The sequence below is a fragment of the Lissotriton helveticus genome, chromosome 3_1, assembly GCF_964261635.1.
Source record: "Lissotriton helveticus chromosome 3_1, aLisHel1.1, whole genome shotgun sequence".
Classification (NCBI taxonomy): domain Eukaryota; kingdom Metazoa; phylum Chordata; class Amphibia; order Caudata; family Salamandridae; genus Lissotriton; species Lissotriton helveticus.
Genome location: NC_136061.1, coordinates 846,637,718 through 846,781,896, shown reverse-complemented (window position 1 = coordinate 846,781,896; position 144,179 = coordinate 846,637,718). Strand labels below are relative to the sequence as shown.

Here is a 144,179-nt window from a genome sequence, read left to right as displayed (position 1 = left end):
AGGAGTCGAAAGCTCTGTTAGCGGACATTTGGCTTCCCATATTGTCAAAAGAGGACTGTGATTTACTTGATAGTTAGCTTACAAACGACGAACTCGCACGTGCCATCAGGGACCTACAATCCGGGAGGCGATGGGCCCCAATGGCCTCGCAATAGAACTGTATACATTAAAAGCCAATAAAATTGCCCCCACCTTAGAGCTATGTATGAGGAAAGCCGAGAGATCAGCCGACTCCCCCAGGATCTGCGTATTGCCACAGTGGTGGTCATTCACAAGGATGGTAAACCTAGAAACCAATGCTCCTCCAACGGACCTATTTCATTATTAAATGCTGAGGCGAAGATATTAGCCAAGCTGTTGACGACTCGCCTGATTGGAGTAGTCTCTATCCTGGTCTATCTGGACCAGTCAGGCTTCATGCCTGGGAGAAATACCTCCCTGAATCTCCGACGGCTCCACGGAGTACATGGGAGAGTGCACACATTAAGGGAGGACGTGGTGGTGCTGTCCTTGGACGCTACCATGGCCTTCGACACAATCGAATGGCCTTATCTCTTCGTGGTGCCGGAGAAGTTAGGGTTTGGTCAGGGGTTTATAGGATGGGTGAGACTCAGAGCCACAATCACAGGTGGTAGTGAACAATAAAACGTCTGGGCTCTTTACCCTCGGGAGGGGTTGCCCCCCGTGCCTGTTACTTTTTGCCTTGGTGCTGGAGCCCCTTGCGAGCTGGATCAGTAGGGACTAAGGTTGTGAGGGGTTTGAAGTGGTCGGAGGATTGGGAAGATCACAACTCACTATATGCCGATGATATCCTATTGTACCTAGCGTCACCAAGGGCCTCAATTAACAGAGTCCTCGATATATTCGCCACCTTCAGCAGGTACTCTGGATATGCTATTAACTGGTCCAAATCATGGTTTCACATGCTCAGAGGACAATTTCTGGTACTGCCCAGGGGGTGCAGAGTGACAGAGGCAGTGGATGGTTTCTAATACTTAGGCATCTACATCACCAGAGACCCTAAACTATTCTATGATCATAACTTCCAGCCTCCACTGCGGAGACTTTGAAGCAATGTGGAGCACTGGAAGACTCTCCCAGTTGTGTGCACAGCCTCGACTGCTGCACATCCTCCCGGTCAAACTGAAAGACAGGACCTATGGAAAAGGGCCGCCTTCGTTTTCCGCGAAATGCGGGAGCATTGGAGGGCCGGAGCTCCCGGACTACAATACCCAGACACCTGTGCGGGAGAAGAGGAACGCGCACAGGCAGTGACTCGTCATTGAGCTTCCGGCCGGCTACGCAAGCCGAAGCCGAACGAGGGAAGCTCGCAGATTATTCCGGCATTGCTGCGAGACGCTGACAGACGGGTTTTCGGGCTACTACCATTCCCGGTGGGGTAAGGGTGTCGGTGACACCACCAAGAGTCAATCTTCCGTGATACTGTAATTGCGCTAGCGATTGCTAGCTTGTCCTGGGTGTCGGTGACACCGCCAAGAGTCAATCTCCTGTGATACTTTAATAGCGATAACAAGTGTTAGCATTTACTGAATTTTGCTTGGGTGTAAAAGAATCCTTATTTTACATCATCTCGAGACATTTGGAGTTCAAAAAATTTTCAGGGTCTAAACATTTCCTGGATAACCTGGGACTTTTCTACTGGTATTGTTGCCAGGTGGTATATTCTTTTTCTCTACTACGTGGTACAGCACTTGGGCTGGTTGGGGGGTGGTACCACGAGTCAAATTGGTTAAAGGCTGTTTATTTGTACCGGCAAAGATGTTTCATGTGAAATAAGAGCGTGTGTGTGTTGTGCTTACCTTCTAACAGGGGACGTAGAGAGGTGGCTGTCTCTAAGCATATCCTTCCTCCCTTGTGAGGCCCGCATCCATACACAGACTGGTGGGTACTGTATGTAGTTGTACCCGTTACCTAGGTGCATTGGTTATGTTTCCCGGGTGCACTGTTTATGTTTCCTTGTTCCTTTATATTCCACTGCTTTGCCTGCAGCCACATGTGTCTGCCATAGAACTAAACCAATACAGGGTAGCCAAGAGAAGGTCTTGATGACATGCCAAATCGTCCTTCTTCTTATAGTTACCAGAACTGAGTTATTTTTCTTTACAGGTAGACTTATGGTGGCAAAACATAATCGCTTTAAATTGACCATTGAAGCCGGTAGCCCAGTGTGTCTAAATAACCTTTTTTTATTCACAGGTCTCCCTCCCCGCTGTTCCCATCCTTTCCTTCCCCCGATTGACCCCCTTAATCTTCCATACCATCACGGCAATTCGGAATTGAGGTTGTCAATAGGTGGACCCCATTGAGCAACGAGCCGATCCTGAGGGGCCTCCGAGGGACCACGACAGAATAATCTGCCTAATCTATAATATATCTCTCCTGGTTGGTTCGTTGTTGCTATGGCCACCCTCGAAGATGTGCCAGCTACATTAGTGACGCTTCAACAAGAAATTACCGATTCTAGAACAGAAATAGCTGCCTCTAGGGCAGAGACAGCAGCATTGCAGGATACTGTTAATAGGATGCAGAGAAACCCATTTGACGCACAGTCAGGGCGAGGTGTTGGGGGGAGTCTTTCTCAGTTTAGTTCACCCTCAGTTCCGACACCATTTTCAGTCGAGATGCCGATTCTGTTCCCTTAGCAGACCCGGAGCGATTTTATGGCGAGGCATCCAAAGTCCAGGTCTTTATAACACAGGTGTTACTGCATATTACATGCAAACCAAAGGCCTTTCCCACTAATCAGGCTAGAGTAGCTTTCCTGATCTCCTATTTAACAGGAGATGCTGCTCAGTGGGCTGTACCCCATGTACGCCGTGACGACCCGCTTCTCTATGATTGGGACGAATCTGGAGGGAGTTCGAACTTGTGTTCGATCGTCGAGCTGCCTCCTTTTCGGCAGACAGAGAACTATTAGAACTCAAGCAGGGTAATAAGGATTTGGTGGTGTATATTAACACCTTCCAACGGCTAGTGGCAGAAACACAGTGGCCAGAAGAGAAACGGTCCGCACTGTTTTATCAAGGGCTAAAGGAAGAATTGAAGGATGTGTTAGCCCAAATTGACCCAAAGCCCTCTACTTGTATAGAACTAATCAACCATGTGCTGCGATTTGATTATCGTATGGGCGAACGTAGAGGGGACCGGAAGAGAGTAGAGTGTCAGCCTAAGCGTTTTGATAAAAGCAGGAGTACAGGGGGGGGCTCGTTGCCTCCTGTTGAACCCATGGACAAAGGTACAGTACGAGCTCCACTGACGCAAGCTGAGAGAGAAACAAGAAGAAAGACAGGCCTCTGATTGTACTGCGGAAAAAAGGGGCATTTCATGAAGGATTGCCTGGCCAAACCTAGATCGAGCATAGGGGTCAAAAGACTATCAACTATCAACCCTGAAAGCCCGTCGGAAAACTAATAGACTCAAGTTACTCAGAAGGGAAGTCCTTGGGTGGTATAAACCTCCCTTCCACAAGTAATGACTCTGAGTTTTCTTTCCAACACTTCTTTCTGCCCATTCAACTAAAGACACACAAAGGATGGCAGAGTATTGAAGCCATGATAGATTCTGGAGCTACAGGGATGTTTATGGACTTGGGTACAGCTAGGAATCTATGCCTTGGGTTAATAACTAAAGATAGCCCAGAAGAGGTTCTGGTAGTTGATGGGAAGAAACTAAGTAGAGGTCCTATCATGTTCCATACAGACAACTTAAAAGTAGGCTGTGGGGGAGGGCAAGTTGAATGGTTGAGTTTCAATGTCATCCAGGGGCCCCAAATGGGATAATCCTGGGGCTTCCCTGGTTGAAAATGCACAGCCCTTTCATTAATTGAAGAGAGAAAAGAGTGGAGTTCAGTAGCTCATGGTGTAAGGACCATTGCTTTAATGAGCACCCAGATTCCTTGCTTAAGGTACCCATGTCTCATACTGTAGCAACGGCAGCAGAAACAGATGTCCAGCTTCCTTTATGGTATCAGGAATACCAGAATGTGATTTGTGAGAAATCAGCTGATACCTTGCCCCCTCATAGGCATTATGACTGCCAGATAGATTTAATGCCGGGAGCGGTGATTCCTTGTAGGAGGCTATATGCATTAACAGAAGCAGAAAATACCCATTTACAGGAATACCTTGATAAATACCTGGAAAACGGCTTTATTTGCCCCTCAAGGTCTCCAGCGGCCTCTCCACTATTTTTTATTCCGAAGGCTAATGGAGATAAAAGAGCATGTATAGACTTTAGGGCGTTGAATTCTCATAACGATAAAAAATAGGTATCCTCTACCCTTGATCCAGGTTCTTTTAGAACATGTCAAATCTGCCACCATTTACACACGTCTAGACCTAAAAGGAGCGTACCATTTGGTGCGAGTATGAGAGGGAGACGAGTGGAAGGCGGCTTTCCGCACCAGGTACAAGCTATACGAGTACACGGTAATGCCCTTCGGCCTGTGCAACGCCCCATCGGCATTTCAATACTTTGTTAACAAGGTGCTGCGGGAGTTTTTGGATAGGTTCGTGGTGGCATATATCGATGACATTTTGATATACTCTTCCTCGAATGAGGAGCATCGTTCTCATGTGAGTCAAGTGTTTGATGCGTGAGACAAAACAGACTACATTGCAAACTCAGCAAATGTGAGTTCCGTGTGCACGAGGTAGATTTTCTAGGGATTATGTTGACACCCACCGGTCAAGTAATGTCCGAGCAAAAGATCCTAGCTGTGAAAGAATGGCCGCAACCTACCAACGTTAGAGACATCCAATGTTTCCTTGGGTTTGCAAATTTTTATCGCAGGTTTATCAACCATTTCTCGAATGTGGTGGCTCCCATAACTAAACTGTTGCGAAAGAATGAACCTTTCTGTTGGACCAAGGAAGCAGAAAAGTCCTTTCAGTGCTTAAAGACTGCTTTTGTTTCAGCACCCATTTTGGCTCACCCTGACCCTAACAAAGCCTACATTGTAGAGGCGGACGCCTCCGATGTAGCAATCGGAGTCATAAAATTGGTAAGACATGCAACCACCGGCCAACTTCATCCTTTAGCCTATATGTCGCGAAAACTGAATCAAGCAGAAATACGTTACACCGTGGCTGAGTAGGACCTACTGGCCATAAAAGAAGCCTTTAGTGATTGGTGGCATCTGCTGTTAGGAGCCAAACACGTGGTAACGGTATACACAAACCACCGCAACCTGCAGTTTATGTGGTCCATAAGAATGTTGTCCCCTAGACAGTTACGCTGGATGATTTTTTCTCAGAATTCCATTATCTCGTTACCTACAGACCCGGGGCAGAAAACAAAAAGGCGGATGCCTTATCCCGACAAGAAACACCTTCTGAGAATCTAATTGAACAACAACATTCCATATTGGACCCCACCAAGGTTATAGGAGCACTCCAAGCTGACACATTCCTTCAGAAAGTAACCCAAGGGGTAAAAAACAGATACTGGAGAAACTGGTTAAAAAGTCACCCACAGTGGAGGCTGATCGACGGTCTTCCGATGAAGGGTAAACAACTGTTGATACCCAATCAAGCCTTACGAAAGGGTCACCACACCCACAGCGCAGAGCATTATGGAATTCATAAAACCCTCGACAGGATATATCGCCAGTTCTGGTGGCCTACGGTAGTAGAAGACAACACAGACATGATACAACATTGCGAAATATGTGTAACAGCCAAAACAGAGCATGGAAACCCCCAAGGACTGTTACAACCCCTTCCCATACCATTGATACACTGGGAAACCATTTCTATTGACTTTGTAGTGGGTTTACCAAAGGATCAGAGATGTACCGCCATTATTGTGATTGTGGACAGTCTCACAAAAATGGGCCACTTTATCGCCTGCGCTAAAGAACCCACATCAGGACAAGTGGCGAAACTCCTCATGTTACACGGGGTTAGATTACACAGTCTTCCAGCCAATATCGTTTCTGACAGGGGCCCCCAGTTCACTGCTAGATTTTGGAAGGCTTGGTGTAATGCCTTACACATAAAAACCTCCAAATCCACCAGTTTCTACCCTCAGTCAGATGGACAGACTGAGAGGCTGAACCAGACCCTTAAGCAATACCTAAGGTGTTACGTAGAAAAGAATTCCTATGCTTGGGTAGACTTGTTATGTCTGGCAGAGGTGGCTTACAACAGCGCTAAGCATCAACCAACTCGGTTCACACCATATTACAGCAACTACGGATTCCATCCTCGTTTCATATCTTTGATCCACCCTGCGGTCGCAAAAGAAGTACCCGAGGTACAAGCCCGTACTAAGCATATCCAGCAGACACTAATAGCCACCCGTAGGAATCTAGAGAAAGCCAAAGGAACCTACAAAACCATGGCTGATAAACAACGCAGACCTAACCCCATGTACAAAGTGGGAGATGCAGTATGGTTATCAACCAAGAACATTCGGTTCGGTAAATATAGCGCTTTTAACCCCAAATTCATAAGTCTTTACAAGATACAAAGGGTGATCTCACCATTGGCCATGATGTTAAAGCTTCCAAAAACGCTGAAAATACATCCTGTTTTTCACGTGTCCCTATTGAAAGCCTCCTACACCCCGTCAAGAAGAGACCATCTCCCATCTGGATTAACAATGAACCGGAGTATGAAGTAAGAGCAATCTTGGATTCCAAGATGAGGGATCCAAGTTATGGTATCTGGTATCATGGAAAGGGTACGGGCCAGAGGAAAACTCATGGGAACCTGCGGCAGGGATGAATGGCCCTAGGTGTATTAAAACATTTCATACTCGATACCCCAGCAAACCTGGTTCGTGTCAGCGGCCTTAGGGAGGGGGATGTGCTGTTGCGTGCACAGCCTCGCCCGCTGCACGTCTTCCAGGTCTAACTGAAAGACGGGACCTATGGAAAAGGGCCGCCGTCATTTTCCGTGGAAAGCGGGAGCATTGGAGGGCCGGAGCTCCCGGACTACAATACCCAGACACCTGTGCGGAAGAAGAGGAACGTGCACAGGAAGTGACGCATCACTGAGCTTCCGGCCGGCTATGTAAGCTGAAGTCGAACGAAGGAAGCTCGCAGATTATTCCAGCATTGCTGCGAGAAGCTGACAGACGGATTTTGGGGCTACTACCATTCCCGGTGGGGTAAGGGTGTCGGTGACACCGCCAAGAGTCAATCTTCCGTGATACTGTAATTGCACTAGCGATTGCTAGCTTGTCCTGGGTGTCGGTGACACCGCCAAGAGTCAATCTCCTGTGATACTTTGATTGCGCTAACAAGTGTTATTATTTACTGAATTTTGCTTGGGTGTAAAAGAATCCTTATTTTACACCATCTCGAGACATTTGGAGTTCAAAACATTTTCAGGGTCTAAACATTTCCTGGATAACCCGGGACATTTCTACTGGTATTGTTGCCAGGTGGTATATTCTTTTTCTCTACTGCATGGTACAGCACTTGGGCTGGTTGCGGTGGGTACCACAAGTCAAATTGGTTAAAGGCTGTTTATTTGTACCAGCAAAGATGTTTCATGTGAAATAAGAGCGTGTGTGTGTTGTGCTTACCTTCTAATAGGGGACGTAGAGAGGTAACTGACTCTAAGCATATCCTTCCTCTCTTGTGAGGCCCACATCCATACACAGACTGGTGGGTAATGTATGTAGTTGTACCGGTTACCTAGGTGCATTGGTTATGTTTCCCGGGTGCACTGTTTATGTTTCCTTGTTCCTTTACATTCCACTGCTCTGCCTGCAACCACATGTGTCTGCCATAGGACTAAACCAATACAGGGTAGCCAAGAGAAGGTCTCGATGACTGCCAAATCGTCCTTCTTCTTATAGTTACCAGAACTGAGTTATTTTTTTTCTTTACAGGTAGACTTATGGTGGCAAAACAATATCGTTTTAAATTGACCATTGAAGCCGGTAGCGCAGTGTGTCTAAATAACCTTTTTTTATTCACAGGTCTCCCTCCCCGCTGTTCGCATCCTTTCCTTCCCCCGATTGACCCCCTTAATCTTCTGTGCCAACACGGCAATTCGGAATCGAGGTTGTCAATAGGTGGACCCCATTGAGCAACGAGCCGATCCTGAGAGGCCACCGAGGGACCACGACACTCCCGCTGTCCCTAACGGGTAGGGCGGCACTTTTTAAAATGATGTCCCTGCCCCGCTTTCTGTATGTTCTGCATAACTCGCCAAATCCAATCCCTGCAACCTATTTTACAGCAATAGAGAGTGAGCAGAGAGCCCTCCTCTGGGTGGGGGGAGCGCCTCGAATAGCATTTGCTGGTGCGAGGGTGGTACGATGGGGGAATTGGACTCCCAGATACTAAAAGATATTACTGGGCAGTGCAATTAGCAGCTATTAATCAAGGCATATGCCGGCCACATAATGACCCAGGATACGAAATGGATAGATGGCTCCTACCTGGGGGATCCTATGTTAGGGCTCTATATGCCAAACCGACACGAAGGCAACTGATGGGGCCGACATCGCACTCTGTCCGAATTTGGCATACAACTCATAAAAGTCTGGTCTGGGACAAGAAAATCACACAATCTGGGACTCATACTTGTTGGGGACCCTTCAGAACACCAAGGGCTTTGATAGATGGGATCTAATTGGACTCTCGAAGGTGGGTGACTTTTGGAGAGAGGGAAAAGTGATAGAATGCTCAGTACTGTAGCAAGAGTATGACCTGGCGGACTCAGAAATTTTCAGATACTGCCAAGCCTGGCTTGCCCTGAACTCGTGCCTCCCAAAGGGGGAGGCACTGCCTGAGGAAACGCCTCTAGAGGTCAGACTCCTTGATGGTTATATGCCTACCATGTCCATATCCCTCACCTACTGAAAGATAATCAATCATGCACCCGATCCTCTTGTACAGCTTCGAGTGAAATGGATAGACGACCTGGTGGAACTAAACGATGAAGACAGGATGGAGGCGCTCGCCTCTCCCAGGGAGGTCGCAATCTCAACACGGCTTCAACTAGTACAACTGAAAATTCTGCACAGAACATATTATTCGAGAACGGCCTTGGCCCGGATGGGCTATGGGGACCATTCAAGTTGTAAAAGAAACTGTGAGGAGGAGGGCACTTTTATGCATATATTGTGGGAATGCAGCAACATCCGTAAGTACTGGACGGGTGTGCTTCAGTGTATGGGGAAGTGCTGGTTCAAGATCTAAACCCGGAGGCTAAACGGTGTTTGCTTAATATGTGGGGGCCGACTGACTTGAGTGGCAAGGAGAAGGTATGGGCTACCCTGGGACATATGATAGCCAAGCATAACATCACTAGAATGTGGGGGCGAAGGAGACCCCTGGTCTAAAATCATAGAAAATAGAAACAAGACATGGATTGGTGTATGTATAGAGAAAAAACTGTGTATGTTTCCAGAGGATGTCTGAAAAAATGGCCTCAAATATGGTCTAAATGGAATGAATATCGTGGAACATTTGTACGCCCCCCCTTCTCCCTACCCTTTCCCTCCATGATGAACCTATGCCAGATGATCACTGCGAAAACTAAATGTATATAAATGTAATCGATACTTGTGCCATCCAAAATGTGTTTGTGATAATACTGCAGGACTCAATACCGGCTGATACTGTAACTATATTTTACTTACTGTCTTCAATAAAAAGATATATCAAAATTAAAAAAAGCCTGCTGTAGTGAAAAAATTTAGCAAAAACAAATGATTTCTGTATTTAATGCATGCATGTTTTCATTTTGTACGCATATATATGTGAAAAGGAATGTAATGGGCAATGAGTCAGTGTACTTTTGAGATGTAAAATAGTCCCTCACGCATTCCATACAGGCACTCCTGGTGAAGTAGAATGATATTCCAAACAGCCAATAGCATGAGATGATAGATAAATAATACTAGGCCCACTACTCTATGCATATTTTAAAGAATTGGTAACAATAGGCCTGCTGACAGCTGAAATGTCATGCAAGACATAAAAACTGTGCAGCATCCACAAAATGTAGGCAGTAAGAGACAATAGCACCAATAAACTCTCACTCCACACTACAACTCCACCTAGAACCTATGATTCAACTACACTAGGCCAACCTGTCAGAGGAAAGCCACCAGAAAAAATACAAAGGAAAAGCCATCAAGGGGTCTTTCTCCCGTATCATGAATTTCAAACCCTACTTCAGAAGCCAGCCAGTGTCCCTGTCTTCAAAAATGCTTGAAACAGGTATCTTTAAGGAGGCCTTTTTCATTGGCATCAATTCAATAATATAGCTGGGGTAGAGGAAGTGACGTGACACATCCTTTGATTCCCAATAGCAGGAGGGTTGTCCCATTTTCCCCAAACTTAAATCTGAAATAGCCTCCTAGTTGATGACGAGGGAATATGGGAAGCGCCTGGAGTGGAATGTTCTAATCCCCAACTTCCTGATTTCTGAGACCAGTGGTCACCGGGAAAGTACTAGGGCTACCAAAGGAGAAGTTTCGGGTATTATAACAACTCCTACCCTGGCAACCCCTAATTGACTTTCTTATTACTTTCCCACTTAGCTGTCCGTAGTGGGGTAATTCCCTGGACACCAATCCCTCTGAAGCTCTTCCTGTCTGAACTGGATGAGGACTGTGATACACATTATCAAAATGGGGGACACTTACCTGTGACCTCCCTGGAAGAGGCAAGCCTCTCACTGTGACAGCTAGCTCCACTGCATTGAGGCTGCAGCCTCATATGATGTGGTCAACCAATACACAAACGATTATAAACAGCAAGCTGCAAGGGTGTGGAGGAGATCAGCACTAAACGCTCATTCACTAGCCACCTTACGGAGTTACTTGATACAATCTCAGAAGTTTTTTTTCTGGCCCTGATATTTTTTGCTGAAAATTTGTAATGAATTATTCAAGCTTTGGTTAGTTTAACATTATGTTTGAGTAACTGGGAACACAACCATTTCTACCAATGAGAGCTCAAGTCCCCAGTAGAGATTATCAGATTCAGGGTATCAATTTTGTATGGATAAGCGCCTCCAAGAAAAAAAAAATATTTGTTTTGAACTTAGAGCTCAAACTGTGCTGTATCCAAACCCATTGGGAGATAGGTACAAGGAAGTGGCTCAGCGCGGCGTTAGCCTCCTTGGATTACGTCGCACTTCTGAAACGCATGGCTGCACAATGTTTACAAGAATGTGTTGCAGCCTTACGTTTCCCCCTGCGATGGTGCTATGTTAAGCAACTTAGCGCCAACGCAGGTACGCAAGGGTGACTCCGTGCAGGGGAGGATTTTTTATGTGTTGGAAGGTGTCCCTTCCTGCACGTAAACAATTCTAAAATGCCATTCTGTTACTTTCATGTGTGATGCTGCTTCATGCAGCACACATGAAAGTGACAAAATTGCATTTTCTTAAAAGGTTTGTTTATGTACAGGAAACAACACTAGGTATTTTTGGCGCAGCCTCCTATGTACGCCACCCTTGTACATAGGGGGCAGCGTCAAAATGAGTGGGTGTTGCGGTGGAACTCCCACCGCAACACCCACTGCCCACCCCTTTCACGCTAACCATAGCGTGAAAGGGGGCCTTATGTACAAGGCAGCGTTAAGCCACGTTAAGTGGCTTAACGCTGCACTATACATAAGGCGCAGCCCCTATCGCCACCACAAAATCGGTAAAAGTGAAATTGTGGTGGTGATAGCGGCTTGTAAATATGCCCCATTATGTTATTGGCCTTGCAGCGACGGAGGATGGCATTTATTGCTGACTGATATCAATTTGATCTTTACAAAATTATTTCTGGACTTTCAGTCTGTGGGTCATGTGCATACTGGGTGGATATACTGTGTATTAGACCTCTATAGAGTGACGTTTGGATATACTGTGCATTAACACACCTCTACAGAGTGACTTTTGGATATACTGTGCATTAACACACCTCTACAGAGTGATTCTTGGATGAACTGCGTAATAGCACATCTCTACAGACTGATTTTTAGATATCCTGTGTATTAGCACACCTCTACAGAGTGATACTTGGATATACGGTATATGAGCACACCTCTACAGAGTGACTCTTGGACATACTGTGTATTATTACCACACCTCTACAGAGTGATTCTTGGATATACTGTGCATTATTACCACACCTCTACAGAGTGATTCTTAGATATACTGTGTATTAGCACACCTCTACAGAGTGATTCTTGGATATACTGTGTATTAGCACACCTCTATAGAGTGATTCTTGGATATACTGAATAATAGCACACCACTACAGACTGCTTTTTGGATATCCTGTGTATTAGCACACCTCTACAGAGTGATTAATGGAAATACTGTGTATTAGCACACCTCGATTCTTGGATATACTGAGTATTATCACCACACCTCTACAGATTGATTCTTGGATATACTGCGCAATAGCATACCCCCACAGAGTGATTTTTGGATATCGTGTGTATTAGCACACCTTTACAGAGTGATTCTTGGATATCCTGTGTATTAGCACACCTCTACAGAGTGACTGTTGGACATACTGTATAATAGCACACCTCTACAGAGCGATTCTTGGATATCCTGTTTACTAGCACACCTCTACAGAGTGACTCTTGGACATACTGTATATTAGCACACCTCTACAGAGCGATTCTTGGATATGCTGTGTATTATTAGCACACCTCGATTTTGGAAAAGGTGATGGACAGAGTTTCTGAATGATGCAGAATACTCTTACCAAGTCAATAGATCATGGTTTTAATCCATCACTGTTTTTTTAGCTCACTGCACCATCCCAGCTCAGAACCTGGCTATATGCAAATTAGTCTGTTCCTGTCCCAGTGCATGATGGGAACAGGGCAAACCAAACTACCAAGCCAATTCTTATACTGGGAAGGAAACACGCTTCCGGGGACCGGTTTCTGGCATCACAGCCTTCTTCGGCCCGGCTTGCTTGAATCCTGATGGTGCAATGAGCAAGGGACTCACGTCTGAGTATACCCTCCCACACATAGGGGTCGATTAGGATCGCGGACGGACTTGAGTCCGTCCGCAACCCCTGAGGAGGAGGGAACGTCCGCATGGGCTGCGGCGTTCCCTCCGATCAAATTAGGATGTGACCGCCAGGGTGGCGGTCACATCCTCTATCTCTAACATTGCGGCGGGTGCAGCTTCAAGCTGCACCCGCCGCAATGTAAAAAATCCATGCACAGCATTTGCGTGCACAAAGCGGCAGGCACCGCGCGGTGCCTGCTGCATTGTGCACGCAAATGCAGGGGGGTACCATAGGTACCCCCCATGTGCACCCCCCACCCCACCTTCACCCAGGGGGCCCGCAACGGGCCCCCGAAGTGAAGGTCCGTATGCTTTTCCACGGCGGTAAAGCCGCCGCGGAAAAGCATATATTTTCAGACATCCTAATATGCCTGGCGGTGTCTGATAGACACCACCAGACATGTTAGTGCTTTTCCGCCGCGGTCGCCTTCCGACCGCGGCGGAAAAGCGGCGGACAGATTATCAGACCCACCAGCCATCCTAATTTGGCGGTGGGTCTTTGGAGTCTCCGCCGCGGTTTTTCCGCATCCTCCAGGCCGGCGGACACTTCCGCCGGCCCGGAGGATGCGGAAAAACCGCCATCCTAATCGGCCCCATAGTGTGGATAAAATCGATTTTGGAAAAGGTGATGGACAGAGTTTCTGAATGATGCAGAATACTCTTACCAAGTCAATAGATCATGGTTTTAATCCATCACTGTTTTTTTAGCTCACTGCACCATCCCAGCTCAGAACCTGGCTATATGCAAATTAGTCTGTTCCTGTCCCAGTGCATGATGGGAACAGGGCAAACCAAACTACCAAGCCAATTATTATACTGGGAAGGAAACAAGCTTCCGGGGACCGGTTTCTGGCATCACAGCCTTCTTCGGCCCGGCTTGCTTGAATCCTGATGGTGCAATGAGCAAGGGACTCACGTCTGAGTATACCCTCCCACACATAGTGTGGATAAAATCGATTTTGGAAAAGGTGATGGACAGAGTTTCTGAATGATGCAGAATACTCTTACCAAGTCAATAGATCATGGTTTTAATCCATCACTGTTTTTTTAGCTCACTGCACCATCCCAGCTCAGAACCTGGCTATATGCAAATTAGTCTGTTCCTGTCCCAGTGCATGATGGGAACAGGGCAAACCAAACTACCAAGCCAATTCTTATACTGGGAAGGAAACAAGCTTCCGGGGACCGGTTTCTGGCATCACAGCCTTCTTCGGCCCGGCTTGCTTGAATCCTGATGGTGCAATGAGCAAGGGACTCACGTCTGAGTATACCCTCCCACACATAGTGTGGATAAAATCGATTTTGGAAAAGGTGATGGACAGAGTTTCTGAATGATGCAGAATACTCTTACCAAGTCAATAGATCATGGTTTTAATCCATCACTGTTTTTTTAGCTCACTGCACCATCCCAGCTCAGAACCTGGCTATATGCAAATTAGTCTGTTCCTGTCCCAGTGCATGATGGGAACAGGGCAAACCAAACTACCAAGCCAATTCTTATACTGGGAAGGAAACAAGCTTCCGGGGACCGGTTTCTGGCATCACAGCCTTCTTCGGCCCGGCTTGCTTGAATCCTGATGGTGCAATGAGCAAGGGACTCACGTCTGAGTATACCCTCCCACACATAGTGTGGATAAAATCGATTTTGGAAAAGGTGATGGACAGAGTTTCTGAATGATGCAGAATACTCTTACCAAGTCAATAGATCATGGTTTTAATCCATCACTGTTTTTTTAGCTCACTGCACCATCCCAGCTCAGAACCTGGCTATATGCAAATTAGTCTGTTCCTGTCCCAGTGCATGATGGGAACAGGGAAAACCAAACTACCAAGCCAATTCTTATACTGGGAAGGAAACAAGCTTCCGGGGACCGGTTTCTGGCATCACAGCCTTCTTCGGCCCGGCTTGCTTGAATCCTGATGGTGCAATGAGCAAGGGACTCACGTCTGAGTATACCCTCCCACACATAGTGTGGATAAAATCGATTTTGGAAAAGGTGATGGACAGAGTTTCTGAATGATGCAGAATACTCTTACCAAGTCAATAGATCATGGTTTTAATCCATCACTGTTTTTTTTAGCTCACTGCACCATCCCAGCTCAGAACCTGGCTATATGCAAATTAGTCTGTTCCTGTCCCAGTGCATGATGGGAACAGGGCAAACCAAACTACCAAGCCAATTCTTATACTGGGAAGGAAACAAGCTTCCGGGGACCGGTTTCTGGCATCACAGCCTTCTTCGGCCCGGCTTGCTTGAATCCTGATGGTGCAATGAGCAAGGGACTCACGTCTGAGTATACCCTCCCACACATAGTGTGGATAAAATCGATTTTGGAAAAGGTGATGGACAGAGTTTCTGAATGATGCAGAATACTCTTACCAAGTCAATAGATCATGGTTTTAATCCATCACTGTTTTTTTAGCTCACTGCACCATCCCAGCTCAGAACCTGGCTATATGCAAATTAGTCTGTTCCTGTCCCAGTGCATGATGGGAACAGGGCAAACCAAACTACCAAGCCAATTCTTATACTGGGAAGGAAACAAGCTTCCGGGGACCGGTTTCTGGCATCACAGCCTTCTTCGCCCGGCTTGCTTGAATCCTGATGGTGCAATGAGCAAGGGACTCACGTCTGAGTATACCCTCCCACACATAGTGTGGATAAAATCGATTTTGGAAAAGGTGATGGACAGAGTTTCTGAATGATGCAGAATACTCTTACCAAGTCAATAGATCATGGTTTTAATCCATCACTGTTTTTTTAGCTCACTGCACCATCCCAGCTCAGAACCTGGCTATATGCAAATTAGTCTGTTCCTGTCCCAGTGCATGATGGGAACAGGGCAAACCAAACTACCAAGCCAATTCTTATACTGGGAAGGAAACAAGCTTCCGGGGACCGGTTTCTGGCATCACAGCCTTCTTCGGCCCGGCTTGCTTGAATCCTGATGGTGCAATGAGCAAGGGACTCACGTCTGAGTATACCCTCCCACACATAGTGTGGATAAAATCGATTTTGGAAAAGGTGATGGACAGAGTTTCTGAATGATGCAGAATACTCTTACCAAGTCAATAGATCATGGTTTTAATCCATCACTGTTTTTTTAGCTCACTGCACCATCCCAGCTCAGAACCTGGCTATATGCAAATTAGTCTGTTCCTGTCCCAGTGCATGATGGGAACAGGGCAAACCAAACTACCAAGCCAATTCTTATACTGGGAAGGAAACAAGCTTCCGGGGACCGGTTTCTGGCATCACAGCCTTCTTCGGCCCGGCTTGCTTGAATCCTGATGGTGCAATGAGCAAGGGACTCACGTCTGAGTATACCCTCCCACACATAGTGTGGATAAAATCGATTTTGGAAAAGGTGATGGACAGAGTTTCTGAATGATGCAGAATACTCTTACCAAGTCAATAGATCATGGTTTTAATCCATCACTGTTTTTTTAGCTCACTGCACCATCCCAGCTCAGTACCTGGCTATATGCAAATTAGTCTGTTCCTGTCCCAGTGCATGATGGGAACAGGGCAAACCAAACTACCAAGCCAATTCTTATACTGGGAAGGAAACAAGCTTCCGGGGACCGGTTTCTGGCATCACAGCCTTCTTCGGCCCGGCTTGCTTGAATCCTGATGGTGCAATGAGCAAGGGACTCACGTCTGAGTATACCCTCCCACACATAGTGTGGATAAAATCGATTTTGGAAAAGGTGATGGACAGAGTTTCTGAATGATGCAGAATACTCTTACCAAGTCAATAGATCATGGTTTTAATCCATCACTGCTTTTTTAGCTCACTGCACCATCCCAGCTCAGAACCTGGCTATATGCAAATTAGTCTGTTCCTGTCCCAGTGCATGATGGGAACAGGGCAAACCAAACTACCAAGCCAATTCTTATACTGGGAAGGAAACAAGCTTCCGGGGACCGGTTTCTGGCATCACAGCCTTCTTCGGCCCGGCTTGCTTGAATCCTGATGGTGCAATGAGCAAGGGACTCACGTCTGAGTATACCCTCCCACACATAGTGTGGATAAAATCGATTTTGGAAAAGGTGATGGACAGAGTTTCTGAATGATGCAGAATACTCTTACCAAGTCAATAGATCATGGTTTTAATCCATCACTGTTTTTTTAGCTCACTGCACCATCCCAGCTCAGAACCTGGCTATATGCAAATTAGTCTGTTCCTGTCCCAGTGCATGATGGGAACAGGGCAAACCAAACTACCAAGCCAATTCTTATACTGGGAAGGAAACAAGCTTCCGGGGACCGGTTTCTGGCATCACAGCCTTCTTCGGCCCGGCTTGCTTGAATCCTGATAGTGCAATGAGCAAGGGACTCACGTCTGAGTATACCCTCCCACACATAGTGTGGATAAAATCGATTTTGGAAAAGGTGATGGACAGAGTTTCTGAATGATGCAGAATACTCTTACCAAGTCAATAGATCATGGTTTTAATCCATCACTGTTTTTTTAGCTCACTGCACCATCCCAGCTCAGAACCTGGCTATATGCAAATTAGTCTGTTCCTGTCCCAGTGCATGATGGGAACAGGGCAAACCAAACTACCAAGCCAATTCTTATACTGGGAAGGAAACAAGCTTCCGGGGACCGGTTTCTGGCATCACAGCCTTCTTCGGCCCGGCTTGCTTGAATCCTGATGGTGCAATGAGCAAGGGACTCACGTCTGAGTATACCCTCCCACACATAGTGTGGATAAAATCGATTTTGGAAAAGGTGATGGACAGAGTTTCTGAATGATGCAGAATACTCTTACCAAGTCAATAGATCATGGTTTTAATCCATCACTGTTTTTTTAGCTCACTGCACCATCCCAGCTCAGAACCTGGCTATATGCAAATTAGTCTGTTCCTGTCCCAGTGCATGATGGGAACAGGGCAAACCAAACTACCAAGCCAATTCTTATACTGGGAAGGAAACAAGCTTCCGGGGACCGGTTTCTGGCATCACAGCCTTCTTCGGCCCGGCTTGCTTGAATCCTGATGGTGCAATGAGCAAGGGACTCACGTCTGAGTATACCCTCCCACACATAGTGTGGATAAAATCGATTTTGGAAAAGGTGATGGACAGAGTTTCTGAATGATGTAGAATACTCTTACCAAGTCAATAGATCATGGTTTTAATCCATCACTGTTTTTTTAGCTCACTGCACCATCCCAGCTCAGAACCTGGCTATATGCAAATTAGTCTGTTCCTGTCCCAGTGCATGATGGGAACAGGGCAAACCAAACTACCAAGCCAATTCTTATACTGGGAAGGAAACAAGCTTCCGGGGACCGGTTTCTGGCATCACAGCCTTCTTCGGCCCGGCTTGCTTGAATCCTGATGGTGCAATGAGCAAGGGACTCACGTCTGAGTATACCCTCCCACACATAGTGTGGATAAAATCGATTTTGGAAAAGGTGATGGACAGAGTTTCTGAATGATGTAGAATACTCTTACCAAGTCAATAGATCATGGTTTTAATCCATCACTGTTTTTTTAGCTCACTGCACCATCCCAGCTCAGAACCTGGCTATATGCAAATTAGTCTGTTCCTGTCCCAGTGCATGATGGGAACAGGGCAAACCAAACTACCAAGCCAATTCTTATACTGGGAAGGAAACAAGCTTCCGGGGACCGGTTTCTGGCATCACAGCCTTCTTCGGCCCGGCTTGCTTGAATCCTGATGGTGCAATGAGAAAGGGACTCACTTCTGAGTATACCCTCCCACACATAGTGTGGATAAAATCGATTTTGGAAAAGGTGATGGACAGAGTTTCTGAATGATGCAGAATACTCTTACCAAGTCAATAGATCATGGTTTTAATCCATCACTGTTTTTTTAGCTCACTGCACCATCCCAGCTCAGAACCTGGCTATATGCAAATTAGTCTGTTCCTGTCCCAGTGCATGATGGGAACAGGGCAAACCAAACTACCAAGCCAATTCTTATACTGGGAAGGAAACAAGCTTCCGGGGACCGGTTTCTGGCATCACAGCCTTCTTCGGCCCGGCTTGCTTGAATCCTGATGGTGCAATGAGCAAGGGACTCACGTCTGAGTATACCTGCTTGGTAGTTTGGTTTGCCCTGTTCCCATCATGCACTGGGACAGGAACAGACTAATTTGCATATAGCCAGGTTCTGAGCTGGGATGGTGCAGTGAGCTAAAAAACAGTGATGGATTAAAACCATGATCTATTGACTTGGTAAGAGTATTCTGCATCATTCAGAAACTCTGTCCATCACCTTTTCCAAAATCGATTTTATCCACACTAAGTGTGGGAGGGTATACTCAGACGTGAGTCCCTTGCTCATTGCACCATCAGGATTCAAGCAAGCCGGGCCGAAGAAGGCTGTGATGCCAGAAACCGGTCCCCGGAAGCTTGTTTCCTTCCCAGTATAAGAATTGGCTTGGTAGTTTGGTTTGCCCTGTTCCCATCATGCACTGGGACAGGAACAGACTAATTTGCATATAGCCAGGTTCTGAGCTGGGATGGTGCAGTGAGCTAAAAAACAGTGATGGATTAAAACCATGATCTATTGACTTGGTAAGAGTATTCTGCATCATTCAGAAACTCTGTCCATCACCTTTTCCAAAATCGATTTTATCCACACTAAGTGTGGGAGGGTATACTCAGACGTGAGTCCCTTGCTCATTGCACCATCAGGATTCAAGCAAGCCGGGCTGAAGAAGGCTGTGATGCCAGAAACCGGTCCCCGGAAGCTTGTTTCCTTCCCAGTATAAGAATTGGCTTGGTAGTTTGGTTTGCCCTGTTCCCATCATGCACTGGGACAGGAACAGACTAATTTGCATATAGCCAGGTTCTGAGCTGGGATGGTGCAGTGAGCTAAAAAACAGTGATGGATTAAAACCATGATCTATTGACTTGGTAAGAGTATTCTGCATCATTCAGAAACTCTGTCCATCACCTTTTCCAAAATCAATTTATTAGCACACCTCTGCAGAGTGGTTCTTGGATATACTGTGTATTAGCACACCTCTACAGAGCGACTTTTGGATATACTGTGCATTAACACACCTCTACAGAGTGATTCTTGGATGAACTGCGTAATAGCACATCTCAACAGACTGATTTTTAGATATCCTGTGTATTAGCACACCTCTACAGAGTGATACTTGGCTATACGGTATATGAGCACACCTCTACAGAGTGACTCTTGGACATACTGTGTATTATTACCACACCTCTACAGAGTGATTCTTGGATATACTGTGTATCATTACTACACCTTTACAGAGTGATTCTTAGATATACTGTGTATTAGCACACCTCTACAGAGTGATTATTGGATATACTGTGTATTAGCACACCTCTACAGGGTGACTCTTGGATATACTGCATAATAGCACACCTCTACACACTGCTTTTTGGATATCCTGTGTATTAGCACACCTCTACTGAGTGATTTTTGGAAATACTGTGTATTAGCACACCTCGATTCTTGGATATACTGAGTATTATTACCACACCTCTACAGGTTGATTCTTGGATATACTGCACAATAGCACACCTCCACAGAGTGATTTTTGGATATTGTGTGTATTAGCACACCTTTACAGAGTGATTCTTGGATATCCTGTGTACTTGCACATCTCCACAGAGTGATTTTTGGAAATACTGTGTATTAGCACACCTCGATTCTTGGATATACTGAGTATTATTACCACACCTCTACAGGTTGATTCTTGGATATACTGCACAATAGCACACCTCCACAGAGTGATTTTTTGATATTGTGTGTATTAGCACACCTTTACAGAGTGATTCTTGGATATCCTGTGTACTTGCACATCTCTACAGAGTGACTCTTGGACATACTGTACATTAGCACACCTCTACAGAGCGATTCTTGGATATACTGTGTATCAGAAAATGAAAAAAGGGACCCCCTGAAATTGGATGACGTTCCTAGGACAGGGCAACAATATTAAAAAAATTAATAATTCCTAGGCAACTAATGAACCCGCCAATTGGCAGGTCAAGCAACACAGTAGATAAAAATGATGAACAACAGTGTACTGAAACAGATGATAACCAATTGATTTAACATAGATATTAAATTTATTATAAAAAATTATACATAAAAGATAAATAAACATTACAATAAACAATCATAAAAATAATGATAATATGTGTCAAACAATGGAAAACATGAAACAATAAAGAAATCCAATACATGTATGATATTAAAATCCAATGTCAGAGACCAACATTATAACCACTGTGTTACATTATAGATCAATTTTTTTTAACTATTGCGTTGTAGCAATTTTACCATTGACATTGGATTTTAATATAATACATGTAATATCTATGTTAAATCAATTGGTTATCATCTGTTTCAGTACACTGTTGTTCATCATTTCTATCTATTGTGTTGCTTGACCTGCCAATTGGCAGGCTCATTAGTTGCCTAGGAATTGTTTATTTTTGAAATATACTGTGTATTAGCACACCTCTACAGAGTGATTCTTGGATATACTGTGTATTAGCACACCTCCACAGAGTGATTCTTGGATATGCTGTGTATTAGCACACCTCTACGGAGTCATTCTTGGATATACTGTAGTTAGAAATGGGGGTCCCTAGTTGGCAATGGTTTGCACCTTTGCCCAAATAGGGGCCCTTCCTTCTAGTCAGGATAAGGGGGATACACTCCTAAAATATCCCCTGCTCATCCCCTTGGTAGCTTGGCACGAGCAGTCAGGCCTATCTCAGAGGCAGTGTGTGAAGCATTTGCACATACCAACAGTAATACAGTGAAAACAATACAAAAGGACTCCACACCAGTTTTAGAAAAATAACCAATATTTATCTGTGCAAACAAGATCAAAACAATGACAAACCAACATACAGTAATCAAAAACAGGCACTTTGCACGTATGGCTTAAATATGCAGTTCCTTGAAGTCGGTAGCTCCCTCCAGTGCGACCGCTGTGCTGAAAACTACAGAATCCAACAGTTCCAGCCGAACACGTCGGTGCAGACCGACGTTAGTGTCAGCAGATTCGCAAACAGTACCTTTGGCTCAGGTCAACCGCGTCGGTGCGGGCCGGTTGTGGCAACGGTCGCGGTTGCAGTGTGAAGCATAGCGTTATGGTGTGCGGTGCCCTCAAGTCACAGTGCATGCAATGGTTCGGTGACAGTGGTCTAGCGGCATCGGTGAAACCAAGGCTGTGGTGCGGAGTGAGGCAGTGCTTGTGACGGTGCTGACAGGTCACAGTGCAAGTGATTGGGGCGGTTGATGAGAGCTGGCATCGGTCAGTCCAGACTGCGGTGTGGGACGGGGTGTTACGTCGTGTAACTTACAAGCGTTGCCCCCCAACCACGGCGTGGTCATGGGTGTCCCGGTCAGCGTGCATCAATGTCGTCGGTGAGACCAGGGTGGAGGAATGAAGTGAAGCGGTGCAGAGTGCAGTCCCACAGGTCGTGGTGCAAGCAGCAGCTCGGTGGCAGAGGCCATCATCGGTGAGACCAGGGTTGCGGTGCGAAGTGTGGTGGTCTCCTCTGGGGTGCCTTCAGGATACAGAGTCTGCAGCGGTGTCTGTGACAGTGTCGGCTGCTTTACCCCTCGGTGGCAACTGAAACCCACGCTTCCAGAGGCGGTACCCAGAGGTAAGTGAAGTCTTTGCTGTCCCTGGGACTTCGTGAACTGGAGGCAAGCTCTGTTTCAAGTCCTTGGAGATACTCAGCAATAAGTGAAGAAAGTTCAGTCTAGTCCTTTCACTGCTCAAGGCAGAAGCAACAACTGCAGGCCAACCCAACCCAACAAAGCAACAACACAGCAAAGGGGCAGTACTCCTCCTGGCAGTTCTTCTAGCTTCCTGGCAGGTTCCTTAGTTCCAGTGAGTTCTAAAGTTCTGGGGTCTAGACCCCAAATTTATACTGCATTTCTCTTTGTTCTCCTGGTCAGATAGTGTCTGTGATTAGTCCAAACCAGTTTGGTCCTCTCTGGCCCAGCTTCCCAGCAGGAGGTGGAGACAGCATTGTCCAAGATAGACCAGGCCCATTCAGGTGCAAGGAAATCTCCTCCCACTACTCTAAATGCAGCCCAGATCTGTTCAGCCCAGCCCTGGCTCATCCAGGAAAGGCAGGACACACCTTGAACCCCCCAGTGGCTGTCTGAAGAGAATGCACATCCCCAGCCCCTGTCATTCCAAAGCCAGCCAGTCAATCCAAAACCCAGGAGAGGCACGCAGGACGGCTAAGCAGGAAACGACCTGCTTTCTAAAAGTGGTATTTTCAAACACAGAACATAAAAATCATCTTTACTAAAAGATGCATTTCTACATCCTCAGTGCACGTATACTAAACTCCATTTTTCTATCTTGTCCCAATGGGAAGATGTACTTCTAAAATGTTACAGAGTATCTCCCATTCTATCCTATGGGACAGATAGCCTTTCAATAGTGAAACACGAAATACACTGTATTTCACTATCAGGACATGTCACACCCACCCTTACATGTCCTACCTTTCACATACACTGCACCCTGCCTACATGGGTACCTTGGGCCTACCTTAGGGGTGTCTTACATGCAAGAAAAGGGAAGGTTAGGACCTGGCAAGTGGGTGCACTTGCCAAGTCCACATGACAGTAAAAACTGCACGCAGACACTGAAGTGGCAGGTCTGAGAACCCTTTTGTGAGGCTGCTCGTGTGGGTGGCACCACCAGTGCTACAGGCCCACTAGCAGCATTTGAGTTACAGGCCATGGCACTCTCAGTGCACTTTACTAGGGACTTACCAGTAAATCAAATATGCCAATCATGGAAACCCCAATCCATAATATAATTTACTACAGGAGCACTTGCACTTTAACACTGAACAGCAGTGAGAAAGTACGCAGAGACACTAAACCAGCAAAAACAGAGTCAAAACATGGAGGTCAGAAAGCAAAAAGACAGGGTAAACACACCAAAAGATGCCAGGTCTAACAACTGTGCATTTGCACACCTCTACAGAGTGATTCTTGGTGGCTATATTGCGTATTACCACACCTTTATAGAGTGATTCTTGGATATATTGTGTATTATCACACCTCTACAGAGTGATTCTTGGATATAATACGTAATAGCACACCTCTACTAAGCGATTCTTGGATATACTGTGTATTACTATGCCTCTACAGAGTGAATTTTCTTTGGGGGCCCATTCACTCACTCACACCAAGCCACCCACAAGAACTCTCTCACACTCTTACACCAACTGACGTTCTTACACAAACTCACTCACACACTAACTTACACTAAGTCGCACAAATTCACTGACACTTTCACATCAACTCATACTCACTCTAATACTCTTAAACCAACTCACATCTGCTCAGTCACTACGCCACAACAAATTACTCTGTAAATCACTCAACACACTCACAATACCTTACACAAACTCACTCACATATTCACACCAATTTATACTCTCACAATCTTAGACCAACTCACGCAAACCTACACTGACATTCAACCACACTCCTACCTGCACTATTCACATTGCACTAAAACACTACTGGCAGAAATGAAATATACACATTTACTAAAATAATGTAACCTCTTACTCGCACAATCTCTCACACTAGCATATACTCACCTTCACATAAGCTCACAGGCGCACTTATAAGGCAGACATAAGACCAAACAGAAAAGCAACATGTGCACAAACACACTTATGCAGAGTAATGGGGTTTAGATCCCTGTGTGCAGCACCCACTGTAGCGTTGTCAGAGAGATGCTAGTGTTTCATGTCAGGTATGAGTAGCTCATCCAGTCCAGTTTTTAGACCTGGCGCTATTATAGACCTTTTGTTTAAAAAAAAAAATCTTTAAGAAATACACACTTACCTATGTAGGGAGTTTTAAAGTGACCCTCTTCATACATTGGTCTGTGTAGTGTTATCCACATTTTTCACTCACCTACCACAGCATACAGTATGGGGCAATGAGCCAGCCATTGTCAGTCATTGACTCCCTTTTGTGTGTTGTCACACACACATAGAAAATAGTTCCCTTCATTGCCAGGGATTTGTAAGCAATGTTTTCTTCAAAAACACACACACACTTTTAACTGTTTTATTTTTGATTTTGAAAGCCCACTCAGCTCCCTAGACACTGCTAATAGGCCCTGGCTGTTGCTTAAAGGTCAACACATCATGCATGGTTACTGCAAGCATTGTCTATCTTTGAGGGGGGGGCTTTACAAAGATGGCAACCTATGTGTACCATGCACCTATCTACACACACGTAGGCGCCCGTCCTTGAATGCTTTTTCCTTTTGTTTAACATTCATAGATGGTTGACCACATGTGTGCATGCTAGGACATGTGCACACGAGAGGCCATCTTTGAAAATTGTTTACCAAAGTAAAAAGCATTTAAAGATGTCTGCCCATGCTCCCCTATAGGCAGTAATCTTTCAATGGTTTTGGTAAAACTTTATAACAAAAAACTATTTCTAGATGATTGCCCATGCATGTGCACACGTGGGCAACTATCTTTAGTGATGTTTGTAAATACGTTTTACAAAGACCCTTTCCAAGGAAAACAAGCCTTGACAAAGCCAAAACGTCTGCAGTCAGTCCAGACATACTTGCTCGCCAATGCTTATTTTCTTTTCATGCTGGAAAATCAAAACTACAAATCCCATCAAGCAAGTTAAAAATAACAGGATAAGCCACTCCAATCTGGCAAGGGACAACTTGGAATCTTAGGAGCCCTTTTTAGGTCGAGCCAAAGGCATTGCTTTAGCAATGCTTGTTGGCAAGATATTATGTAGGGGCTCTCAAAACTGCACCCAAAGGCGGATTGCCTACAGTGCATGTGAGCTGGGCACGTGCACATAGCACACCATGCATCAGACTTCAAAGGAATGCGCTCCCCTGCCCCCCCTGCCACACAATGCCGAGAGCTTGTTTTCCTTCTGCTGCTAATTTACAGTACAAATGAAACTCCAAAATCGGCCCTTCTCTACTATGCTGTGCGTGTGTGGACAGATGGCGATATTAACTTTCCTGTCATTTTTGGTGACTCCAGATAGAGAGAACAGATAAGATTGTTTGCTTTTAGCGAGCCTACCTCACTGACCCTTAAAATGAGTGAAATTCTCACTTGCATCATTTCACCCTGTAGCTGTGTTTTCAGTGTACTACAAGATCCAAACCACAAAGCAAAATTATTTCCCAATACCCATGAATTAGTATAACGTCCTTTTACATTCGTGACCCGTACATGACAATATATGAATTACCGTGGAATTATTAATATTTCCTTGTATTGTAATTGCATGTATACAGCGTTACCACTTAGCTACATCTTTACTAAATCGTTTTCTATTTAACACTTGACAGTGTCCCTTCCGCTGCCACCCAGTAGTTAGTCATCACTATTTACACAAATAATTTACTCCATTCTATTTATTAAATATTTGTCTTCAGTGCAGGGGTTATCTTAACTTCGTGTCCCAAGGCACATATTTTGTTCACTAATCTTTTTCCAACCGTACGTTCTTTTTCGAATGCATGTTTTATGAATTTTCTTGTGCTCTGTAAATAGTAGTACATAAATGTATCTCTTTTATGTTTCACAATAAATTATAATTCCTTTGGTTCTTTGTGAAACTTGAGTGAGTGCAGGTAGGCCCTTTTCTTGGAAACAGCGCTACTGCTTGTTTTTTTAACCCACCACGTCCTTCTCCCTACTCTATTTTACTCAGCCCCCTGCTTCAGCCATGTTCTGCGACCTCACTCGTGTACCTGAAGGCACTGGAGTGATTTACATTAGCACCATGTACATTATACTGACACTTAGATACACTGCACACTCACACACTGCACACTCACACACTGCACACTCACACACTGCGCATTCACACACTGCGCGCTCACACACTGTGCCCTCACACTACTATAGGCCACACACACTGTACACTCACCCACTGCACACTCACACACTGCGCACTCACACTACTTTAGGCCACACACACTGCGCACTCACACACTGTGCCCTCACATTACTTTAGGCCACACACACTGCACACTCACACACTGCACACTCGCACTACTTTAGGCCAGACACACTGAGCCCACACACTACTTTAGGCCACACACACTGTGCCCTCATACTACTTTAGGCCACACACACACTGCACCCTCACACTACTTTAGGCCACACACACTGCACCCTCACACTACTTTAGGCCACACACACTGTGCCCTCACACACTGCGCCCACACACTCTGCACCCTCACACACTCTGCACCCTCACACACTCTGCACCCACTAACACTCTGCACCCTCACACACACTGCACCCTCACACACTCAGTGCCACATAATTATATGCTGCATAATTACCCTGCACTCAATGCAACATACACTCCAAACAATACCACTCAGTGCCACATAATTACATGCCACACAATTACACTCTACTGAATACAACATACACTCCACACAATACCACTCAGTGCCACATAATTATATGTTACATATTTACACTGCGCTCAACGCAACATACACTCCAAATACCACTCAGTGCCACATAATTACACACCACATAATTACACTCTACTGAATGCAACACACACTCCACACAATACAACTCAGTGCCACATAATTATATGCTACATAATCACAATGCAACCTACACTCCAAACAATACCACTCAGTGCCACATAATTACACGCCACACAATTACACTCTACTGAATACAACATACACTCCTCATAATACCACTCAGTGCCATATAATTAAATGCTACATAATTACACTGCGCTCAACGCAACATACGCTCCAAATACCACTCAGTGCCACATAATTACATGCCACATAATTGCACTGCACTCAATGCAACATACACTCCAAATACCACTCAGTACCACATAGTTACACGCCACATAATTACACTGCACTCAATGCAACATACACTCCAAATACCACTCAGTGCCACATAATTACACGCCACATTACACTGCACTCAACGCAACATACACTCCAAATCCCACTCAGTGCCACATAATTACACGCCACATAATTACACAGCTCTCAATGCAACATTCACTCCAAATACCACTCAGTGTCACATAGTTATATGCAACATAATTACACTGCACTCAATGCAACATGCACTCCAAATACCACTCAGTGCCACATAATTACACACCACATAATTACACTACTGAATGCAACACACACTCCACATAATACCACTCAGTGCCACATAATTATATGCTGCATAATTACACTGCACTCAATGCAACATACACTCCAAACAATACCACTCAGTGCCACATAATTACACGCCACACAATTACACTCTACTGAATACAACATACACTACACACAATACCAATCAGTGCCACATAATTATATGCTACATAATTACACTGCGCTCAACGCACATACACTCCAAATACCACTGAGTGCCACATAATTACATGCCACATAATTACACTGCACTCAATGCAACATACACTCCAAATACCACTCAGTGCCACATTACACGCCACATAATGACTCTGCACTCAATGTAACATACACTTCAAATACCACTCAGTGCCACATAATTACACAACACATAATTACACTGCACTTAATGCAACATACACTCCAAATACCACTCAGTGCCACAAAATTACACGCCACATAATTACACTGCACTCAATGTAACATACACTCCAAATATCATTCAGTGCCACATAATTACACGCCACATAATTACACTGCACTCAATGCAACATACACTCCAAATACCACTCAGTGCCACATTACACGCCACATAATGACTCTGCACTCAATGTAACATACACTTCAAATACCACTCAGTGCCACATAATTACACAACACATAATTACACTGCACTTAATGCAACATACACTCCAAATACCACTCAGTGCCACAAAATTACACGCCACATAATTACACTGCACTCAATGTAACATACACTCCAAATATCATTCAGTGCCACATAATTACACGCCACATAATTACACTGCACTCAATGCAACATACACTCCAAATACCACTCAGTGCCACATAATTATATGCTACATATTTACACTGCGCTCAGCGCAACATTTACTCCAAATACCACTCAGTGCCACATTACACGCCACATAATGACAATGCACTCAATGTAACATACACTCCAAATATTACTCAGTGCCACATAATTACCCGCCACATAATTACACTGCACTCAATGCAACATACACACCAAATACCACTCAGTGCCACATAATTACACACCACATAATTACACTGCACTCAATGCAACATACACTCCAAATACCACTCAGTGCCACATAATTATATGCTACATATTTACACTGCGTTCAGCACAACATACATTCCAAATACCATTCAGTGCCACATAATTACACGCCACATAATTACACTATCTATCTATCTATCGCCCTCACTCTATCTATCTATCTATCTATTGCCCTCACTCTATCTATCTATCACCCTCACTCTGTCTGTCTATCTATCTATCTATCTATCTATCTATCTATCTATCTATCTATCTATCTATCTATCTATCTATCTATCTATCTATCTATCTATCGCCCTCACTCTATCTATCTATCTCTCGCCCTCACTCTATCTATCTATCACCCTCACTCTATCTATCTATCGCCCCTCACTCTATCAATCTATTTATCGCCCTCAATCTATCTATCTATCTATCTATCTATCTATCTATCTATCTATCTATCTATCTATCTATCTATCTATCTATCTATCTATCTATCTATCTATCTATCTATCTATTTATCTATCTTTCTATCTATCTATCTATCTATCTATCTATCTATCTATCTATCTATCTATCTATCTATCTATCTATCGCCCTCACTCTATCTATCGCACTCACTCTATCTATAGCATCACCATAGCATCACTCAGCACCAACACAGCATCTCTCAGGGGCACCACAACATCACTATGCGCTACCACAGCATCACTGAACGCCACAGCATTACTCGTCGCCACCACAACATCACTCAGCGCCACAACAGCATCAATCTGTGCAACCGTTCAACAACAGCTGGTTCAAATATGTTCTCTCAATGTTTCAAGCTTTATTACAAATGTCACAAAAAGATGTTGATATTTCACTTCTGTTCTTGGATTTTCGTGACCATATAATATATACTGAACATAATCTTCACAAAAGTTATTTACTAGAGTTTAAGCTATTGTCATTATAAATTACAATAACTTTTATTTAAGTATTAATTATTAAAAAAAAAAAAAGCCATTTTTATTTGTAATATCAATACATCTAAGTCACGTAAATACAACACATATTGCATTACAAATGCTATAGGTGTCACATTTGCGAAAGTTATAACTACTGGCATTGCAAATGACAAAGCTATTAATTTTGCTATTTTCAAAACCAACACATAAATAAAAACTTTGTCATTTAAAATACCAATAGCTCAAACTTTCCTAATGCGAGACCTATTGCATTGCAAACGCTTGTTAGACATTCAGGTATGCACACCCACACAAAAGCTTGCGCATAAACCCAGACACTTTTACTCTCTTGCAAACCTCTTTGATTTAAACCTGATTGTCTTAAGACACTGACAAACATTTTTTAATTAAGGTAAAATGAGGACTGGTTCCTGCGGTTAGTCCTGAGACCTCTTTTTAGAAAGAGAATGAAAGGATGGCTTTGTCTTTGCTGAGCTGGACCCTTTCAGAGGCCCTTTGTTTGAGGCTTTGGGGACTTGCCATTTTCTTCATTGGTGGCAGGCGCTATTTTTATATTTACGAGCTAATATTTAATTTTAAACCGAGAAACCAACAGAGTTTTCCGTGTGAAAATGTACTAGTGTCCTGTTTTAGTCATATCCGCGTTTAGTGTCATGACTTTGGCTGTTAGAGCAAAAAAAAAAATATACAACTTGGGAAAATAACTACATGTAGAGAACCTTGCCACAAATAGGTAATTTTACTCTGGAGGTTTGGCTGCCTGAGGCACAAAATGCCCAAAAGAGCTCCAGAGTTTCACATTGGGGCCCGAAGAAGCTAAAGGTCTCTGCGGTTCTAAGATTCAGCGCCAACAACATTGGGTAGATATTGGGCAGTAAATGTCACAGCCTGCAGTAAGAGCCATCCTCAACCACTCTAGCCAGTTACTATAAACTCTTACTGTCCTACCAACTGAGCTATCCCACGACTTCCATATGTGCCGTCCCCATGGTATTTAAATATAGGGGTATTATGACCATGTTGATTTGGCATGTTGGTCAATGACGTGGGGAGGAATTCTGGAAATGTGACTGAATTCTTCCCACAGGCCACTGGGGCATACAGCAGACCATTTGTCAGACATACAGCTAAGCTACCATAGATGTACACTGTTGATACCCATCAAATACCTTCCAGCAGCACTAGCCAGCAAGGAATGTCACGCACAAACATCCAACAGAAGACCTCTCATACATCTCGGACATCATCACATGTATGTCATATACTTGTCATGACTGTACTTCTAACATAACTTTCCATCAGGATCCGCAACACCTAAACCGCGTAGAAGACAGTTGTCTGAAGACAAAACTCTTGCATTCAATCTCGCATTCACTTCAACCCAGATACCCCAAACAATCTGCTATCTTGGTGCCACAACATTGCTTGTCAACAAGAAACACCACACAAAAACATACAACAGAACACGTTAGAGAGTACAAGTCTCATACAGTGAGCCAAGAGTCTATACACCTCGTAGCCTGATTCCACAACCTTCACAGCAGCACTAACTATCAAAAACACAACAAATAATTTCGTATTTAACTTCAAGCTACAGAAGACATTGGAAAGAATATTTCACACAAATCCAACACACCATAAACCCGCAATGTACTTGGCTGTTGTGCCGCTGTGAAACATCACCCAGCCACAACAAAGCCATCTTCAGCAGAGTATCCCAATGCACTAATTAAATAACAACTCGACATGCAATGTGGGAATACCAATTTAGAAAAAACAACACACACCTGCATTACAAGCACAATGGTACATTAGAAGCACAGAAACACCGGGCCTCATTTATGTGGCCCTACCAGCACTTTTGTGCCACTGGAACGTCACGTTTTGGACATTCCAGAGGCCCAATGTGCCAATGGCATATTTATGAGGCACATAAGGCCAAGTTACGTGGCTTTTAATGGCCTTATAACTATGTGCCCCTTTCACACAAAAAAACTGCATGAAAGGGGCATTCCATGGGTATTGCTGGGGGCATTCCCAGCAACATCAATGGCTTGTTGACACTGTCCCAGATTTACAAAAAATCATAAGTCTGAGGCAGCGCAAAAACATACGTCTCCCCATGGCCTTCTAAGAAGGCACCTGAATGGTTACTTTCGGGCAAGTCCATGACAGAGCACAGTGGTCAGTCCTACTTGGATTTTGGAAGAGTGTTTTTTTCCTGCAGACTGCAGGAGACTAGTATCTCTAGTCCTTGGGAGTCCTGGTGAAGTCTTTGGGCCGCAGAGAGGTTCACCTTCATTTTGGAACTGGTCCTGGACGAGTCGTAGTCCAGCGAATGCAGGGGGCATCCACAGGTGCTGTACTTTACGCCTCTTCTTTGTGGAGTTCTGCCTTGTGCTGACATGTCTCTTCTATGTCCATTTCTTCTTCAGGGCAGATCTGGAAGACTGTTGTCAGGGGTGCCCCTTAAATCCTGGATTTAGTGGGTGTTTAGGGGTGTAAGGGCTAGTTGCCAATAGGCTACTAGTCCTGCGGCTAATCCGCCCCTGAGGTGACCACTTCTGGGGGGTGTATATCACCAAACTACCCAGAACCTACTATTCATGCGGTTTTTCAAGATGGCACAGGCCATCCTCGGTTGTACAGACCTGCTAGCCCACACTAGATATGTGGCTAGCCTTTGAGGCGTGTACACCTCCTGAATACCTCTTTTCCCACCTGTTCACAAACACGAGTGCCTGGGGCGGGGAGAGGGGGGCTTTGTCGCCACTGGGAGACAATTTACTTACATATCAGAGGTGGTGAAGCCTTTGAGGCTCACCACCTTGATGGGTCATTCATTAGCCATCCTGCGAGGGCGGAGGCGTGACCTCCTTCCTGCCCAGGCCTTTTTGTCTCATGTCCTCTTGGAGTGATAGAACTCACCAGGAGGAGGTTAGACTTCTGTCTTGGCTGCAAATGGCTCTATAAGGATGCCACTAGAATGTATGCCAGCTCACCACCAACATGAGACTCATTTAAGGGGTGAAAAAGCTCGGTGTTTGATGCCAAATATGACTAACTTCGGTGGTACCATCGTGTAGTAGGCTGTCTAGATTGTGTCCGGTAGCCAGTCCATGTTAACCTATGGAACACCATTCACTTACAGTGAACTTGAATGGCAATATTACTGTAGAGGTATATATGTTTGTATTTATATATATATATATATATATATATATATATATATATATATATGCCTTCACCATTAAGATAATGCACCCCGCTTCCTGGGCTTTAGGAGGCCAATCTTAGGGATGACTTACATAGTTTAAGGCAGTAAGGTGACTCTGTCACACATGGTGTAGATTTTACTTTTACTCTGGTCACTCAGGGTGGCACTAATAGTGCTGCAGCCCTGGTGACCCCTTTAACACCTTTGCCTTGACTACCACTGGTACCCTATACTAGGGACTTACAAGGGGGGTAACTGGATCTTGCTAATTGGGTGTACCAATTCACATTACCTATTGATGGAGAGAGCACTGGGGGCTGGTTAGCAGGTCCCAGTGCACTTTCAGTTCTAAAACCACAGCATCCAGAGCAAAAAGTGGTGTGTGTGGGGGCAGCTGTGGTGACCATCCAAAAAGGGCACTTTCCCACATGACCCCCCCCCCCCGATGAAAGGTGATGAGCCCTAACCTCCCTCCCAGTTCTCATCATCTAAGTCAAAGAACCTGGAAATACCACCTGCACTGGCATAGTCAGTCCCTGGTCTGTGTTCCACTGCAAAGTCCATTACCTGTAGGGAAATGAACCACCTCAACAACTTGGGTTTTTCTCCTCTCATCTGCAATAACCACTGGAGTGGCCTATGGTCAATTTGAACTTTGAAGTGGGTCCCAAACAGGTATGGTTTCAGCTTCTTCAGGGGCGAGCCTACAGCAAAGGCATCCCTCTCAACGGTACTGCAACACTGCTCTCTGGGGAGGTGTTGCCTTCTAGTATAGGGTACTGACTGATCCTGGCCCTCATCGTTGGTTTGTGACAACACTGCCCCAATCCCATGTTCAGAAGCGTATGTTTGAACAATGAACTGTTTGCCACAGGCTGATACTTTTAAGACAGGTGCTGAGCACATGGCTGCTTTCAGGCTGTCAAAGGCATTTTGATAACCTGTGGTCCAAATTACCTTCTTGGGCTGCTTCTTTGAGGTTAGCTCAGTGAGAGGGGCCACAATGGTACCATACCCCTTCACAAACCTCCTGTAATACCCAGCCAGACCAAGGAATGCCCTGACTACAGGCTGGGTCTTGGGAGGCCCCCAATCCAGAATGGTCTGGAAATTGGGTAGGGGAGGTCTCAGTTGTCCTCCACCTAAATGCACAAGGTGGCCCAAGTAGCCAACAGTACTCTGCTCAATCTGACACTTGATTGTGAAGCCTGCCTTTTGCAGGGCCTGCAAAACTTCTCTCAGGTGGACCAGTTGATCCTCCCAGGTTGAGCTAAAAACACCAATATCGTCCAGATATGCTGCACTAAAGTCATCCAGCCCTGAAAGAACTCAATTAATCAACCTTAGAAAAGTGGCAGGTGCATTCTTTAGTCCAAAAGGCATTACTTTGAATTGAAAGTGTCTCTCTGGGGTGCAGAACGTAGATCTCTCCTTGGCTCCCTGGATCAGACCAATTTGCCAGTATCCTGATGTCAAATCAAAGGTACTGAGACATTTGGCTTAGCCTAGCTTATCAATAGGATCATCCGCTCTTGGTATGGGGTGAGCATCAATCTTGGTTCCTGCATTCAACTACCTGTAATCCGAGGGGGTGAAGCCTAGCCAGGCAGCAAGATGGCCGCTCGGTAGAGAGGTTCTGCCGGCTCCTCCGCTAACGGTCTCATCCAAACTAACTTGCATATTCCCTATATATCCGGCCTTGTTTGCTAGGCTTCCCAAGGGACGAGTTGTGGGCTCCGGTGGGCTCAGGAGCAGCTGTGACGTGACCGGCGGAGGCTGCTTGGCACTGTGTTGCCACTGCAGAGCGATCTGGGTGTCACAACTTAGGTGCTTAGGGGGGAACTACAAGTCCCAGAATGCCTGGTGGGAGTCTGTTTTCTCTTTCCTCTCCTCTGTGGTTTGCCTCACCTATACCTATGCCGCTGTGGAAGCCCTCGGTGCTTGTCACCTGTACTAGCTACCTTCTTGATCCTGGAACCTTGCTTCGCGTTGTGCGCCCGCAGGAGCTGCTGTCAGCTGTATCCCGCTTTTCAGCCGCGCTGTGTCCCGCTCTGGAACCGAGCCACCAGCCGCGCTGATACCCGCTCTGTGAACCCTGCTGGGAGCCGCTGGTAAGAAGATCGTGTCCCGCTTTCAGCCGCGCTGTGTCCCGTTCTGGAACCGAGCCACCAGCCGCGCTGATACCCGCTCTGTGAACCCTGCTGAGAGCCGCTAGTGAGAAGCGCTGTGTCCCTCAGTGTACCCTGTGGGGAGCGCGCTGGACACAAGGACTTTTAGGGCGAGTGGATGATGTTAATCCAGCTCCCCTTTGTGCCTCGCTTGTTTTCTCGTTTTTGTTTTCATGGACACTAGCTAGTGTAGACTAGCATGAGAAAGGACTTTTTTGCGTGTATTTAACCGCTACTTCCTGGTTGTGGATGAATTGAGCTATCGTCATAGCTCGGACTGGATTACCTTTTCCCTTTCCTCAACTGCTGTCTTGGGGTTGGTAGAGTCAAGTTCATGAAGAACCCACTACGCCTCAGATAAGTAGCGAGATAACGACTATTGGTATTCCACAGAGACTTGTTCATCTTTTTCTGTCTAGGGTTCATGGGCAGTACCCTCATACTTTTTGTTACTTTATTTTTCCTACTTTTGCCCTGATGAGTGGAATGCTTGCTGGAGCTTTAACATGTAAGCATAGTAGGTAACCCGCTATATAACAATAGAGAGGTATTGCATATAAAACAGAGAGTGATTCCTGTGTGTTTGTGTCTCCTAACAGGAACCTGTACCCTGACGTAGGTGAGGTGTATCTCCTATTGTCGTGCCTTGTGGATGGTTTATGGCTGCCAGCCTTTTCTATTTTATTTCTCCATTTTTCCCCTTCCCTGGGCGGTGTCCTCTCAGGTGAAGTTCCATTACGACTCACCTGGGGTACACATCCAGAGAGGAGAGAAACTATCTTCACATCGCTCCCGCTGTATCTGAACAAACCAGGTTAGTCAATCTGCATATCGTGACACTGGGAAGGGGTCCATCACCCCTCCTGTGAGGAGCTGCGGAATAGAAGATTACTTGCACCCAGGGCCCCCTGGCCCAGGACGGAGAACTGACATGCGGTGTCTTGGACTGTGGGCCCTGCAGGCTGTGGCGGGGGAGGGGCTGCTGTGGGTCCCATCTAGTGCCGGCTGGGCCCTGTAGTTGCGGAGCAGACTGGATGAACAGATCCTGGAACCGAGGCGGGGAGTGGTTGCCCCACCTAAATGTCCACATGGCTTGCTGGTATTAAGACTGGGGCCCGGGGCCTGCCAGACAGACGAACCGAGGCTAAACACACTGAGGTACATACCCGCTTGCTGACACGGCGAAAAGTGCACAAGGCAACAGTGCTGCTGCGAGGCCCGTACTAAAGGTTACTATGGTAAGGCAGTGAAATGGGCTGCGCTACCTGCCTTGGTGGGCATACTTAGCACGGAACCTCACTGTTGAAGGCAGGCCTCCGCCTAGCTCATGGGACTGTGAGATGAGGTGCTTCGACATTGCTGGGGGTGGTTGATGGGTCTGGTGGTGCGGGTGTGGTCTCTGGGGGAATGCTGGGGGTGGTGGATTGGTTTGGCAGTGGGGGGTGGTGTCTGGGAGAATGTGGGGGTGGTTGTTGGGTCTGGTGGTGCGGGTGTGGTATCCGGGGGAAAGCTGGGATGGTGGATGGGTAAGTGGGTGCAGATATGGTGTCTGGGGGTATGTTGAGGTGGAGGGGGTGACGGGGTTAGTGTCAGGTGAGTTGTTGCATGCTATCATGTTTTCTGGTATTTTTGTTTGCGTGTGCTGCTTGGGGCTGTTGAAGTGTGTGCGTGCATATGAGTGAGTGTGCTTGGAACAGGCATGGGAATTAGGATATTGGATGGGAAAAAGGCAAGAGGTGGGGTGGAAGTTTTGGATGGGTAGAAGGCTGGAGTGAGAAAGGAGGCCAGAGCCTTGAAAAATCTCTGTAGGACAGATATAGCACTGTGGATGCCTTCCAGGTAGGCCGCCATATGCTGCAGATGGCTGCCTTGTCCCTGGATGGGATGCAGTAGTGCCATTTGACCCACAGAGATGTTTCTCAGGAGGTCAATAGCCTCCTGACTCAGGGCAGCGGGGTAACAAGAGAAGGGGTTGAGGTGCCTGGAGCAAAGGCGATGCCTCCCCTCTATGAGGAGTGGGCCCGGCCAACTGGGTGGGGAGCAATTGGGAGGGTGGAGATGGATGAGGGGGTGGCAGACAAGGGTGATGTGGGTATGGGTACTATGTGTTCGCCCACCACTAGGGATTGTCCACTGGAGGTCGACTCTGAAGATAATGACTTTGAGTCTGTGTCCTCCGTGGCACTGCTCTCCGCCAACATCGCTGTGGCAGTTCCAATTGCATGAGTGAAGTTGTCTGATTTCCATCCTCATGTATCTAGTAGGATACTTCATCACCTTGTATAGGATGGTTCTTGCAGTTTACCGTAGTAACCTGATTTCATCAAATAGGATGGCAAGGACAATTCATTCCTACAGATTCCACACAAGGCCCTGCAATCGGCAAATGGTCATATACCTAATACCACATCATGATGAAATGATGATCAACTAATACAGCTATGTTGCCCCAATATGTACAGTAGCAGGAAAAAGGTGACATGTAAATGATCATTTCAAACTTTTGACACTTCCAAATTAAAACTTCCTCATATGTTCACTTTCAGAATAGTCTCATGAAGGCTGTACTTAAGTAGCTTCCCTATGTATCACACATGGCACAGAAAAATAGACTGGAGACAATCTGGTCCAAATAGCTGGAAGATTTGTCTACAAATATCCACAGCATGGTGAATCCGCTAGGCATAGGGACATCCCCAGCCCAGATTGGTACTGGTGAGAACCCATTCTTACATTGGATAGCTAAAAGCCAATTGAACATTGAAGGTAGTTGACGGTCAGGGAATCTCTATTACATGAAGAGGTGGTTTAACCTGTGTCCTAACGGGAAGGCACATCACAGCACCTTTTGGTCTCGCAAACACAAATTCCATTGTACTACTGAGTGTAGACACTCACATATGATCCCTACATTTCTGCATGTCACTCCCCGATGCATGTCACTGGTCAATGAATGAACCTTGACAAATCAACATGTGAAATTCACGTAACTGAATACTCCCACATCAATGGCATGGACATTCACATTGTGAGAAATTACTATAAGTCTACCTGCAATGTCCTTTATTGCCTCACAATTGGACCTGACTAATAACATTGAGTAATTGCTTAGGGTATGTGTGACCAGGGTCACCCAATGTCTACACACATTTGTGTCTGTGGTAATACATGACCTGTATACGTATCACAAATAACTATTTTCAAATACAGATTGTCCTACACACACATTTGTGATGGAATCAGAAATCAACCTATGAAGACACATAGATCATGTATTAAACAGTAGTGCAGATGATATTATAGGGAAATGTACGCATGGCAACATGTAGGCACCCATACTGATGGTACCAGTGATGTTTGGTATCTTATGTTACTGAGCATTCCTCACTTACCAAGGGGAAGTATTGCTCAGTGACTGCATCCAAAGTGCACTGTATGCTATGTCACATGTACGAGGGCCACCATCACATGAGACATAGTAGGGAGGGAGCATGAACTCCTGACACAATGAAGACAAGTGGCCTGTCTGATACAATTGTCACCCACAACATCAAACAACATGAGCTGATTATTCACTTTACTCAGCCATGCATCTGCTCAAGACAGTAAATTGGTAGTGCACTAGACTCTGCTATGTTGCCGGTCAGAAAGACAACAAGAAAAGCACATCAACATACAACTACTACCAGACCTACACAAACAATAACTCTTCTTGTGAGTTGCACATGGGCCACCCCCAATATTGATGGGGAAAGACCTGCATGTAACATACAAAGGTGGCAATGTAATATGTATCACTCTGGCCAGGATTTACCCCCTAGTAGCTTCTGTTCGTTCCTCACCTACCCATCAAGCTCCAGGTAGGCCACAGCCAGTAAATGGGCCATGGGTGGGAGAAGGGGGTGAGTGTCCGGTGTGCACATTGGGAGGACATCTTCAGGTGGGCCTCCATGATCATCCAGGTCCAGCGCCTCAGGTCCTGCCACCTTTTCCTGCAATGGACAGTGTTTCGACAATAGAACCCCACGGTCCGCACCTTATGGGTGATGGCTTTCCAAATGGCTTGCTTCAGATGGGCGTTGACCTGTATGGATGCAATTGATGAGGAAACAGATTATAACTGAAAGATTTAGGATATCTGTTTGGTTGATACACATTTTGTATACACCTAGCACAAGCATTATTTAATAGTTAACACACTACATGTGTAATTCTCACATGCTAAGCACTACAAAGACATGAATACACCCTTTTGTAGTCATCTGCTGACGATCCTCAACTCCTGTCATAACCTTTACTGACTAAGCCAGGGCACTAACATTATTTAGTCCAGAGCCGTCCCACATGTACTGTGATGTGAGCTTCTATGAAATACAACACACAATTGTGACCTTCTGAAGGGTGAATTACTTGTGCATGACTGTAGAGACACCTTTACAGCCAGGCCCATTGACTTGAAGCATACGGTCCATACAGGCTGATACTATAGTATAGACTACATCTTAAAACATAGGTCACAATGAAAGGGCTGGCATGTATGTCACTGAGAACTTCCTCTCTGGGGATGTGTGAACATGTGGACTTCTTAATAGGATATCATACGTCTGATTGAATTGTGTGGTATGTACAGCCATCATAGGACACACCTTTTCCCATATGTGGCACTGTTACAGAGATGACATTCAACATACCATTGTATGTCTTGTTTGATTGGTTGAATGTAACAAAGCTGAAGATTCACATATCAAAATCACTTCAGAAGTAACCAACTATCTGCACTGTTAATGTGGGAGTAAGGGTCCTGTTGTAAGTAAATGTTACCCATTGGCAATTTGGTTCAATGGTAAGAAGTATCAGGTTTGGGGGTTAACTCAGTTACCATTCCAAATGTAGTCCATGTAAAAGCAATTAGGGCTACTATTGGTTCAGAAAACTCATTTTGGGGACATCCCACGATCAGCAGGTCTACAGGGCGATTACTCTGTGCATCAGTTGTATTTCCACAGTGCATCTGTCTCAGCCAGGCCATGGCCCAGACTGAGCACAACTCATTGTCACACCTTGCTCTCTGCAGGCTGAGCATACTGATCCCAAAAAACGAGGCACATTTCCACCACTTCAATACATAAAAGAATATTTTGTGGCAATCCAAAATGTGACCTCAAGGTTATGTGGCACTCCAAAGGGGTCTGTGAGGTAATTGTTAGCTCCAGGCAACAGGTTGACAAGCCCTGATGTGGGCTGATTGATATGTGGGACTGTACACATTGATAACATCATCCTCAACTGTATCTTACAATATACATACTCAGCTCATGCTGTAAAGCATATACATTTCTTAGCAGATTTATCATGATTTGATTGGCAAATATGTCATAGGTACCATGAAATGTATACATGCAACTCAAGTAGGATATAGGGCTTATCACACATCATATGTCACAATAGTGATGTTCAGTTCACAAAGTACAGTGCTCCACAATCCATTACATGATCACCCTATGTAGGGACCACAAAACGTTACAATAGTAATCTGAATTGTCTCGGGGACTCAGAAGCGCACTTTAGTCTGTGGGAATGGAAAGGATGGAGTTGAACAGAGTAAAATATGTATGTGAGACAGTTGCCTGTTCCCTTGGTGAGCCATAGAGCTAGCCATACAGGGGAAGGTCCTCTTCAACCAGTTTCTCCAGCTCCTCTGGAGAGAAGGAAGGGGCCTTCACACTGGCTTGGCCTGGCATGATTGCTCCCAGAAGTGGCAAATAGAAGCTAAAGTATAAGGCTGGGCGGTGAAGTTCGTTCAACGAGCGGATTTCACAGAGTTTTTGCTACTGTGTGCTCCAATTGGAGCTCGAAGTTCGGAAAAAACTCCGCCTACACTTCATGGCAGAGTTTACCAGCAATCACTTCTCAGCTCAGCTCACCCCTACTTTCATGCATCCTGTCGTGTCTGCTCCGCATGTACTCTGCAGCCCCCAAATCACACGCAGGACACAGGTGAGTGTAATTGCATTCCTTTATTCTTCTGCTCATTACAGCTCGGCACACACGTCCATTCCTGTCCTCGTCCTCGTCCTTACTGCCCTCTTCCTGTCCCCTGACCGGATGTGGTGTCTGGTGACCTGGTCACCTCCCTCATGACCCACAGGGTCCTAGTGTCCTTGGTCCCTACTCGTCAGGTCACTACATCTCCCCCCTTGTTGCAAACAAATGTTCATGGTGCTCTTCTCCTTCTTATTGTCGTGGTGAGAAAATGAAACAGATATATAATGAGAGAGAGAGAGAGAGAGAGAGAGAGAGAGAGAGACAGTCTCGTCGACCCTTCTCCCCAGTCTCTTTTTCTACTTTTTCCTACGTATTCTTTTTGTCCCCTTGCACCCCTTCCTTGGTCGTCCTTGTCTGCCGTCATCCTTTCTTCTGCCTTTCTGTTGTCCTCCGTCTGCTCTCTTTTTGTCAGCCTCTCTTTGTGTTGGTCGTTGTTCTCCGCCCTCCGCTTTGCTTCTTGCTCCTCTCTTTCTGCGGCCGCCCTTTGCTGTCTTTTTTTTCTCGCTCATTCTTTTTCCTTCTCCTCCTCTTTTTCTTGTTCCTACCTCTTCTCTTCGCTTGTTATCGGCATGTCCTTTCTCTTTTTCATATGTCATCGTTATGAGGCCCATCTTTTTAGCGGTGCTGTTGCTCATCAAGCATGGTCCAGGGGCATCGCCTTTGAGAACATGAATGTCTTCCTTCTTTGCTTTGTCCTCGTACCTCAGTTCCTCTGTGAATTTTCCCAAATTCGTTATCTCTTTCTTTGCCCCCCAGGTGAACACTTTTACCTTGGACGCTCTCAGTGTCTGCTTTACTTCCATTTTTTCGAACTCTGATACACACATGACGTTGCATGTTGCCCCACTGTCCAATATAAAGTCTGCTTCGTGCTCCCCTACTCTTATCTTTGCATTGTCTGTCTTCCTTCGGATGCTTTTGTCTGCTGGCTCTGTGTGCACTTCCGACATGTGGTATAATCTTTCCACTTTCTCTTCTTCCTCTTCTTCGCTCGACTCTCGTGACATACTTCTCCTTTCATTATCGACATACCTGACGTGTCTTGTCGTCGACTCCCGTTGTCTTCCTGTTCTTTCCTTGTCGCCTCTCACTTGTGCACTGTGGCACATGCTGGCGTAGTGATTTCTTCCACCACATCTCCTGCACGTCTGGCCAAACGCTGGGCATGCGCCTCTGTGAGGAAATCCCATTCCGCACTGGAAACAAGTTTCTTCGTGTGGTCTCCTTTCCTTTCGTTCCCTCCAGTCATTCTTCTCTCGGCCTGGGCGATCTCTGTTTGTCGTGAAGTGTGCGTTTTCTATTTCAACGCTCTTCCCTCTTTCCATTTCCTTGGCATGTTCCGTTGCTCTCGCCTCTGCTCTGGCTAGTGACAGGATGTTCTCCAATGACGTCGGTTCCTTGAGTATTCTTGCCCTGAATCCTGTGTCGCGACAGCCTTCTATGATCCTCAGCCTTATGGCTTGTTCGTTATCAAATTTGTCGAACTCACAATGTGTCACCAGTTTTCTCAACCTTGTCGCGAAGTCATCTAGTGTTTCGCCTGCTCGTTGACACGCAACCGTAAATGTATTTCTTTCGAAGTCAATGTTTCGTTGTGGGTCAAATTTAGCTGTTAGGCATTTCTTTAGGTCTTCATACGTTTTTGTTTCTTCGGTAGGCAGTGTCACTAGAAGTTCTTCGACGTCATCCCCTGCTAAGTTCAGCAGTAGCCCTCGTTTCTTTCCGTCTGCTACATCTGTGTCTTCTACGTATCTTTCAAATCGTCTTATCCACTTCTCCCACCTTATTCCTGCCTGTGGCTCCGATAAGTTGAACGGTAGTGGGCTCCTGTATTGTGCGCTGGGCTTTGGATCTGCCATTTTTGCCTTTTCTTCTTCTGTTATTCTCCTTTTCTTTTAGCCTTTTCTAGGCTTTCCTTGTTCTTACTCTTATCTCTCTTTGGTCTTTGCTCTTTGTTTTCCTCTTTTCTTTCTCCCTTTCCTTTTATCTTTTCTTTCCTCTTTATTTTCTTCTTGTCTCTTTATCTTCTTTCTTCTTCTAGGCTTTCCTTGTTCTTACTCTTATCTCTCTTTGACCTTTGCTCTTTGTTTTCCTCTTTTCTTTCTTCCTTTCCTTTTATCTTTTCTTTCCTCTTTATTTTCTTCTTATCTCTTTATCTTCTTTCTTCTTTTCTTTCCTCTTTATTTTCTTCTTATCTCTTTATCTTCTTTCTTCTTTTCTTGTGCTGTTCTGCACTTTTCTGCCCTTTTTCTTTTCTTTCGCGCTGTGCCTGGCCTCAAAATGGCCGCCGCGCTTGTTCTTTGTCCCTATTGGCTCAGACGCCTGACGCTAAGATGGCCGCCGTCTTCTCGCGGGACTTCGCGACCAATTGCAGTGCCGCCTGACTTTAAGATGGCCGCCGCGCTTCTTCTTCCTTTCTATTGGCTCTCCCGCCTGGCCTCACAATGGCCGCCGAGACTCTCGCGAGAGCTCGCGCTGGCTTTTAGTTCTTCAAACTTTCGCGCTCCTGTTGCTGGCGCTTACCGGCTTTGTTGCTTTTTCTTTTGCGGCGGTCGGGGTGGGCTCCCACGTCGCTGCTGATTCCGGATGGCGCTTCACTCTGCGGTCGGGGTGGGCTCCCACGTCGCTGCTGATTCCGGATGGCGCTTCACTCTTCCCTCTTCCTTTTGGCTACGACGCGATCCAGGGTGGGCTCCTGGTTTCAAATCGCCGTTTCTGCACGCAGGGACCGGATCCGTCCTTTGTCGCCAGTTGTCGTGTCTGCTCCGCATGTACTCTGCAGCCCCCAAATCACACGCAGGACACAGGTGAGTGTAATTGCATTCCTTTATTCTTCTGCTCATTACAGCTCGGCACACACGTCCATTCCTGTCCTCGTCCTCGTCCTTACTGCCCTCTTCCTGTCCCCTGACCGGATGTGGTGTCTGGTGACCTGGTCACCTCCCTCATGACCCACAGGGTCCTAGTGTCCTTGGTCCCTACTCGTCAGGTCACTACACATCCCTTTTCCAACTCTTTCTGCTGCCCGATGTTCCTTTCTCTCATCATACTTGCTTCCTCAGCTTTCAGATAGTTTCTCTATCTCCCCTCCTCTCTAGTTACAAGGGACTGGCAGCAGCTTTCACATTTCTCTGCCCCTCACCCGCTCCATTTTCTGATCACGTCACAAAACGTGTCTCTGAGAGTTGATTCGAGTTTGGCCCCGTGTGCCTGGATCATATGTGTGATCCTGTATTGCAGGGTAGAAAGTGGGGCAGCCAAACTCACTTTGTGATGGAAACAAGACAGTGCAGCAGATTTCACTTATGCTGTTAGAGTAGTGACACTATCGGCCAGGAAGCTACACAGTGCACACCAGAGCTGCTGGGAGTATCCCCTGAGAGAGACGACAAGCATGGAGCAGGGGTGGTTCACAGAATAAGACTACGAACAAGCAGACATAGAAGGGAACCAGAATTCCACTGACCAACCGCCAAGCAGGACGTGACTCCAGAAGCGGGACTGTCACTACACCTTCTGAGCCTTGGAAGTAATGGACACAGAGTGGGCAATCTCTGGACTGTTCAGCAACAGGTACTGCCCGCAGGACCTACTCCACCCCAGGAGTGAGCCAGGGCGAAAGGGGCAGTGGGGAGTGTTTACTTTTTGTTACTGGTGAGTCTGGCACTTTCAACACTATTTATTCACTATCTGTCAGCAGCCTTGCATGTCTCCAGGGAGCAGGAAGACACGGAAAAAAATGTCCACAGCTAGGGCACCTTTCTTAGACAGTGACGTATGGTCCCATTGACTGCTGTTGGGATCGTAAAATGCAGGATTGTCAGGACCTTCCTTGTGCCACTGCAGCTGCTGCAGCAGTGGTAGATAGCTATGCTCTTTTTCTCACTGGTGGGATTGTTCTTTTGTTTTCATTACAGTATTTTGTCTTCAAGAATATAAACATAAATAAATACACACAGCATCAGAGCATACTCCGATTAACCGTTAGCCTGGCATAATTTAGTTTTAAATAATAAAATCTAGTTGAATGATTTGCACACAAAAAAAATTAACTGAATGGTCTTGTCAGAAATCAGAACTTAAGGAAGGAAACGTTGGTCATCTGTTTTTGTGGCATTGCTGGTTGTTTTGAACGAATGGCCTTCCACCACTGGGTGTCGTTCTTTTCCTTTGAAATTTTACCAAAAGCTATTCGCTGGAACGCTATTTCACACGCTACACAACCATGTAGTGTACTTTGTGTGCTTGTTGTTTTTTGTTAAAAATAAAATAATTAGAATGGCTTGTCTGCTAATCTCTTTGCAAAATGTAACCGTATTGTTTGTGGCAGATTTTTTTTTACAAGAATGATCTCATAAGCTCTGTAGTCCTGGAAATAAGGTATATATGGATTTAGCTTTTTACTTTTAATGCTAACTGTAGCACCTCTCTGGTTTGGAAGAGAAAACAGCCTCTATGTCATAAAGCTTTGTGAGGGCCAATTGAGATCCTTTGTTGTTTGCTGGTTGTTGGAGTTCAAATGAATGTCACTTTGATCAGGTGCCTGTTGTACTTGTATCATGGCTTCTTGTATGGTGTTACTACACCCGCTCGCAGAGCTTCTAAGCGGAATTACACAGAGTTTTTTGGTAACTCCATGGAATTCCGTGGAGTCAAACTCCGCGAGCTTCACACAGGCCTACTAAAGGTAGAGGAGGTGTTGATATCAGCAGTGTCAGGAGGCAAGTGAGTTATTTTTCAAACCACAACATACATGTACGCGACATATGCGGTCATCAGTGTAGACAGACACAACCATTGGCCGCAAACGTCACAATCATCAACGTTAGCCTATGACTATATCCGCCTAGGATGAAAGAGTCCACCATGTGGTCGACTTCCGCCGGCGACGGTAGGTTCCGAAAGCCATATATTCAAGGTAGGCATCTGCCCGGTTTAGTAGTGGAAGTACAGGATTGGTGACTGTTAAGTGCGTCACCACCGCTATAATTGTGTTTTACCATGTTTACATATGTATTACTCCATTGCTCTGTACTTTCCTTTACACAAACATCAATGTAGGGCATTAGTGTGCATAAATGCTATATTACCGTGGTGCAGTGTACACCACCGGTGATGGCGTTTTGTGAGATCAATTCAAACTTTGCAATATTAGGGTGCTCATGATACATTTGTGGATATATAATGTGCACATTTCTATACAGACACATGTGAAGACCACAATGGTGATTATAGGTGGATGTTGAACAGTAGACCAATATTATGTGAATTATCTGTAATGCTTTCTGAAGCAGTTATGTTCTGTCACATGACTTTTGGATTACTCTTCATATATGTTGCTGTGGACACTGTGACCAATGCTCAAATTTGTATTCACTCCACACATAGGAACCCTGGGAGAGGGAGGAGATGGCAGCCTCCAATGTAATGCTTATTTTCATACCCTTAGACCATAGAAGAAAGGGATGTCATCATGAAGTTTCATTTGAATAGGCAAACAATACAGGATTTATGTCAGCAGTTGGAGTCTGATCTCCTTCCACAAAAACACTGATCCCACATACATCCCACCTATTGTGAGACTTATGGCAGTATTGCAATTTCTGGACACAGGATCCTTTCAATGCACTGTGGCTATATTTGGTGGTATGTCACAGCCAATGTTCAGTGGTGCACTACAAGACATGCTTTCATCAATGATGAGTTTCATTGACAACTACATACAGTTCCCAAGGCGTGAAGATTTAGCCAATGTGAAGGTTGAATTCTATGGTTTTGGTCGCATCACACTTGTTTTTGGAGCCATTGATGGCACCCATGTTGCCTTAGTGCAATCGCAAGTCAGGGAACTAGTTTACCGTAACAGGAAGCACTTCTATTCCATCAACGTCCATGTTGCCTGCTTAAGGGATATGTACATCTCAAACATATGTGCCAGGTTCCCAGGATCAGCCCATGATTCCTTCATACAGCGGAACAGCACCATACCCCATCCGATGTCACAACTATTAATGAAGAGGGCCTGGCTTATTGATAAGTTTGATCTGTCCTAACTTTATGTGGGTGACGTCAGGTAGCAAGATCGTAAAGTGTGTAACTTATTGTTGCAACTATCTCTGTCTTCTATTCAGGAGACTCAGCGTATTCCAATTATGGATGGTTGCTGGCACTGCTGAGGAATCCAAATATGCCAGGGGAAGTTTGTTTAAATGAGGCCCAGGAAGAACACAGCGGCTATTGGAGCGGATGTTTGGGCTCCCGAATGCCAGATTCAGGTGTCTGGAAAAGACTTGGGGAGCCCTCCTCTGCTCACCCTGCCATGGAACATCCCTTATATCTCAGACGATGGAGACCATGAAGTGCCACTGGGTGAGGATCCTGAAATGCCAAGTGATGAATATAGTGGTGAAGAGAAAGGAGCTGACTTGCGTCAAGATCTCATCGACAACTTCTTCTCATAAGTGTATGTATTTTGTGAGATGTCACGACATTGACCATTAAAGCAACTCTTCTTGTGATGACGTGAGGACTATGTTTTGGGAAAATATTAGGAAGCTAAAGCTCCGGCAAAATCTGGTGAAAGCTGTTTATGGAGGGAGGTTTTGACACATAATTGTATTGTTAGTTTTGCTTTGCTGATCTTAGATGTTTGTAATGGATTGTGTTCTTCAGAAGTTGACTATGTGAATTGTGTCATGTATATGGTTTCCTAGCAGTGTCTTTGTTTTGGTCTATTTTAGGTACCTTCACCATGACATCTTCATTTGAACATGTCAGAGTTGTGCCATTAACAGGTATATGATGCTGTTTGGATGTACAAAGGGCATATGGATTGTTCCTGGGAATGACAGTCACAGACTTTGGGTGTACAGAACCTGTACCAAGACAGCTTGTACAGCAATTGGATGGAAGTTAAGAGGAATCCATTGGACTTGTCCTTTGTCGTGTAGTTGTCCTAATGCAATATGTGTGCCATCATGTGCTCCAACAAAATGTTGTTGTGGGGCCAAATCATGCTAGTCTCCCTTCACATTGGCTAAGTTCTCATTGTGTTCAAAGTGTACATAGCTGTTGACATGTCTCCTCATTGTAGGCCAAAGTGCTTGTGGCACATCACTGGCACATGTTTGTGACATTCCACCAGATACAGCAACACTGGATTGGAATGACCCTGTGATCAGAAACTGCTGTACTGTCATGTGTCTGTTTATTGGTTCAAATGATGTGGGATTTCTTTTGTTAGATAGGCAATATGGATCCATATGATGACAGACCAATTTTATTTAGCCTATTCTATAGGAAATTGTCTGATGTACCCCCTCCTTCCATGGTGTTAAGGTCTACACCTGAAAATGTGACCACTGACACAGAATATTTGAGTCATGTTTGATTTGCTTTGTTTCGGACATCATGTCAGCCTATGATTGGAACAATGGAATAAATATGTTATAAAGCAAGACACTTGTGTGTTTTGTACACATGCAACATATCCTGCCTACACTAGTAGCTTGTTTGGGCATTGTAAAGTACACATGGGAGTACAAGTATACATTGCTAGATGTGAGATTTACTATAGCAGAACATTTGTTTGTGACATGTATTTATTAAAGTGATGAAGGTAAAGTGATACACTGTGCAAAAACAAACATAACAAAAAAAGTAAAGCAGTCAGTCATGTCTCATGAAGCCATAGTTGTAGATGCCAAATTATCTGAAGTCCAAAGTACTATCCCCATCAGAAAGGGAAAATTGTCTAGAAATAGTCCACAGAGTGAATGTTTTACACACAGTGGAGAAATTAAGGTTGAGGTTTCTTGCTGGCAATGGTGGGCGTCTTGCCATCTACACCTACTGCATTTTTACATGGATGTCCCAACTTGTGAACGCGGTGGGGATCCACTGGTGTAGACACAGGGGTGTCTGCAGGCGTGTCTTCCTCTGACAGGACCTCCCTTCCTGTGGCTGCCGCAGATGTATTTAAAAACTTTTTTTTTTTAACTTATTTATTGAGTTTTATATAGCGCTGGCTGGATCCAGAGGTATCAGAGGGCTTTACATGAGGAAGAAGAATTGTTTCAGAACATGGTTACAAAGTTACATCAGTTACTGGAGCGTAGTTGCAGGAATTCCAAGAGCACAAAAGCATAGCATAAACATGATTACAAAAATAGGCAAGGGGAGAGAAGATTAGGGGAGAGAGGGAAGGAATAGGGAAGGTAGACGGAGAATAATGGAGGAAAGAAGAGGGGGAGGGGGTAGGAGGCACACCGGGGAGACGAGGAAAAACAGTGTCCGACGTCCGGCTGGGTAGGTGATGGCCGAGGGGTGAATCAGAGCCAAACTCCTCTAAAGCTGCTTGGGACAGCTCCAGCGGTCATCAGCCAATGGTTGCTCGGGCTCCGCAGTACATACAGAAAGGTTATAGTTTCCGCCTAGGGGGGGCATAGTCAAAAGTTCTACTGAGTGCGCCGGTCAGAGTGTATGGTGCTGCGCTCCCAGTGGTAATGGGATTAAAAAAAACAAGCCTCCCCTGTGTGAGACTGCTACAGCGGAACTCCAAAAATAAATTCTAAATCAGCATTACCGTTTCCCTGAAACCTCCGAACACACATTTATTCTCCAGTGGGGCCCATAACACTGCACACTTTTCTCTGCTCATTTAATTCGACTTGAGAGATAGGTGAAATAACAAGGAGTAATGCTGTAACATTGGCGGAGTGTCTAAACCTATTTAACTAGTCATTTATTTAATCTATAGTTTTAGGCAATTTACCATGGTTTTAACAAACATGAATTTTATTCAGACACACCACCATAGTGGCAATGGATCTGCTAGAAAGAAAATCAGGCGTAGGAAAAATTACAAGACCAGCTTTAATATTCCATTTTCCTAATTTTATTAAAAGCAAACTTTTAGTATGTCTGACATTTAGGCATGAATTAATTCTTTATTCAGTAAAAATCTTAAACTTTAATTCAGAATAATCATTTTATTTAGAGCTCAGAAAATAGTCATTTATTTTATAAATCAGTTGAAAGTTTTAGCAAAGAATAGATAGTTCCAAATTCATTCTCACCTAACATCCCTAGCTAACGCCCTCATCTTATGCTTTAGTCCTGCAAAGAAAACAAGAAATAAATCAAAGTATCTTACATCCAGGAATCGATCTGCAATCCGACAGCACTTCGAGATGAAATCAAAAGAGCGACCCTCTCTAAGCAAAATCAGGGGTTTCTATACACTAATTTCCTAACTTAATCTATCTAAAAAGTATCTAACATCACCAACTCGGGTTCTGATTGGACACATTTGGGATGGGTGAGCATGTCCTCACCATTACAACATCATATTCACGGTGAATCAGCAAATTAATAAAAGGGTATTGTTTAGGACAGTCTTTGGCCTAGTCACTTCCTTGACTGGCAACTTCACGTTTCTTTCCCACATTATGAACACTCCAATGTCCATGCTTTGGCAACCATCCTGACTTCCAGGGCACAGTGGCCTTGAACTTCCCATCCAAGCACAGGCAGTTCACTCTCACTTGCAGGCTTTGGGTGCGCATGCGCAGACCGACACTTGCTCGCAGTTTACCAGAGCAGCCATATTTTCACTAGGCCTCAGAGGCCACTTTTGGAACTATCATAGAAACAAACACAAATTCATGTTAAATATGAAACTAAAGCCCTTCTGTTTACCTCCCACCGTACTAATGTTTCCCCATTAGTTATTACCTAGCAAGTAGGCCACATAAATGCGTTTCATACTTACATATCCGACGACTTTCTGGCACAATAGCATGTACAATAAGCACATCCATGCTGCGTTTATTTATATTTAAGCTGTGCATTAATTCACATCACAATAACAATACAAATTAGTTCATTATATTGCTTCATGCAGGAAAAATTAGTATTCCCACGTGTGCATTTGTGTGCATTTTATACTATTGTTGATTATTTCACCACAACACACCATTAGTAAATGTTAACGTTATGGAACATTGACTTTACAAGGGGTACACAAAATTATGTTTTGCCACCTTGCTCCATCAATTCCCTCATCTGGTGATTTTATCACCAAACATCTTTCAAAATTTTGAAATATTTAGCAGAACATGTTTCGAATTCTTCATATTAGTACTATCTACACTCTAGTATCTTTCTCCTTTGTTTCTTTAAAAATCTTCTCTCTAATTTCTTCCATTTCTATTTCATTCTTTTCTCTTTCCCTTGCATTTCATTCTTGAATTGTCTTCTTTATTGCTTTTCTAAAATCTCCCCTACCTTTGCATATACAGTATAATCTTATCAGGAAAATCACTATCACTAAAATAGTTAATGGAATTAGTATTTTACCTATAATTGAACTACCTATTTCTTGGAACCAATGCTTAATTGCTGAAAAACTTTTACCCAATTTTTCAAGAACACCTTCAACCTCCAGTGGTTCAATTTCTCTATGTAAATCTGTAATATTTGTTATATACTTCTCAAGATTTTGACTTTTATCTGGAATATAAGTACAACAATGTTGCACTTTTAAAATTCCACAGACTCCTCCCTCTTTTGCTAAAATTATATCAAGGGCAAGTCGATTTTGCATTACCATAGCTCTCATAGCAACCATTTCAGTATCAACCATCAGGAATCCTCCTGCGATGTCTGTTGATCAACTATTGTGGACAATTTTCGGATTCTATTTGCATTAAACGGAATTCCCACAGTGCTCCGAAGACATCACCTATTATTTCCATTACACTCTCTCTTCTTTTTCGACTTAAGACTTTGCCTATCTCATGCTTTCCATTAGTACCTCTATCTACATGAAAATTTTTAGGAAAGACCAAGCCCACATAACAGGTCCCATACCAATGGTCTGGTAACCTATAGTAAGCTCTATTCCCACAGATGAAATATATACCCGGAAAAACAGGAGCATCTCCTCCTTTAAATCCCCAACCCCCTATAATTCTATAGGTGTCTTTACATTGACTTGCACCCACAAAATAATTATCGTACATAGTATTTTCTCTTCTAATACAAAATTTCCCTAACATTGGAGTATCTATGTTTATACCCACATTCACATTTCTATCATCAAGATTTTCATCATTAAATGTCCAATATTTAGATTTTGCATGTTTTATTTTCTCACTTCATTTATAAGCAACCCTTCTTTCTTCAACCATATTCAAAAATGTTTTCTCTTCAACTCTCATTTTACATGTCAAATTATTATTAAAAGCATATTCATGTGTCAACTCATCTAATTCTAAGAAATACTCTCCCATCTCTTTTGCAGGTTTCCCTTTGTTCAATGCACTGTCAATTTTTAATTTTGAAAAAATGTCATCTACATTGGAATAATGATATTCTAATTTCCCAGTCTGATAAAACAGGCTTGCAATTACACTACAAGTTACTCCATATGTGAGATGAAGGTGGTGATAGGTCACCCCTTCTGACACTGATGCTGGCAATTTTACACAAACATAACAATCATCAACATTCTTAGTTTTAATGTACTCAAGTAATAACTTTGCAAATGTATTCTTTGTATAGTGACTGATTGATTTATCCTGATGTACCTCTGGTTTGTACACATGAATCTCATGAACTTTTTCTTTCTCACTTGGCTTATTTAAACTCACATTTGGTTTCAATTTTGTTAAACTATCTTGGAAAGGAATAACAATAGCTAAAATTACCCATAATATTATCAACAATCCCATGCATATAGAGCAGCATCTACACCATTTTCTAAAAATAGAACATTTTGTTTTATGATTACTGATAGCCATTTTTCTCTAACATGATTTCTTCGACCTAGCGTTCCCTATGAGATATACACCACTCAATTTACTAACAGGTTTTCTTCGACCTTATGTCAATTCTATTCTAAATTATACTATGGTTAGTTTTTCTAACAGGTTTTCTTTGACCTTATGTCAACTCCGACCTCTTCTATATTTACAATATCCGTCTCACAGGACTTCAGAATTTTTACTTATTATCGTATACTTTGAGCACCTATCTCTTTTCCCTAAGTTGACTTCTTTACTCACTTTTCCCAATCATCTTTGGCTAGTACAGGTTTTCTTGGCTGCTATTAACTTCAACAATGGGTGGTAGGACAATATATGTACACTCAGGTGATTTATACTTCTGGTTCGGTCGTCTTACTCTTTTTGGTCTTTGAACAATTTCTATTTTCTTTCCCAGTATTTCTTTCTGGCTAGTGATTTCATTCACTTGCTCTTCTGGCTCTTTTGCTCTGTTCACTAGTTTCAATTTCAATCCACCAGTTTCTTTAGGCCAATTATCTCCTTTACAGATTTTCTTAGTGGCTCTACTGTGTTATGCTCCACTCTCCAAGCTCTTTTCCTTGGGCTTTTTCTTAATGCAGTTTCATCTGCACTGTCATCGGTTTCACTTTCAGTATCCTCAACTGTATCATTGATTATAATTTTCACAATGATCTCATCCTTATCGTGAGTTACTTCCTCTTCCCCAGTCTCAGGATTTCCGTTCCTGCTTTCAGAGTTTTCAAATTGCTCTTCAGTTTTCTCTTCTTCAACAACTTTGTCTTCACTTCCTTTTGCGTCTTTACTGGTGTCTGTCTTTACCAATTCTCGATCTTCAGATTGATCTTCAGAATCTGGTATCTCCACAACCTCCCTTTCACCTTCACCTTCAGAGGCAGAACTGGCTTCTGATACTTCCAGATGTTGACGTTCCTGTCGATCTTCAGTATCTGGAGTTCTTTCTGGTTCAGCTTCAGAATCAGAGTCAGTTGTACTTTCACCGTCGTACGGGTATTCAGGTGCAGGCACACAAACTGTATGGCTCGCATGCACCCACCTCTTCAGTCCAGCACACTTGACTGCAGTAGTACTGACCAAGATAACCTGGCGTGGGTTCTGCCACCGAGGTACCAAGCAATTTCTCCTGCGATGCACTTTCACTCGAACCCAGTCTCCAGGGACTAGATCATGAGCTGAATTTTTCTCTTTGGAATTTGACTCAGTTCCCACCTGGTGGAGCACAGAAGTTACCACATCGGATAGATTTTTGCAGTAATCCAGTATGATGTCATCCTTAATTGTCAACAACTTATCAACAGGTACATAGGCCTGCCTCATCACCCTGCCCATCAAAACCTCATGTGGACTTAGTCCAGTTTTCTTGTCAGGAATACTTCTTAATGTCATCAGGACAAGCGGCAAAGCATCTGGCCACTTAAGTCCTGTTGCCAAACACATTTTTGCAATTCTGTTTTTAATTGTTCCATTCACCTGCTCCACTACCCCTGAAGCCTCAGGTCTGTAAGCACAATGTAGCTTCTGGCGCATGTCCAGAGCTTCACAGATCATTTGCATGAGCTCGTTTTGGGAATGAGGTCCACGATCTGACTCAATTGTCACTGGGAAACCGAAACGTGGTATTATCTCACGTAAAAACAGTTTAGCAACAGTCAACCCATCGTTCCTCCTCGTGGGGAAAGCTTCCACCCATCGGGAGAACAAACAAATTATTACAAGAGTATACCTAAGCCTGTTACATGGGGGTAACTCCATATAATCCATCTGGACCCTTGTAAATGGACCACCCTTCCGTCCTATGGTTCCCAAACTTACAACAGTTCTCCTGTTTGGATTGAATTGCTGGCATACTAAACACCTTTGGCACAAGCTTTCAGCAATCATCCTGAACTTGGGATTATACCAAGTCTGCCTAAAGAGACGAATCATAGCATCTCTACCAATGTGGTCCTGACCATAGTACATTCGGGCCACGTCTGAGATCATGCTATTGGGCATTACTGGTCTTTCATCTTTGTAAACCCAAATTACATCTTCCTCTCTTTGTCTACATCCTGCTTTTAGACAAATATCTTTTTCTTCTGCTTCTGCCTCTTCCTGTATCTGTTTCACTTCCTGCCAAGTCTCAACTACAGTGGTTAGCATTAAAGGACTCGGAACATGTTCTTTAAGCTTTTCTTGATTGATTGAAATTTGATTTTTTGCACAATGCTTTGCAATTGCATCCACATAATTATTTCCACGGGTAATGTAATCCTCACTCTTTTTATGGGCTGAACATTTTACAACAGCTATTTTCTCAGGCAAATGAATTACATCTATTAGTGTTTTTACAAATTCAGCATTCCGGATAGGTGTCCCTGCAGAAGTTAAATAACCTCTTTGGGACGAAAGCTGTCCATAATCATGAACAACTCCGTAACCATATTGACTATCAGTCACTATAGTTACCTTCACCTCTTTTCCCAATTCGCATTCTCGTATCAAAGCAAACAGCTCCGCTACTTGAACAGAATGAATTCCTTTCAAACAAGATGCTTCCAACACTTCTGCCACAGTACAAACGGCATAAGCAGCACTTTGAATACCACTCTCCGTTCTCAAGCATGATCCATCCACAAACATCACGAAATCTGATTCAGGCAAAGGTTCATCTCTGATATCTGGTCTGGGTTTTGTGCAATATTCAAGAACATCCAAACATTTGTGATCAAGCTCACCTTTCACTTCTGCCTCAATGGTGTCAGGTAGCAATGTAGAGGGGTTAACGTTTACACACCTGGTAATTGTTAAATTTTCAGCTCCCAAAATTATTTTCTCATATCGGGTCATTCTGCTGTTGGCCATATACTGTGTTTTGGCCCTAGTGAGGAGAATCTCCACAGAATGAGGTACATACACCCTCACAGGAAATCCCATCACTATTCCTTCACTTTGCTCCAAACTTACACTAGTAGCTGCTACTGCTTTCAGACAACCTGGCATAGCTTTTGCAACAGGGTCTAAAACAGCTGAGAAATACGCAATTGTTTTTCTCAATTTTCCATGTCTCTGAACAAACACTGACAATGCACATCCTTCTCCTCACTGCAGTACAGTTCAAATTCCTTCTCATAATCAGGCATTCCTAAAGCTGGTGCTTCACACAGTTTCGTTTTCAGCTGTTCAAAGGCTTCCATCTCTGTTTTGGTCAAAACAATGGGGTCTCTGATATCTGCTTTTGTCAGTCTCTGTAATGGTTTTGAAATCAATGAGAATCCACTAATCCACTGTCTACAATAACCTACCATTCCCAAGAACATTCTCACCTGTCTTTGAGTTTTAGGTGGCTGCATTCCTTGGATCATTTTGATTCTTTCTATTGTGACTTGTCTGATTCCTTTAGCAATCTTGTGACCTAAATATTGTACTTCATTTTGACAAAACTGCAATTTTGATGGAGACACTTTATGTCCCTCCTCTGCCAAATGATTCAACAATGCTACAGTGTCAGTTACACATGCATCCTTTGTTTTCGATGCAACCAAAAGATCATCAATGTATTGTACTAACACAGACTCTCCAGGCATGCTCAAGTTTTCTAATGATTCCTTTAGTAGCTGATTAAAATTCGATGGACTCTCAGTGTACCTTTGTGGAATTCTACACCATGCCAAGATATGATTCTGGAATCGGAACGCAAAAATTGGTTGGCTTTCTGGGTGCAATGGAACACTAAAGAACGCATTGCACAAGTCAATCACAGTGTACCATTCTGCATCATGGGGAATTTGGTACAGAATCACTGCTGGATTCGGAACAATCGGGCAACATGGAACAACAATTTTATTAACCTTTCTAAGGTCTTGCACAATTCTAAATGTTCCGTTAGGCTTTTTCAATCCCATGATTGATTGGTGAATTACAAGGACTGCTTTCTATTTCTCTCAGTATTCCCTGCTCAATCATTTTGTCAATCACTGGAGTTATTCCTTCAATTACTTCTGCAGTCATTTTATACTGAGGAATATTTGGGTAACTTTCACCTTCCTTTACTGTGACCTTTACAGGATCAACACCTTTCATCAATCCTATATCTTTTCCAGTGAAATCCCATACTCCTTCTTTCACTACCTCTTTCAGTTCAACAGGAATCTTTTCCCGGTCAAAAACAGGAAATAGCTTGTTTTGCTCTGCCTCAATCATGAGCATTGTCATTTTATACAAACTATCCTCAATTCTATGCCATCCGGTGAACAATATATGGCACAATTCATCTTACACAAAATATCCCTTCCTAACAAATTAACAGTACTACTATCGCACACCACAAATCTGATCTAACAGTAGAACGGGTAGCACCAGTGTCCACTAGGAAAGTTATTTCTACATCATTCACCTTTCCGCTCACAAATGGACCAGACTAATCTACCTCAAGAGTGTCTCCAAGCACACACTCTTCTTCCTCTCTCAGGCACCATCAGAAACTTTCATCCAACTCACTGCCACCCTCCTCTTGTAACCAATACTGAGGACACGCATTCACTCTTTGCGGTCTTTTTACCTGCTCACCTCCGCTGAATCTTGTCTCTGCACTGTATCTCTGCTGGTTTACACTGTATGGCAGTGGTGGTTTTACCCTTAAAATGTCCTTGATTCCCTGCATTCTTACTCTCCATTTGTGCCACTTGTTGTTCCGCTACCTTCACTTGTGCCCACATGGCCTTTTCTTTAAACTTTTTCTGATTTGCATCAATTTCTTCACTGCAATATTTCGCCTGTCTCAATACTTTGTCTACTGAGCTCGACTGCCATCCTATCATGCTGTGTCTAATCATGTATGAAATTTCTGGTCTCAAACCATATACAAATCTATATATAAAATGGCTCATATCCTTTTCATTTAGTTCTTCATAACCGCTATACTGTTTAAAAACTAACAGCAATCTTTCATAAAATGAATGTACAGTTTCTTTTAGTTCTTGTGTGGTCCTGTCTATTTTTACCCAATCAGTTTCTTTTGAAGGTATCTTATTTTTCAGCCATACTATCACTTGTTCGTACTTTCGCATTATATCTGGTGATGGAGCTCCTGTTACTTTATCTCTGGGATACTCTTCCCTTGGCCAATCTACAGCTATTTTGCATTCTGTCCATAAGTCTGCAGGCACCACTATGTCAAACAATCCATCCAAATCGACCCATAAAACTTTTGACACTTTTACAAATCTGTGTACCTGTCAATACCATTCCACTGGTTTCTCTCTCAGCCTAGGAAAATCATTAGTAAATGACAATATATCTTGTCTGCTCCAAGGAACATGTACATATGGTGAACAACCTTTACAACGAAACTTTTACAACGCACTACCTTTACAACGCAACTTTTACAACGCAAACTATTACAACGCATTGCTCTGGGGGGCGCTCTAGGATAGGTAATAGGTTAATTTACTATCCAATAACCTTCCCTAGTGTCCACGGGGACTGGAGTTGGAATAGTAAATTAAACTATTCACTATCCAGCACCCCAAAGCACTATGCGTTGTAATGGACTGCGTTGTAATACTTACGTTGTAAAGGCATGCGATGTAAATGCATGTGTTGTAATGTCATATATCCATACATATCCTCCTCCAGGTATCTCTCTCATGGGAAACTCAGTTGTCACTGTCTCCTTTTCCCTAATTGGAAAAGCCAATGTGGATTTATCACTATTTTCTTCTTTCTTATTTGCCCACTTAACCCTCCATTTACTCACATCTCCCCATTTTCGCATCAGTACAATCAGCTCTTTTATTTGTGCTAACCTCCCAGCAGTATTCATGTTCTCAATGTCTTTTCTACTCTATATGATTTCTGCAATGATTTACTTTTTGAAAATTCTATTCCAAATTCACTTGCCAATTCTTCCAACTGATCATACACCGTTTTGGCCTTCCATGTTATGCTTTTGCACATAAACATAAGCTCATCATCCTGGTACGTTTTTAGTCTGTCTGTTCCAATAGTTCTGATAATTAATTCTTCCATATCTACTTTTAGTTTTGCCACATCCAACACTTTTGATTCATGCTCTTTTAATTTTAATGTTTTAATCCAGTCACTCTATCTGATGGCCCTACAGGTGTTTGCGTTAAATCTATTTTATCTACACTTTTCTCTGGTGTTGCAGAGTCAGATTCTGCTCCAGTCGGGTATCTGTATGACAAATTTTGATTAAATGTCAATTCAGGTGGATTCACATTGGTATTTCGCTTTATTTCTGACAAATCAGGATAAATATTTTCTTTTACTTTCTGTAAACTCTGTTGCAATGGAATTGTCAAGCTTGGCTTTTATTCTTTGATTCCCAAACACTGGTATTACAGGCCCTATTGTTACCGGGACAGTTACTGCTTCCATGTTTTTCATAAGATTTTGGATCAATTCATGTGCAGAACGTTCATAATCAGAAATATCTGGTTGTACATTATTTTGTTTTTCAGTACTTAACACAGTTTTGTGCGAGTCATTTATTTGTACAGGAGTACCTGTAATTCTAACCTCCCCAATAGGTGTACTTGGAATATATCTTGTTTCTACTCTTTCAGGCAACTCTCGGAAATTTGATGGTTGTCTCGGAGTTTCACTAATTCTCTCATCTGCTATAGGAGCATTCGGAGTAGTCCATAAAGAACCTGGTTGATATGGTGGTGGCCTTCTATTTAATATTTCCTCCAATACAGCATCCTCTGGTTCACTTTCACCATAACTTTGGTTCCCTATCTTCACATTCTTTTTCTTTTCTGTACATTTCCGTCCCTCATATTCATCCACTAGCAGCCCGTCCCGACGTTGTCCGGGTATGAATTGCTGCCGGCCAGTAGTATATTGTTTTGTAGGATTTCGTTTTGCTAGCATTTCTTATCTGTGACAGGCCTGTGAAATGCTCCACTACACAGTGCACTGCTGATGCACTTAAGAGTGCGCGTTCAGTAGTGTGTGAACTCGAGTTTTCCTACTTTATTTTTCCTTGCAATATTATATAGCACGTACTCGACAACATGGCATGAGCACAATTTACATTACAGAAGAACACATTCATTTGTGGTAGGCACGGGGAGACAAAGCGATTTGCCTGGAATCACATGATGTTGAGCTGATGCCGAGATTCGAACGTAGCTCCCCAGCTCTAAAGTTCGCAATTCTAGAACTTGTGGCGGGAGGTGTGTCTAAAAGTATATGTCGGTGCTGGCCATCAATGAGAGAGACCTGTGCATTTTTCAAATGGGTGGTAAAAAATATGAGTATGTTGCTGGAGATGTGGGCTGCTGTGCCACCAATGTACTTACCGGGGGAGGGTAAACACCCATTATTCCGCAACTTTCTTTCCGTATACCATCACTCCGCATACTTTCATTACGAAAGTACCATGACTCGACTCAGCCGTGCCATTATAACGCATGGCATTAAATTTTATATGCTTTTACCACGCATACATTTACAACGAAATTTGTTGTAAATGCATGAATGGTAAAAGCATGGTTTTTTTTAATGTTTGGATAAGGTAAGTATGGGTATAGGGGTATATGTTTTGGGGTAGTGAGGTATATGTTATGGGGTGTTTGGGTATTTTAAGGGTTCAGATATAGTTTTGGGTAATGGGGTACAGGGGTAGTTTTAGGGTTTAGAGATAGGTATGGGTTTTGGGGTACAGGGGTATTTTTAGGGTTCAGGGCTAGGTTTGGGTTTTGGGGTATAGGGGTATTTTTAGGGTTCAAGGGTAGGTTTGGGTTTTGGGGTACAGGGGTATTTTAAGGGTTCAGGGCTAGGTTTGGGTTTTGAGGTACAGGGGTATTTTTAGGGTTCAGGGCTAGGTGTGGGTTTTGGGTTACTGGGGTATTTTAGGGTTCAGGGTAGGTTTGGGTTTTGGGGTACAGGGTTATTTTTAGGGTTCAGGGCTAGGTTTGGGTTTTGGGGTACAGGGGTATTTTTAGAGTTCAGGGGTAGGTTTGGGTTTTGGGGTACAGGGGTATTTTAAGGGTTCAGGGCTAGGTTTTGGTTTTGGGGTTCAGGGGTATTTTAGGGTTTAGGGGTGGTTTGGGGGTACAGTGGTATTTTTAGGGTCAGGGCTAGGTTTGGGTTTTGGGGTACAGGGGTATTTTTAGGGTTCAGGGGTAGGTTTGGGTTTTGAGGTACAGGGGTATTTATAGGGTTCAGGGCTCGGTTTGGGTTTTGGGTTACAGGGGTATTTTAGGGTTCAGGGTAGGTTTGGGTTTTGGGGTACAGGGTTATTTTTAGGGTTCAGGGCTAAGTTTGGGTTTTGGGGTACAGGGGTATTTTTAGGGTTCAGGGGTAGGTTTGGGTTTTTGGGTACAGGGGTATTTTAAGGGTTCAGGGCTAGGTTTTGGTTTTGGGGTTCAGGGGTATTTTCGGGTTCAGGGGTGGTTTTGGGGTACAGTGGTATTTTTAGGGTCAGGGCTAGGTTTGGGTTTTGGGGTACAGGGGTATTTTTAGGGTTCAGGGGTAGGTTTGGGTTTTGAGGTACAGGGTATTTATAGGGTTCAGGGCTTGGTTTGGGTTTTGGGGTACAGGGGTATTTTTAGGGTTTAGGGATAGATTTGGGTTTTGGGGTACAGGGTTATTTTTAGGGTTCAGGGCTACGTTTGGGTTTTGGGGTACAGGGGTATTTTTAGGGTTCAGGGGTAGGTTTGGGTTTTGGGGTACAGGGGTATTTTAAGGATTCAGGGCTAGGTTTTGTTTTTGGGGTTCAGGGGTATTTTAGGGTTCAGGGGTGGTTTTGGGGTACACTGGTATTTTTAGGGGCAGGGCTAGGTTTGGGTTTTGGGGTACAGGGGTATTTTTAGGGTTCAGGGGTAGGTTTGGGTTTTGAGGTACAGGGTATTTATAGGGTTCAGGGCTAGGTTTGGGTTTTGGGGTACAGGGGTATTTTTAGGGTTTAGGGATAGGTTTGGGTTTTGGGGTACAGGGTATATTTATAGGGTTAAGATGGGTTAGTGTTTAAGGGTGTTGGGATATTTTAAGGAGTAAGGGTGGGTTATGATTATGGGGTGCAGGGGTATTTAAAGGGAGCTGGGTGGGATTAGCACACAATATGAGACATGGCATGAAGGGAGGAACGTACCACACGCCCCCAGCGTTTGTCACGCCCCCAGCACACGCCCACAGCAGAACGCAGACACGCCCACAAGGGACTACTTTGCTGGCACGGTTATTTTACCTTTTAAATGTATATGGTGGGCGTCTGCATAGCCTATGTCCTTCAGCTGCAACTGCCCTTTCCAACGCTGTATTGGGTGTTGTGATTGGTGCTGTGGTTCCTGAGATTACCCGCCTCAAAGGTTTGGGCTCTCTCTTTATTATATTAGTATAGATTAATCTAACTGGATACATGCCATCACACATGTTACCGTTTCTCCATCTACGCATTCTACTCTCATGTGTTTCTCCCCATATATCTCGACCTCTGTCTCTTGGTCTGATATGCCTGCTTAACCTCTCGCTCTGCATTTCATGCATCTCAACTTCCCATTCAACCAGTGCCTCAAATTGAGTCGGTCTAGGTCTCGGTTCAAGCCTCATCATTTTGTCTCTCAAATTTCTCAAAACTGCCAAGTCAAAAGATCCTCCTTCTGGGAAAAGCTAACACACCATCATCCTTGGTATACCGTACCCAATTCTCCAACCAAACACACGTAGGGTAACCATAATTTGACAACATATAAGAAGCAGGCGTCTTTGGCGAAGGAAGTATTTTTCCCTCTCTCGTAACTACTTCTATGTCCTTCACAAACATATTTTTCAACTTTTTAAACCATGAAGGTTTCTTCTTGTCTTCTTCGTAATAGTAAGACATTTTCCTTCACTTCTCTGTCTCTCAAAAGATCATGCACTTCCCTGTTTGCTATTCCGTGACACCAACCTATCACAGCGCGGTTCACACTAACGCACCAATTAGAACAAGATACGTTTTCCTAGTGCTCAACCAATAGCTTCTGCTGCTTTTCGTGATGCACCTATCAGCTCCTACTCCGTCTTGGTCACGAGGACCAATTCCAGCGTGACACTTTTGACGTCACCGGCGCTCCGGCTTCTGCAGCGCTGACTGACCCTTCCTTTACAGGATTTTTTCAAGAAGCCGTATTTACAAGATATTTTACAAAATCAGTTAGTAACTTACAAAAATAATAGCATTCGTCTGTTTTGCTAATAAAGTGATAACATTTTCTCAATCACACAAGTATTCTGTATGTGGAGTAGACAACGCTTACCTCCACAGAATTTTAGACTTGTCGATAAAGTAACACTACCCTCTACCTTACCCTTCTATCAGGCAATAATGAACTTGTTTCTCCAGGAAAGCACCTACAGAGATCTTTTTCACCTCCTTAGAAACAATCCCAGAGTTTCACCAGAACGCGTATTGCAATTTCATTTACACGCGTTCATGCAGAAATCCCTACTCATATACACATGAACTCTGTATCTCCAGTAGGCAGCGCTTACCTCTAGCCCACCACAGAATTCCTCTATCGTTAGTGAAGTAGGCGCAACTCCTTTACCCTTCTATCAAGCTCGGGTTGAGTCCTACTACTCTCCCAGCAGTAAGTTTTAATCAGGATACGCAATGATCCCTATACTTGAAGGCTAAGATTTTATAGACTGTCCTCGTTATACATTTATCCTTTCACACCTAATGTCCCTAAACAGTGATATGCGACAATACCACCGCAGTATACGACGATACTACTTTTTTTAAACAGACCAATGCATTGTGCGACTTTACTTGCCACACTTCCTCTACCTGCAGACAGAGGCACTAGCTTCACGCAACACTTGGAAGCCTTTTCAGGACTACATATAACATAATAAGAACTTAACAGATGTTAGTTCATAATTCTGTACATTAAATTCTATATAGTACTTTATACATAACCCTAGCTAATTTCCTTAGCAACCACTACTCTGCTACCAAGATATAACTGCTACAGCGGAACTCCAAAAATAAATTCTAAATCAGCATCACCATTTCCCTCAAATCTCCGAACACACATTTATTCTCCAGTGGGGCCCATAACACTGCACACATTCTCTGCTCATTTAATTCGACTTCAGGGATAGGTGAAATATCAAGGAGTAATGCTGTAACATTGGCGGAGTGTCTAAAGCTATTTAACTAGTCATTTATTTACATCTATAGTTTTAAGCAATTTACCATGGTTTTAACAAACATGAATTTTATTCAGACACACCACCATAGTGGCAATGGATCTGCTAGAAAGAAAATCAGGCGTAGGAAAAATTACAAGACCAGCTTTAATATTCCATTTTCCTAATTTTCTTAAAAGCAAACTTTTAGTATGTCTGACATTTAGGCATGAATTCATTCTTTATTCAGTAAAAATCTTAAACTTTAATTCAGAATAATCATTTTATTTAGAGCTCAGAAAATAGTCATTTATTTTATAAATCAGTTGAAAGTTTTAGCAAAGAATAGATAGTTCCAAATTCATTCTCACCTAACATCCCTAACTAACGCCCTCATCTTATCCTTCAGACCTGCAAAGAAAACAAGAAATAAATCAAAGTATCTTACATCCAAGAATCGATCTGCAATCCGACAGCACTTCGAGATGAAATCAAAAGAGCTACCCTCTCTAAGCAAAATCAGGGGTTTCTATACACTAATTTCCTAACTTAATCTATCTAAAAAGTATCTAACATCACCAACTCGGGTTCTGATTGGACACATTTGGGATGGGTGAGCATCTCCTCACCATTACAACATCATATTCACGGTGAATCAGCAAATTAATAAAAGGGTATTGTTTAGGACAGTCTTTGGCCTAGTCACTTCCTTGACTGGCAACTTCACGTTTCTTTCCCACATTCAGAACACTTGAATGTCCATGTTTTGGCAACCATCCTGACTTCCAGGGCACAGTAGCCTTGAACTTCCCATCCAAGCACAGGCAGTTCACTCTCACTTGCAGGCTTTGGGTGCGCATGCGCAGTCCGACACTTGCTCGCAGTTTACCAGAGCAGCCATATTTTCACTAGGCCTCAGAGGCCACTTTTGAAACTATCATAGAAACAAACACAAATTCATGTTAAATATAGAACTAAAGCCCTTCTGTTTACCTCCCACCGTACTAATGTTTCCCCATTAGTTATTACCTAGCAAGTAAGCCACATAAATGCGTTTCATACTTACATATCCGACGACTTTCTGGCACAATAACATATACAATAAGCACATCCATGCTGCGTTTATTTATATTTAAGCTGTGCATTAATTCACATCACAATAACAATACAAATTAGTTAATTATGTTGCTTCATGCAGGCAAAATTAGTATTCCCACGTGTGCATTTGTGTGCATCTTATACTATTGTTGATTATTTCACCACAACACACCATTAGTAAATGTTAACATTATAGAACATTGACTTTACAATGGGTACATAAAATGTTGTTTTGCCACCTTGCTCCGTCAAGACTCCCTTGTCACTGTGTACTCTCTCAGAGGGGTCTCTGAGGCTCCAGGTTATAAATGCTGGATCCCTCCCCAACAAGGGGAGAAGGAGTGCTTTGGAAAGGGGCCCACTCATGGTGGCCATTATTAGAAAATTGGTGTCAGATGTCCCCTGAGGTGGCCATCTTAGGGTCTGGCACCAATGCGCAAGTAAAAGGGCTCTGTGTTCTACTGGCGTGATCCCTGGGCCCGTGTACCCTGGGCGGGGGTCTTTCCTCTGCTTTGTATATTGGTTACTTTTATCGGCGAGCTCTGGGCCCTGCTCTTCGACTTCATCAGCGCTGCATGTGTCACTGGTTAACTGCTTTCTGTTCTTCCTGCAGATAGGTACTGGCCCTTTCGCCTATTCACTTATGGCCCCCCTAGGCATGGTTTCCTCCGTTACTTGCCGGCACATCGACCCTTGCGCCTCACTGCCTGGTGCCGAGCCCTATGGCACCTGAGTGTTGCGGGGGATGGCGGGGTGCGTTGGATTCCTTGGCTGCCTCTGACAATCTAGTGCCGTCTGTTCACTGTCAGAGGGTTTTTCCTTTTTATTTTGGCTTTAGTTTTCCCCCCTTTTTTGTCCTTTAACACCCGTCCTGATATGGGCTCCTACTGAGTATGTTTCTTCAGTCTGCCCCCACTTTGGGTCGATTGGTTGCCCTGCGTTCTTTTATACCCCTCCCCCCCGTTGCTGGCGCCGACTGGGCTCTCACCTCATATTTTGTCTGGTTGTGCTCGGGGGCAGCTGGGGGGGTTCTCCGCTGTTCCCTGTCTATCTATGGGTGCTGCCTTGGTGCTGTGTTCACTATTCTGGATCACGCCTAGCCGGCACCATTGTTCACTCTCTGGGCGCAGCCATGTTGTGAGAAGTCTCCGTCCCGCCCGATCTCCTAGCGGTGGTCTGTTTGGGGGATCTGCCGAGGTTTCCCCGCACTCTTCGACTTGTAGCCTGATTTTCAAACAATAGGAAGTTTTCAGAAAAATAAGTGGCATCTCACCGTTGAATTCGAGGTATCATGTCACGAGGCGCCGCCATCTTAGAGTCAGGCATCCAGGGTTATGTGACGGTGTCTCGTCGTTGCAGAGTCCAGCATTTCTGGGGTGAATGTAGATGGCCTGAGTGTAGTTGGACCACAGGAAGAGGTAGATGGTGGTGGAAAAGCCCTGCACAAAATTGTATTGATGTCCTGCAGCACACCAATGAGCTGCCCCATGTTGGTGTAGGGGGTGGCCAGCTCCTCCTGTATGTCGCTCTGCAGCTGCTTCATCTCCCGGATTTCCGTCAATAGATTGCTCATCATGCCTTGGGATTCCTGATAGACCCCCAAGACTTGGTCAACATTGGCCTGGGAGTGAGTGTCCCCAGAGGCCTCACTCAGCAGGCCCACACTACCCCTCCCATGAGGCCTGTGCCCTTGGCCAGGGTGCACTCTCCCAATGGTACCTGGTTTCTCTTTGACAGGGCTTAGAATTGTCACTTCAGAATCCAGGACTTGGGAGCACAAGATGGTAGTGACTGTGCTAGGTACACAGGTTGGGGGGAATTGGGGTTGGTTGGGGTGTTGCAGCTGGGGTGGGAGGTGTTGGTGTGGGCACAGTGAGACTCACTGTTGCCGTCTGACCAGGCTGACCAGATATGCCGGAACCGTCATCCACGTCCACATGTCCAGGAGTGTTGTCATCACTGAGGGCTTCATCTGGGGGTGGAGTGGGAGTCTGTCCAGTAGCCTAGTTCTGCCCAGGAGGTGCTGTGCTAGATCGACCTGTTGTGAAATAAAGAATATTGTTATTGGTGGAAGTGTGGTATCTAAATCCAAATGTTTTGTGTCAAAGTAAGTGGAGACCTAGGGAAAACAAAATAGGTAGAGCTTAATATTGTGATATATGTCCGTGGTATTGAACTTGTTAACAAGACATTTGAAAACATCAATGCATGTACTAGAATTGAGCAGCTTATAAGATGTGTTGATATGTTGCGTTTTGGGTTAAGGAATGAACATGACATCTCCCAAACATTTACGGTAACACAGTGGAGAGGTAAGATGTGTATTTGACCATTCCAAGGCATAGTAATGTACAGTACAGGCGATCACACAACATAGTTGTATATTTATCATTAGTCATCATGTGAGCAATGCAGAGTCAATGGGTCACCTGCCGCTTCTAATCAGCTGACTTAGCTTAATGCCTTTTAGATATTTGAGGTACACACTTGGTATGGTGTCACTTATGCCATCAATAGTTTTAGTTGCGGAGACCAAGGCAACATCATGCTAAGCAGACAGAAATGTCTCTGAAAAGAGCATTGTTTGTAGATTGCTCAGTCCATGAGGAATTAACATACATTGTAACATGTCAGACAAGTGAGAATGGGCAAAATCACTATTGTATCTTGTTTTGCATTACAGAAACAGGGCCTCATAGCAGTTGTAGTCATTTCAATCTCTACTTCCCAACACTTGAGAAATGGTTAACTCCATTAAGAAGTGAACATCAGTTGTATATACTGACACATATCATGGGTTCTGGGAAGATGATTTAATAGTAATACACTTACAGACAGCATTCCAACCCGTTGCATGTAGTGGAGATTGATACATGTGATCTTATATGCAACAATACACATGTTATACTGTTATGTTATACTGTTTTATAGAGCATGAAGCTACTCAGCAGAGTGTCCCGGCGCTAGGCAATGGGAGACCAACCAGTGCACCTGGATTAACTGTTATAGAGCCAGGTTTTTAGTTTCCTCTCAAAGATATCCAGGTTGTGTGCTCGACAAAGGTGTTATGGAAGTTTATTCCAATTGGGTAGGCCCATGTGGAAAAAGGATCTCCCACCTATTCTGAGGCCCTTGATAGGGGGCACTCTTGCAAGGTGCGCAGAGGAGGAGCGAAGGAAGCGAGCTGGAGTGTAGATGCTGATCCTCTCACTGAGATAGTACGCGCCTGCCTCGTGCATGGCCTTGTGAATTAGGACCATAGCCTTAAAGACCACCCTCTTTTTTATCAGGAGCCAATGAAGGGCCCTCAGGTGAGGGGTCATGTGAGACCTTGGTGGGAGTCTGAGTAGCAGTCTCGACGCCGAGTTCTGCACCACCTGTAGTCTGTTGAGAAGATAGTCTGGGAGACTGAAGTACAGAGCATTCCCATAATCGAGTATTGACGTGATCAGGGCCTGCACTACCTTTTTGACTCTGACGATCAAACATCTCTGATACTTTGAGTATTGCATGGTAGGAAAGTAGATAGACAACACAATAGCAAAAGTTGAGATGAGAGCATACAGGACATTAAAGTGTTGTGACAGTTAGTGAAGTGTAACTTACCAGACTGCACAGCCCCAGCTATTCCTGTGTAGCTCTCAGAATGGAGGATGCCCAATACCTTCTCCACCCAGGGAAAAAGTTGTAATGGGATGCTGGGAGGACCACTGCCAGTCCTCTGGGCCTCCAGGTGTTGCTTGGAGGCCAGGGAACGCACCTTCTGCCTCAAGATGTTCCACCTCTTACTAATTTCTTCATTTGTGCGCAGGGTGGTAACTACAGCATTCACTATGTTGACTATGTACTACAATTCCCTTTTCCTACTGAGAGGAGTATGTTGGACTTGGGTTCCAAACAATTGTGGCTCTACCCTTATGATGTGATCCACAATGACTGACAACTCAGCCTCTGAAAATCGTGGATTTTTTTGAGGTAACATAATTGTAAGTGAGTGGTAATGAAAAAACACAAAGGGATAACAGAAAAAATGCACCAAAAGTGTGTAGAGAGTGCTAAATGAAATAGGGAAAACGAGTTGCCTTATCTGAACAAAAAAGTGTGGTGTCTGTCTTGCTCTGCTTGCAGTGGAGAGGCAAAGGATCACAGTCTGGGATGGGGTGTGTTTTATAGTGTGATTTGCTGGAATGTCTACTTGGCCAATGGATATCAGCTGTGCTGTTTTGTATCCATCCATTGACCACTGTTATGGGTCTTTGCTGAGAGCATACCACAATGGCCTACTGCCGTCGAGGAACTATTGCAAGAGGACTGCCAGTACAACTGTGTCTTTGTAATCTGCTCGACAGGAAGCTGCAACCTTGACAGCGATGGAGTACACATTGCCAACATTGTGGTCTGGCGCTCCGCTGGCGGGAACCACTCCGTGGCCGGCGGTCAGCGGTTCAGGCTGCATACGGCGGGCAGAAGACCGCCGGCTCAGTTGTCTTCTTGGGACCGCTAGTGCAGAGGAATGGAGGTGAGACCACCAAACACGTTATCAGCCCCTAAGTATTAGAACACAATACACATATAATTTTTTTAACTTTAAATTGGAAAAAAACCATTGCAAAACTTTGAAATATATTTATTACAAAAAATAGTCAATTTTTATGTTGATATATGACATATTTTAATAGTTGTTAAACAAATGTAGAAAACAATGTTTTTGAATCCGTTTTCAATATTATAAATTTTCATATTTTTTCACATTGCACATTTTTTAAATCAAGGTTTCACATAAATTTTATATACATTTTCTTAGTGTTATTCAGTATAAATATTATATATTAAATAATTGTATATGTTATAATATTATTTAATACATAACTTACAATTGTTGTATTAAGTATTTGAATATTGTTGTAATTGTGTAATTTTTAAATGTTTTACAAATATTTTATTAAATATTTTTACAACATATTTTCTATTTTTACAATTCATTCCCATTGGGAGATAGTATTTATTTTTACTTATATTAGGCAGTCATTTTTTTCTACCGCTAACTAAATAGTCTATTGGTGTTATTTTGGGTCATTTTTGGAAGGAAAAGGTAGCTTTTTTGCTCGCTGCTGTTCATAAGTATAGGTAAGTTAACTGTTAACTATTGTTAAGGTGTTTGTAAGGTTGGGGGGATGTAGGAAGGTTATGTATATGATGTGCGTGTTATTATTGATAGGTTTATTTATTATGTGTTTAATTGTTTTTTAATGGTATTTTGCGTTATAGTATGTGTATTGGGAAGTAAAGTGTTTTAGTATGCAAGTTATGTGTAGTGTATGTATTGTAATTATTTTTTAGTAGTTTAATATTATGTATGTATTTGGGACTGTAGTGTTTTGTACAGCAGGGTGTTTTATATATTTGTTGCAGGGTTGTATTTCTGGATGTTTTTAAGGGAAGTCGGATGTCCCGTTCTTTTAAAAGAAATCTGAAATAGATATTTTTATCAACTAATTTTTTTAATCTATATTTCCTTGCTTTTCACGATTCCTGGAGTGGTTCTTTTAAATATATATATTTTTGGAGTTCTTTATGGATCCTGCAGGCTGTGGATTGCTTTGAGGGGTTGCTTTTTAACCAATATTTTTACATTTTTGGGGGGCTTTTTACTATCATTGTAACTATGTTTTGGTTGATTACTAATTTTAATTATGTGGATTCGGACAGAGATATGCAGCAACCAAATCGTTAGTTTATTTTATTTATTTACTGTGAGTAAGAAATTAGATATTTAAAAAAGAAATTATGTTGATATATTTATTATGTTGTTTTGTTTAAAGTATGTGATATAGTTATTTAATTAAATGTAGTTAGTACGTTTTATTTGTTTAATAACTAATTATCTATTTAAATGCTAGTTTTAATATTTGTATCATATCAGTGAGTAAGGCTTATTATAGTATTATTTATTCACTGATATAATAATAATAGTTTATTAGTATTTAAAAAAATAGATTTACATTTTTTGGTGCACTATGTTGTAGGTTCTAAGGTGTCGGGTATATTTTATATATCGTTTAGATGATAGATTTGTCTGTTACTTCTATGCACTAGTCCTTTGTTATTTATAAATAGTCTTGTAGCATCTCATACATTTTTTGTTTAGGGCAGATTTCTGTAACTGATTGGTTCTTGGTGGCTTTGCTCTTCTTGCAAAGCTTCTACTAATTTGTATGGCGGTGGTTGAGTTCTGTCTTTTGTGAATTGAAAGGCATTATGCCTTCCTTTCACTGTGTTGTTTGTTTTTGCTTCCTGTGCCAAGGTGCTGTGGTATACATTCCACCATGTATCTGGAATATTGGTTAGCATCTTTGTCCTGACCTATGCAGTCTGCCAACCCAGGTATCCTCGAAGTAGTCCATTAGAGGAGTACGTTTGTCTTCACTTTTTTGGTAATAGAGACTTTCTATTAGGGTGTTATAATGGTTGGCTACTTCTGTGACAGGGACGTAGGCTAGTGCAATCATTTTTTTAACCTCAAAATCAAATTGGCTGTTGGTGGCACATTCCGCACTTAGTGCAGGTTTCTGTAGGTAACGCCATATACTTTGGTAATAGCATACATGTATGGCTGTGTGATGGTATATTTTTTAGGATAGATTGGATCATACCTTGTTCAAAGTCAATTATAATTTTAGGGGGATAGTAGTTGTTTGTTTGTTGCTCAATGTGGGTTAGCAGTTCCAAGCAGGTACTGCCTTGTTTGTTTGGAAGTAATGCATTCACAAAAAGGTACATTTGTTTTCTAATTCACCATGTATGGTGTATGTTTGATGGAATGGTTTGGGATGGATTTTCATCCATCATCCATGTTTAAAATTGGGCTAGTTTGAGCTAGTTTGAGTAAGTTGTTAGGGATAGCAAAGATTAGTATATGTTTGTCATTACTTTTATTATCATATAATAGGAACTGTTCCTCTCTATGGGTTATTGTAAGGTGTGTTGGGATGTCTATATCCTTGTATGTTTTAGGAGCAGGGTGGTGGGTCACTGGTGGCTATTTTAGTGCCTATTATGAGTCATTTTAAGGCAGGTATTGATGGTAACTAGCCTGTTATATGTTCAGGTATTTGGGGTACAATATTTTTCAGTATTTGTGTTTTGGGTTCTTCGGTACAGGTGCTTGCTTCTTTTATATTCTCTAAGACTTCACTAACTTCTATCTTGGTTACATTGTGAGGGTGGTTATGCTCTTATACATTAATTACTACAGTTTCTTTAGTAGTTGCCCTCCCATAACATGCATTAGAATAATATTTTGTACACTTCCAATTAATGTGTTGAGTAGAAGCATTTTCTTTACTGCTTGACTGTTGGTGTATTCCATGTAGCACAGTAATAGTTTACACTTCTGTGATGGTATAAATGTTGCACCTTCTGTCAATATGTCTTAATTTAATGTAATAATATAAATATAAACATTTAGTTATTTACTATATGTTGTTCATTACATATACAGATTCTATTTTTTCAAAACTGACTTGTATGTTGTTCAGAGAAGTTTTTGTGTTGTTGGAAATGTTTCTTTCAGCAAGCTTCTTTGTGAAACAGGTGTTTTTTGTGTTGGAAGAGAAAAAGTAATTTTATTTATCGCATATGATATATTTTTCATGTTTAACAATGTTTAAGACATTAGGAGTTTTGTTTTGATAAACAAGATTTTATTGAGTTTTGACCTTTAGCACTGGTGAAACAGTAGAGCAAGGCACACACAGTACAACATTGTAAAAGGTAAGTAGTCCGTACAGGGCAATACATCTAGTAATTGTTAGACAGAACATATCTGTAAACCCCCTCCAGCATAAAGATGCAACCAATTAAGCAAGCTGTCCAAGCCATTTCCCCCACACCCTGGCATGTTTACGAGGGTAGCCATGTGCCTCAAAGACCATCCGCTCCTGCTGTGCACACCAATCGACACCCCTTCTCCACTTTGGCAGAGCAGATGGTCTACAGGCCATTCATTTAGAAGCAATATCATGCTTCACCACTAGGTGAGCTGTACCTAGGAAAGACCTTGCAGCTCTTGTACCCCCGGAGCCCTCGAACATCCGAGAAAAACCAGTAGGGGGGACAAGGGAACCTCCCATCCCAGAGCCTCTTACAAATCCCAGGTTACCTCTGGCCAGTACTGGATCACTGCGTCCCAGGTCCACACCATGTGATAAAAATCTGCATGGTCCGTTCCACATAGAGGGCATGTGGAGGTGTGTCGTAGGCCTGCTCAGTGCAAGCAGAGTGGAGAAAGATATAAAGAGTAAAGGTAATTAATTTGAATAAGATGCAATTTAGCGGAGGTGGTGAGTTCCCGTGGGGCCATCAGTTCGTCTCTCCAGTCCACATCTTCCACGGATGCTATCCAACCCTCCCACCAGGTCCTAAGGTGGTCCAGCGAATTGGGGTCATTGATAATGAGTGTGCGATAAATAGGAGAACTCCTGCCCCTGCCCATGTGCCCCATTATTAACTTGACTTCCAGGGGGTTAAACTCCAGAAGGGTATCCATTAGGAGGGAGTGGGTTTGAATGTCATGTCTGAGTTGGAGGTATTTATAAAACTGAGCATGTGTAAGGTTGTAACTGTTAAAGATCGTGAAAGGACCACATATGCATCCCCGACCATATGTCCCCCAGCCTATGACGTCCCAGGAGCAGAAACCGGTAAGAGACGCTGTTTCCTTTAACCAAGTGCCATGCCAAAGCGGTGTCTGTTGCGTAAGTTTAGTCTTCCATTGCTCATGTTGCAGGGCCGCCCTCCATGCAAGAACACCGCCCGGGTCACCAGGGGTAATGAGAGAGAAACTGGCGCCCTGTAGTGCATGGCTTGAAGTCCGGAGAACTCTAAAAAGAAGAGTTCTACCCGTTAGGCGGGATCCGCCCCACCCCCATTGAACCCGCCATGAATGACAAGCATGTGAGAGGATAGATAGTAGAGATAGAGATTGGACATACCCAATCCTCAGTCGTAGGGACCCCATTGACAGTGCTCAAGGGCGATGAGCGGCCCAGAACCCCGCCACAAAAAATGGGTTTGCTGCTCTGTTAGAGGCAGAGAACCAAGTGTGTGGTAAGTGAAGTGGTAACGTTTGACAAAAATAAAGGAAGCGCATGAGAATCATCATTTTGTAGAGGGCAATGCAAATGTTGAGGGGGAGAGTATGCCACCTAGTGAGGTCTGACTTTGTTTTCCATACCAGAGGTTGGAGATTAAGGGCCCAGGGGAGCTTGGGTTGTAAGGTGATCCCTATCCTCAAGTATTTAAACCTAAGCTGACGCAGGGGGATCGTCACCTGCCCGTCAAAACAGTCCCTCGTCGCTAACAACGGAACCAACATGGTCTTAGAGGGGTTCACCCGCAGATCGAATGTCTGCTCGAACTGCTCAAGCAGCAGGAGACATTTAGGCCCACTCACAGTCGGTTTGGCCAGGTACAGCAAGACATCATCTGCGTATAACGCAATGCGGTCCTCGCGGCTTATACCCCACCTCCAGCCAATGAAGTGGAGAGGGGATCCAGATGAGTGCAGCTAGAGGCTCTATTGCCAGACAAAAAGGAGGGGGACAGGGAGAAACCCTGTCTGGTCCCTCGCACTATGGGGAATGGCATTGGGGAGAACTCAATATACCCGAACCAGGGCGGTGGGATTAGCGTAAAGAGCTCAGACTATGCCCTGAAATCTGGGCCTGAGGCCTGCACGGGTTAGCGCAGACTAGAGATAGCTCTAGTCCACCGGGTCGAAGGCCTTCTTGAAATCAATAAGAAGTAATGCTAAGTCTGGGGGCAGTCAATGACAGTGGGCCAGGGCCACATGCAACCTTCGGATATAGTGTCTCGTGCTCTGGAATGGCATGAAGCAGCATTAGTCCCGGTGCACCAGTCCTGCGATGACTCGCCTAAGCCGGTTCGCCACAATCGCTGCAAAAATGTAACTTTGCAGTTAAGGAGTGATATCGGGCGGTATTCCGCACACGAGGTGTAGGGGGCTGCATCTTAGGTATCACCACTACAGTTGCTGAGTCCACCTCAGCTGGAAAGGACCCAACTTGAGCGGCCTCTTGGTAGAGCTGCAAAAGGTAGGGGGTGTGAGTTTCCCAGAATGCATTAGAGTATTCCATGGGAAAACCATCAGGGCCCGGAGTTTTGCCCGGCACCCTACCAGACATCGCCTCTCCATTTTCTTCAGCAGTAAGGGGCTCATCCAGTGAACGGGCCTCGTGGGGGGGATAGGCAGGGATGGGGAAGTGAGTCAAGGAAGGCCTGCGATACCGTCACATCCCTGACCACGGGTCTAGCATATAGTTTTTGGTAGTCATGAGCGAAGGTCTGAGCTATCTCTGGGAGGGAATGCCGAGTCTGACTGTGTGTATCAAGCACTTCTGGGACAATCCTGTTGGCCATCTGATGGGAGACCAGCCAGTAGAGTAGCTTCGCATTTTTGTTGCCCCAACCATAAATTCTGACCGTAGTAGCCCTCCAGAGGTGTTTGGCCGCTTCTAGGCAGTGTAAAGAAATGCCTTCCCTGATGAGGCTCAACTTGCGAGCGGCACTCGCTCGAGAGTCAGTCTTCAGCTGGAGAGTCTGCGCCTCCAGTTGAGCAATAAGAGCCAGCGTTGGTCGCAAAAAAGGACTGGTGCTCAGACCGGAGGGGTTGTGTAAACTCTTTGTCCTGGAAGTACCAGGCATTTATGCGCCAAATAGGTCAGTGGCCGACCATAGGGTGATCCAGGTGCAGAAGTAAAGGGCCACGGGCCAGAATCTAGATCTGGGTCAGCATTTGGCAATTGGGGGTGGGTAAGAAGGCCAGGTCTATCCGGGAATGGATGTGGTAAGCCACTGAGGTGTGCGTAAATTGCTGAAGTTGGGGTGCCAAAATCACCAAGCGTCACAAAGCCCCAAAGTCGTGGCCCAGTCGATGAGACAATGGGTGCCAATCCAGCAGGAAGCCGTGGGGGCACCTGAGCTATCTGCATCAGGGTCAGGTACAGCATTAAATTCACCTTCTATCACTGTGAGTCCTTGCGGGAGATGGGTTAGGAGACGGGAGAGCTCCCAGAGGCCGTAGGCCAGAGACGCAGGTATTACATGGACGCCCATCAGTAGGACCACCTGATTCTCTAACATGCCCTCCAGGTGATATAGCACCACTGCGGGTTGCGAATTACATTTTTTACCACCATGGGAAGGAGCGGTGCAGCAAGATGGCAACCCCCCTAACCTCCCTGGAGAACTATGCGTGGAAGTCTCTGGTGTAACCCTATGGGACCAGGAAGGGGCATAGGTTCCCCAAAAGATGGCTCTCCTGCAGCAACAGGACTTCTGGGCGGTGTCAGTGAGCGAAGGCGAATAAGGGCTGCATGCTTCACCAGGTCCAGCAGGCCATTAACATTCCATGTCATAACTCAGAAGGTCATATGGGTGTGAGTTTTGGGTTAGTGTGGAGGACGTGCATCAGTTTACCCCTATAGTGAGGGTTCCGAGGGTCCTGTGAAACCCTGCAAGGTGTGAAAGTGGAGTGTGGCAGAGGAATGTTACCTCAGGACTGCGCATAAAAATACAGCGTGTGAGTGTGCCAAAAACTAAGGAGAAAAAGAACAGATTAATCAAAAGAGCAACTAACAGTGTGCAAACATAACCCACCCCCAATCTCCACCCCTACCCATACTTTTAACCCAGAAGCATCTGTCACCCTGTAGAAAAGGTAAACAATAAAAAACTATTTGCATAGTAACATTCTGTACAGACTAATAGATTTCAAAGTGTACAGTATTGAACATAGCAATCACTACCTATTATGCCTAATGCTGGCAGGAACTCTCTTTAGGATCTGGATTTCTGATATGGGCACTATGCCAATACAACCACTGCTCAGGTCAAAACCAGTGCTCTGGGAAATAAAGGGGGCAGTGGGTTGAACCAGGTGTGGGGTAATAAAGGCAAATAAAATGATACAATATATAACTAAATAAATGAGAAGACCAATTACAACATATCTCCCTCCTATAAAAAGAAATAATTCACACACCACAAAGCAATGTAGATAACATTCCTTGAAATTATTTATTTATTTGTTGTACTTGTAGTGCGCAACGGCTACCCAAAGAGGGTTTCCCGGCGCATCTCAGCCGCTCCTGTATGGATAAAGTATCTTATTTATCAAACAACCAGGATTTTAGCAACTTGCGAAAACTGGAGTAGTTTGGCTCGTTTCTCAGTGCGATGGGGAGAGAATTCCAATGAAACGGGCCCAGGTAGGCAAAGGATTTGCCTCCAATGCGTGCACGCTTGAATTTAGGGATCATAAAACGGCCCTGAGTGGCCAATCTGAGGTTTCTGGACGGGATATATGTTTTTGACAGGGCGCAGAGGTACTTAGGGGCTGTGTTGGCTTTAATTTTGTACATATAGATGAGTGCTTTAAATTTCACTCGGTTTTCTACATTTAGCCAATGTAGCTTGCGTCGGAATGCAGAAACTGATTCCCTTTTTGGTACTTTGCATAATAATCTAACTGCCGCATTTTGGGCCATCCGTAAACGGTGGAGGATAGTTTTATTTGATCCTAGATAAAGAACATTACTGTAGTCTAAACGGGACGTGATCAAGGCATTGACTACCGTTTTTTTAGTTGTCTCTGGGAGCATCCAGCAGATTTTTCTCAGCCACCAAATGATGGAAAAGCAGGTGGCTGCAACTTTAACTGATTGTGCATGCATGCTCAAAGTCTCATCAAGGAGTATACCAAGATTACGTACTTGTGATACTGGGATCAGGAGATTGCCCATTTTTTCTGGCCAGTGTTGTCGGCTCCATAGGTGCTTCTGTTTCTGTAAAATTACTACCTCCGTTTTTTCTCCGTTGAGTTTTAGGAAATTTGCCTTCATCCAAGTTGCGATGTTATTTAATCCTATTTTAAGCATCGAGATGTCATTTGCATTTTGAGTCGCAAGTGAGAAAATAACTTGAGAATCATCTGCTTAGGAATAGATCGTGAGTCCCGACTCCTCAGCCAACTCCGCCAAAGGCTTTACATAAAGGTTGAAGAGAAGCGGACTCAAGATGATCCCTGCGGTACGCCATGGCTAAATGAGTGTGTTTCAGAGCAGGCGTTTTGGGAGAAAACTTGGAATGTTCAATTGGAAAGAAAGTCCTGAATCCACTTGAGAGCATCTCCGCCAATTCCTATGTTGCTCAGTGTGTTTAAGAGCACTTTATGTGAGATAGTATCAAAAGCAGCGCTCAGATCCAAAAGGATGAGCACTACTGTTTCCTCTTGATCTAATTTCTGGCGGATTGTCTCTGTCACACCTAAGAGTGTGGTTTCTGTTGAAAAACCTGCCCTGAAACCAGACTGTGACGGGTGAAATAGTAGGTGAGTATTGACATATTGTGTCAGATGTATGTGGATATGTTTTTCCAAGATTTTAGACAGAATTGGGAGTAGAGAAATAGGTCGATAGTTTTTTGTATCGGATGTGTCTGCATTCGGTTTTTTCAATAGAGGGTGAATCATAGCGTGCTTCCAAAGGGTTGGAACTTTGGCACCTTTAATTGATGCATTGAGTGCATGGGTTATGATCGACATCACTGAGTGATCAAGTTGTTTAAGAATGTTAGCTGAGATAGGGTCCCTCGGTGATCCTGATTTGATTGAATTTAATAAATCTCCCACGGTATTGGTTGTCAGTAGGGGCCAATCTTTTAACGTATGGTCGGTCTTTACTAGGTTGTGTTCATGCACCCAATCAGATGTGGAAACCTCAGGTCTAGGGGCCTCATCTTTTTGTGAAACGATTTCTTGATAGATACCTTCCACTTTGTCTATGAAGAAAGTCGCTAGTTCTTCACATTTGGATTGAGACAGAGAAGATGGTTTGGCTATTACATCTGAGCCTGTCAGAATTTTCACTGTGTTAAATAGTGTTTTTGCACAGTTAGAAGCTTTGGAGATGGTTAAGTTCACAAAGGCGGCACGTGTCTGCCTGCATTCTTTGTGATATTTACTCAGGGCTGCTTTATAGGCTAGTTTATCTATGAGATCATAGTTTCTCCTCCATTTTTTCTTTAAGACTATACAACTAGATTTAGAATTCTTCAAAGAATCATTATACCAGGGTGCTGGGGGGTGATGTGTGATTTTTTTTTGTTCAGAGGTAGGGAGGCATAAGTCAGCTGCTTCCGTAAACCAGCTTTGTACTGCATTTGCTAGGGGTCTATCTCTTGCTCCATAGGTGGTATGTGCTCCTCTAGACATTTGTTACATTTTGTTATGTCTAGCCTCTTCCAGTTTCTATGTAGATTCTCCGTGCTATTTATTATGCCATTCTGGAGCCACGCGGGACCTAGTACTCCAAAGACTTGTACCTGACTGGAAGTCTACCCCCATGTACTCTCTGGGCTAGTTGTTGTTGTTGATCAAGGAAGCAGGGTAAGAAGTAAGTCTATCTTTACTCCATGATCTACCATCTTCCAGGGTGACCACATTTTTCCCACCTCTTCGGAGTGGTATAGGAAGCTTAACCAAATCAAAATCACCCACCTTCCACCTGCCCTCTTTTGAACCATGTTTTAGGTCGTATCTCACCTTATCATTCTTTTGATGAAGCTCCCTTAGTCTACTCATTTCATCACAATACACCCATTTCGGTCCACCACCACCCAACCAGTTGGGCGACAGTTTCTTTTTGGTCAATCTCCCTTTTAACGCCAGAAATGGGGAAACGTTGGTTACAAGATTAGTTACTGTGTGGTAGGACCCAAGCATGTTTTGGAGAGCACATTCCGCCGGGCTAACCAACACATGAGCTAATTGTAAACACTCTTTTATCATTCAGTTGACTCTCTCCATGAACCTGTTAGTCCTGGGACAGTACAATGCCATTTTAAGATGACAAATAGTATTCATAAAGTTAAGCATTTCTTCTGAGGTAAACTGCACCCCATGATCTGTAATAAGAGTGCCAGGAACACCTTCTGTCATGAATGCTTCACTGAGGAAATTTATGAGGGTTCTATTGTTGACACAATTCACCACTTTAACCATTATCCAATGAGAATGTTAGTCCATCAACACAAACATGAATTTCCCTTCCCACATAGTTAACTTGAGAGGACCAATGATATATAAAACCCATTTATCCCACGCTTTAGACGGGACGGTAACTGGAGATAGTGGTGCACTTCTGGTAGTTCTGGTTTTACTCAGAGCACATGTTAGACAATCCTTCACCTTACCCGCCACTATCATGTCCATTTTGGGAAGCCAATATGTGGCCCTAACCTTAGTATTAGTAATATTCCTACCCAATTGTCCCTAATGGGCTTAATCAGCAATTTCATTCCCACAACACAGACTGGTACAACTTCAGGAGGTACCAGTCTGTCCCCTCTCATTATTTTATTGTCAGTTATACTCAGCTCATGACGTACAGACCAATAATTCTCCAAGCCTTCACCTAGATTGCTCTGGGATTAAACATCTTTTACTAAGACGGTGAAACAATCTACAGTTGCCACAAAAGCTGTTACTCAGCTTCCAACTGTCAACCAACTTCAAGAGGAACGTTGGCCTAAACCAGTGCCCAGGGAAATAACAGGGGTAGTGGTTGAACCATGTGCGAGGTAATAAAGGCAAATAACACAATACAATATAGTCTGCCATTTGCCGAGAATTACATCTAGTATACCAGTGCCATTATTTTACAGTGAGTGCTCATTATGCCAAGAATTACCTCCAGTATGAAAGCAGCTGCATTCTTCAGTGAGTACCCCAAACCAAAAATTATCTCCAGTATGCCAGTGCCAACCTTTTGTCACAGAGGTCCCATAAGTGAGGTGTTACCCTTAGTATGTCAGTGCCAGTATTTTGTCACAGTTCCCAGTTTTGTTTAGAATTGGCTCCAGCATGCCTGCACCAGTATTTTACCACAGGTGCCTCTATTGATCATAGATCACCTTCGGTATGCCACAGCCAAAGGTCGACTCGCAAGCATAATACCACTCACTTGCTCTCACTCATTCACACTCACTCTCACTCATTGTGACACTCATTCACTCATACTTACTCACACTGACTTACACTCCCCATTACTCTCACTCCCTCTCCCACATTCTCATTCTCATTTAATCTGACTCACTCATACTCACTTACTGACATTCAGTCTTATTTATTTTAACTCACTACCTGTCCCCTGGCTGTCACTTTCGCTCCCCCACACATGTTCACATACAAACATACATGCTTACACCTAAACACTTCCTCTGTCCCACAAACACTCTCCCACCAGCAATAATGTAGACAACGTACATTTAAAACATTTTTACTTACCTCAGCTGAAAGTGAAGGCCCCATGTCAGTTCCTGATGCTCTGTTTTCCATTACACTAATAGCGAATAATATACAATTAATCACTGTCAGCATAATGCAAAATGGGCCAAAGAGAAGGATAGAGCAGCCCCTTTATTCTTGGCACTGATTTTACGACCTCTGAGGCCAGGGGGTCACATAGGCAGTACCAGGGATATCAAGGGGCAAGCTAGGGGTCGCAGTTGTGACCCTTAAATGACGTCCATGGGTCTCTATCACTTTCACAGGAGATGCAGTATTATGTCTCAGTACATCTTTTTATAAATGTATTTCATGCTTTGTGAATCACAAAATAGAATTTGAAATTATAAACTTAGCTATACCAATACATTGGAGAATCTAACCCTATGCAAGTTCTTGCATTTCTATTCAGCCATCATAGTGCAGATAAAATATTCATGGAATGCACTCATATAGTTCAAGAGGACTATCCTACATTTCCAGCTGTTCTGGATTGCAGTCAGCTTATATTGAGGGGGTTATTTTCCCTTGTGTCTTGGCCTCAGTGAATCTGCCCATTTCACTAGTACCTAACTCTTCTGGACGTAATATATTTATTTGTGTGACTACACATTTATCTACAACGTTATTTTCTTCAACATTATAATCAATATTAAAGGCCTTATTTATGTTTTTCATGGATGGAAAGTATATCAAACACCAGCGTTCCTCCTGATGCACCAACCAGCGTTTTCCCCATTCTATTCAGATATGGGGAACTACTGCGTTAACCAATGGTTATCCCTGATCTGATGGCTTTTTCACAACAGGACTGCTGGGCACCTTCAATCATTTTCCCAGCAGGTGTCCGTCATGCAATGAATAATGGGCCTGGGTACAGTAAAGGTTGAATGGCCCTCACATGCAGGATAAAAGTGTCCCACATGTATGAGGCATTTGGTCAGGAGAAAATAAATCGGGCTTTGGGGGCATGTTTTCTTGGAACACAAATACTTTGCCCAGCTGGCACTTTAAACATGGGGCCCATTCAGCAAACTTTGCTGCTGTGAAGGGAGCAGCCATTATGTAGGCATCTTTTATAGCACAGCCGTCCCCACCAGGCAGGCAATGTTAACAGTCAGGGAGATGGGGAAGTCTCAATATAGCTGACGGTCAACTGCCATGGTGGCAGAGGTACTACCCTCCATCAACCTGGCAGAATGGTAGGATACCCACTGAGGTATCAATAAGACGGTAAATGTACAAATCCAAACCTGTGAGACAAAGAACTTTTGATGTATTATGTTATGCACATTTGTATGGAGCCTACTGATATTATTATAGCAACATGTTCTTGAGTCATAATTGCCGTTCACTGTTTAAGCATAAACGTGAAATTTTCGATTTATTAACCGATGAAGCCCCTGACGCACTCTTTATTACTGAATCTTGGCTTCACGACAGTTCCGGCCCGGATATTGCCGAAGCTTTGCCTGTCGAGTATGCCATTGTCAGGAGTGACCGTCTTAAAAAAGTAGGGGGTGGTGTGGCAATTATATTTAAGAAAAAGTATCAATGTCAGGCTGATCCGGTCATTATAGGTAGCTGCGAAGCATTGCATTTCAAGCTTGCTCTTAACCCTAAAAACACCCTCACGGGACTACTAGTGTATCGTCCTCCGGGCACTGTAAATTCCTGGCAGTCACAATTTCTAGAATATATTGCATCCGTTCTTACATCGTCCAGTAATTTTTTAATTGTTGGCGATTTGAATTTGCATTTTGAAGACCCTACTGATAGCGTGGCTGGTAACTTTACTGCAGACCTAGCTTCTATGAATCTAATCTTACATAATAAGGGTCCCACGCATAATGGTGGGCATCTCTTAGATCCTATCATTTCAAATATCATTCAACTAGTCTGTTTTCCGGCTCTGCCAGTTTCTTGGTCTGACCATTACCTCATTAAGTTTATTATGACGAGTAATGAAGCACAGTCCAATCACAACCCTTCTGTGAATATCAGAAAGAGAGACTGTAAGAATCTTGATATTGTTGCTTTTAACAAAGCCTTGCTTGATCTGGCGCCTAACAATCTACCAGGCTTGGATGACATGGAAGCGGTGGCCAGCTCTGCGAACTCCTGGCTTTTTTAAGCTATTAATATCTGTCTCCCCCTTGCTCTAAAGAAAAAAACTATTCATAAATCACCTGCCCTTTGGTACAACGAGACACTTCATCTTCATAAATCCCGATGCAAAAAATTGGAACGTTCCTGGAGAAGGATTACTCCATCTCAGCCGGTCTTATTTATAAAACAGAACTAAAGAAATATCACAAGGCTTGTGGCCACACTAGAGCCACTTATGCTAACAAAATAATCACCGAAGCATTAAATAAATCCAAAGTATTGTTTAATGTGGTTAGAGATCTTGCTGGCTCACAGACTACTGCACCCCCCCCCCTTTATCTAGCTGCAAATGTGATGAACTTGCCCAGTATTTTATCTCTAAAATCGAGATATTTACCAGGATATTGCAGCCCGAGATGACAGCAATGCCTTGATGAGTTCACCTTCTATTGCGGGGAATGGCGCAGACCCCTTGCCGCTACCCACAGCCTTGTGTCCACCTTCGGCCTCACTTTTGACCTGGCCTGATCTCTGTCCCCCTACTTTACTGGAGCTCTTGAACAATATTAAATCAGGCTCTCCAATTGATCCTTTACCCATTCCGATTTTACGTATGTTGGAGCTCCCTCAACTTACTATGATTTGCACTTTACTTACCTTTTCACTTAGCTCGGTCACTGTCCCTAGTTGTTGGAAGCACGCAATGGTCACCCCACTATTAAAAAAAACGACCGCGGATCCAAATGTTGCTTCTAACTTTCGCCCTATTTCGTTATTGCCTGCATTCTCTAAAATCCTTGAGAGGCATATTCATTTGCATTTATCACAATTTGTGGCAACTAACAATCTTCTCCATCCCTCCCAGTCTGGTTTTCGTCCGGGTTTCTCTACGGAAACTACTCTTCTGGGAGTGACTGAGAATCTTCGCCTGCTACTGGATCGAGGTGAAATGGCTGCACTGATATTACTTGATCTCAGTGCAGCCTTCAATACTGTATCACACAGTATCCTTCTTAGCAACCTAGCTTCCTTTGGCATTGGCGATAAAGCCTTGAAATGGCTTACGTCTTTTCTCACGGATCGGACTTTCCAAATTTTCTCCCACACGTCCACTTCTAATACTTATGTATCCCCACATGGTGTGCCCCAGGGTTCTATTCTTAGTCCCCTTCTTTTTAATCTTTATGTTATTCCTCTGGCCCATATTGCACATCGTTCTGGTTTAAATTTATTTACTTATGCTGATGATTCTCAAATAGTTTTTTCCCTATCCCAAGCTGAGTCTACTTCCTCTTCTTCTCTGCAAACGGGTCTCAGCGAAATATCCTGTTGGATGAATCGCAACTTTCTTAAATTGAACAGTGAAAAGACTGAGGTATTAGTCTTTGGAAACAAACCTGATCTTTGGAGCCCGAGACACTGGCCATCGGCCTTGGGTTCCTTGCCCACTCCATCAGAATGAGTACGTAATCTTGGGGTCATTATCGACAAGGGTTTATCTATGAAAGATCAGGCCAACAAAGTTGCAGCCACCTGCTTTACCATCTTACGGTGGCTGAGAAAAATCTTCTGGATATTACCTTCTAAAACCCAGAGCTCCGTGATGACGGCCTTGGTGACTTCCAGATTGGACTACGGCAACGTGCTCTATCTGGGGTCTACCAAGGCAGTCATACGCCGTCTCCAATTGTTTCACAATGCTGCTGCACGGCTTCTCTGTGGTTGCCGAAAACGGGATCACATCACTGAGAGACTGAGGGAGCTTCATTGGCTCAGTCTTGACAACCGAGTAAAATTCAAGGCATTGTGGTTTTTGCACAAGATCAAGATTGGAGTTGCCCCCTCTTATCTTCAGTCCCTCGTTACACCTTATATCCCTGCCCGTTCACTTCATTCTTCTTCCCAACACTTATTCTGTATTCCTAAGTTCAGACTTTCGAGAATGGGCGGCAGCTCCTTCGCAACCTTGGGACCAAAACTTTGGAACTCACTTCCTTTGGTTCTGCGGATGGAAAACGGCCACATCCGCTTCCGTAGAGCCATGAAGACCTGGCTTTTTGTCCAATAATTTCTCCTAGGATTGTATTTTGCTGCAATTGTCTCTCAGCGCCGGGAAACCCTTACGGGTAGCTGTCGCGCTATACAAACTTAATAAGTAAATAAAATAAATAAATAAATTATAGCATGGTAGTGCCCTTCTCTGGGCTCCTTTTTGAGCTGACATGGAAATTCCATCAATTATTTGTGTCTACTGAAAATTGGTGTCTGTATGTGTAAGGTTAGAAGAGAGTTTGTTCAATGTTCAATGTAGAAATGTTTTGTGGGAGACTTTCTTTTGTGTTTTATATGTACAGATTGGTGCACTGCAAGGTTTGTCCATTTTCAGATTGGATGGTCAATTGTCAATTTTCTGGGTGTTCTAAGGTGCTTTCCATAAATACAACACAATCCAGTGTCCAGTGAATGTTAGCGTTTTGAAGACGGTGCTGTCGGTTGGGTAGCGCTTTGCCAACTATGGCACTGATTGCAAAGTAAGGAAATTTATGTTAAGGATAAAGTGTGGCTGGAAATAATGTTTTCAAAGTTATCACTGCACAAACATTATTTGGCTATTACAAATTAATCCTTTTTCCAAAAAGGAACAAATGGATTAACCCAGTTTTTTTGGGGTAAAACTTTGGGGTCAATTAGAATGTCGGGCGGATCGACACCGACCGCATGGCGGTGGTGATCCACCCGACATTCTCTTCCGCCCGCATGGCATTTCCCCCCACCATATTACTATGGCTGGGGGGACCCCGGCAGACGGAAAGACCGTCCGCCGGTTTTCCGCCCGGTCAATGAGTCGCCCGTGTGGAAAAGGTTTTAATATGGGGGCGGTGTCTGTGAAACACCGCCATCCATATCACGATACATGCGGGGTTTTGCCTTGGCCATGGAAAGGCAAGCGGTCCTTGACATTGGGGCCCGTAGCGGGCCCCGGCAATTTTGGGGGGTGCACACGGGGGGATACATATGGTACCGCCCTGCATTTGCATGCACAACATGGCAGGCACCGCGCGGTGCCTGCCACGTTGTGCATGCAAATGCACAACATGCATTGCCGCAATGTTGAGAATGCAGGATGCGCCCGCCTGTGTGGCGGGCGCATCCTAATCACCCCCACGGGACCGCCGCACTTATGGTGGGCGGTCCCTTTTTACGTCGGCTGCCCATCAACCTAATGATACCCTTTGTTTGAGATTCGCCATTGTGTGGATTAACACTCTCTTTTAGCATCTGCTTTTGGCAGATGGTAAATGAGAGTGGAAGTAAATGCAGGTGGGGTATGCAGGTAGGTGGATGTGAAAAGTGGCAGAGGGAGAGGGAGGATGTGTATCAGCAGGGGAGCCTTACATGGCCCAGTGTCACACAAAGAGGTCATGTACAGGAAAAAAAGGGCCACCCTACTCACACAGAAACAGGGTATCTATTATATAACAAGGAACAATGGTTCCTGTGGACAGTGTGTATAATATATGATAATAGTTTAGCTCAATTGTTAGATCCTGAAGAGACTCCCCATTGATGGTGGGGTCAAAACGCCGTTGACACGCATTTAAAACTACCATTTTCCAACCCCTACTATTGTGTTAGAAGGCTGCTAATAACTATTGTATACTAATGCTATGGTCATTTTTGTATAATTTGAAACCTATTTTATGTCACAAATTGTCACCTTTGATATGTAGGTTCTATGCTCACTTGGGACACAGGGCACCTTTTTTGATTAACTTGATTACGTCTTTACATAAATAGCAAACATCCTTTTGCTATCGATGCAGAGTTGTAAAATGACAAAAGTATTTTACCACTCCAGGCACAGTATTACAGTTTTGAATTGGTAAAATACCAACCAAGTCAACCTGGAAAGAATAAAAGCAACCCCTGGCACGTGTTTCGCTCTCATTAGAACTCTTCAGAGAGGTATATCTTTGTCCAGACACAAGGGACCCCCCAGTATAAGTCAAACAAATACCCTTTCAGGCATAGAGTGACACATAAATTATGCAAAAAAGAAGCAGAGAACTCTGTGTAGTTCTCAAGATTAGGTGAAAAGCATCTCTTGTATAGAGCACCCTCAACACCAGCGACACTCTAGATCAGCTCACCTCAAATGTCTGCAGTTCAGCATGGATAGCACTGTGCTAATCCTATGCTTAAAACTTTGCTGTGAAAATGGCAAAAGACTGTGACCCTTTCTGTATCAGCATGGATTGCACTGTGCTAATCCTATGCTTAAAAACTTTGATAGAAAAGCAGACATTTGAGGTGAGCAGATCTAGAGTGTCGCTGGTGTTGATGGTGCTATATACAAGAGATGCTTTCCACCTAAACTTGAGCAGTACCCAGAGTTCTCTGCTTCTTTTTTGCAAAATGTATGCGTCACTCTATGCCTGAAAGGGTATTTGTTTCATATATATAAATATATAGAAACCAACGCCCACTCCAACAGATTGAGCCCGACATATGCTGACTTCCCACCAGGATTTATTGTGCAAAAAAAAAAGATAAAGCACAGTCCAGGAAACGCCAGGCAGATGCGTTTCTAGCGAGTTTGTTAGCTTTCTTCAGTGCCGGTTCCTGTTTCCTCTCAGAGCCTCGCACCTGGGGATACTTGCAGTGTCCTGAGCAGTCTCTGGCCACGCTTTTTTAAAATGGTGATTACTCCCCGCCTCCGCTCACAGCTGCAGTGCCTTCTGTGAAGGTGTTGAGACCAGGAGCACGCTGGTACATTGAGTCCATTGTGACAGCCCATACAGTGAAAGGCTGGCAAACGCCCAGTGGCTTGTCTCGATGTCACCGCATCCTTCCAATTCATCCACAGGGTTATTTTTCACAATACCTGGCGGGGGCCCCTGCAGACACGCTGCAGCCTCCTTCCCCGAAATAGTGTGTCACAGCCAAATACCGTAAGACCACTCGGGGGGAGTGAAGCGCTTGTAGTTTAATACAAAATCCAAAGGTTGCTGCCTTTGCGCTTCACACCAGATCAGGAGGGCATGCCGGTTGACCAGTAAACAGCAAACTGGTCTTTAATATAGAAACCAACACCCACTCCAACAGATTGAGCCCGACATATGCTGACTTCCCACCAGGATATATTGTGCAAAAAATAAAAGATAAAGCACAGTCCAGGAAACGCCAGGCAGACGCGTTTCTATACATATATTTATATATTTACGTACCCCATGGGGCTGTACTCAAAACAGGACTGCACTCACCAATAGCCTTCAGCTGTGTCAGCTGTGAGTTTCAAGTGAAACCAGACTCAGTAGCCCTGTCAATGTGGTCCATCTCTGTGGGTGGGTGCCAGACAAAACCAGAACCTGGCGAAGAAGGGTTCAATTATGAAATGGCTCTGGAAAAAGAAATGTTGTGAAAATTCATCACACAGTGCAAAACATATTAGCAATTTATCACTTTTTTGCCCCCCACTTCAAACTGGGCTGTGCTTTAATGATATGCACAAATTGAAAGATACCAATAGTAATCTGAACATATTATGTCTCTGCCAAATTTCAAGCAAAATCGTCAAATGGAATCAAAGTTGCAGGTAAATTAGCAAATGACTTGTCAACTGACAAGATATACAAAAGTCTTAAGCCTTTGCATTCTCGCAGGCTCCTTTTTTAAATACAAATGTCTCAAAAACGGCTAAACGAATTCATACCAGATTGAAGAAAATCACGATTTCTGTTTAAATTTCTACTTTAATGCCAAGTTTAGTGTAAATCCACTCAAATCCATTTAGGGGTTTTTGCTCTATCTTAATTCAAAATTTCCTGTAGGAGTTAAAATCTCACCGTCCCTTAACTTTTTTTCCCTATGGATTGTTGTTCGCAATACTTGGTGTGTCGAAATTTAGCTGACTGACTTAGTGGATTGGCAAGTTTTGTGCAAATCCATCCATGGGGTCCAAAGTTATAAGCAATACTACCTTTGTGATGGAAAACAACTGACACTGTTGTGGCCGTACATGTGGCTGTACTCAAAATAGGACTGCACTCACCAATAGCCTTCAGTTGTGTCAGCTGTGAGTTTCAAGTGAAATCCGACTCATGAGCCCTGCCAGTGCATTCTGGTCAATGTAGTCCATCTCTGTGGGAGGGATTGAGACAAAACCAGAACCTAGGGAAGAAGGGTTCAATAATGAGATTGCTCTAAAAAAGAGCCAGAAACTCAGCTGCAATACCATCTTTGACTTCACCTCATTCCATTTTTGTGATTGAAAGATTCAGTTGCATGAAAAATGCCAAGCACTATTGCATACTGAGATATTTCAGCCCATACTTATAAAGTAGAACTACAAATCTCAGAATACAATGACCTGCTGTCTAAAATGGCAGGACGGGCTTCAGGTGGCACACAAGACACATGCATTCTAGTGAGCTTGCTTCTGTACATTATGTATACCCTGTACCAAAATGTTGCCCAATTTGGATGCCAAAATGCAACTAATTTTAATACTAAACTTTGCACATATAACGGTCATGTAGCATTAGCAAGCCTGATAAGGGCCTCAGTTCTAGTAGATGCGGGGAGATTTGGCAGACACAGATATATAACTCACCAGGACATTTGTTGTATAATTCAGAACATCTGATCTTGCACAGGTAGGCATCATCCGGGCATCACTCCTTAGGTCCCATGTTCATGGTGCATGCCTCTGTGTAAGTTGCACTGCTGACTGTGTTAGCATTGCTGATCATTAATCTCTGCAACATAATAATCGTGAAATGAGTACTCCACAATGACATCACCGAAATATCAACCAATAGTTCTCCAAAAGGTGACGCAAACAGCAACGGTGGCTTTGTACCATGTTTTGTGAATTTGTAGTGTGACAAGATGTATTTTTCGGTGTTAATGAGCGTGTTGTCTGCTGACCCCTCTTGTATATAGTTCCACTTTTATGTGAAACTCCATTCCTTTAGTTTGTCAAGTGCTTGTGTTTCTGCAGCACATATGTAACAAATACGTGGTACTAAAAAGTGTGCATGTGTTTGTGTGTGTGTCTGTCTGTCTGTGTGTGTGCATGTGTGTGTGAGGCTGGGTATGTGTGGGTGTATGTGTGAGAGTCTGAAGAATGAGGCCAATGGGATCCATTTTGGGTGCCAATGGTTAAGCATGGCACAAGATCACAAGATGGAGGATGAGGACAGCTTCCCACAGAGAGTGAAAGTGTATTGCATGCATTCCTATGGCTGTAAGGTGGCGACACTAATGTGAGGAGGCTGGAGATATGGCTAACTTAAACAATTCCATAAAGGCCTTGCTAGTACAGGCCAGCTGATTAGTTCTGCCTGAGCACTGCCATTTGATAGATGGTAGGGCTGAGGGGTGGGACTGCAGTTTCTCTTGTTCAAGGTAAGTACGTTTCTAAGTAGGACCTGCCATGTCGGTTTCGGATTACTGCTTCACGAAGGTGATGGCAACCAGATGCAGAGGGCATACAACTCATTGTGCCCATGTTCTGTATACTGCTGTTTGAGCCAGTCCCATTGCTACCAACTATGAGAACCATCAATTTGCAAAAAGGATGTATCTGAGTACAGCCTGAAAATTGACCTTGAAAGAGAAACAGCACAAACCAGTTCTGAAACCTTTGACAGTAGATCCATACCCACTATGTGGAAGATAGGTATAAAGGTTGGATCCAAACCACCCCATATTGTTCCACCTCCAAGTTCTTCATGACCAAAGAAGGGAGCGCTCTGCACGATATTCAAGGGACTGCTGTATGATCAGGGCTGGTGTCTGATGACAGTCAGTCTCCCAGACGTAAGCGGGCATCGCCTGAAGCCTGACATTTCTGCTGGAGGAGGTAAGGCTCTGCCTAATGCCTACAAGTATGCATACCTGGATGGAAGGAGAGTGCTTGAACCTGCAGGAGGAGACAATGTCCAGGAAGAGATATCCTATGTTGTCCAGTCGTGAGGAACAGCCAGAGAAAGCAGACTGCCCTGGAGAACAAAGCCAGGAGTCACCCGTACCATGAGGGGGCCTCCTGGACTCTAAGCAATGGCTGTTGTGAACTGCAGTAACACTTTAGAAATCACAAGTTTCATTGTCTTAGCCGGCAGCCACAATGGGCACGCAAGCTGGTGCTGCCACCACTGCTAATGCTGGGAAAGAGAACTGGCATCACTGCTGAGGTGGAGCTCAACCACTGACAAAGACACATCACAGCTGACAAAATGTCCTGAGGTCCTCAACCCTTGCCTGGATCCCCATCTGCACTCGGTTGGGAGGGCTGCAGTTGCTGAGGATGTGGGCTGCTATGCAAGAAGTGCCAAGCTAAACTTATCCAGCGATTCCTGTCAAGAAGGGCACCTGACGCGAACCCACAGCAAGCAGCTACCACTGTGGCCGCACCACATGGTCTGCAACACCAGCTAGCAGGTAAAAGGGAGTTAGCCTGCGATTGGAATGGGGAACATTTGTGTGCCAAGCTATCTGAAGCGAGGACTTGAGACTTTTTTGCCGGAGTTTAAACCTGTTGTGGGAGTTAAACTGTTGAAATGACTTGCACATTAACACTGGGGGTAAACGTGAAGGAATTTGCACCTGTGACTAATTCATGCCTATACCCACAGTATACCAGAGACTTTAACAATTAGAAACACCAGATTAGGGAGAGAGTTTTGAAAGGGTGGGCGGGCTTTACTCTTACTGGGAGTGTAACCAGGGTTACAACCCTGAACATATGGGCAGCAAAGAAGGTGTACTTTTCAGAATACATCATATCTGTCCACAACTTGTCCCAAGACCTATTTCACATCACAGATGAACTCCATGCTTATTTCTAATGGGGAAATTCTTCAGCCTGAGAACCTCGATCTAAAGTGACTTCCCAGTGTCCCCCTTGTTCACTCTTCATCTTTGAACACATCAAAGAAACACATGAGGATTTCGCAAACCCATACTTCTGGCTCTCCAAATGATGTATGCCCTGCAAATCGGATGAAACATTGTGGTCATGATTTAATAGATGATCTTTAGTTTCACTTTAACCACTCTTTTACATTCAGTGTAGTGCTGATTGACTAGAAACAAGCAGTTGTCAAGCCTTTACAAAAAAAGCTTCTGACAATGTAGATGACCCTTGTATTTTTAGCCCTATTTCCCTAATACCATACTTAGGCAAGTTGGTTGCAGAAGTAGTCTTTAATCAACTGAAGAATCTTTTTTCTGATGGTAACATGATGCCTGATCCTTTCCAGGCAGATTTTATACATATCACGGTAGTGAGGATGTTGTGCTTTGTGGTGGACTGTGATGATGTTGCTATGCTTAGCTGTATTTGACACAATCAACCACACATTCTCATGCAAATTCTCATAGAAAAGGGAATTTCTTGGCTAGTGTTTTACTACTTTTCAGACAGCTAAGGCACAGTCTGGATCACTTTCCCATTTTATGTCAAAACCAAGGCCACTAAACTGTAAAGTCCGGAGGGTTCTTTTTCATACTTCCCTGATTATTTAATCTAGACACGTGTCTCCTCGCTATATTACTTTATCAGCAAGTGACCTGATTTTACATGTAAGCTGATGATATGCTATGTTGTTTCTTTCTACAGGATTGCATCCTCAGATTCTATTCTATCGCAAAAAGACTCCTATATTCCTAAAACCGTGCAATGAAAAATTGACCTTCACTTAAAACGTCTGATCGATACTGCTCATTCTTATTTTGAATGACCCTTTCCTCACGTTTTATCCTCTGTGTACCTCCTCTGTCTCAGCATGACATTCTCTGGATCACAGGCATGTTTGTCTTACTCTATATTATTATCATTAAATAGTTGCCCTCAACTCACTTCAAAGACCACAAACTCTCCTTCTTTGAAAGTCATACCACTGCAAACTAACAATACAAAATCTCATCTAATTCATCTATTAATCCCACTAACCATCTGCGTGAACTCACATATCCCCCCAATGATCATGCCTAACTCCTATTAATTAAATCCACAGCACACAAACTGGTGTAAACATGAGCAACAGTTTCCTTGAGTGCACATGACTAATCTCACAAACCAAAAATACCCAACAGTGGATTCACCACTAAACTTGGGTTCCGTAGCAGTGTGCTTCAATGCCTCGCCAGGGGTAGTAAGCACTATATAAAAGCAATTGCAATACAATTCAAGCTATTTCAAGTGGACTGTTCAGTATTGAACTGGGTTGTGTGATTAAATTACTTTTTTTTCCATCAAACGTAAGCACTGGGATGTACATTATACTTTCATGTCTGTTGGCTGACTGTTGTGTTTTGAGCTCTTGTCTGCCACACTACCTCCCTGAGATGCCTATGACTGCTTGCCCTAGTCATCCTGGGAGTAAAATGCAAAAAGGTTTATAAAGGAATCGGGGTTCTGACAATACGTTACCACACATACCCCTTTAGTGGGAACGTTTTGTCTAACATGTGTTTGTTTGGTGCACAGAACTGGAAGATTTGCCTCTTCAACTTCCAGACAGAGATAAGACTCCTTAACCTGTACGGCAGATTGATATGAGGGATGTCAACACACCACCAACGCTATAAAATATTTACATCAAGTCTCGTTTGGAAAGACTTGGTAGAAAGGCATGGGAATTATATTTGATTTGCATGCTTGCAATCCTTTTATTATAAAATAAGCCACCCTCCACTCATTTCTGATTAAGCCTAAGAACATAAAAAATAGGAGATCCAGCAAATGCTTTGAAGTAGGTCAGGTAAAGGTGTTGTGACTCATGATCGACACAGACGGTATACATACGTAAAAGATGATATTCTATTGAAATTAAATGAAGGAATATCGGTTTATAGTTCAGCACAAGAAAAGTCTTAATGTTTAATAGAAATTGACAATCACAATGCGATTGATATATGTAACAGAGTTTCTTATAATAACGTGGTATATAATTTATTTATTTATTTTGACTTTTTTTATATAGCGCGAACAAGATCTTTGCAGATATCAGAGCACTTTACAAATACAGGTGGTATGGAAACAGGAAACATGGGAGTGATTAACAAACTTTTGAGCAAAGAATAGTTGTAGGTAAAAAACTGAAAAGCAAAATAGGGTAGGTACATGGGGGAGCATAATAATTGACTAAAACCAATGATACAAATCGACAATCAGACAAACAATAGTGCAGATAGGTGTAGAGTCTCAAATAGATCCAAAGTACAAGTTTAGGTGAATTTAGTCATGAGGATAGCTTTTACTTCTTTTTTAAAGAATGCAGAGGAGGAGATAAGTCTGGTTTCAGGAGGGAGTGAGTTCCAGATCCTGGGTGCCATTCCTGAAAAAGAGCGTTTATATGTTTTTTCCTTCCGGAATCTACGAGGTTTCAGGAGAAGATTCTTTGTGCTTCTAGTGGTTCTTGAGCCACCAGATATTGTCAGTTTCTGAGTGAGGTAGCCGGGTGAGTTGTGGTGTACAGCTCTGTGCGTCATGCAGGCAATTTTCAGACGTATTCTGGCTTCAAAAGGCAGCCAGTTCAGGGATTTTAAGTCAGGGGAAATATGCGAGTGTTTTTTTGATCCAGTGATGAGTCTTGCTGCAGCGTTCAAAGATGCTCTTAGGGGTGCAGTTGTAGATAGAGGGAGTCCGCAAAGGGCGACGCTACCGTAGTCTAAGCGAGGAATGACTAGGGCTTGTACTGCAGTTTGGAAGACCTTGGCAGGGAGGAAGGGTTTAAGTTTACTCAGGGTATTGATTTGGAAATTAGCTCCCTTAGTTGCCTTGCTGATATGCTGCTGCATGTTGAGATTGGTGTCAAGTGTAATGCCTAAGGATTTCGCTGAGTCCACGATGGTAGGTTGGACATTGAGTGCAGTTAGGTGCTTAAGCCAAGTTTGAGTGGTGGAGATTTTCGCGGGAGGTGAGATCAGAAGGAACTTAGTTTTCAGAGCATTGAGTTTGAGGTGATTATCGGCAAGCCATGATTGGGTGTTTCTGAGCGTTGAGTTCAGAAGTTTGATGTCTTTGGGGGATTGTAATTTGAGATATAGTTGGGTGTCGTCGGCGTACATGTGAAAGTGTACATTAGATGCTTGTAACAAGGTGGTGAGAGGTTCCATGACCAGATTGAACAATGTTGGGGATAAAGAAGATCCTTGTGGGACGCCTAAAGTTACAGGCACTGGTGGGGACATCAAATTGTTGCTCTTGAATTTCTGAGCCCTGTTATGCAGAAAGGAGGTGAACCATTTGAGAACAGTCCCAGATAGACCCATTCGGGTTTTCACAGCTCGAGTAAGTTCTCGTGTTTGACAGAGTCAAATGCTGAGGAGAGATCAAGAAGGATGAGGAGGCAGGTATCGTTTTGATCTAGGATTTGGAGTGCGTCATCAATTATGTGTGTCATAGCAGTTTCAGTACTGTGCCCTGCTCGGAAGCCTGATTGATGAGGGTTGAGGAGGTCAAACTGATCAATGTGTTTTGTCAATTGGAGTTGTACGTATTTTTCCAACAGTTTTGCAAGTGTGGGAATATTGGTAATAGTAGGACAGTAATTGTTTAGGTCAGTAGGGTCCGCTGTTGGTTTCTTGAGTATAGGTGTAACTTGTCCAATTTTGAGTGAGTCGGGGATGAGTCCTTGTTGAAGTGAACTGTTAATAATTTTGGTCCAGAATGGGAGGAGTAATGGGATGAAGTCTTTTACAGCATTGGCAGGAAGAGGGTCTGTGAGGTGATTAGAGGGTTTCAATGTGCTGAGCAGTTTGGCAATTGTTTCTTCTGAGTAGGTATCAAAGTATGACCATGCAGCATTGTTTTTTGGTTCAGTGGGTGTTATGCTGTGGAGGTTAGAGTAAAGGATTACGTGATTGCGTAGATCACTCCTTATGTTATCAGTCTTTAGATTGAAGAAAGCAGAGAAGTCTTCACATGATGGTATATCACCTATTGTGCTATGTGAATGTTGGGGTTGTTCCTTGGATTGTATTTTGATTAGTTCAAATAGTTTTCTTGGCCGTTTTTTTGCTTGATCGAGCTGAAGGCTGAAGAAATCTGATTTTGTGCGCTTGATTTTCCTGAAGTAGGCGTTTCTCTTTTTCTTCAGAGTTTTAAGGTGCAGTGCCTAAGGGGCTGATCTCCAGGTGTGCTCTGCCATTTGCATGGCTTGTCTGTCTTCGTTGAGTCTACCATCGTACCATGGTTCGGAGTTCTTAGTGGAGACTCTTTTCAATTGCAAGGGGGCGGCCTCATTGATTATTGAGGTCATAGAGTTGAGGTAGTGGTCGGTCAAAGATTGAACGTCAAGAGCGCCGGTAGGGGGAAGGAGGAGATTGCAGCTGTGGGAAGGTAAAGAATTTAGGTTGAGTTTCTTCAGGTCCCTTTTCCAGACCTTGGGTTTAGTGGCTTGAACCGGGTTAAGTTTAACTTTTTCATTGATGAAGAATGTGATAATGTGGTGGTCTGACCAGTCACAGGGTTGGATTGACTCAAGCTGGGTAGAGTTTTCTTTGGAGATGATAAGGTCAAGGATAGAGCCTTTATCGTGGGTCGGGCTGTTGCAGATTTGGGTGAGGTCAAGAGCATTGAGGTAGTTTTTGAGACTATTAACCACTGCGTCATTGTGATCGTTCCAATGGAGATTGAAGTCACCAAGGAAAATTTGAGTGTTTTGCCGTCCGGAATAGGTTGATATTGTGTCCATGAGTTGTTGGGTGAAGATGAGGTTGTCTCCAGGTGGGTGGTAGATGACGTGTAGAGAGCATACAGGTTTGTTCTCGCTGATGACATCGAGGCAGATGTATTCGCAGGAGGTAAGTGGGGGGGTGGTGATTCTAGTAATTGAGAGGTTGCTCCTATAAATACATGCGATTCCACCGCCTGTCTTGCTGGACCTGTCAAGTCTAATGATGAGGTAGTTGGGTGGAACTAGAATATCCATGATAGGTGTAGAAGATTCAGTTAACCAAGTTTCAGTCAGAATGGTTAGATCAAGGTCCAGTGTTTTGATGAGATCGGCGATGTCGGAGGAGTGTCTAGGGGCCAATCTGCAGTTGAGAAGTATGCATTTGAGTCTGGGGGTGTAGAGGGTGGTGGAGGGTTCTAGAGTGAGGGGGACTTTTTTAAGGTTATTTGGGACGGAGCCTCTGTTGTTGTTTTGTGTGGAGTGCCTAAGGGGATTAGAGTGAATCGTGGGGATGGAAAGGTGTGTGGTGGCTAAGTGGTTTTGGGGAACTGGGTCATAAGAGCGGAGGAGGGTGCGTATGTCGTGGTCCGAGAGTGGATTGATGGTGCGTCGGGAGCGGTTGGTGGGATTGCGAGCGGGGATAGAGGTCCAGTGTGGGGAGTTCTGTGTGAGAGGGTGAGTAGGAAGGGTGGGGGATTTGTTAGGAGGGGGAGTGGTGATGGGTAAGGGGTGTCTGGATTGTGTGAGGAGTAACTCTTTGAGGGTGTGTAGATCTTCTTTGACTTGGAGGAGGGTGGACATAATCATGTCCAGCGTGGGATTGGGAAAGGGGTTGAGGATGGGCACTAAAGGTGAGTAAGAGACTAGTTTACTGTAGTGGAGTGGGAGGGGAGTGGTGTTATTGCAGGGGTTGGTGATATTAATGGGTAGGTTGTTGTTCGGGAGGATAGGGAGGTTGGGGGGGAAGGGTGTCGTTGAGTTAGGGTTGGGGAGGAGGTTAGTGGTATAGGTGAGGGTGTTGGTGGTAGAAGGGGAAGGAAAGTTGGAGGGAAGTGGTGTGAGAGGATTAGTAAGGGGGTTGGTGTTATTGGGCCAGGAGTAATTGGTAGGAGGGGGAGAGACGTTGAGGGATGAGTGTAGGCTGGGGGTTGCGGGGGTGCAGGTGAGGTAGTGAGGACTGAGAGTGGGGGGGATAGGTTGAGGGATGAATGAGAGCTAGGGGTGTCCAGGATGCAGGTGGAGTAGTGGGGATTGAGAATGGGGGGGAGAAGTTGATGGATGATTGAGGGCTAGGGGTGGCGGGGGTGCAGGTGAGGTAGTGGGGACTGGGAATGGGGGGAGGTGGAATGAGAGAAGGACCTGTTGTGGGGAGGGGGAGTGCAGTTAAGGGAGGTAGGGTGTTCTGAGCATCTAATTGGAAGTGGGAGGGGAGGGTTGTGTTGGGGTGTAGAGGGGGTGGGCGTGGGGAGGATGTAAGAAGAGGAGTGATCTACGCCTGTGATTGAGGGATGTGAGGTGACAGTAGTGGGTGGGTGATGGAGTAGAGTACTGGGGGGATGGGGGTGGTGTGTGTTAGTGGTAGGAGGCGCTGTGGAGTCAAGGTTGTTAGGGTCGGATGCCAGATGGATTTGAGTCTGAGGGTTGGAGATATAGTCTTTGAAAGTGGGGAACAGGTTGTCGAATAGGTCAAGGTTCCTGTCTGTGGATTGAATTAAGATAGTGCCATTGTTGTAGATGGTGATGGTTGCTCTAGCTGGGAAGAGTTGGGATGGAGTGGTGGACAGTGTTAAGCCATGGGCGGATTTCCTGGTGGCGGAGATAGTGAGTAAGGTGAGGAGTGCTTTTCTCCATTGTGCTCTACGTGTTGTGTAAAAGATGACATCGGTGCTCTTGGCTCCATTGTTTAGAGAGAGGTAGGTGTCTGCAAAGGGGGTTTCAGGGTGGGACTTCAGGAAGTTGTGTTTAAAAAGTTTGGCGTTTTTTTAGAGAGCTCGGGGGGGGGGGTAATTAATTTTATATGTGTGCTTGCCCGTGCGTTCCATGTTGGGAGTAGAGGTGTAGGTAGGTGTAGGAGGTTGTGTGGGTAGGTGTAAAAAAGGGCTATGGTAAGTGCGAGTAAGGTGGCTAGTCTAAAAAGTGGGCATGCAGGAGTAGAGGATGTGATTAGTTTAAAATGGCGGCTTCCTTAGGCATGGTAAAGTAAAGAGGAATGACTAGTCTAAGATGGCCACCAAGAAGGGGAGATAGAGACAAGTCTTGTAGTCCTTTTTTGATATTGATCTTTGAGACCAGTTTCACTTTCTAATCCAGGACTGAGGAAGTCCAGTTTCTAGCTTGCTGAGTGGGGAGAGGGGAGTCCTATGTCTATTTTGAGGATCACAGTGCCAGGCAATCTCCTCCTTCCCCCTACCGGCGCTCTTGACGTTCAATCTTTGACCGACCACTACCTCAACTCTATGACCTCAATAATCAATGAGGCCGCCCCCTTGCAATTGAAAAGAGTCTCCACTAAGAACTCCGAACCATGGCACGATGGTAGACTCAGTGTGGCATAAGGGAAATAGACCGCCTAAAGCAAATTGTCAACTGGGTGCATATAATATACAACTGTTTTCTTCCCTCAAGCATGTTTTACTATTTTTAAAATTAGAAATTTTGAATGTTTTATTAAAAAAAATGATTTGTATTTTCCAAAAATGATTTATATTTATGTGCATTCTGTAGTCCTGAAGCCCTGAAGAAGTCCATGAGGATGAAACGTGTTGGCTACTGTTTTGAGGAGACTTTAGAAGAAGAATATGAATAAAGAATTTGCTTCGAATTATATTCACTGTATTCTCTGGATTTCATATAAAGTGTGTGTAGACTGATATAATACTTGAAACATTATTGTTAAAAAGTCTTTTGTGCTGAACTACCTTGAACTAAAAATGATATGTATTGTTGATCATTGGTGCTGAACAATTTGCATTAAAATGCAAAAGAGCTTAGTTTACAGAGCCCTAGAAGAATGGGACCCATGACATCAGTGACAAACAACCTCAATCACCAAAGTTAGGGCCCAGTAGCCCCTGTCTACCCTGTGGCCGTCTGAAACTCCATGTACCACAAAACTCACACATAACTGACGACATTCCCACCTCCATGCATGACTAGTAAGGCCAGTCTAATTTCTTTTCTTGGAATTCTGGAATTTGCAGTCTTATTTAACCCAGTATAAAACTAGGACTACAAGTCCCATAATTCTAAGAATAAACAAGGACTGGGCAAAGCATTCTTGCATGGAAATGTCCCAATTAATTAACGGTTATATTCATTACTATTAGTCCTTCCGTCCATCAAAGTCATGACAAAATGAGGTGGTTACACCACCCAGATAGAAAAAATGAAGATGAATACTATGTAAGCCCTACCTACCATCTAGCTGCCCGGCAGGCCCTCCTTGGCTGCCTGCGGACCTTGCAGGTAATGTACCCATGCCCCCCACACAGAGTGAGAGAAAGTGAAGGGATGGAGAGAGAGAGAGGAGAGAGGGAGAGGAGAGAGAGAGAGTGGAGAGAGAATGGAGACAGTGAGAGTGGAGAGAGAGAGTGAAGAGAGAGAGAGTGGAGAGCGAGAGTGGAGAGAGAGAGTGGAGAGGGAGAGTAGAGAGTGGAGAGAGTGGAGAGAGTAGAGAGAGACTGACTGACTGAGAGACTGACTGACAGAGAGACTGACTTACAGAGAGAGACTGACTGACCGAGAGAGACTGACTGACTGACCGAGAGATAGAGACTGACGGAGAGAAAGAGAGAGACTGACTGACAGAGAGAGAGACTGACCAAGAGAGAGACTCACTGAGAGAGAGACTGACAGAGAGAGACTGACAGAGGGAGACTGACAGAGAGAGAGAGAGAGAGAGAGAGAGAGAGAGAGAGAGAGAGAGAGAGAGACTGACTGACTGAGGGAGAGAGAGACTGACTGAGAGAAAGACTGACTGACGGAGATAGAGACTGACTGAGAGAGAGACTGACTGACAGAGAGAGACTGACACAGTGAGAGACTGACAGAGAGAGAGAGACTGACTGACAGAGAGAGACTGACTGATTGACAGAGAGAGACTGACTGAAAGAGAGAGTGACTGACAGCGAGAGACTGACTGACTGAGAGACTGACAGAGAGAGAGACTGACTGACTGAGAGAGAGAAAGACTGACCGACTAAGGGAGAGAGAGACTGACTGACAGGGAGCGAGAGAGAGACTGACTGACAGAGAGAGAGAGAGAGAGAGAGAGAGAGAGAGAGAGAGAGACGGACTGAGAGAGAGATTGACAGAGAGAGAGAGAGAGACTGGGAGAGAGAGATTGACGGACTTAAAGAGAGAGACTGACTGACTGGGAGAGAGACTGACAGAGAGAGAGAGACAGACTGACAGAAAGAGACTGACTGACTTGGAGAGAGAGGCTGACTGACTGAGACTCAGAGAGAGAGACTGACTGAGAGAGACTGACTGAGGGAGAGACTGACAGAGAGAGACTGGCTGACAGAGAGACTGACTGACTGACAGAGAAAGACTGATTGACAGAGAGAGAGACTGTATGACAGAGAGAGATAGACTAACTGAGAGAGAGACTGACTGATTGAAACTGACTAAGAGAGAGAGAGAGAGAGAGAGAGAGAGAGAGACTGACTGAGGGAGAGAGACTTACTGACTAAGGGAGAGAGAGACTTACTGACAGAGAGAGAGAGACTAACTGAGAGAGAGACTGACTGACAGAAACTGACCAAGAGAGAGAGAGAGAGAGAGAGAGAGAGACTGACTGAGGGAGAGGGACTGACTGACTGAGGGAGAGAGAGACTGACTGGCTGAGAGAGAGAGACATTGACTGACTGACTAAGAGAGAGAGAGAAAGAGAGAGAGACAGACTGAGAGAGAGAGACAAAGAGAGACTGACATAGTGAGACTGACTGACTGAGAGAGAGACTGACTGACTGAGAGACTGACTGACTAAGAGAGAGAGAGAGATTGACTGACTAAGAGAGAGAGAGACTGACTGACTAGGAGAGAGAGAGAGAGAGACTGACAGGGAGAGAGAGAGAGAGAGACTGATAGGGGAGAGAGAGAGAGAGACTGACTGGGGAGAGAGAGAGAGAGGCTGACAGGGAGAAAGAGAGAGAGAGAGAGACTTACTGAAAGAGTGACTGACTGACTGAGAGAGAGACTGACTGAGAGAGAGACTGACTAATGGTGATAGAGACTGACTGAGAGAGAGACTGACTGACAGAGAGAGACTGACACAGTGGGAGACTGATAGAGAGAGAGAGAGACTGACTGATAGAGAGAGACTGACTGGCTGACAGAGAGAGACTGACTAACTGACAGAGATAGACTGACTGACAGAGCGACAGACAGCGAGAGACAAAGACTGACTGACTAAGGGAGAGAGAGAGCCTGGCTGACAGGGAGAGAGAGCGACTGACTGAGAGAGGGAGAGAGATGGACTGAGAGAGAGAGAGAGATTGACAGAGAGAGAGAGACTGACTGACTGAGAGAGAGAAAGACTGACCGACTAAGGGAGAGAGAGACTGACTGACTGGGAGCGAGAGAGAGACTGACTGACAGAGAGAGAGAGAGAGAGAGAGAGAGAGAGAGAGAGAGAGAGACGGACTGAGAGAGAGATTGACAGAGAGAGAGAGAGACTGGGAGAGAGAGATTGACGGACTTAGAGAGAGAGACTGACTGACTGGGAGAGAGACTGACAGAGAGAGAGAGACAGACTGACAGAAAGAGACTGACTGACAGAAAGAGACTGACTGACTTGGAGAGAGAGGCTGACTGACTGAGACTCAGAGAGAGAGACTGACTGAGAGAGACTGACTGAGGGAGAGACTGACAGAGAGAGACTGGCTGACAGAGAGACTGACTGACTGACAGAGAAAGACTGACTGACAGAGAGAGAGAGAGACTGTATGACAGAGAGAGATAGACTAACTGAGAGAGAGACTGGCTGATTGAAACTGACTAAGAGAGAGAGAGAGAGAGAGAGAGAGAGACTGACTGAGGGAGAGAGACTTACTGACTAAGGGAGAGAGAGACGTACTGACAGAGAGAGAGAGAGACTAACTGAGAGAGAGACTGACTGACAGAAACTGACCAAGAGAGAGAGAGAGAGAGAGACTGACTGAGGGATAGAGACTGACTGACTGAGGGAGAGAGAGACTGACTGGCTGAGAGAGAGAGAGACATTGACTGACTGCCTAAGAGAGAGAGAGAAAGAGAGAGAGACAGACTGAGAGAGAGAGACAAAGAGAGACTGACATAGTGAGACTGACTGACTGAGAGAGAGACTGACTGACTGAGAGACTGACTGACTAAGAGAGAGAGAGAGATTGACTGACTAAGAGAGAGAGAGACTGACTGACTAGGAGAGAGAGAGAGAGAGACTGACATGGAGAGAGAGAGAGAGAGAGAGAGAGAGACTGATAGGGGAGAGAGAGAGACTGACTGGGGAGAGAGAGAGAGAGGCTGACAGGGAGAGAGAGAGAGAGAGAGAGAGAGACTGACTGAAAGAGTGACTGACTGACTGAGAGAGAGACTGACTGAGAGAGAGACTGACTAATGGTGATAGAGACTGACTGAGAGAGAGACTGACTGACAGAGAGAGACTGACACAGTGGGAGACTGACAGAGAGAGAGAGAGAGACTGACTGATAGAGAGAGACTGACTGACTGACAGAGAGAGACTGACTAACTGACAGAGATAGACTGACTGACAGAGCGACAGACAGCGAGAGACTGACTGACAGAGAGAGACTGACAGAGAGAGATAAAGACTGACTGACTAAGGGAGAGAGAGAGCCTGGCTGACAGGGAGAGAGAGCGACTGACTGAGAGAGGGAGAGAGATGGACTGAGAGAGAGAGATTGACAGAGAGAGAGAGACTGACTGACAGAAAGAGACTGACTGACAGAAAGAGAGAGACTGAGAGAGAGAGAGACTGACTGACTTAGAGCGAGAGAGACTGACTGACTGGGAGAGAGACTGACAGAGCGCGAGACTGACAGAGAGAGAAAGAGACTGACAGAGAGAGAGACTGACTGACAGAAAGAGACTGACTGACAGAAAGATAGAGACTGACAGAGAGAGACTGACTGACTTAGAGAGAGAGAGACTGACTGACTGAGACTCAGAGAGAGAGAGACTGACTGAGAGAGACTGACTGAGGAAGAGACTGACTTAAAGAGAGACTGACAGAGAGAGAGGCGCTGACAGAGAGACTGACTGACTGACAGAGAAAGACTGACTGACAGAGAGAGAGACTGACTGTGAGAGAGAGCGACTGAGAGAGAGAGACTGAGAGAGAGACTGATGATTGAGAGAGAGACTCACTGACAGAAACTAACTGAGAGAGAGAGAGCGAGAGAGAGAGACTGACTGAGGGAGAAGAGAGACTGACTAAGGGAGAGAGAGACTGACTGGCTGAGAGAGAGAGAGAGAGAGATTGACTGACTGACTGAGAGAGAGCGAGAGAGAGAGAGAGAGACAGACTGAGAGAGAGACAGAGCGAGATTGACATAGTGAGCCTGACTGACTGAGAGAGAGACTGACTAGGGGAGAGAGACCGACTAAGAGAGAAAGAGACTGACAGGGAGAGAGAGAGAGAGACTGACAGTGGGAAAGAGAGAGAGACTGACTGGGGAGAGAGACAGAGAGAGAGAGGCAGGCCCTCCTTGGCTGCCTGTGGACCTTGCAGGTAATGTACCCATGCCCCCCGCAAAGAGTGAGAGATAGTGGAGGAAGGGAGAGAGAGAGAGGAGAGAGGGAGATGAGAGAGAGAGAGTGAGGAGAGAGAGTGGAGAGAGAGTGGAGAGAGAGAGAGTGGAGAGAGAGAGTGGAGAGAGAGTGGAGAGAGAGAGTGGAGAGAGAGAGTGGAGAGTGAGAGTAGAGAGTGGGGAGAGTGGAGAGAGAGAGTGGAGAGAGTAGAGAGAGAGAGTGACTGACTGAGAGACTGACAGACAGACTGACTTAGAGAGAGAGACTGACTGACCGAGAGAGACTGACTGACCGAGAGAGAGAGACTGACTGAGAGAGAGAGAGACTGACTAAGAGAGAGACTGACTGACAGAGAGAGAGACTGAGTGACTGAAGGACAGAGAGACTGACTGACTAAGGGAGAGAGAGACTGACTGGCAGAGAGAGAGAGAGACTGACTGACAGACAGAGAGAGAGAGAGAGAGAGAGGTTGACACAGAGAGAGAGACTGACTGACAGAAAGAGACTGACTGACAGAAAGAGAGACTGAGCGTGAGAGACTGACTGGCTGAGAGAGAGTGAGAGAGACTGACTGAGAGAGAGAGACTGACTGGCGGAGAGACGGACTGAGAGAGAGAGACTGGCAAAGAGAGACTGACTGACACAGAGAGAGACTGACTGACAGAGGGAGAGAGACTGACTGACAGAGAGATAGACTGACTGAGAGAGAGACTAACCGAGAGAGAGAGACTGGCTGACTGAGAGAGAGAGAGACTGACTGACTGACTGACTGAGGGAGAGAGAGACTGACTGGCTGAGAGAGAGAGAGATTGACTGACTGACTCAGAGAGAGAGAGACAGACTGAGAGAGAGAGACAGAGAGAGACTGGCAGAGCGATACTGACTGACTGAGAGAGAGACTGACTGAGAGACTGACTGACTAAGAGAGAGAGGCTGACTGAGAGAGAGAGAAAGAGATTGACTGACTAAGAGGGATTGACTGACTAAGAGAGAGATGGACTGACTGACTGACTAAGAGAGAATGACAGGGAGAGAGAGATACTGACAGGGAGAGAGAGAGAGAGAGAGAGAGAGAGAGAGAGAGATTGATAGGGAGAGAGAGAGACTGACTGGAGAGAGAGAGGGAGAGAGAGACAGACTGAAAGAGAGACTGACTAAGAGAGATACTAACTGACTAAGACTGACTAAGAGAGAAACTGACTGACGGAGAGACTGGCTGAGAGAGAGACTGACTCCTGGAGATAGAGACTGACTGAGAGAGAGACTGACTGACAGAGAGAGACTGACGCAGTGAGAGACTGACAGAAAGAGAAAGAGACTGACTGACAGAGAGTGACTTACTGACCGAGAGAGACTGAATGACAGAGAGAGTGACTGACAGAGAGAAACTGACTGACTGAGATACTGACAGAGAGAGACTGACAGAGAGTTAGAGAGAGAGACTGACTGACTAAGGGAGAGAGAGACTGACTGACAGGGAGAGAGAGACTGACTGACAGGGAGAGAGACTGACCGAGAGAGAGAGACTGGCTGATTGAGGGAGAGAGACTGACTGACTGACTGAGGGAGAGAGAGACTGACTGGCTGAGAGAGAGAGAGAGAGAGAGAGAGAAAGATTGACTGACTGACTGAGAGAGAGAGAGACTGACTGAGAGAGAGACAGAGGGAGACTGACAGAGAGAGACTGACTGACTGAGAGACTGACTGACTAAGAGGGAGAGACTGACTGAGAGAGAGAGAGAGAGAGAGAGAGAGAGAGAGAGAGACTGACTGACTAAGAGAGAGAGAGAGATTGACTGACTAAGAGAGAGAAACGGACTGACTAAGAGTGAGAGAGACTGATAAGGAGAGAGAGAGAGAGAGAGAGACTGATAGGGGAGAGAGAGAGAGACACTGACTGGGGAGAGAGAGAGAGAGGCTGACAGGGAGAGAGAGAGAGACTGACTGAAAGAGAGACTGACTGAAAGAGAGACTGACTGACTAAGACTGATTGAGAAATAGACTGACTGACTACGACTGACTGAGAGAGAGACTGACTGACGGAGAGAGAGACTGACTGAGAGAGAGACTGACTGACGGAGGTAGAGACTGACTGAAAGAGAGACTGACTGAAAGAGAGACTGACTGACTAAGACTGATTGAGAAAGAGACTGACTGACTACGACTGACTGAGAGAGAGACTGACTGACGGAGAGAGAGACTGACTGACGGAGGTAGAGACTGACTGAGAGAGAGAATGACTGACAGTGAGAGACTGACAGAGAGAGAGAGACTGACTGACAGAAAGAGACTGACTGACAGAAGAGACTGACTGACTGACAGAGAGAGACTGACTGACAGAGAGAGAGACTGACAGCGAGATACTGACTGACTGAGAGACTGACAGAGAGAGAGAGACTGACTGACTGAGAGAGAGAAAGACTGACTTGACTAAGGGAGAGAGAGACTGACTGACAGGGAGAGAGAGAGAGAATGACTGACAGAGAGAGAGAGGGGAGAGAGAGACGGACTGAGAGAGAGAGAGATTGACAGAGAGAGAGAGACTGACTGACTTAGAGAGAGAGACTGACTGACTGTGAAAGAGACTGACAGAGCGAGAGACTGAGAGAGAGAGACTGACAGAGAGAGAGACTGACTGACAGAAAGAGACTGACTGACAGAAAGAGAGACTGACTGACTGAGACTCAGAGAGAGAGACTGACTGAGAGAGACTGACTGAGGGAGAGACTGACAGAGAGAGACTGGCTGACAGAGAGACTGACTGACTGACAGTGAAAGAGAGACTGACCGAGAGAGAGACTGACTGATTGAGAGAGAAAGAGACTGACTGACAGAAACTAACTGAGAGAGAGAGAGACTGACTGAGGGAGAGAGACTGACTGACTGATGGAGAGAGAGACTGACTGGCTGAGAGAGGAGAGATTGACTGACTGACTAAGAGAGAGAGAGAGAGAGAGAGACAGACTGAGAGAGAGATACAGACTGAGAGAGAGAGACGGAGAGAGACTGACATAGTGAGACTGACTGAGAGAGAGACTGGCTGACTGAGAAACTGACTGACTAAGAGAGAGAGAGAGATTGACTGACTAAGAGAAAGAGAGACTGACTGACTAAGAGAGAGAGAGAGGCTGACAGGGAGAGAAAGAGAGACTGATAGGGGGAGAGAGAGAGAGACTGACTGGGGAGAGAGAGAGAGGCTGACAGAGAGGGAGAGAGAGAGAGAGAGAGACTGACTGAAAGAGAGACTGACTGACTAAGACAGACTGAGAGAGAGACTGACTGACTAAGACTGACAGAGAGAGACTGACTGACGGAGAGAGAGACTGACTAAGAGAGAGACTGACTGACGGAGAGAGAGACTCACTGACCGAGAGAGAGAGACTGACTGAGAGGGAGAGAGACTGACTGACAGAGAGAGACTGACTGAGGGAGAGAGAGACTGACTGACTAAGGGAGAGCGAGACTGACTGGCAGGGAGAGAGAGACTGACTGACAGAGAGAGAGAGAGAGACGGACTGAGAGAGAGAGAGGTTGACACAGAGAGAGACTGACTGACAGTGTGAGAGACTGTCTGACTGAGAGAGAGAGAGAGAGAGAGAGAGAGAGAGAGAGAGAGAGAGACAGACTGACCGAGAGAGAGAGACTGGCTGAGGGAGAGACGGACTGAGAGAGAGATTGGCAAAGAGAGACTGACTGACACAGAGAGAGACTGGCTGAAAGAGAGAGAGAGAGAGAGAGAGAGAGAGAGACTGACTGACAGAGAGATAGACTCACAGAGAGAGACTGGCTGACTGAGGGAGAGAGACTGACTGACTGACTGAGGGAGAGAGAGACTGACTGGCTGAGAGAGAGAGAGAGATTGACTGACTGACTGAGAGAGAGAGAGCCGGACTGAGAAAGAGAGAGAGACAGAAACAGAGAGAGACTGACAGAGAGATACTGACTGACTGACTGAGAGAGAGACTGACTGACTGAGAGACTGACTGACTAAGAGAGAGAGACTGACTGAGAGAGAGAGACTGACTGACTAAGAGAGAGATAGAGAGAATGACTGACTGACTAAGAGAGAATGACAGGGAGAGAGAGATACTGACAGGGAGAGAGAGAGAGAGATTGATAGGGAGAGAGAGACTGACTGGAGAGAGAGAGAGGCTGACAGGGAGAGAGAGAGAGGGAGAGAGAGAGACTGACTGAGAGAGAGACTGGCAAAGAGGGACTGGCTGACACAGAGAGAGACTGACTGAGAGAGAGAGAGAGAGACTGACTGACAGAGAGAGAGATCGACTCACTGAGAGAGAGAGTGAGAGACTGGCTGACTGAGGGAGAGAGACTGACTGACTGACTGAGGGAGAGAGAGACTGACTGGCTGATTGAGAGAGAGAATTTGACTGACTGACTGAGAGAGAGAGAGCCGGACTGAGAGAGAGAGACAGAGAGAGACTGACAGAGAGATACTGACTGACTGACTTAGAGAGAGACTGACTGACTGACTGGGGAGACTGACTGACTAAGAGAGAGAGACTGACTGAGAGAGAGAGACTGACTGACTAAGAGAGAGAGAGATTGACTGATTAAGAGAGAGAGAGAAAGACTGACTGATTGACTAAGAGAGAATGACAGGGAGAGATAGATACTGAAAGGGAGAGATAGAGAGAGATTGATAGGGAGAGAGAGAGAGACTGACTGGAGAGAGAGAGAGAGAGAGAGAGAGAGAGAGGCTGACAGGGAGAGAGAGAGAGGGAGAGAGAGAGACTGACTGAGAGAGAGACTGGCAAAGAGGGACTGACTGACACAGAGAGAGACTGACTGAGAGAGAGAGAGACTGACTGACAGAGAGAGAGATAGACTCACTGAGAGAGAGAGTGAGAGACTGGCTGACTGAGGGAGAGAGACTGACTGACTGACTGAGGGAGAGAGAGACTGACTGGCTGAGAGAGAGAGAGATATTGACTGACTGACTGAGAGAGAGAGAGAGAGCCGGACTGAGAGAGAGAGAGACAGAGAGAGACTGACAGAGAGATACTGACTGACTGACTTAGCGAGAGACTGACTGACTGACTGGGGAGACTGACTGACTAAGAGAGAGAGACTGACTGACTAAGAGAGAGAGAGATTGACTGACTAAGAGAGAGAGAGAAAGACTGACTGATTGACTAAGAGAGAATAACAGGGAGAGAGAGATAATGACAGGGAGAGAGAGAGAGATTGATAGGGAGAGAGAGAGAGAGACTGACTGGAGAGAGAGAGAGAGAGAGAGAGAGAGAGAGAGAGAGAAGCTGACAGGGAGAGGGAGAGAGAGAGAGGGAGAGAGAGAGACTGAGAGACTGACTGACTAAGAGAGAGACTGACTGACTGAGACTGACTAAGAGAGAGACTGACTGATGGAGAGATAGACTGACTGAGAGAGAGACTGACTGGGGAGAGAGAGAGAGGCTGACAGAGAGGGAGAGAGAGACTGACTGAAAGAGAGACTGACTGACTAAGACAGACTGAGAGAGAGACTGACTGACTAAGACTGACAGAGAGAGACTGACTGACGGAGAGAGAGACTGACTAAGAGAGAGACTGACTGACGGAGAGAGAGACTCACTGACCGAGAGAGAGAGACTGACTGAGAGGGAGAGAGACTGACTGACAGAGAGAGACTGACTGAGGGAGAGAGAGACTGACTGACTAAGGGAGAGCGAGACTGACTGGCAGGGAGAGAGAGACTGACTGACAGAGAGAGAGAGAGAGACGGACTGAGAGAGAGAGGGGTTGACACAGAGAGAGACTGACTGACAGTGTGAGAGACTGTCTGACTGAGAGAGAGAGAGAGAGAGAGAGAGAGAGAGAGAGAGAGAGAGAGAGAGAGAGAGACTGACCGAGAGAGAGAGACTGGCTGAGGGAGAGACGGACTGAGAGAGAGATTGGCAAAGAGAGACTGACTGACACAGAGAGAGACTGGCTGAAAGAGAGAGAGAGAGAGAGAGAGAGAGAGACTGACTGACAGAGAGATAGACTCACAGAGAGAGAGAGAGAGAGAGAGAGAGACTGGCTGACTGAGGGAGAGAGACTGACTGACTGACTGACTGAGGGAGAGAGAGACTGACTGGCTGAGAGAGAGAGAGAGATTGACGACTGACTGAGAGAGAGAGAGCCGGACTGAGAAAGAGAGAGAGACAGAAACAGAGAGAGACTGACAGAGAGATACTGACTGACTGACTGAGAGAGAGACTGACTGACTGAGAGACTGACTGACTAAGAGAGAGAGACTGACTGAGAGAGAGAGACTGACTGACTAAGAGAGAGATAGAGAGAATGACTGACTGACTAAGAGAGAATGACAGGGAGAGAGAGATACTGACAGGGAGAGAGAGAGAGAGATTGATAGGGAGAGAGAGAGACTGACTGGAGAGAGAGAGAGGCTGACAGGGAGAGAGAGAGAGGGAGAGAGAGAAACTGACTGAGAGAGAGACTGGCAAAGAGGGACTGACTGACACAGAGAGAGACTGACTGAGAGAGAGAGAGAGAGACTGACTGACAGAGAGAGAGATCGACTCACTGAGAGAGAGAGTGAGAGACTGGCTGACTGAGGGAGAGAGACTGACTGACTGACTGAGGGAGAGAGAGACTGACTGGCTGATTGAGAGAGAGAATTTGACTGACTGACTGAGAGAGAGAGAGCCGGACTGAGAGAGAGAGACAGAGAGAGACTGACAGAGAGATACTGACTGACTGACTTAGAGAGAGACTGACTGACTGACTGGGGAGACTGACTGACTAAGAGAGAGAGACTGACTGAGAGAGAGAGACTGACTGACTAAGAGAGAGAGAGATTGACTGATTAAGAGAGAGAGAGAAAGACTGACTGATTGACTAAGAGAGAATGACAGGGAGAGATAGATACTGAAAGGGAGAGAGAGAGAGAGATTGATAGGGAGAGAGAGAGAGACTGACTGGAGAGAGAGAGAGAGAGAGAGAGAGGCTGACAGGGAGAGAGAGAGAGGGAGAGAGAGAGACTGACTGAGAGAGAGACTGGCAAAGAGGGACTGACTGACACAGAGAGAGACTGACTGAGAGAGAGAGAGACTGACTGACAGAGAGAGAGATAGACTCACTGAGAGAGAGAGTGAGAGACTGGCTGACTGAGGGAGAGAGACTGACTGACTGACTGAGGGAGAGAGAGACTGACTGGCTGAGAGAGAGAGAGATATTGACTGACTGACTGAGAGAGAGAGAGCCGGACTGAGAGAGAGAGACAGAGAGAGACTGACAGAGAGATACTGACTGACTGACTTAGCGAGAGACTGACTGACTGACTGGGGAGACTGACTGACTAAGAGAGAGAGACTGACTGACTAAGAGAGAGAGAGATTGACTGACTAAGAGAGAGAGAGAAAGACTGACTGATTGACTAAGAGAGAATAACAGGGAGAGAGAGATAATGACAGGGAGAGAGAGAGAGATTGATAGGGAGAGAGAGAGAGAGACTGACTGGAGAGAGAGAGAGAGAGAGAGAGAGAGAGAGAGAGAAGCTGACAGGGAGAGGGAGAGAGAGAGAGGGAGAGAGAGAGAGACTGACTGAGAGACTGACTGACTAAGACTGACTAAGAGAGAGACTGACTGACTGAGACTGACTAAGAGAGAGACTGACTGATGGAGAGATAGACTGACTGAGAGAGAGAGACTGACTGATGGTGATAGAGACTAACTGAGAGAGAGACTGACTGACAGAGAGAGATTGACACAGTGAGAGACTGACAGAGAGAGAGAGAGACTGACTGAAAGAGAGAGACTGACAGAGAGAGAGAGAGACTGACTGACTGAGGGAGGGAGAGACTGACTGACTAAGGGAGAGAGAGACTGACTGACAGGGAGAGAGAGACTGACTGACAGAGAGCGAGAGAGAGATAGAGAGAGGAAGAGAGAGAGAGACGGACTGAGAGAGAGAGAGATTGACAGAGAGAGAGACTGACTGACAGAAAGAGACTGACTGACAGAAAGAGAGAGACTGAGAGAGAGACTGATTGACTTAGAGAGAGAGACTGACTGACTGGGAGAGAGACTGACAGAGCGAGAGACTGACAGAGCGAGAGACTGACAGAGAGAGAGAGACTGACAGAGAGAGAGACTGACTAACAGAAAGAGAGAGACTGACAGAGAGAGACTGACTGACTTAGAGAGAGAGAGAGAGAGAGAGACTGACTGACTGACTGAAACTCAGAGAGAGAGACTGACTGAGGGAGAGACTGACTAAGAGAGAGACTGACAGATAGAGACCGGCTGACAGAGAGACTCACTGACTGACAGAGAGAGACTGACTGACAGAGAGAGAGAGACTGACTGGCTGATTGAGAGAGAGAATTTGACTGACTGACTGAGAGAGAGAGAGCCGGACTGAGAGAGAGAGACAGAGAGAGACTGACAGAGAGATACTGACTGACTGACTTAGAGAGAGACTGACTGACTGACTGGGGAGACTGGCTGACTAAGAGAGAGAGACTGACTGAGAGAGAGAGACTGACTGACTAAGAGAGAGAGAGATTGACTGATTAAGAGAGAGAGAGAAAGACTGACTGATTGACTAAGAGAGAATGACAGGGAGAGATAGATACTGAAAGGGAGAGAGAGAGAGAGATTGATAGGGAGAGAGAGAGAGACTGACTGGAGAGAGAGAGAGAGAGAGAGAGAGAGAGAGGCTGACAGGGAGAGAGAGAGAGGGAGAGAGAGAGACTGACTGAGAGAGAGACTGGCAAAGAGGGACTGACTGACACAGAGAGAGACTGACTGAGAGAGAGAGAGACTGACTGACAGAGAGAGAGATAGACTCACTGAGAGAGAATGAGAGACTGGCTGACTGAGGGAGAGAGACTGACTGACTGACTGAGGGAGAGAGAGACTGACTGGCTGAGAGAGAGAGAGATATTGACTGACTGACTGAGAGAGAGAGAGCCGGACTGAGAGAGAGAGACAGAGAGAGACTGACAGAGAGATACTGACTGACTGACTTAGCGAGAGACTGACTGACTGACTGGGGAGACTGACTGACTAAGAGAGAGAGACTGACTGACTAAGAGAGAGAGAGATTGACTGACTAAGAGAGAGAGAGAAAGACTGACTGATTGACTAAGAGAGAATAACAGGGAGAGAGAGATAATGACAGGGAGAGAGAGAGAGATTGATAGGGAGAGAGAGAGAGAGACTGACTGGAGAGAGAGAGAGAGAGAGAGAGAGAGAGAGAGAGAGAAGCTGACAGGGAGAGGGAGAGAGAGAGAGGGAGAGAGAGAGAGACTGACTGAGAGACTGACTGACTAAGACTGACTAAGAGAGAGACTGACTGACTGAGACTGACTAAGAGAGAGACTGACTGATGGAGAGATAGACTGACTGAGAGAGAGACTGACTGATGGTGATAGAGACTAACTGAGAGAGAGACTGACTGACAGAGAGAGATTGACACAGTGAGAGACTGACAGAGAGAGAGAGAGACTGACTGAAAGAGAGAGACTGACAGAGAGAGAGAGAGACTGACTGAGGGAGGGAGAGACTGACTGACTAAGGGAGAGAGAGACTGACTGACAGGGAGAGAGAGACTGACTGACAGAGAGCGAGAGAGAGATAGAGAGAGGAAGAGAGAGAGAGACGGACTGAGAGAGAGAGAGATTGACAGAGAGAGAGACTGACTGACAGAAAGAGACTGACTGACAGAAAGAGAGAGACTGAGAGAGAGACTGATTGACTTAGAGAGAGAGACTGACTGACTGGGAGAGAGCCTGACAGAGCGAGAGACTGACAGAGCGAGAGACTGACAGAGAGAGAGAGACTGACAGAGAGAGAGACTGACTAACAGAAAGAGAGAGACTGACAGAGAGAGACTGACTGACTTAGAGAGAGAGAGAGAGAGAGAGAGACTGACTGACTGAAACTCAGAGAGAGAGACTGACTGAGGGAGAGACTGACTAAGAGAGAGACTGACAGATAGAGACCGGCTGACAGAGAGACTCACTGACTGACAGAGAGAGACTGACTGACAGAGAGAGAGAGACTGACTGAGAGAGAGTGACTGACTGCGAGAGTGAGAGACTGACTGACAGAAACTGACTGAGAGAGAGAGACTGACTAGGGGGAGAGAGACTGACTGACTGAGGGAGAGAGAGGCTGACTGGCTGAGAGAGAGAGAGAAATTAACTGACTGACTAAGAGAGAGAGATTGACTGACTGACTGAGGGAGAGAGAGAGACGGACTGAGAGAGAGACAGAGATAGACTGACTTAGTGAGACTGACTGACTGACTGAGAGACTGACTAAGAGAGAGAGACTGACTAAGAGAGATGGAGACTGACTGAGAGAGAGAGACTGATTGACTAAGAGAGAGAGATTGACTGACTAAGAGAGCGAGAGAGACTGACTGACTAAGAGAGAGGGAGACTGACAGGGAGAGCGAGAGAGAGACTGATTGGGGAGAGAGAGAGAGGCTGACATGGAGAGAGAGAGAGAGAGACTGGCTGAAAGAGAGACTGACTGACTGAGAGAGAGACTGACTGACGGAGAGAGCGACTGACTGAGAGAGAGAGGCTGACTGACAGAGAGAGACTGACACAGTGAGAGACTGACAGAGACAGAGACTGACTGACAGAGAGAAACTGACTGACTGACAGAGAGAGACTGACTGAAACAGAGAGAGGGACTGACAGCGAGAGACTGACTGACAGAGAGACTGACAGAGAGAGAGAGTGAGAGACTGACTGACTGAGGGAGAGAGAGACTGACTGACTGAGGGAGAGAGAGACTGACTGACAGGGAGAGAGAGTCTGACTGACAGAAAGAGAGAGACTGAGAGAGAGAGAGAGAGAGAGAGATGGACTAAGAGAGAGAGAGACTGACATAGAGAGACTGACTGAGAGGGAGACTGACTGACTAAGAGAGAGAGACTGACTAAGAGAGAGAGAGACTGAGAGAGAGACTGACTGACTAAGAGAGAGAGAGATTGACTGACTAAGAGAGAGAGACTGACTGACTAAGAGAGAGACTGACAGGGAGAGAGAGATACTGACAGGGGAGAGAGAGAGACTGACGGGGAGATAGAGAGAGACTGACTGGAGAGAGAGAGAGAGAGAGAGAGAGACTGACAGGGAGAGGGAGAGAGAGAGAGAGAGACTGACTGACTAAGAGAGACTGACTGACGGAGAGAGAGACTGACTGAGAGAGAGACTGACTGACGGAGAGAGAGACTGGCTTAGAGAGAGACTGACTGACTGACAGAGAGAGACTGACTGAGAGAGAGAGACTGACACAGAGAGAGACTGATAGAGAGGGAGACTGACAGAGAGAGACTGACTGACAGAGAGAGAGAGAGAGTGACTGACTGACAGCGAGAAACTGACTGCCTGAAAGAGAGAGAGAGAGAGAGAGAGAGACTGTGATGGATTTGGGGTCAAAGTGTGTATGAAGCTATGCAATGCCTCTTAAGATTGCTATTGTCTGCTAATAAAATGTATTATAAAAATGTGCTCTTTGTAGTTACATCTGCTTTTGAAATACAACATTGTCCCATTGTCTAATGTTTTGAAACAGGTTTGTGAGTACCCATGCTCAAGGGTGATGTATAAGGGTAGCTTACCCAGAATCCTCCTGTTATTTCGAAGCACCATCAAAAGCAAGGAGGGCAGGTAAGGCCTGTAATGACTTTGATGAGGAAGAGTAGGATTAAGAATAATGAAGATCACAGGTAAGTAATTGGGACACTACCTCTACCTCCCTCATTCTTGTCCCAGTCATCACAAAATGAGGTATACCAATTCATATGCGTTTGACACAAGAATTTAAAATCATCCACACCAGTAGGCACACCCAATGATTTAATGCATACTAACGTGAGAAACAAACAGAAATAAGATTTAATCAAAACAGACTTCAAAACTCCAACTCCAAAATTAGCATCATAGACAGTCACATTATTCAGTTTATATTGTCTGACAAAGGTAGAGTTTGAGGACCAAGCAACAGCTGCTAAAGACTCAAACGGAAAAGCTTGAAGTGATCTGAGAACCGTAGGGGGGGATCCCAAGAAGGAGTAGAAGACTTTACCACAGGTCTTGAGACTGACAAACACCTGATGACTCTATTGACTAGGAGGTCAATTTCTATGCAAGATTCTGAGAAATCTCTAAAACGCTATGATCGCTAATCACTGTGAATTAAGTGTAGAAAGAGAAGGATTAAGCTACAAGCCTTCCACCAAGACCTGTAAACCATGGAAAAAGGACAGGAGGGTGCTTAAAAGCCATGTACAAAATATAATTTGTCAAATGTGACTCAATGCAGGGAGTAGGCCTTCAAGGTAGAGGGTCTCCTGGAGTTTTGGACCATCTGCACTAATTGAGGAGAAAGACCGTTACTCAATAAGGTCAACCATTCAACCTCCAGACTGACAGAACCATATTCATTGGAGGAGGGTAGATTGACCCGATTGGAGAAGTAACTGGGAGAAGAATGCATGGGGGGAGACTGTCTGCTCAGGGTTGGTAACCATGATCAACATGGCCAATAGCTAACAATTAGAATCACATTCGCTTTGTACTTATGGATTTTTTACAGTGTCCTCATGATCAGGGGAAAGGCATAAAGAAGTTGGTGGGGCCAACTTATCAGCAGAGCGTCCTTTCAGAAAGCACTTTCTCCTAGAACCTTGAACAAAACCTCTGGACTACTGCATTATCTTTTGAGGCAAAGAGGTCCAGAAAGGGGTTTCTGAACCTTTTGCAAAGTTGAATGAAGACTTTCCGGAAAAGGACCAGTTTCATTGCAGAAGGGAGGATTCTGCTGAGATTATCTGCATGAATGTTGTCTTTCCCCTTGTTGTGGATTGCTGACAAACTCAAAAGGTTGGCCCCTGCCCATAGACCTATCAGAATTGGAATCAAATTTAAGGTCCTTGATCTGGTGCTTCCTTGATGATTGATGTAAGCTACAGAGACTGTATTATCAGTCCTTATTAGAACATCATTCTGAAAAATCAGATCCCTGAAAGGGCTCTGTTGATTGTTGTGAGCTCATTTCAGTTGGATGATCTTCTCTGCTCCAAAAGTAACCATTGGTGCTGGAACAAATGAGTTAGCACTGTCGCTCACCTACCACTTTTGCTGGCATCTGAGGTGAGTACTACAGTCTGTTGTGGATGCACATGCATGCCTTTTGAGAAGTTAATTGAGTACATCCACCACTTCAAGTCCTGCTTCATCTGACTGGATAAGGGAATGAGATGATCGATGGGGTGAATCAGTGGAGAATAGAATCTGTGCAAGTACCACTGGAATGGTTGTCTGAATGACTTCCATTTTGAGGATCTGGCGGATTTAGGAGTGTCCTTCTTGAAAGATGAAGGTTGCTTCCGTTCTTTGAAAAGGAGTTAGAGTTTCTCCTCTAATTCTCCTCCAAATAATTTGGAGCCCTTGAAAAACATCTTCAATGTCACAAACCTCTGAGCAGCATCAATAGTCCAGTCATTCAACTATAAATTATGTTTAGCTACAATTGAAGCTTCACTGGATAGAGTGGAAACTTTACCAACCTTAAATGAAATGAAATGAAAAGAAAATTTATAAAGCGCAACTGTCACTCCTAACGGAGTCTCCTGGGATGTCGGATATAAATTATATTACCGCTACATTGTGTAGTGAAGGCAGGGCCCTGCTGCCACACATTGCTATGTTAGCATAGACTTATTAGAAGTTAAACACCATTTTACTGCTTTTGCACACAACACTACATGTAACTGTTGTTGTAAGTTAAACTGCTTAAGTTTCCTTCTCGTGAGAACGGTCTGTTTTGCACATCCCTAGACTAACATCGCGACCTTAGTCTGTACACTGCGTGCAGAAGCCTTCAAGGTAAGCATAACAATGTAGGCTGTTATTCAGGTTGCTCAGCCCACGCTCTAGACACAACACGAACACAGTTGCAGCCAACTGAAATTTGACCAGCTGGAAGCAGTTTTTCCTAATACGACTCCTGTTGAGAAACACAGGATTCTGACAATTAGTTTGCAGAAAGACTTAGTACCAGAGGTAACAGATTGTGAGACCTGGGGTAAAGTATTTGCGGCAGTCTATGCAAAGTGCTTCAGCACAACATCTATAACTGTCCTGCCCTCCGTGATCAAGCGTGTTGAGGATCAACATGGTCCAGAGGCGGCTGTAGGATTGGGAATGAGGCTTGTAGGAGTGTTTGACGTAGTTTCCGATCTCATCCTTGCTAATGTTAAGGGGGTGCTGTAAGCTTTCAGGTGTCTAATGCTTTGCGGAATGTCCCCAACGCAGATAAACCCGGGCAGTTAACGAAAATTATTGTGGAGACGTATAAGACCATTGGCCGCAATAGTTTGGGTGTTAAGCCTTTTGCTAACGTAATAGCTCAACCGCAAACTCAGACGGCTAAGTCTAATAAAGACGACGTCCAATTTTTCCTAAACAAATGTGGAAATCTAAGAAACAGGGGAAGCAGCAAAAGAAACAAGAGTTGCATCCTGCATCACTGATTCCTGTGTCTACTGAGCGCACTTATGATTTGCGCAACAGTGCGCATATTAAGTTACCTGATTGATTTAAGGTTCCTGATCGGGGGTTACGAGTACGGGAAAGACAAGGGGAGGGGAACGGAGTATGTACAAAGAATGCCCCACAGGCAGTAGCCGGTCGGACGAGCTTAACGGTAAGACGAGTCTCCCCACCTCCCAACCCAGCCCGACACACGCTGCCGTACCTGATTGAGCCACACTCCTCCAAGAGTGTGGCTGGGTCGACTCGTGGGGACGGTGGCTTCCTAGCGCAGCAACTCCTTCCAGTCGTGCTTCTCTCGTCTTCTTTTCTTGGCAAGTTCCTTCTCCGCACTCCAAACGATCTCCGCAGCACACCACAAACTCCTCCAGGGTGTCGTCACACGCCATTCTCCCTACTTCCTCCCTTTTGTCCAATGTAGTCGTGCGTGTGTCATCCGGGGGCGGGGCCTCTTCCTCCAGGTACACCCAATTAAAGGAACCTTCTGATGTTTCTTCGCTTTGGTCTTTCCACAGTGGCTGTGAGTCCATATTCCATTGTCTCTGGTTGAGATGGAGAGAGGGGAGGGTAGTAGAGTCAGCGACCCACCATTCTGTATTTGGGGAAAGCCCTTCTCCTTCCCTAGTCTCCCTGCTACACACCTCCCCTCCTGGTTTCTCCCAATCGGGGAGAGGACAAGACCTGGGCAAGAAATCCGCATTACAATTCTCCCTGCCTTTTTTTGTGCCGGATACTAAAGGAAAAGGGTTGTAAAAACAAGAACCACCTGAGAATTCTGGGATTCTGGGATTTGTTTTTGTACATCCACTGTAGTGAAGCATGGTCTGTAAAGAGGACAAAAGCCTGCCCTTCTAAATAATACTTAAGCTTTCCCACCGCCCACCGTATGGCCAGACACTCCCTTTCTATAGTAGGGTACCTCATTTCCCTAGGATGCAACTTCCTACTAATGTAGAGAATGGGGTGTTCGTGCTCACCGGTGCCTATTTGGGATAGTACTGCCCCTATACCCGTATTTGAAGCATCTGTGGCCAGGAAGAAAGGTTTGGTAAAGTTGGGGGATATAAGTACCGGACTAGTGGTTATTGCTGTTTTTAAATCCCTGAACACCTGTCTCGCTTTGTCAGTGGGGTGTTGTAGTTGGGCGGGTCGTGTGTCCTTTTTTAAGAGATCTGTGAGGGGACTAGCAGTTTCCGCAAAATTGGGTAAGAATCTCCTATAATATCCAATCAACCCCAAAAAGGCTCTTAAGTCCCTTTTGGAGGATGGGAAAGGTGTGTTTATTATTGCCTTGATCTTTTCTTCTTGAGGGGCAATCACTCCATCCCCTAACATAAAACCAAGGTATTTGACCTTGGAGAAAGCTGCTCGTGATTTCTTTGCGTTAACGTGCAATCCTGCTGCTTTTAGGGCTGTTAAGATGGTTTGGATGTGGGCTATATGTTCGGTCCATGAGGCACTGAAGATGACAATATCATCCAGATATACTGAACAGAACGGTGTATAAGATCGGAGCACCTCATTCATCAGTCTCTGGAAAGTCGCCGGTGCCCGTGGAGGATGAATGGAAGGACGTTGAATTCAAAAAGTCAATCGTCGGTGGCGAAAGCTGTTTTACATTTATCTTCTTCTCTGAGGGGTACTTGCCAGTAACCCTTCGTTAGGTCTAGCGTGGTGATAAAACGGGCCTCTCCTATCCGCTCGATCAACTCGTCCACCCTGGGTATGGGATACGCATCACAAGAGGATATTGCGTTCAGGGAGCGGAAGTCCATGCAGAACCTGGTTGTTCCGTCTGGTTTTAGTACCATGACAATCGGTGACGACCAACTGCTCCATGACGGACGTATCACCCCTAGTTCGAGCATATCTTGTACCTCTCGTCTGATGTCTTGTCTTCTTGCCGCGGTTATTCTGTAGGGCCTCATTTTGACATGTTTCCCTTGCTCTTTTTCTATTTTATGTTCGATTAAGTTGGTACGCCCAGGAGTGTCTGAGAACATGGTGGCGAACGGCTGTAGGGCTGCAAGGAGTTCACTCTTCATCTCTGGGGACAGTTCCTCATTCATGGGCAACTGTTCTAATGTAGACGTGTTGGATGCTGTGGGTAACCCAAACTGGGAGGTCTTTGGGAGAGGTCCCAACCATTTTTTTAGGAGGTTTATATGGAAACATTGGTGCCGGGAAGGAGAGATCTGTACCCGGTATGTCGTATTACCCAATGTTTCTATGATTGGGTAGGGTCCCATTCATTCACTCTGGAACTTTCGTGTGGATGACGGTAAGAGAACCAAAGCCCAATCACCCACTGACACTTTCCTCCATTTCTTTCCTCGGTAATGTTGTTTTTGACGCCGCTGTTTTTTTTCGATGTTTGAATAAGCCTTAGCCAAGTCCCTCAACTTTCCCAGTTTACTCTTCAGCTGTTGCGTGTAGTCTAGGAGTGATCTTTGTTCGTTCAGATCTTCCTTTTCCCAAGCCTCTTTGGTTATCTCGAGTAGGGACCGGGGCTGCCGTCCGTATAGCATCTCGAAGGCAGAGTACCCTAGACTGCTTTGGACCTGTGCTCTTAGTACATAAAGGGCCAAAGTTAAAAGTTGATCCCAATCTTTGCTTTCTAATGAAAGCATTTTTCTTAGGGTGGTTTTTAGGGTGCGGTTATAGCGTTCCACCACGCCGTCGGTCTGGGGATGGTATGCCAAGGTACGTATCTGTTGTAGGTTCAACATTCTGCACACTTCTCTCATGAGGCGAGACACGAACGGTGTTCCCTGGTCCGTTAATATTTCTTTGGGGAATCCCACCCTCGAGAACAGTTCTAAGAACTTCTCAGCAATGTTTTTAGTTGTGGGGGCTCGAAGAGCAAAGGCCTCGGGGAAGCGTGTGGTGTAATCTACTATTACTAAAGCATAGGTGTTTCTTTTTGATGTCCGGGGGAGGGGCCCAATAATGTCCATCCCCACTCTCTCAAAGGGGTTCCCTATGATGGGAAGGGGTTGTAAGGGCACGGCTGGGGGTTTATAAAAATTCCTTTTTTGACATATTTCACAAATTCTACAGTACTCAGTGGCTTCTTTGTATATGCCTGGCCAGTAAAAACATTTTAATATATTCTGAATGTGTTTTCGACCCTGCATGTCCCGCCGTTAAATGGGTATGGGCATAGAAGAGAATTTGTTCCCTAAAGACCTTTGGTACTAATAATTGACGGGGTTCGTCGGCTCTTCCCTCTCTATACAGTAAATCATTCTCTATGATGAACCTTGGAAACGGGGTGTTGGGGTTGTTTCTGGGCAACGTGGGCCATTTCCCATGCATTAAATAGGTTGGCATCGTTTGCTTGCGCAAATCTAAAATTACGGTCTAATACCCAGGGTTCTGAGGCAATCAGGGCTGGGCTTGGGTTTCTCGTTTCTTTCTCGGCCTCCCTTACCTCTGTTTGGAATAGGGATAAAAAATCAGGGTTATCAATGTGAGAAGTTAGCCTGGCATATGATGTCCACTATTCTAGTGGGCACCTTGCAAGAGTCTAAACAATCCTTATTGATGGTGGTTGTAAAGTCAACCTTATAGACAAGCTATCCTAGTGGTAGCATGGACCAGCAGTCTTAGGCTAAAACCTCAGAGAGCATGTGAAGCAAGCTGTTTTACCAATTATAATCCCTTGAGTACCAAATGAAAGGACACCACACAAGGTATATATCAAATATATATGTATTTATTTCTAACACCACCCCTCTGAACTCTTTATGAGGTCAGAGATCGAAATACATCACAAGTTACTCATTAAGCATACTATAAGTTGCACAAATACAGTTCTGCCCTAGAGGCCTCACAAACCATATACTAAGTAAGTGGTATAAGAACCACTTCAGGAATAGGGAGAATGCCTAGGGCCTAGGGAATCACTGGGGCTACACTAGACAACCAAGGGTTAGGAAGTAGGAGACCCACGGGGGACGCGTGCAGTGTCTAAACACAGTCGCGAGTTACCATTGAATTATAATGGAGAACGAAGAAGTTACAAAGTTACTGATTAAGGACACTTCCGGATGGACTACGGTAAAACCCCTTTAAACTAGGACACTTCGAGAGTCAACACCTACGGGAGCACCGGAGTACTCTAGTTACCTCACCCAGGGAAGCCGGGTTCATAGGTGTCTTTTCATGTCGGGTTTCGTCGATGTTTTCTATGGAGATCTGCAAAGAAGTGCTGCAGGCGACCAGAGGAAAAGTGTCCGGGTGGATCCAAGGGTGGATCGGCGACAAGAAGAACCTGAAAGCAGAGGGGACAGAGTCTGGGTCACTAGCCAGTGACCAGGAAGGAACCAGGAAGGAACCAGGCGATGTTGAGTTGATTTCAGGTGAAGAGGTGAAGCTTGTCTCTGCAGCCAGAGGACCAGGAGGCGTCGACGACAACCAGGAGCTGGATTCGAGCTGTCCCACGAAGGATCTAGTTGACTGCGGTGTCGGTATCCAGACTGGACCCAACAAGTCTTGGTAACCACAAACCACACAGGAAGTGAAGATTGGCTTCAGGTCAGACCAGCAAGGTCTGGGAAGCTTCTCCTTTGGAGGGAAGCTGGGTCAAGCCTGGAGCAACCAGGCCAGCAGTGTAAATTCAAAGTTTTGTCTTCAGAGGGCTCACTAGCCAACAGGCTAGCAACCGGGAAGACGCGTCGAGCTAAAATACAGGAGCAGGCCCCACGCGGCACTCGTGGAGTGTGGAGGGCTGAGCTTCGGTGCAAATGGCGCTCGGGTCTGGGGCTTCTCAAACTCCAATGCACAACTTCAAGGGTGCCTTGGTCGTTGCACTGTTAGCAAAGTGCAGGATGTCCAGGGTGTCCAATCCCACCTCACTCGTGTCCGCCACGGGTCTTGGCTTTGCTGTGGATGTGGATCGGAGTCAGAGAAGTCTGGAAGTCCAGTTGCTGAGTATCTGAGTCTTCGGGTTCCGGCAGGAGCATCGACAAAGCAAACCGGCAAGTTACTGGTGGTACCTGTGTGCACAGGGTGGTCACTCCTTGACCACAAGGGAGATGTCTTCAGTCTTCTAGTTGATATAGAACGTCGACGGTCCAAGAGTTTGTGTCAAAGTTTCTTCCAGGATTAATCTAAAGTCTCTAGACTCAGCTCCTATCTTTATACTGATTTTAGGGGCTGGATTACCTGCTAGGTCCCTCCTATGGGTGGACCCTGAGAAGGGGGTGGTTACACCCCTTTCCCTTTGTCCAGTTTCATGCCAGAACGGGGCTGGAGTGCCCCAGCAACTGGTTTGAACCGGGCTATGCATGGAGCACCTTGTGTGCCCCAGGCAGTGTTTGGAAAAGCATCTTTCCATTCACCCTGCCCCAATACACTACAGGATGTCTGGGGAGGTGCTAGCACCTCCCCTGACAGGAAACCTAATGTCCAGGCCTCCCTTGCCGGAGTTTCGTCCAGCATCAGGAGGTCAGACTCGTGTCTGTGGCAGCAGCATCCATTTTGTGATGCTGAGGCTGTTTAACTTTAACCGGGTAAAGAAGTAACTACATGTCTTTTCCCTCTAGAAGGGTGGAATGCTACCCCCGCCACCAGAACTGGCAGGGGGTAGTATTCCAAAGTGTTTGACACCTTACACGACATGTTTTGAGAAAGCCAAACCAAAGTTAGCATTAACCGCGAGGATTATAATGCACTTAAGAGAATATGGTATGGCTATATCATAGAACAGCTATAAGGAGATGGTTCAGAAAGCTGCAGAAGGGCTCAGCTCGTGCTAGAGCACCCTCTCACATAAAACCAAGCACTCTGCCTTCAGGATTGTCAAGGCCTGCCATAGGAGTGACTTATAGGTATGTATGTGTCTATATATAAGGGTAGATATAGGTATACTATATCTAAGTAAGGGGTGATTACACCACCTTACCCAAGCTGAGTGATCAGCCTGTGGTGTCAGTTTGGATGGCCAGCCAGGGGTGGCATAATACATGTTGCAGCCCCTGGGAGGCCTTGGATGCACCTATGCCTTGGGTACCTATGGTACACTATACAGGGGCCCACAAAGGTGACCCAATTCCCAATCAGGTATGTACCTAAAGTACATGGTATCAATTTAGAGAGAGAACACCTGGGCTGTGGGTCTGATTAGCAGGCCCACAGCCATACTAAAGTTGAAAAACCAGAGAATCACAGCAAAAAGTGGGTGTGACCATAGGAAGCAGACCCTACTCTCCTACAATCAACACCTATGATTAGGTCCTCCGGTAGGGATTCCACTGCTCCCACCTTCACTGTACAAGGGGGTCTTCGCCTAGGATGGAAGGTTACTTGGACCAGGGGATAAGGCTTCACATCACCGTGAACACATCTTATGTGCACTATCGTGTCTCGGAGAACCTGATCTGGTAGTACTAATTTTTTTTTAATAACTGACTGCCTACATCCTGAGTCAAGCAGTGCCCTATACTTTTGCAGTTGACCGTGACATGTACATAGAATGAGGGCCCCATCTCTGCGGTATACATCACAGCCTTCGGGACGTATCTCACCTCCATGGGTTCTTCCGTCATTTTTCTCCTGGGGCATAGCAGGGCGATGGGGACCCATTCCCCACAATCAAAGCATTGGGGACCTTTCATTACGGGTACCTCCATCTTGATGGGTCTAGGTCTTAAGGGTTCAATCCCGGTTTTGGGTCTCTTCTCTAGTTTCGGCACCTGGGTTGTTTTTGGCGCTTTCTCAATGTCCCAGGGAAGAGCCCTCGGTTGGGCACTAGAATAGTTGGCGGCCATTTCGATGGCTTAGGCTGGTGTTAGTCCTGAGTGTTGTCTCAGCCATCTTTGTGTCCCATAAGGGAGAGCCTCCATGAACTGTTCTAAATATATACTGTCCATAATATCCTCCTTGCTACTGCTTTCTGGTCTTAACCATTTGTCGGTGGCAGCTTTAAGCCGAAAAAATAAAGTTTTGGAATTCTCTCCCTGTACCCCCTTCTCCTTCCTGAACCGGACCCTGTAAGCTTCAGCATCCAGCCCGCGGTGGTCCAGTAATATGGCCTTTATGTCTTAGTATGGAGTGTCCCCTGTAGCACTCGCTACTTGGTAGGGCGCCTGGGCTTATCCGGACAATAAAGGGGCTAAAAAGAAAGGCCATTTGTCCTCGGGCCACCCACAGGCCCTCGCGGCTCTCTCGAAATTAGTGAGGAAGGCATCCGGATCATCGCCTGTCACATACTTCTGCAATGATATACTGGATGGGTGAGGCACGGGAGCCCGTCGCTCTACCACTGGAGCTGCCCCGGGGTCTTGTATTGCTTTTTCTAAACCCTCTATCTGGGCGGCCATGCATTCTTGAACACCTCTCTGTCAGCTTGGGCCGAAGACATCTGGCGCTCAATGGCCCACTCCAGCTTCTCTTGCCCTTTTATGAGATGTTGTAAGAGTTGATCCATCGCAGGTGACGGGATGGAAGGGGGGATCCCACTTCTGATACCAGTTGTGGCGGGGTTGTATGAAGGGCTCTGAGACTGGATCTCAGTATATCGGGTTTTATTTTTATAAAGGTTTTCTTTTTCCACAAAGTAAGTCTTTCCCGGGATAGTATAGCTGAGTCCGTTGTTGCAGGTATACTCTGGGGTCTTCTCGGGGTCTTGGCTTCTCTCTCGTGGCCCACTGGAGTCTGCTCTGCCTTGGTTACTCCTACGCAGGACATGCAGAAAAGAAATATAGTGCGGCCGTTAGGTAACAGTCCTTTTTAAACAATGCCCAGGGGGGAAACCAAGGAGTGATGGAGGGGCACCGCTGCACTTGTGTATATATATGGGTTTCCTATATACACGAGGTCAGTGATAGAGTGTGAGGAAAGGGTGTTACGGGTACGGGGAAGACAAGGGGAGCGGAACGGAGTATGTACAAAGAATGCCCCACAGGCAGTAGCTGGTCGGATGAGCTTAACGGTAAGACGACTCTCCCCACCTCCCAACCCAGCCCGACACACGCTGCCGTACCTGATTGAGGAACACTTTTCCGAGAGTGTGGCTGGGCGACTCGTGGGGATGGTGGCCTCCTGGCGCAGCAACTCCTTCCAGTCGTACTTCTCCAGTCTTCTTCTCTTGGCAAGTTCCTTCTCCGCACTCCCAACGATCTCTGCAGCACACCACAAACTCCTCCAGGGTGTCGTCACACGCCGTTCTCCCTACTTCCTCCCTTTGGTCCAATGTAGTTGTGCGTGCGTCATCCGGGGGCGGGGCCTCTTCCTCCAGGTACGCCCAATTAAAGGAACCTTCCATTGTATCTTCGCTTTGGTCTTTCCACAGCGGCTGTGAGTCCATATTCCACTCGCTCTGGTTGAGGTGGAGAGAGGGGAGGGTAGTAGAGTCAGCGACCCACCGTTCTGTATTTGGGGAAAGCCCTTCTCCTTCCCAAGTCTCCTTGATACAGTATGATAAACTTTTGCACAGCCAAAAGATTCCATTGCGGTTGATGCCACAGCCACAACCCCAATATCCCATGTGGCAGGAGGTGAAAGCTCCCGTTAAAGACCTACTTGAACAATTGGAATATTAAGGTGTGATTGAAACATGTGTGTCGCCCATGAATAATCCTTTATTCACTGTAACCAAGCCTGATGGGTCATACCGCCTGGTATTGGATTACCGGCATTTAAACTCTCATTGTCGGACCTGTACAGTACAGAACACTCACAGTTCTGCTCTGGTGGATAGCTTCGTGAAGAAAAGGTTTAAATCCACACTTGACATATCCAATGGCTTTTTTAGCCGTAACCTGTCCTCTCTTAGCAGTCAGTGTAAATGATACCATTGTATCATTTACACTGACGGTTCGGCGCAACCGGTGACAGAATCTAAGCATGCTTATTCAGCTGCCTGCGCAATAGTGATGGGTACCATGGATAATGGCGAGATCAAGTCCGATGTCTTGCACACGCAGACATTAGAGGACTGTACCGCTCAGTTGGCAGAGCTACATGGTCTGGTGCTTGCACTAGAGTTTGCTGATCCTAGTGTGACTACTTTAATTGTAAGTGACTCTTACTACTGTGTTCAGTCTTTCAATGACAATTTATTCTTTTGGACTCAGAATGAATATTGTGATTCCAAAGGTAGCACAATCAAACACAAAATGCTTTGGGTTCAAGTCGCAGAACTTAACGGATGTCTGCCTCCGGTGAATGTAATTCATACTCTTCGTCATCAGCACGTAGGAATACACGCTGTTGGTAATAGTCTTGCTGATGAAGCAGCAAAGATAGCAGTTCCATCATATGTAGTAGCAGCAGTTACACGTTCCAAAAGTAAGATTGATGATGACATCTTGGCAGCCATTGCTGCAACAGAGAGGGGAGGTAATTACCCTAGGGGGTTCCCTTCTAAATACTCTTATCATTTAAGTCCTGGTAAAGTTCCCAAAGTAAGAATTAACGACGTTGGTGACAGATTGATTCCCAATGCGGACCGCAGGCAAACCTTGATAACAGCCGCTCACGAGGGCATGGCCTCTGCGCATGCCGGCGTTTCAGCGATTGTTTCTATCTTTCAGCAGCGTTACTGGTGGCGCGGATTGTACAAAGAGATGCGTGATTATGTGCTTCATTGTGACATTTGCCAGCAGATCAAACCTTCGACTGCTGCGCGACCACCACAAACACAGTTGTACATATCTAATAGACCACTTGGGTGTGTTTATTTAGATCACTACGGTGCTTTCTCCTCTGATACTGTGTATAAGTACATCTTAGTTGCAGTGGATTCGGGCACACGCTTTATTTGGCTCTGGCCGCAACCTAGTGCTGATGCTCGAACTGTCGTAAGGGATTTGCGTGTCTTTGTGGGAATTTTTGCATGTGGTACCCTCCATTCGGACCAGGGTCCAGCGTTCGCCTCTAAGGCTTACAAGGATGCCATGAGGTCACTGGGAGTGTAGGTCAGGCCTGAGGACAATTCCGTAGTTGAACGAATGAACTGTGACTTAAAGCAATCCTTGACAGCTAGAGTTTTAGGTACTGGCAGGAACTGACTGGCCCATCTGTATAGCGTTCACCGTGTACTTAATAATCTCCCTAGAAGGTCTGTGGGTGGGCGGACCCCATACGAAATGCTTTTTGGCATAAAGATGTTTGTCCCGGACCTCGAGGGTCTAGACATGGCGGCGTCTGCCGCAACCTTTGACGTAAATGATCATTCTGCTGTATTACAGAACCTACAGACGACTCGAGACAGTCTTGTAAAGGAACACTTGCCCTCCACAACTGATGCTACGCTACAGATTTCGGTAATTGGCTGGCTACCCCGAGTCGGTGACCTGGTCCATGAGAAGGTGGAGAATCAGAAGGAGTTCGGCCCCTCATGTCGTGCACCAGTTCCTGTGCTTGGAGTGCAGGGTACAAGAACAGTCATTTTACCTCCACTTCCTGGTCGCAAGAATAACAGGTACATCTCAATTGGCAATGTTAAATTACAGTGAGTGGCCGATTCTTCTTAGTATGACTCCAGCGGTCTTTTGTCCAGCAATGCTGAGAAATTCTGTTTTGGCCTCGGCAAACATCATCAGGCCGGACATTACTAATCCATCAATTGAATCCACCGGCTGGTGATCTCCATAAAGATACTGAGTATACTTATCCCACAAATGTGTCGTTGCCTGGTGTGCAGACGAGTGCAGTTGACCAGTCACGTTTTTCATGTGACACTAACTCTACAGTATCGAGTTCTCCATCAAAAAATTCTATTTTTTCTGTTTGGTTTAAGAGACATTTTTTGATACCTCCTTGGACTTACATTTGGCAGGTGCTTTTATCAATTTTTTTGTTCATGTCAATTGGATTTGTAGTTGCATTTTTCCGTCTAGCGAATGGACATTATGTTAAAGAAAGATCTTCAATTAGGTTAATTGATGGAACTTTGGCACCCCATTCCTCGCTCCACATCATGAAGAGGGACCAGACGTTTGTCAACATTTCGGCATGGCCTGTGTTAGATGGGATTGTATGGGATGCTGTTAAATTCCAAATTCATTGCCCTCCTGAGGTTATAAATGTCCCCAATGTACTTCGTATTTCGATGGGGGATGTTGTAAAACAAAACATAAGATCTGACGATTGGGACGTCCAAGCCGTAGAGGCTCTTTTTTCGGATTGGAAATATTACGCTGCTTTTGATGTTGAAGATTTGTACTTAGACTCAGCTAATTATGCTGACTTATTCTGTTACCAACACTATGGCAATCATTTTCTGCATAATGCCAACACGTTTAGAAATGTGGTTAATTATACCCAATGGGAACATTGTCCAGATCCCGTTGAGGGCAGCTCAAAAACTCTTTTGAAAAAGTTTACTTATTTTACTGATTTTAATCAATCCAATCCTGACGCCTTTTATTTTAAGATGACTGCTAAGTCCTCTTCCAAAGTTAGACTCACCCACACTAAATTACTGTATTTGAAGTCCTTTATCGATCGATTAGCTATAGGGGGCTATGAGCTGTGGAAAGATACTATTGATCTTAAATCTGTTTGGGGTTCTAAGAGCTGTCAAGTGCAAGGCACTGAAGCTTTGCATCGTGCAAGTCTCATCCAAAGCCACATGTTGTTTTTGAATTCAACTATTTCACAAACTACTTGCTTTGGATTGGCTACATCTAAAAAATTAAATGCCCCTTCCATTCCTTATTTTGGGGAATACCCTACATGGTACATTCACACCGATAGGTCCCTTGATGAATTACAGTCTCTAATGACTAATTCCTCCATTAATATTTCCACCTTAGATCCCAAGTGTTGGTTATTATGGCAGAAAAGTTCAGATTCATGCCAACATCGTTTTCTGGGTCTGGTCCTAGACTATACACAGGTTAGGGTTGATCCCCGTTTTGATAATGCCCATTCTGTTACTATCTATTCGGTAGGCAAATTATGTCAGAATTGGCTTAAACATTTAACTTTAGCATCAGTTAAACTTTATTTGTCCATATTGACTGAAGATGTTGATTTGAATGACTTTGTTAAAGGCCCTGTGGGAAGCAGGTCCAAAAGATGCGTATACACTATTTATAACGATGTCTGGTAATTGTCGCAAATTGAAGCTGCTTCTAGATTAAGGGCAATTGATCAAGCTAATTTAGAAAAAGAGCTTGCAGTTGTTGATAATAGCATTAATACTATTTCTTCCAGGATTTACACTTTAGATAATACTGTTTCATCTGTTGTGGATATTGTACATGATGAAGTGTCTGTTTTGTACCATGGTCAAAATCAATTGCGTTCCATAATGCAGATTGCTTGGACTTTACAAACTTAAACATTTGGGAAAGTGCCTTGGGACTACATGAATACCTCTTCTTTATTGTTACCATTTAATTTGACTAAAAAACAACAGTTTATGCCCCTGAAGGATGCTGCATATTCATTTTTGCATATGGAAAAATTGGAACCTTTACCATTTGTTTGCCAAATCTAATTCAGCTGTATGGCTCATTCATGGGTTAATAACACTGCCCTTCCCTTTGCTTAAATTCAATTCTTGCATGAAACACTACGCCATAGGCAGATATGAACCATTGGGTAGCCTATATCTCCATGAAGTTTAATCTCTACCTTTCACATATAGGTGCCTGAGGGAGGGCAAAGAAGTCTATTTAAAAGGCGAGGAGTGCACTTCTACACCTGATCACTCACTGGTTTGCAAGAATATACAATTGCACGGCTCATATAACATGCAGGCGTAGAATTTCGCCTGCATTTTGAAAGGAAATCCAGTGCCAGCAATAACATCAACTTTCACACTGCTAGCTAACGGTAGCTATTTACTTTTAAATAATGAAGATTGCTGCAGTATGTTGGCAGGGATTCCGTACATTGTAACCATCTCCCAACGTGTGGTTTGCTGTAAAAATGTGCTTTTCCCTCCTCCGCATGGGAGACTCGATGTGTCCATCTAGCCTTCGCTTCTGACCTTGAAAGCAGATGAGCAGAAAAGGAGCTCTATTGTCCCAGAAAGAGGTCGCCCTTACTATTTCCCGTGAAACATTTGTCCTTCACGTGGCAAACAACCGCACCGAGATGCATGCGCTTTTAAATACTGATCTCCCACTAGATTTCTGTACTTTGATTCACACAATATTCAACGCCTCATCACCAAGTGGCTTGGCTCATTTTTTTAAAGTAGTTAGCTCTAGCCTTGTGACTTCATTCCAAACTATGGGGTCGATTAGGATGGCGGATGGAAATGGGTACTGTCCGCCATGGTCGTGGAAATTTTACTCCCGGCTGCGCCGCGGAGATTCCGCGGTTGGGATTAGGATAATCATGTCACGAAACTCCGACCGCGGCGGACGGATCATAACAAACACCGTCCGCGGTGGACGGAACACATCTAACTCCGTCCGCGGCGGACGGAGCCCAATGAACAACCCCCGCCGCGGACGGAAATGACACCGGAAAAAAACACATGTACCGCCATACCTGTGAATACTCCGTGTCCGCAATTAGGATAAATCCGCCCGTACCACGGAACGCACAGCCATCCACGTCCGCGGCGGAAAGAATGCAACGATAAATAGTGCATCACTGCGGAAGGCCAACACGCACAACATCCCTAACGTCAAACAAATGTCAGAAAGTGTACCGCAAGTACAAAGCAAACATACGAACATTGACAAGGCCCCCGATACACCAACACCAAGCACAAGCCAGCATGACACGCCCCAAGTACCCAATAATGCACACTAGTCAACACGCCCACCTACCACCTGACTGCCAACAACCATTGAGACACGACTATAAAATGACACCCACACACTACCACAATCCTTTGCATCACAGCATTGCTGCTAGCAAGAGGCCCTAATCGAGATACAGCTAACTCACATAGAAGACACACAACCTCCACCCTACCACACCCACCACACAAACACCCACCACACAATTCCTACACATCACACACCACACACCTGCACCCACCAACTCACTCAACCCACACACTGAGCACCACACACCATGGCACCCAAAAAAAAACCTAAATTCACGGAGACAGAGCTGAAGGTAATGGTAGATGAAATCATCCGTGTTGAGCCAAACATCTTCGGGGCCCAAGTCCAGCAGACGTCCGTGGCGCAAAAGAACCACATGTGGGACAGGATCGTCACTCGGGTGAATGCTTCAGGGACCGTGCCGAGGACGAAGCATGACATTCAGAGGCGGTGGCATGACCTGAAGACCCGGGTGAAAGGCATCCGCGCAAAAAACTATGCAAGAGCCAATCATACTGGCGGAGGAACACCCCCGGAGCCCATACCCTTCACCGATTGGGAGGAGAAGGTGCTGGTGATACTTCACCCAGAGAGTCTAGACGGACTTGATGAAGGAGAAGAGGCTGGTAAGTACAAACAAAGCCCCACGATCAGTACGACATGGTCAGGCTCACACAACTGAGAAGACACATCACCTACGCCCCAAACCATGCACGTCGGACACCTACTCACAAACATGTACATGGCTACCAACAGGCCCCCATGTTCACGGGGAGGGTGGTGGTGGTGGAGGGTGGGGTGAGTGAGAGGTCCAAACCACAACTCCCAACAGGCCCCCATGTTCACGGGGAGGGTGGTGGTGGTGGAGGGTGGGGTGAGTGAGAGGTCCTAACTACAACTCCCAACAGGCCCCCATGTTCACGAGGAGGGTGGTGGTGGTGGAGGGTGTGGTGTGTGTGAGGTCCAAACTACAACTCCCAACAGGCCCCCATGTTCACGGGGAGGGTGGTGGTGGTGGAGGGTGTGGTGTGTGAGAGGTCCAAACTACAACTCCCAGCAGGCCCCCATGTTCACGGGGAGGGTGGTGGTGGTGGAGGGTGTGGTGTGTGAGAGGTCCAAACTACAACTCCCAACAGGCCCCCATGTTCACGGGGAGGGTGGTGGTGGTGGAGGGTGGGGTGAGTGAGAGGTCCAAACTACAACTCCCAACAGGCACCCATGTTCACGGGGAGGGTGGTGGTGGTGGAGGGTGGGGTGAGTGAGAGGTCCAAACCACAACTCCCAACAGGCCCCCATGTTCACGGGGAGGGTGGTGGTTGTGGAGGGTGTGGTGTGTGGGGTGTGTGCGACAGGACACAGAAATGTTTTCAAATCGATATGAACATGTAATGTCCACATTACTGACCAGCTCTATCTTGTCCCTCAGGTGATCGTGAACTGACTGGGGAAACCAGTACCCGGCCGCAAGCCTCGCCTCCCACACATACCGGACTCTTTGGTGACGAGGACACAGGCAGCTCCGGTGCGGAGGATGGAGCGGGACCAAGCACACAGCCAGGGCCATCTGGCTCACAGGGACTCCCGGGCCCGACAACCGTCGCATGTGTGACTCCAGCGACACCTGCCTCTGTGATCTGCAGAGTCCCCACCACCACCACCACCACCACCACCAGTACCACCAGTACCACCAGTACCACCAGTACCACGACTCCTGCCTGTGCCACCCAGCCTTACCCAGCGCACGATGCAGGTCCATCAGCCTCACACCCAAGCAGGGTGAGTGGGCCACAAAGGAGAGAGGCGACGGGACATCAGGCAATAAGGCGAGCCACACCCCGCCGTACAGAGGAAGTACAGCTACCCCATCCTGTGGCAGAGTCCCTACAAGCCCTTGCCAGGTGCCAGGCGTCGTACGACCGTTCCCAGGAACATGCAGATCGTGCACACCAGGACTCAGTGGACAACACCAACATGTTGCGCGAAATCTCTGGGTACCTTGGCCAGATCGTGCACATCATGGGCCAACAGACAACAATGTGGAGGGAATGGATTGGCCGGAACAACCCCCCCCTCCACCAATTGTCGTAGCGCCACCGCCACCGTCACCTCCACCTCCACCGCCACCGTCACCTCCGCCTCCACCGCCGCCACCACCACCTGTGCCCCTGGCGACGGATCTGGCCCATGACCAACCTGCACCCCCAGCTGACTCTAATCCACCTCAGAGACGGAGGGGCCGCCCGAGGCTGGAAGTGGGTGAGAGCCATCCACACGCTCCAAGAGGGGCCGCCAATGACTTTGTCACTGCCTGTGCCAGACATTCACCCTGCAAAGTATCCTGTCCCACATAGACAATCATAGCCACTGGTCTGCTGGACTAGCCTGACACCCCCCAATGTGGTGTCAGCACGGACATTTCATCTGCCATTACCTTCAACTTCAACTCCCTCCCCACCCACTTACTTGTAAATATTCACCAGCACAAAAGCACAACCTGTAAATAAATTTCACTTACACACTCAATGATGTTTTGCCTCCATGTTTATTCACATGATTGCCTTCAGAAACAGACGTAAACAGGTGCAGGGATCCTAGTTGTACATGATCATGGCGCTGCAGGAGTGACCTAGGGAAAATCAGAGACAGCAAACACACGTCAGGAAACAGATTCACACACATCACAACACACTGCACAGCAACATTACACAAACTACACTCATCACTAAAGCATGGGATGAGAGGACACACATCATGGAGACTTGTATGTCCAAAGAAATGAAGACACACATATGCAACCATCACAAACAAGAACACACAGCTGATGCACCCCACATCCACACAACACCAGCAAACATACATAAGGCATTGTCAACTGGCACAAGAGGTAGTTACTCACATTCAAGGGAAGTAGCGATCAATGAGCTGGCGCCTCTGGTCCACACCTTCCTCCTCACCACTATCCTCACTATCCTCATCAGTCGACATGGGTGGGATGGGAGGCCGAGGAACTTCTTCGTCTTCAGGGTCCAAGAGCAGTTCAATGTCATTGCGCACTGCCAGGTTGTGGAGCATGCAGCAGGCAATCACGATCCTGCATACTTTTCCTGGTGAGTAAGGCAGGGCCCCTCCGGTCTTATCCAGGCACCTAAACCTAGACTTTAGCAGTCCAAAGGTACGTTCGATCACTCTCCGTGTCCTTCCATGTGCATCATTGTAGCGCATTTCACCCGCTGTCGTAGGATTACGTAGGGGACTCAGGAGCCAGGGCCTGTTTGGGTACGCCGAGTCACCTAAGTAGGGGGATGACAGACACAAATATCACAACAAGAAATGGTGGTTACCCCATGCCACACAGAGATCACAAAAGTCCCCACTGCACACTCACCAACAAGCCACGCTTGACCGGGTCGCAGATTTGCCATCAGTTGGGGGACAATGCTGCTCCGCATGATGTGGGCGTCATGTGCGGACCCAGGAAATCTTGCACACACATGGGAGATGATGTTGTTTGCCAGGCACACCACCTGCACGTTCAGCGAATGGAAGTGTTTGCGATTCCTAAAAACCTGCTCACGTGCCCGTGGTGGAATGATAGCGATATGTGTGCCATCAATTGAACCCACAACGTGTGGTATGTGGCCCAGTGCATAGAAGTCTGCTTTGACAGCTGCCAACTCTTCCGCCCGTGGGAAATGTATGTAGTCATTCTTGTACAGCATCATAGCTCTTAAAACATCCCGAAGTACCGTGCTGAACATGGACTGTGACATCCCCCCGGCATATCCAACTGTGTACTGAAAGGTGCCAGTAGCAAAAAAGTGTAGGGCAGCCATCACCTTTGCTGTGGGTGTAATGGAACCAGGATAAGTCCTTCGTGGCTGCAGATGAGGAGACAATTGGGCAATAAGCTCCATCAACCGTCGTCGATCCAGCCGGAATTTCCTAATCACCTCCTCGTCAACCATATCCTCCAGCACAGTGTATGGCCGATGCACATTTGGAGCTCTCCTGTGTGGGAGAGAAATGTAACTTGGGTCAACTTACAAACGACGCATACGTGTGCAACTCCATCACATGTGAGCCAACATTAGCAACAACAACTTTTCTAGAGAGAATGGACATATGTGTGACATCTCTGATACTCTATACAATACGTAGTGCCCCTTTAACAAAGTGCAGCCACTTGCAACAGGAAGTGTGTCAACGCAACATAGTCACATGTGAACCTTACTGACAATACGTGTGTCTTTACCCTAATGTTTAATAGCCACATCACAGACACACATGCAAGTGCATGCACACAAACGATAATGATACACACGCACCATGTCATCATGCACCAATGCCAACACCAATAATGTTGTCCATACGGTAATTACATGCATGGTGACACAACGTCCAAAACACATACACTGAATGCATGTGTACCACCACCACTGTAGTCACCTCGCCAGAACCACACACTGACAACAGATGCATAATTTGGCCATACAGCCGTGATGTACTGTGTAGTTGTGAAGATGTTATAATGTTTGTAGGGTCACACCCGACGTCAACACGTCCAAATGCACATCTGTTGCCCATTGTGTGCCCACCGATGGGCATAGTATGGACACACATGCAATAGTGTATGACATATGACCTTTCCCTATCACGCTCACAACCCTCATGACGCAACTGCACACAACACATCACGGTGCAGCGTCTGACAAGATAACATAATTGGCGCCGCCATGGCGGTGCACAACTTCCGCTACTTCCCAAAGGCCATACGCGGCCAGCGTCCCTCTTCCCATTGGCTGCATGTGCACGGACCGTCACGGGCACACATCGGCAACCGCACGTGCAAGCTTCAGGCACGGATGCTTCAGTTGCAACAATGTACTATCACTGGCGCCACCATGGTGGTGCACGTACTCAGCGGGGGAGGTGCAGGCCTATACACCCTTTAGATGTACTCAATGGACATGCCAGTTCATGACCCCCCTTACAGTCACATTGCATCATCCACCGTACACCGGCCGGAGCGGCCGGGCCTAGGACGGCTGTGCCGGCCATGTCCACAACCGCCGTGCCAGGCCATGTCCACAACCGCCGTGCCAGGCCATGTCCACAACCGCCGTGCCAGGCCATGTACACAACTGCCGTGCCGGACATGTCCACAACCGCCGTGCCAGGCCCGGACTGGCATGGCGGTTGTGTACATGGCCTGGCACGGCAGTTGTGTACATGGCCTGGCACGGCGGTTGTGTACATGGCCTGGCACGGCGGTTGTGGACATGGCCTGGCATGGCGGTTGTGTACATGGCCTGGCACGGCGGTTGTGGACATGGCCTGGCACGGCGGTTGTGGACATGGCCTGGCACGGCGGTTGTGGACATGGCCTTGCACGGCGGTTGTGTACATCGCCTGGCACGGCGGTTGTGGACATGGCCTGGCACGGCGGTTGTGGACATGGCCTGGCACGGCGGTTGTGGACATGGCCTTGCACGGCGGTTGTGTACATGGCCTGGCACGGCGGTTGTGGACATGGCCTGGCACGGCGGTTGTGGACATGGCCTGGCACGGCGGTTGTGGACATGGCCGGCATAGCCGTCCTAGGCCCGGCCGCTCCGGCCGGTGTACGGTGGATGATGCAATGTGACTGTAAGGGGGTCATGAACTGGCATGTCCATTGAGTACATCTAAAGGGTGTATAGGCCTGCACCTCCCCCGCTGAGTACGTGCACCGCCATGGTGGCGCCAGTGATAGAACATTGTTGCAACTGAAGCATCCGTGCCTGAAGCTTGCACGTGCGGTGGCCGATGTGTGCCCGTGACGGTCCGTGCACATGCAGCCAATGGGAAGAGGGACGCTGGCCGCATATGCCCAATCGCAAGTAGCGGAAGCAGTGCACCGCAACAACAGGGCCAGTCATTGGCCCATTTCACGAACACGCTTCCAGGGCTGACCAATTGCTGGCGACGTATGCCACTGACACGTGCTGAGGGCCCTATATATGTGTGTTGTCCAAAAGCACACATCCTACCCTGGGAACCAGTGCTGCCTGTTCACCTCGACCTGCTGCTGCTGCTGAGCTGACCACCGACTGCTGCCTGTGACCATCACCTCGACCTGCTGCTGCTGCTGAGCTGACTACCGACTGCTGCCTGTGACCATCACCTCGACCTGCTGCTGCTGCTGAGCTGACCAACGAATGCTGCTCTAGTCCCATACTCCGTGATCTTGCCATGTCGAGAGGCAAAGAGATCCGGTCTCGTCCCTTCACCGCCGCGGAGCTTGATGTCCTCGTGGACGGTGTGCTCCGCAACTATGGACGACTCTACGGCGCACCCGGACGGATGGTAAGTGCAGTGTGGGAAATGTTGGTGTGCATGAGGGGGCAAAATGATCGTGCATACTGCTATCTTAGCTGTGTACTGTGGGCTCGACATATGTTCCGGATTGTGCATGGCTGCTAACAGATACGTGTTGCCCCTATGTGTGTGACAGGCCAACTGTCCACTGACTTACACCCTTTTGTCTCCCATCATGGTAGGTCAAGCTGCACCTTCGCAAGGATGTGTGGAGGAGCATTGCACGGGAAGTACGGGCATTGGGGGTGTGCAACAGACGACATACACACTGCCACAAACGCTGGGACGACATTTCCAGGCTGAGCAAGAATGTAGCGGAAGTGACACTGGGGATGATTCCAAGGACGCCCCGTCTGGCACGACGCTCCATGACCCCTCTCATGCACCGTATCATTGCAGTGACGCATCCTGAACTGTCCGAACGTCTGAGTGTCGATCAACAGCAAACTAGCGGTGAGCATACTGTCTGTGTAGGAAACTTGTGAGCGCAATGCATGTATTGGTGCACAGACACAGTATTGAGTTCCGTGTTGCGTATGTATCTCTGTGATGCCATGTTGGTCCCATTGGGTGGGTGTCATTTGACATCCAGGTCCGCAATGTTGACACGCCAATTGCTTAGTAGTTGAGTGTTGAAGCACATCCCCTAGTGGTCCATGGCCCCATGGCAGGAAATGTGTGCAGATGTACGTGCTCCTGCCCTGTCCGCATGCTGTACATGTGTCACGGCCACCAACGCTTATGTAATGTGAGGATGACTGGTAGAGGTGGGCCGTGTGCAGGATGGGGGCTACAATTACTTTGTCAGCTATGGAATTTGGCAATCCTTGTACTTCTGTACGTGAGTGTGCCCATGACTTACACCTCTTTTATGTGCATTTCAGCTATGACAGAGGACACTCGGCCACAGACGGAGGAGAACAGTCGAGGAAATGAGTCCGGGTCAGACTTCGCACACACGCAGACTGACACAGAGGAGGGCAGCGCCGGAGAGGGGGACAGGACCGTCCCTGAGGACTCGCATGTGGAGACACCATCGTCCTCATCTTCGGAAACTCTTGGTGAGCCTGCACTGTTGTCACAGACTGGGAGTGGGCAATCATCACCTTCTGTCGGAAGACAGCACACAGGGCCCATACTTCCGCCAACTGCACCATGTACTGTTCGTGGCCGCAGGAGTAGGGGGAGCAGAGTGGCGTTCGGTGCAGGCACCGCTGCCCCTGCCACGGTGAGCCAAAATGCACTGTGTGCTGAGGCCGTTGATCTGCTGCGACAGCTGTGTGTGGGGCAGACCAATATGACAAATGCTTTCCAAGACCATGATAGGAAGTTGGGGCAGGTGGTGGCATTCATGGAAGGGATGCATGACGATCTTGCTGGTCTACACAGGACAGTGCAGTCATTGGCAAGCAGTGTGTCGTCTGCAATAGTACAGTCGCATGGACAGGGTGCTACTTCTGTTTCCCCATCTACACCACTGGATGTCTCAGGGGGTAGTGATTATTCAGAGCAGGACTCAAATACAGGTTATTGCACTAGAAGCAGCGTCAGACAGCACGTCAGGGCACGCAGGGCACAGACCCCATCCCCTAGATCAGCTAAATCTGTTCACGAAGACAACGTCAGATACACTGGAGTACACACACACGATCCACACGTGTTGTTGGGGGACATGCCTTCAGGAGCTACACAGGCATTCAACACAAAAGGTACTCCCAAGGCAAGGGCCTCACAAGTCCATGGACAGTCCCTTGGACAAGGCCACTCAAAAGACAAAGGACCCTCCTAAGAGCAGGGAGACTCCCAAGGGCAGGGCCACAACAGAGGAAAGGGACCCTCCCAAGGACAAGGACAGTCAGAAGACAAAGGCTCCTCCTAAGAGCAGGGAGACTCCCAAGGGCAGGCCCACAACAGAGGAAAGGGACCCTCCCAAGGACAAGGACAGTCAGAAGACAAAGGCTCCTCCTAAGAGCAGGGAGACTCCCAAGGGCAGGCCCACAACAGAGGAAAGGGACCCTCCCAAGGACAAGGACAGTCAGAAGACAAAGGCTCCTCCTAAGAGCAGGGAGACTCCCAAGGACAGGCCCACAACAGAGGAAAGGGACCGTCCCAAGGACAAGGACAGTCAGAAGACAAAGGCACCTCCTAAGAGCAGGGAAACTCCCAAGGACAGGCACACAACAGAGCAAGGTCCTTCTCCCAAGGCCAGGGACACACACAGAGAGCAGGTGTCTACTGGAGACAGGTGCACCACAGACGACAAGTCTGCTGGCAGGAACAGGGCGGCGACCAGGGCACAGGCAAAATCCAGAGACAACACTCCACCTAAGGATAAGGCACATCCTACGGACAAGGCTTCTAGCATGGACAATGACGCAATCAAGGACAGGCATACTTCACCCCTGGCTGCACTGAGGCTGATGTTTTCAAATGAACGCCAAACAGATGTCTCCGCGGCGGAGTCCCCCCATACCTCCACTCCCATCCGGCCCAGTCAGAAGCAGAGGAGGGAGTCCCCTGTTGTTGCATCCCCCATTACACATGATTCTGAGTCCAGGCGGCAGGCACACAGCAAACGACAAGCAGGCTCCAGCACATCCCCAGATACCCGATCCCCGGCTGCAGATGCTCCACCTATGGTGGGTGATAATTCTTTAAAGTCCCCACCACTTGTCAGTCCTGTCCTGTCCAGGGTGCACTCACACATCCCTAAGAAACGCAGACACACACCATTGACACCTGCCCACCCCGATGTCGCTCAAGGTCAGCTATCCCCAGCTCCCAGGGCCACCCTGCCTCCTGGCCCATACAGCCCTGTGGCTCATCATTTCAGTGGTCCCAGTCGCGCAGGTGCAGTTGACTCTCATGTATCAGATAGTGGCACTGTGTCTGTTGTTGGCTCTCATGCATCATGTAGTGGCACAGTCTCTGTTGTGCCCTCTCCTGTTGCTGGTCCTGGCAGTGTATCTGGGTCTATGGCTCACGTGTCAGTGAGTAGATCTGTGGCTGTGTTGCACACTCCTGTTTCTGGTGCTGGCAGTCTGTCTGGGTCAGTGGGTCACGTGTCAGTGACTACATCTGTGGCTGTGTCTCACATTCCTGTTGCTGGTGCTGGCAGTGTGTCTGGGTGTGTGGCACATATGTCTGTCACTCGGGCTGTGGCTGTGTCTCACACTCCTGTTGCTGGTGCTGGCAGTATGTCTGGGTCCGTGGCCCATGTGTCTGTCACTCGGGCTGTGGCTGTGTCTCACACTCCTGTTGCTGGTGCTGGCAGTATGTCTGGGTCCGTGGCCCATGTGTCTGTCACTCGGGCTGTGGCTGTGTCTCACACTCCTGTTGCTGGTGCTGGCAGTGTGTCCGAGGCAGGTAGTTCACGCAGTCCCCCTGATTCTGTGATGTGAGGTGCTGATCACTTCACTCAAATGTTATTTCACATGGTGTGTCCATTGAGAACTGCGTTGCACTCTTGTGGTCCCTGGGACGGGTTGGTTGGGACACGTACTTGTGCTGCCTCTGATGTACCTGCTCTGTACTCCGCAATGCCCTGTTGATGTTCTGATGCTGCATTCTGCCCTCTGATGTCCTGCCTCTGATGTACCTGCTCTGTTGGGCACAATGCCCTGTTGCTGTTCTGATACTGCATTCTGCCCTCTCACATGCTGCCTCTGATGTACCTGCTCTGTACTCCGCAATGCCCGTTGATGTTCTGATGCTGCATTCTGCCCTCTCACGTGCTGCCTCTGATGGACATGTTCAGTGCTATGGACTGTTGATGCACTTAGCCCCTCTCACGTGCTGCCTCTGATGGACATGTTCAGTGCTATGGACTGTTGATGCACTTAGCCCCTCTCACGTGCTGCCTCTGATGTAGCT

At 45.6% G+C, this 144,179-nt stretch overlaps 1 pseudogene; it reads right to left on the bottom strand.

Moving 5' to 3' along the window:
* Positions 1–49,497: 49,497 nt before the first annotated feature.
* LOC144824077 (uncharacterized) lies at positions 49,498–126,977 on the bottom strand (annotated as a pseudogene).
* Positions 126,978–144,179: the final 17,202 nt, after the last annotated feature.